Below are 130518 nucleotides of genomic sequence, written 5' to 3'. Positions count from 1 at the left end.
GGGCAGTTGTCCAACAACAGTATCATCCTACTTGCCAATCAAAACACTCTCTTTTTTGGAATTCTGTTTCATCTGGGACTTGTGGAGATGTCCTGAATATTCTGTATGTTAAGATGCTGGGTGGAATTTCATAAAACTCCCATGTGGCTTCCTGCCTGTAGCATCACCTACCTCTCAGACCTCCTAAGAGTTCAGCAACTTAGAAGGAGAGCTCTCTCTTCTCCTGGTAACCTTGACTTGATGGACTGCTGAGGTGCTCATGCTCTGTCTCCTTTCGCCACCCCTCTCTGTGTGGGGCATCCTCTGCTCGTGTGTGTGTGTGTGTGTGTGTGTGTGCCATCTCATCTTGCAGGTGAAACTCTATCACCTTGTGCGTGTGCTGAATGCTTCTCCAGGTGCAAGGCAAGAGTATGGAAAGAACTCAATAATCCACTCCTTATGAACTGGATTGTCTCACAGATCTGGAGTCCAAGAGTCCACAGAGGTCAGGGGAAGCTGGCTCTGGCCTTTCTCCTTGTGGCGACCAGTACTGATTCAGTATCCCTCCCCCCACATTGCATGCCACTGTGTGTTCAAGTCATCCCCCTCCATGTGTGTCTGGACCCAAAAGCATCATTTGTGTTAGAGGTCCATTGTATGCCTCGCCTTAACTTGTAACCTCTGCGACAACCCCTGCTGTGAGTTTTTGGGGATGTGGGGGAAGGGCCCATGATTTAGTGCCCGACAGTGATAGCTCACCTCCTGTGTTGTTGACTCGGCTGTGCTGGGGGACCAAAGTATGGGCTCAGACATGACTGTGAATGTGTTCTGTGCAGCTGTGTTTTGCCTGAGTAGACTTCAAGAATAGCAAGTCATTCTCCTACGTGCTGGTGGGCCTCATCTAATCAGCTGAAGGATGACACTGTACAAAAAGAGACCTCCCTGAGCAAAAAGGACCCTGCAACTGCCTGCCATGGCTTCAGGCTGTCCCTCCACCCAGCTCTCAGCCTGTGAGGCCACTTTGCACGCCTGGGACCACCATGCCCCAGAATCCTATAAGCTGACTCCCTCAAATCAGTCCATGGTTCTCTATCTCTCCCTCTTCTCTGCCTCTTTCTGTCTCTTCTCTCTCTCTCTCTCCTCTACTCTTTCTCCTCTTCCTCTCTCCCTCTCTGTCTCTCTCCCTTTTTCTCTTCTTTTCTCTTCTCGCTCTCTCTATCTCAATCTCAAATCTTTCTCTCTCTTGCTTTCTCCCCTGACTCTCTCCACTGGTTCAGTAGTTTTCAACCCAGTCACACAAGAAAAAAGAGAGTTGTAGCAGCATCAAGGTCTGGGTCTTCCTCTCACACTTCAACTCAGTGCAATGGGAATCTCCAAGTGTGGGCCTGGACTCCAGGGTCTTCCAAAGTTCTTTAGGAGTCTTGAGTAAGTAGCCAAGGCTGAGTCACTGCTCTAGCCTCAGCTCCCTCACCCCCGCTTTTGCAGAAAGATCTATATTTATTTAAAAGGTAGAGTTAAAGAGGGTGGGGGAAGACAGAAAGAGAAGGAAAAGTGTCCATGTTCTGGTTCAGTCCCCCAGATGGCCATGCACTTTATCTGGGTCTCCTCCATGGATGCAGCAACCCAAGTGCTTGGGCCATCTTCAGTTGTTTTTCCCAGGTGCACTAGAAGGGAGCTGGTTGGGAAGTAGAGCAGCTGGGACTTGAACCAGAGCCTATATAGGATGCTGATGTCGCAGGTGTAGGCTTAACCTGATACATCACAGAACCAGACCCTTGGTTCAGCCCTCATTGTATGATGTCCAACACTTTCAATCAGGGCTTTCTAGAAAGAGCCATATGACTGATGAACACACACACACACACACACACACGCTGGTGTGGGAGTTGGATGTTGTGACCAGGAGGCCGAGAAGTCGCCCCAGAAGACTGGTGGTCACCACCACCTGCCAGCTGGGGGACCAGGAAAGTCGTTGCTACTGAACCCGAGTCCCCAGGCCTCAGAAGAGCAGCCAAGGGTAGGGTGGTCAGTTCAAGCACAAGGCCAGGACCTGCAGCTCCGACGTCTAAGGCTAGGAGAGAGAGTCTTCTCCCTGCACCTCTTGCTCCATTTGGGACCCCCTGCTAAGTGTGAAGAGTATTCCCCATCCCCACCTGGGCCCATGGGCTCCCAGGCTGGCCTCTGTGGAGAAGACGGCTATGCCAGCTGAGCATCCCTCATGGATCCCTCCAGATGCACACCCAGCAGGAAGCATTGCACCTGCTCCAGGACCCCATGGCTAGCGAGGGTATCTCAGCACAGATTCACTCAGCTTCCTCCCCCAACCAGTCCACTTGGATTTCAAATCAGGACATTTTACTCACCCACTCCTCACTGCCCATCAGTCAGCACGGAGCCACTGACTTGGTGGAATTCCCGGAGCTCTGGGAGCAGCAGCCCCAGCTGCCAGTGTGCATACCCACTGTGGGCTGCACAGAAGACAGCGATCCTCCTGGGACCCTGACCACATCCCCCTCACCCAGGAGGCACACATACACCCAGCAGATGTCAGGCCAGCTGCCCTCCAAGTGGGTGGGGTCTCAGCTGCATCACCCTGCCCCTTCTGGCCCGAGCCAGGAACTTCCACCTGCGTAGCTGGCTCAGCTAGCAGCTTTCAATTTGTGACTCTGGCTGATGCAGGCTGTTTCTGAGGTCCTGAGAAAGCCAGCAGCTGTTTCATAGCCATATACTTTAATTCTCAGGAGATTGAGGGCTCTGCTCTCCCCACCCTCCCCAACACACACACACACACACACACACACACACACACACACACATTGTATCAGCTTCAGGGCTTCCCAAAGCTTAGGTTTGCTCCCCCAGCCTGAATCGTTTACAGAGTTCATTAAGATTCAGGAATTTATGAAGCATGTGGTATACAGTAAGAGCTCCATAAATGCTGCTACTCTCCAGGGCTAGCTGGAGTAAGGACGGGAAGGCAGATAGGACAGCAGACTGGTGTGTTTGGTACACACCCCCTTTCCTACAGGCCTGTGGCTGCTCCCCGACAACCGGCCCAGAGACCCAGCAAAGCGGGACTAGGGGGTGGAGGCCCCAGGCAGCGCCTCCTTTCCTTGGATGTGGCTGTAGATCCAGTCAAGGTAGCGGCTGACCTTGGTGTAGATGCCGTAGTTGTTGAGGTTTCCACAGCCCTCGCCCCAGCTCACCAGGCCCACCAAGAACCAGGTGCCTCGGAAGAAGGCCACCATGGGCCCACCGCTGTCGCCGTCACAGGCGTCGCGCCGGTCCCCAAGGACACCAGCGCACAGCATGTTCTCGGAGACAGTGTTGCTCATGGCCTCCACGCATGCGTTGTACGGGGCCACTGGGACGTTGATGAAGCTGAGGATGAAGGTGCGATTCCTCTTAGCCTCCTTCTCACGGCTGCTCTGGTAGCCCCAGCCTGTCACCACAGTCTCCTGGCCAGGCTGTGTGAGCTGCCGCTCAGCCAGGCCGCTGTCCGGCAGGCAGATGGGCACGATGTTCTGCGAGAGGGTGGCAGGCTGAGCCAGGCGCAGCAGCGCAATGTCGTTGTCTGTGGTGCTCCGGCTGTAGTTGGGGTGGATAAAGACTTCCTGGATATTCAAATCCAGCTCCCATCGCTCCTTGAACCGCAGGTCATACTCACCTGCAGGCCGACACAGGACACTGTCAGGGATAGCCTGCAGCCACGCACCCACCCAGCTATGTGTCCCCATGCCTGTCCTGGATCCCCAACCACAGGGACTTTTTCTGCCACACCAAGTGGCCTTAAAAAAGAGCAATCAGTAAAGTCCTTGTCTTGCACGTGACTGGATCTCATATGGGCACCAGTTCCTATCCCAGTGGCCCCGTTTCCCATCCAGCTCTCTGCTTGTGGCCTGGAAAAGCAGTAGAGGATGGCCCACTACTGCTTTTCCACATTACAGAGGAGAGACAAGCACTCAGGCTGCTGGCCCTAGAGCGGGGGACTGAGGGGACCCAGGCACTGCTGCGGAAGACAGATCTGGAGCCCAGTCCTGCTGGGCGTGGCCCTCCAGCAGGGAGGGCTCAGAGTCCTAGCCCCGGTGCATGCTGGCCATTGGCTGTGCTGAAGGTCATAGGAGTGTGAACCTGGTCTTTGTCAGCACACTTTGCCCTTCCTGTTTGCATGGCGGGTTGAGTGAGAGACACCCCGTGGCTCCGCCCACCAACATTGGTGAGGAGCTTTTTTCTGCTCATAGCTGTCTGGGTGTCTATGATGTCATCTGAAAGCCGTACAAAATAATCAACTTCGACAGATGGGTTGAGCTTTGAGAGTCTTGGCAGGCCCAGATGCTATACTGTAGGCCTTAGGCAGTCCACCCCTGGTAAGGGACTAGGTCCATGGATCTGGAACCCAGAAGACTAGGAAGGCAGCCAGCAGCCTTGGCAGATACTTATGCACCTGCTGCCCAGCTCCAACCCCATTGTGGGTTGGCCCTGAAGTCAAGGTCTCATGGATAGCTACACCCCCGGGGGTTAACTCCAGCCTGCCCTGGGTGAGGGAGTGTGTGTGCCCCTCACTGACATGCCTGAGTGCCCAGCTTGAGGGGACCCCAGAGGATCCTCCACCTGCAAAAAAAACTGGGTGTCCCAGCTCTAGGCTGAGCAGGGAGAGGATGCTGAGGCCACCTCCTCCTCTTCCAGTGGAAAGTCAGAATGCCCAACCCCCACACCCTGGGACTCAGGGTTCCCCACACCTGGATAGCCCCCACACAGGGTCCTGTGCGCACCCAGCCTGACAAAGAGCTTCCTGGAATCCTCCATGCAATGAGCAGCAGTCAGCACCCAAGACGTGTGGATGAGCACCGCCCCGCAGGCCAGCTTCCTCTTGGAGTCCAACAGGATCACCTGAAACAGAGGGGAAGCAGATGAGGCGGTCATGGCTCCCAGGGCACAGCTCTTGTATACAGGGTCAAGTGCTTTCCTGGGTCTCCGGGCATACTTGGATGGATGGCATTTTCTGGCATTTTTTACTTCCGCATGTTTGACAGCACTGGTCTTATGCCCTCAGGGAAGGCTTTCCGGCTGAGGCTGCCTTGGGGATCTCCCTTGGGCTTCCTTCAGCCACTGTCCTATCAGCCACCCTGACTGATCCCTCTGGGTTGCCCTGTGCGTGGGATCCTCACCCTCCCAGGGTCTGCGAGCTTCCCAAGACTGGCTGCTCTCTGCATCCCTCCACCTCATCCCCAGTGCTGGCAGGGAGGGGAACAGTTAAGGCCCTGTGCTGAGACTACAGACATATTCAGGGGTCAGCCCTCGCTCCTAGCTCTGTCCCATCAGCAGGGTCTCTACCTAAAAACCTTGGCAAGCATGGGGCTGGCATTATGGTGTAGCAGGTCAAATTGCCACTTGTGACACCAGCATCTGATGTGTCTGAGCCCAGTTTGAGTCCTGGCGGCTGCACTTCTGATCCCTTCCTGCTAATAACCCTGGCAAAGCAGCGGAAGACGGCCCGAGTGCTTGGGCCCCTGCGCCATTGTTGGAGATGAGAATGGAGTTTCAGGCTCCTAACTCCTGGACCATTTAGGCAATGAACCAGTGGGTAGAAGATCTCTCTCTCTCTCTCTCTCCCTCTCTCTCTCTCTCTCTCTCTCTCTTCCCCCGTCCCTCTCCCTCTCCTCCTCTCTCTCTTTCCTGTGTAAGTCTGCCTTTCCAATAAAAAAAAGTAAATCTGTTTTTCTGAAAGGCAGAGTTTCAGAGAGAGTTGGAGAAACACAAAGAGAGGTCTTCCATCCACTGATTCCCTCCCTGGTGCGCGGCAGTGCCTGGGGTTGGGCGTAGCCAGAGCCAGGAGCTTCTTCCACGTCACCCACATGGGTGCAGGAGCCCAAGCACGTGGGCCATCTTCTGCTTTCCCAGGAAACTGGATCAAAAGTGAAGCCACCAGGACTTGAACCTGTGCCCATATGGGATGCTAGTACCATAGGCAGCAGCTTTACCTGATGTTCCACGGTGCTGGCCTCTTAACCCCAGCAGACACCATCCTCCTTGCCTCTTCCTGCATGTCTGCTCATGTCCAGCCCACTCTTCTCTTCCTGGAAACTACTCCCATCCACCACTCCCCACTCCCAGGCTGTCCTGACAGGTGACAGCTGTTAGGGACAGGCTGTCCCCGTCCCTGCAGCCCGAGCAGGGCACAGGGATCCCGACCTAGCAGAGGACAGAGGCTGCCCCGCTTGCCTGCCAGGGGCTGTCACCCCGCCTGGTCTGCTTCCCGTCCACGAGCCGCGGGTCCATATCCTCCATCTCGTTCACTTGGTCTGTGTCACGCTTGAAGTTACTGTGCTTCTTCTCCATTTTCTTCCGGGCTAGCCTCCCACAAGGGAACCTCACTGGAGACAGACGGAGGCGGTGAGGGGCCAGCCCGGCACTGCCCTCACCACTCTCCTCCTGCTGCAGGCTGCCTTGCCCCATTGTAGGACTCCTGGGGCACAGGTACTAAGGATACTCCAGTGACACAGCCCCTGTGGATGGTACATCAGCCAACAAAGATCCAAACATTGTCCCCTAACGGTGGGAGGCAAATTCAGAAGCATCATTCCAATACACAGATTGTCCTTCATGCCCAGGGCTGCTGAGGGTAATCCCTTTTTAGGCATGTGTCGGGAACAGATGCTGCCCTGTGGGTTAGTGTTAGGGTAAGGGTAGAGGTTAGAGTAGAGGTTAGGGCAAGGATAAGGGTAAGGGTGTAGGGCTAAGGAAGGGGTTGGGGTTAAGGGTTAAGGATTAGTGTTAGCATTAGATTTAGTGCTAGGGTTAGAGATTAGGGTCAGGGTTATGGTTAGAGTAGGGGCTAGATGTTAGGCTTAGGGTTAGGATCAGGATTAGCATTGGGGCCTTGTCTCCTTGGGAGCCCTAGGGTAGGGTTACGGTCAGGGTTAGCGTTAGGGCCTGGGCTCCTTGGGAGCCCCAGGGTAGCCTTAGCATGCCAGGGTTAGGGTTAGGATTAGGGTTAGGGTTAGGGTCATGTTTAGCATTAGAGCTGGGCTCTTTGGGAGCACCAGGGTAGCCTTAGTATGCTAGGGTTAGGATTAGGGTTACGGTCAGGTTTAGCATTAGGGCCTAGGCTCCTTGGGAGCACCAGGGAAGCTTGAGCACACCAGGGTTTGGGTTAGGGTTAGAGTCAGTGTTTGTGTTAGGAGCTGGGCTCCTTGGGAACCCAGGGTAGCCTGAGTATGCCCGGCGGTCTCTGTGGAGAGGACAGAGCACCCCCTGAAGAACTGCATAACCAGAGGTTGGCCAAGTCAGTATCCTGCTTTGCTTAACATCAGCCTGAAGGAAATAGACTGGTGGAGCCACAGGAATGCAAGGTGTGGGGGTGCTGAGCCTGCAGAATGGCCAGCAGTTGACCTTTAGGTCAGTGCTGGACGGTGGTGACTGACTTGGTTGGCTGACAGACCCTAACTTCAGCCAGTAGCAGGGTCGGTGGGGAGCGATGCCCACGGGAGCCACCAGTGGTGGCAGTGAAGGCACAGTTGCAGGGGGAGGTGTCCAGTGGGGTTGGTGAGAAGAGCCCCATCACACTCACCCTTCTCCCACCCATGCCAAACAGCCTCCCCAACACAAGGTGAACCTTGTCTGGCAGAGTGCTACATACTGACTACCCCTCCGCTCCACCCAGAGGGGCCACACCCAAGGATCCCAGCAGCAGGCTTCTCTCCTTCGGGTCTCGGGTCTCGGGTCTCGGGTCTCGGTTGCAACTGCCTGCTATTGTGAGACAAAAGGATACTCCTCCTCCCACCTTAGTAGAAGAAATGAAATGAAACTTTGGGGATTGCCCCTGAAAAAGAGAACATGAAGACCACAGGATGGGAAATAGCCTTGGAGCACAGTAGGTTAAATAGCTACTTGCCAGCAGTCCCCTGCTCACGCGTCTGGGAAGCAGCAGAAGGTAGCCCGAGCCCTCCGGCCCTTGCCCCTCTGTGGGAGACCTGGATGGAGCCCCTGGCTCCTGGATGCTGTTGCTCTTCCAGGACAGAACCAGTGGGTGTAAGAGGCCTCTCTTTTTGAGGCTCGTATTTCCCGCGGACGCTCACCAGTCGGCTCACACTCCAGGTGGTCCTCTGCCAACTCATAGCCCGGCGCGCAGGTGCAGCGGCGTCCGGCCGCCTCCTCCTGGCAGTAGTGCGCACAGCCGCCGTTGTCCACAGAGCAGTTGGAGTGGCTCGCCTCTGTGCCAGACAGCGGGGAGACCGCGGCCAGAACCAGCGGTGGCGCGGCGTCCTGGTCCCACCATCCGCCCGACCCCTCACAGCCCACCCCGCGCCCAGCCTACCCTGCTGGCAGAAGCGGCCCTCCCAGCCGCCGATGCAGTGGCAGCTGAAGCCGCCGATGCTGTCGGTGCAGTTGCCGTGCCCGCAGCACAGGCTGTCGCACAAGTGCTCCGGGGGCAGGGCCTCGCACTGGTCGCCATCTGCCAGACAGTGCGGCGGTGCTTTCAGTACTCTCCTCTCCCGACAATAGCCTAGAGACCTCGCGGGAAGCTCCCAGCCCGGGGCCTCAGGAGGGTTGCGGTAAAGGAGAGAACACTCACCGAAGTACGTGGACCAGAAGATCAGCTGTGGAGAGAGGGGCGCCGTCAGTGGCCGTCTGTGTGCGGCCCAGGTGCGAGAGGGGAGGGCAAGGGGCTTCAGACAAACAGGGCATCCGGCCTCTAGGAGCTGGTGTTCCTCCTGCGCCTAACCTCAACCCCTCCCCTTGCAATGAGGGGGTCCATTGCTCTCTGCACCCTAACAGTTTCAAATCCTCCCCATGCCTTCTGTACTGGCTTTCGGGGGCGGGGGGCCGTCTCCAGCAACCTGCCTCTCGCAGGTTCAGAAAGCTCAAGGCGAGTTTATGTTTCCAGCCAAGTCTCGGCTGCTGCACCTGCTGCAGGCTCTAAGCTCAGATTTTTCTCCCTAAGGGCTTGATCTGAGGAGGTACAGAGTGACGGTGTTGGGGGGTGGTGTGTGTCCCAGTCACACACACTCTGGCCTGCAGGTGCAGGGTGAGAGCGGAGATGGGGGCTTTTGGCCATATGGAGAGGGGGAGCGAGAGAGAAAGCAGTGGCACCTGCAGGTGCACGGAGCTGAGCTGCCTGCAGCGGGGCCTCGTGGGAATCCCAGCCTGCTCCCTTGTGCCTGAAGCTCACTGCAGAATTCTGCCTCTGAGCATCATGCGGGTCCCAGTAGGGACCCCAGGACCAGTGTCAGTCCGGTACCCTCAGTCAGGAGCAGGCGCAGGTGGGTGGTCAGCCACCCGGCCCGCTAAGGCTCTTTCCCTGGTGTTCACTGGGGGCACGGCTTACCGTGTCATCCACATTCCCGAAGATCTCCTTGGCCTCCTCGAAATCGCACATCTCCTCCCTGCACTCCCGCTCCAGGTTGCTGGGCCGCAGCTCTTCCAGGAAGGTGTTGGCGCGTTTGCGCAGCCGCAGCACCTGGTGGGCGCGCTCGCTGCTTGAGAACACCATGCCTGGTTTGGGAGAGACAGCGGGGATGTGGGGGTTCACTGTGCTGGAGGGGGCTGTGTGGGTGTCTAGGCAGTGAGTGGAGGTGAGGATGGGAGGTGAGAGCGGAGGGAGGAGTGGAGGCCTTGACAGGTTCCCCCAAATAGAGAGAACCTCTGCTCTGCTCCTGCCCAAGAAGATGGTGACCACACGAGGGCAGGAGCCTTGGCTGTTCCAGGACAAGAGCTCCCTTTGAACCCCAACTTGGGGCCTGGTCGTGTGGCCTAGCGGCTAAAGTCCTTGCCTTGAACGCACCAGAAATCCCAAATGGGCGCCGGTTCTAATTCCGGCAGCTCCACTTCCTATCCAGCTCCCTGCTTGTGGCCTGGGAAGGCAGTCGAGGACGGCCCAAGGCTTTGGGACCCTGCATCCGCGTGGGAGACCTGGAAGAGGTTCCTGGTTCCTGGCTTCGGATCGGTGCAGCACCAACTGGCCCAAGGAGCAGGGCAAGTGCCAGTGAGGGCCTGGGGGAGGGCATTGGAGCTTAGGTGGTGGGAGTGGGGTTTGTCTTACCCGGAGGAGCTGGTATGCCAGAAGTGCCCCAGATGGCCATGAGCAGTAGGAGGCCTGCAAGCTGCCACATTCTGGAGTTGCTGGCACCTGTCTGAGGAGGACACCTGAGCTCCTGGCAGTGCCTGCTTCACCCCATCCCACCTCCACTGCTCTCCTTCCTGGGGCACTGGCAGTCAGGGCTGGCAGAAGCTGGAGCCGTGGCTGCTGGCTCACTGAAAGCCAGCCACAGCCTGAGCCAGCAGGAAGGGCAGAGGGAGTAGCAGCCGATATGGGCACCCGTTCGTTTTCTGGCTGCTCCACTTCCCATCCAGATTTCTGCTTATGGCCTGGAAAAGCAGTAGAGGATGGCCCAAAGCCTTGGGACCCTGCACCCACGTGGGAGACCTGGAAGAAGCTCCTGGCTTTGGATCAGCTCAGCTCTAGCCATTGCAGCCATTTGGGGAGTGAAACAATGAGTGCAAGATTTCCCTCCCTCCCTCCCTCCCCTCCTCCCCCCCCAATCATCCCAATTTTTTTTTTAAAAAGATGGTCATCTGTAATTCACAGAAGGAAATGAGCATGGGTGGAAGTAAGTTACTTATTAAAAATCCACAGGCAGGAGGTGACAAGACCTGGGACTCCAGTCCAGGTCTGCATGGCTGCAGGCTGGGACCTTCGCTTCTGGAGGGTCCCCAAAAGGCCACAGATGCAGCCTTGCAGCCTGGACACCCCCAGCCCTCCACCGGGGTGCTGTGACATTTGTTTAAACCAGACATCTCAGATATAAAGGTACAGGTGGGATGCGGAGAATGGAGGGTTCTGGGATGACCCTGGAGACCCTCAGCCAACTTTCACCAGTCCTGAAGTCTGGCATGGCAAAGGGCCCCTCGGGAGGTTGGCAGCTGGGCCGGGGATCGCCAGCTTGTGCCTCGGCCTGGCTGGCAGCAGGGCCCGCATGCTCCTTGACTACAGATACCTCCAAGCACCCAGGCTGCAGAGTCTCACCCTCCTCACGGCTCAGCTCCCCTTGCTGTTCCGCACCCCTCCTTACACCTGCCCTCCCAGACCTGCCTGGAGTGGGACTTACAGGGGCGCATCCGGGAGCCACGGCAGCTTCGCCTTCCTGCCGCCATGACAGTCTGAGGCCTGGTTAATCCATAACTCTGGATGTTTGCTTGGCCCCTGGGCTGAGGCCTCGCTCTGCACAGATGAACAAACAAGTGGTGTGAATCCTCCAGGATTCTGGCTCCAGAGAGCTGGGCTGCCCCAGAGAGCCCCTTCCCACTGGAAAGCATCTTTAGTGCATAGAAATGGCCTCATGTAGCCTGGGAGTGACTGGCTCAGGTTGGGAGCGTTGTCCTGGTTCTGCAGGGGGGGTGGGGGCAACTGGTGTGTGCATGATTTATTTATATATGTGGTTTACATATGCAAAACATTTGCATGTGATTTACATATGATTTACATTATATAATGAGAAAGAGAGAGATACTCCAACTGCTGGTTCACTCCCCCAAATGGCCATAATGACCAGGAGATAGGCCAGTCTGAAGCCAGGAGCCCATAGCTTCTTTCAGGTCTTCCACATGGATGGTAGGAGTCCGAGCACTTGGGCCATTTCCACTGCCTTCCCAAGCGTGTTAGCAGGGGGCTGGATCAGGAGCAGAGCAGCTAGGGTTTCAGACAACCCACATATGGGATGCCAGTGCTGCTGGTGACTTCATGCGCTGTGCCACAGCACCGACCCCAGAGGGGAATGCTCTTTGCAGCCACATTGTAGGTGGTCCATCATTAGTGCTACAGGTGACCATGGCAGGGTTCACCAAAGTCAGGAGGATACCAAGCTTAGCTTGCATCTATTTGATGTGCCGCTGAAAGGAAAACCATGAGCCTAGCATGGTGGCACAGCAACCTAATCCTACACCTGCAGTGCCAGCATCCCATACGGGCACCAGTTTGTGCCCCAGCCGTGGCACTTCCCATCCAGTTCCCTGCTTATGGCCTGGGAAAGCAGTGAAGGATGACCTGAGTGCTTGGGCTCCTGTACCCATGTGGGAGACCAGGACGAAGCTCCTGGCTTCTGGCTTCAGACAAGCTCAGCTTTGACCACTGCAGCCATTTGGCGAGTGACCCAGTGGATGGAAGAGCTCTTGCTTTTTCTCCTCTCTATGTAAAACCTGCTTTTCAAATAAAAATAAACCATTTTTTTTAAAAAAGAAAAACCAGGCATTGACAACTTTGCAATGACAGTGGAACTTTCCGGAAGATGATGCGGCCACCTGGTGTGACTTACCAGTTCACTGGGCTGGCAGGCAGTGGACCTGGTTCATGGCTCAGAACCTCCCGCCCGTGTCCCAGTGTCAGTTTACAGGGACCTTGGCTGTACCAGAGATGCAGTCTCCCTGCAATCTGTTGCCTCCTCCCAAGGCACAGCCCCCTTTGGAATGTGGGGATGCAAGACCCTGGTAGAGGAACATGGGTAATCAGGGAAAGCTGCCTGGAGGAGGTGGAAAAGGGCAGGACGCAATGCAGGAAGTGCGTCCCAGATGGGGAGGGACAGAGGAGCCAGGGAAGGTTTGGAAATCGAGCCGCTGGAAATGGGGAGACCCGCTGTCTACTTCCACACCCTCTGCACCCGCTGCCTCCCAGCAGAGTACATGCAGTCACTTCCGGGCAGGGTCACAGAGTCCACAGGACCCTGCACCCGCACCGTGGACTCTGCCCTGGTTCCCAGCAAGGTATAGTTGAGTACAGGCTCCCAGCAGGTTGGCCGGTGCAGTGGGGGATCAGCGCTGGAGGCCGCTTGCTGGCCGCCGAGGCAGCTGGCGAGGGGGACGTCTCTGCAGTCGCCTCCCGGAGGCCACGAAAGCGTCCACGAAGCAGCAATTCCCGAGTTCTGGGCGCTCTGCAGGCAGTGGTGACGAGGGTGAAGTCAGCGGCATACGGCGCTGGTTCCAGGCTTCCAGCAGGTGGAGGCGCGCCGCTCCCGCAGTGAGGAGTCGCAGCCGCAGGCGCTTGGGCGGTTCAGGAAACTCATCTCTGGGGCTGGGCGCCCAGGATGTGGAGTTGCACGCGGTTCCCTCCTGACTGGGCTATTTACGGCCCACCTGGGGTCCTTTGTAGCATGCCTCTCCGTGGTGACTGGGATTATTTTACCCCTTTGCAGAGTTTGTTTAGAATAGTAATGCAGACTGTCCCGACCTGCAGGACACGACGCTCAAACCCTGAGGGTGGACTGGGAATGCCGGGATGGTAGCCCCGGGCTGCTGGCCCAAGAAACACACGGACACTCGTACTTGGTGGAAAAGAGTGCCTCTCTCTTTATTTTTACTCCTCATATATATACCTTCTTCTCTAGGGGAGGGGGAAAAAGGGAGGGGTTTCCTGGGAGTAATTATCTTCACTGAAGCAGGGAAGGAACTAATCAGCTATATTGAAACGGGAGGAACTAATTATTTGAACAGGAACAAGGGTGGAGGTTCTATTCTGCTTGCTCTACAGAGGATGTTTTGGCCTAATATCCTGCTTCCCCTGCTTGCAGGCTTTTGCAATGCAACAGGCTGTCAGGTAGGCCAAGTCTAAGGCCCATAAGTCTGTGGCTCCTAACAGCAGACGTTCATATCCTACGAGTTTCATTCCCAACTCCGGCTTCTTCCCATCAGTGCTGACCCTGGGAGGCAGCGATGATGGACTCTCACTCACGTGCGAGACCTGGCTGGAGTTTCCAAACTCCTGGCCTGCAGCCCAGCCTGGCCCCTTTCATGGCAGGCCTTTGAGTGAGCCAGCAAATAAGAGCGCCTCTCTCTCCAATTAATTAATTAAAATGGATTTTGATGGATATGGCGTTGTGGTGTATCAGACTAAGCCTCTGCCTACTGCATCCCCATGCGGACTAGTTCGAGTCCTGACTGCTTCACTTCAAGCCCAACTCCTTGCTAATGTACCTGGGAAAGCAGAGGAAGATGGTCCAAGTCCTTGGGCCCCTTCACACATGTGGGGAAACCTGGAGGAAGCTCCTTGTTCCTGGCTTCTGTGTGCCCCAATCCTGGCCATTATAGCCATTGGAGGAGTGAGCCAGCTGATGGAAAATCTCTCTGTAATTCTGCCTTTCAAATACACAAAAATAAATTTTTAGCAATATTTATTTATTTTTATTGGAAAGTCAGATATGCACAGAGGAGAAGAGACAGAGAGGAAGATCTTCCGTCCGATGATTCAATCTCCCAAGTGAGCGCAACAGCCGCTGCTGCACTGATCCAAAGCCAGGAGCCAGGAACTTCCTCCAGGTCTCCCACATGGGTGCAGGGTCCCAAGGCTCTGGGCCGTCCTCGACTGCTTTCCCAGGCCACAAGCAGGGAGCTGGATGGGACATGGAGCAGCCAGGATTAGAACCAGCGTCCATATGGGATCCTGGTGCGTTCTAGGCGAGTACTTTAGCCGCTAGGCCACTGCACTGGGCCCAAGAAATATGTAAATATATATATATATAACATATATATATAAAATACACACACACACACATATATATTTTATGAACAAAAACTAATCGTAAACAGATGGTCAGGCAACAGCAGTGTTTCCTCTCGGCTCCCCAGTCATCTGAGGGAGAAAGTTTGGTATCCCAGGAAGCTGTGAGCAAGGTGTGTTTCCTTTCCTAAGCGCCTGTGGAGGCCAGGGAGAGGGAGGCCTGGCCGGGAAGCAGTAGCCGGCAACTGCCCTGTGTTGGCCATTGTGGCCATCTCAGGAGTGAATCCGCGAATGGAAGATCTTTCTATCCCTCTCTAACTCTGCCTTCCAAACAAGCAACTAACTCTCTTAAAAAGTAGAAATAGAAGTGGAGATGGATGGATTCAGTCTAAAGTCAGCTACATCCTGTGATGCAACGATAATTCACATTTATGGGCATATCATTTCCATGCATTATTCATCCTCTTAAAGGTACAGGCAAAAGGTATGGGAAAGTGTGCGTGGCAGCATGGCCTGATGCAAAATGCTTTTGTCAGCCTCCAAAGGTCCCCTGTGTTCTGCCTCAGCCTCTGGCAAAGCACAGATCTGCCTTCCTAGGATGGCAGAGAAACGGACTCCTACAATAGATTACATTTTAAGACTGTTTTCTGGGGCCAGCACTGTGGTAGTGGCATATGAAGCTGCTGGTGCTAGTCCCGACTGCTCCACTTCTCATCTAGCTCTCTGCTAACGCACCTGGGAAGACAGCAGAAGATGATGGAGTGACTGGGCCCCTACTACCCAAGTGGGAGACCTGGATGGAGTGCCAGGCTTTGGCTTGGCCTTTTCCCAGCCACTGTGGTCAGCTGGGGAGTGAACCAGCAGATTGGAGATTTCTCTCTCTCTCTCTCTCTCTCTCTCTCTCTCTCTCTCTGCCTTTCAAATACTACCACTAATAATAAAAGATGAGTTTCTTTGGGCTCAGTGTAAGGTGTTGGAGATTCAGCCTTGTTGCTATGTACGTGTGAGCAGTTTATGTTATGGCTGTGCAGGTATGGTTGTGTAGATGTGCCACTCACTTGTTACCCACTTGCCACTCTTGGATATTGCTAAGTAAAGCACCATGTGCATTTCTGGGCTGGTCTCTGCATGGGCACATGCTTTCATTTCTCTTGGGTAGAGATCTAAAAATGGCACTGCTGAGTCATGTGGTGGTTTACTTTCACAAAATGAAAGCAAGAGGTCAAACTATTTCAAGGAGTGGATATAACACTGTGCATTTCCCCAGCAATGCACAAGTTTTTGTTTTCTTTTAAGATGTATTCATTTATTTGAAAGGCAGAGTAACAGAGAGAGGAGCATCAGTGAGGGGGGAGAAAGAGAGAGAGAGAATCTTCCATCTGCTGGTTCACTCCCCAAAATGCTGCAATGGCCTTGGCAAGGCCAGGCCTGAAGCCAGGAGCCAGGAAGTCCATGCTGAACTCCCCTAGCACCAGCATCAGCAAAGGTGGCAGGAACCCAGGTATTGCGCCATCCTCCACTACCTTCCCAGGCACTTTAGCAGGGCAGCCAGGATTCCAACAGGGGATGCTGGAGTTACAAGCAGAAGCTTAACCCACTGTGTTATAACCCCAGCCCTTGTATGAGTGTCCATGCTACTTTCCATCAGCATCAATTTTTGGTACTGCCATTTATCTTTATTTTTAGCCATTGTACTAGGTCTCTATAGGATCTCCCGGCAGCCTTAAGTTTCATTTCCCTTGTCACTAATGATGCCAACCATCTTCACATGTGCTAATTTTCCATTCATGTATCTTCTCTGATGGAGTATCTGTTTGAGTTTTGGTGAGATGTATTATCATTGGAGCTGGTACTGTGGTGTTGCCTGCATGCTCCGGGATTCCAATGGGCATTGATTCAAGTCTCAGCTGCACCACTTCCAATTCAACTCCCTACTTATGGCCTGGGAAGGCAGCAGAGGATGACCCAAGACCTTGGGCCCCTGCACCCACATGAGAGACCCAGAAGAGGCTCCTGGCTCCTGGTTCCACACCATCCCAGATCCAGCAACTGCAGCCATTTGGGGAGTGAACCAGTGGATGGAAGATATCTATCTCTCTCCCTCTGTAAAATCTGTTTTTCAAATAAAAATGAATCTTTAAAACATTTATTATTATTGAATCTCGAGGCCTTGTGTGTATTTACTGGTTACAGATTCTGTGTCAGGTACATGTTTTGCAGAGTTTGTCTTCTAGACCACAGTTTAACAATATCTTTTGATGAGCAAACACTTTACACTTTAATGAAGCCCACTTACCAGTGTTTCCTTTTACGGTTCATGTTTCTGGGGCCTGTTGAGTCTTTGCCTGGTCCAAGTTCACAGGGTTTTTTTCTTGTATTTTCTTAAGTGGTTTCAGCTTCTAAATTGGGATCTCTGACTCATTTTATTTGTTTTATTTTTTTAAAGATTTATTGATTTATTTTGAAAGGCAGAGCTACTGTGAGATTTTCCATGTACCAGTTGGCTGCAGTGCCAGGCCAGGGCCAGGAGCCAGGAGTTCATCTGGGTCCCTGGCGGGGGTGGCAGGGACCCAAGCACAGACCATCCTTTGGGTCAGAGCAGCTGGTACGAGAACCTGCTCATAAGGGAGGCTGGTGTCACAGGTGGCAGCTTTAGTGGCGGTTCCTCAATGCCAGCTTCCCTTTGACTCATTTTAAATGGGTTAACTTTGTATATGGTGTGAGGTAGGAGTCAAAGGTTCATTTAAGAAACATATGCAGGCGTGGGTTGGCTCTGTGGCATAGGAGCTTAAACCTTCACTTGTAGCATCAGCATCCCATATGAGTGCCGATTCCAATACTAGCCGCTCTACTTCCAATCCAGCTCCCTGCTAATGCACTAGGTAATACAGTGGAGGATAATCCAAGTCCTTGGGTCCCTGCACCCATGTGGGAAGCCCAAAAGAAGCTCCTGATGGTAGTGTGGCTCAGCCCAGGCCATTGCAATCATTTGGGAAGTAAACCAGCAAATGAAAGATCTCTCTCTCTTATTTATTTAAATTTTTAATTTTTAAAAATTTATTTTTGATGATGTTTACATAGTTGATCAGGATGGGAAAGGTTGGGGATCAGGGAATAGTAAGTGAGATCATTGCTCACATATTTTATTTTTCTTCTTCCTGTATTTGGAGGATAGGGGGATACAAGAAGAGAAACCATGCCCAATTTCCAACCACCACATTCCCCGGGAGGTGGGGAACTGTCACCTAATGTCATCCCATTGTGGAGCGTTTTCTGAGGGTTCTGCTCATGTGGTTTTGATAGTTCAGAGGTGCTGCTGATATCACCACTCCACGAATCAAGAAATCTTTCCAAGGTCGGTTGGTTGTCATAGTTCACCTCTGAGTCTTTATTAGCACAGATATTTATTGTCAAGCTTCACTGGGGGAGTTGATCAGTTTGGTCTACCCTCCATCCTCAGCAATCCAATGGGTGTTGCAACCCAGCCCAGCCCTGTCCAACACACGTTCAGGCCCCATGTACCACAATGGAAACTGCAGCCCAGTCAGAATGACCCTCAATAACCCCCACTGGACTGGTTCCTGTGTCTGCCAGCATGAACAGTGGACTGGTCCAGTCTGCCCCACATCCCATTGACATCTCATGTATAACACTGGGTATTGAAGCCTAATTCAGTTCAACTGCCTCCACCTTCCAGCCCACACTCCTGCCAGAAGGTGCTACCTCCTGTCCAGCCAGGCTCACCTCCAATCCTGGTTCTCATGCTCACCAGTGGGAGTTGCAGACCATCAGAGAGGAGCCCACAACCTCCCCATGTATACACTCCTTGCCCCAGATCTTGCACTCTTCAGGTGGTGTGGCAAAGCCCAAGCATCCTGCCCTTATTCTGGCTCATGCCTGTACCAGTGGATACAATCAGATATCCCAGTTGGCTCTCTCCTTAACCTAGTTTGCATGTAGGCCAATAGGTATTGTAGCCCTGCCCAGCATGGTCTGCCTCCAGCCCCAGCTCTCACACTCGTCTGCATGAGCAATGGCCTAGCAGTGGAATGTCCACTACTCCCCTACCAAGCACACCCCACTCCCCACCCTGGTCTTGCCTGTGCTGGTGGGTGCAGCGGTCCAGTTTAGTATGGCCCAGCTCACCTCGACATTTGCTGGCAGGTGCTGCGGCTTGACCCATCCCAGTCTGTCTCTATTCCAGCTCATGCTGGCTGGAGCTACTGCCCAACCTGGTGCAGTCAGCCCCCAGTCCTGGCCCTAATGTGAATTGGCTGGTAATGTGGCCAGACCCAGCCTGTCCTACACCCCATCCTGGTTTTCAGATCTACTAGTGGGTGTTATGAAGTGTTTCAGCCTGGCCCGGCCCTAGACTTGAGCCACACGTATGCTGGCAGGTACTGTAACCTGGTCTGCTCTGGGCTGCTCCTTGCTTTGGTTTTCGCGCTCACCTGCAGAGACTGCACCTTGACAAAGGAGTTCCCTAAGCTCCTCTATTGGGTCTCCTCTCAGCGGCAGATCTCACACCTACTGGTGGGTCTTTGGCCTGGGCTGACTTAGTCCACCTCCTGTCCTGGCAGGAACAGTAGCCTTGCCCAACTGGTCCATACCCAACCTGGTTCTTCCTGTTGTGTGTTACAGCCCAGCAAGTCCTGGTCCACAACCTGATGCAACTCTCACATGGCACAGTGGGAGTGGAAACCTAGCCCAACCTGTGTCCTACACCCACTCTGGCTCTCATGAACACCAGTGGATGCTGGAGTCTAGGTTACTCTAGTGCACCCCAGACCTTGTCCACACCCATGCTGAGGGAGACTGCAGCCATGTCCAGATCACCACCTCCATTCTGGATCTTGCATTTACCAGTGGGAAGCACAACCTAGCCGCAGAATCCCCTCAAGCTCCCCAACCAGGCTTTTACCTAGCCCCAGATCTTGTGCATGCCAGTGGATGCTGTGACCCAGCTCTGCATAGCCTATCTGCTGTCTTGATCTTTGCCATCGGTTGCTGCAGCCTGGCCTGACCCAGCCCGTCCTCAGTCCCAACTCTTGCTGGCAAGTGCTACAGCCTGGTTCTGTCCAGTCCACTTGCATCCCTGACTCATGCAAACCAGCAGGTGTGGTAGCCTAGCCCGGAATGCCCTGTATTCCTACCTGGCTCCTGCACTTGCCGGTGAGCTAAGGTTAGCCTGGCCCCAGCCTCCCAAAACCACTGCACACACTTGCAGACAGGTGGATCTACCCCATTTGGTCTCACTAACACCTAGACATGAATCACATGCTCACTGGTGGGAGCAACGGCCCATCAGGGAAGTTTCCTCAGTTTCCACACCAGACCCACTCCCAAACCCTCATCTCACTCATGCCAGTGAGTGTTAGGCTCTTACCAGTCATAGGCTACCCACTCCATCCTGCATCTGTATGAGCCATGGATGTTGTTCCAGCCTGCCCCACATCATATTCTTGGGTGTGTCTGCAGGTGCTGCAGCCTGGAACAGCTTAGCTTATACCCAACCCCAATACCCATGAGAGTTGGAGGGTTCCACGGTCATGCTTAGCTCAGCCTGTCACTACCCCAGCTCCAAGCAAACTAGCTGAAATTGCAAATCACAGGGGTGGGCCCACTTACCTCCACAGAATCTGCCCCCAGACCCAGTTCTCTTGCGTGCTGGTTAGTGTCATGACCCAGCCTAACATTACTCATCTCCTGTTTCAACTCTTGATGTACTGTGATCTAGTCCTGCCAGGTAGGCCCCAGCCCTAGCTTTAGTGTGCACCAGTGAATGGTATGCAGTATTGGTCAATACTAACTACCCCACCTTTGCTATCCCACAAGGACTGGTGCTCAGTCTGAACCTTTTTTTTTTTTTTTTAAGATTTATTTATTTTATTACAAAGTCAGATACACAGAGAGGAGGAGAGACAGAAAGGAGGATCTGCTGTCCGATGATTCACTCCCCAAGTGACCGCAACAACCAGTGCTGCGCTGATCTGAAGCCAGGAGCCAGGAGCTCTTCTGGGTCTCCCACATGGGTGCGGGATCCCAAGGCTTTGGGCTGTCCTCGATGCTTTCCCAGGCCACAAGCAGGGAGCAGGATCGGAAGTGGAGCTGCCGGGATTAGAACCAGCACCCATATGGAATCTCAAGGCGTTCAAGGCGAGGACTTTAGCCACTAGGCCACGCTGCTGGGCCCCAGTCTGAACCTTAAAAGTCTTTGTGTTTCCCCCTCAAGTTCCAATCACCAGGTGATCAGGGCATCAATGCCACTGGATAAAGCTCTCGGGCCACCCAGCCCAAGCCCTGCTGCCTGGGAGCTCAGAGCTGGGGCTAGCCAACCCCCTCCAACTCTGAGCACCTGGCAGGCCAATTGGCTCAGGGCTCCTCTCTCTGTCTTTCCTTCTCTCTGTAACTTTGTCTTGCAAATAAGTAAATCTTTAAACATATCTACATCTGGGCCTGCCATGGTAGCCGACTGGCTAAAGTCCTCACCTTACATGTGCCAGGATTCCATATGGGCGCAGGTTCCTGTCCTAGCTGCTCCACTTCCCATCTAGCTCCCTGCTTGTGGCCTGAGAAAGCAGTCAAGGATGGCTCCAAGCCTTGGGACCCTGTACCTGCATGGGAGAACTGGAAGAAGCTCCTGGATCCTGGCTTTGGACTGGCTCAACTCTGGCTGCTACAACTACTTGGGTAGTGAACCAGCGGATGGAAGATCTTTCTCTCCATCTCTCCTCCTCTCTGTAAATCTGACTTTCCAATAAAAAATTGCTGGGTATAGACATAGACTTTCTACATCTATACCCAGGAATTGAGCCATTCGATCACATTGGTTACACACTGTCCTTTGCACTCCTGACTGGCCTTGGTGCTTTGTGGAAAACCAGTGGCCCATGTGTGCATGCATCTGCTGGTAGTCTGCCTTGGTCTAGTGATCTCCACGGGCCCTCACAGCAACATTACAGTCACTACACTGTCTGTCTGCTGTGAGCCGACTCAAGTAAAACATGAAACCGGGCAGTATAACTTCTTGTCCTTGTCAGGGTCCTTTCTATGACTATGTACATCTTTTTTTAAAATTATTTATTTATTTTTATTGCAAAGTCAGATATACAGAGAGGAGGAGAGACAGAGAGGAAGATCTTCCGTCCGATGACTCACTCTCCCAGTGAGCGCAACGGCTGGTGCTGCACCGATCCAAAGCCAGGAGTCAGGAACTTCCTCCAGGTCTCCCACATGGGTGCAGGGCCGTCCTCAACTACTTTCCCAGGCCATAGGCAGGGAGCTGGATGGGAAGCAGGGCTGCCAGGATTAGAACCAGCGCCCATCAGAGATCCCGGAGCATTCAAGGAGATGACTTTAGCCACTAGGCCACTGCGCTGGGCCCGACAATGCACATCTTAAGATCAGCCTGTTGCATCTCTCTCAAAAATACCAGTCAGAGCTGCCAGTGAGCTGGCTGTACTAGCTAATCCTCCACCTCCAAACACTGGCTTCCCTTCTGGGCTCCATTCTTGTCCTGGCTGCTCTGCTTTCCATCTGGCTGCCTGCCTGAGGCCTGGGAAAGCAGCTGAGTATGACCCAAAGCCTTGGGACTCTGCATCAACGAGGGAGACCTGAAAGAAGCTTCTGGCTCTTGGCTTTGGATCAGCTCAGCTCCAGGCATTGTGGCCATTTGGGGAGTGAACCAACAGACGAAAAATCTTTTTCTCCTTGGCTCTCCTTTTCTCTGTAAATCTGCTGCTTTTCCAAAATATATATATATATAAATCTTAAAAAAAAAAAAAAACCTGTGGGGACTCAGTGCACTAGCCTAATGGCTAAATCCTTGCCTTGCGTGCACCCATATGTGCATGGTTTGATCCCAGCTACTCCAAGTCCCATGCAGCTCCCTGTTGTGACATGAGAAAACAGTGGAGGATGGCACAAAGCCTTGGGCTCCTGCACCCACGTGGGAGACCCAAAAGAAATTCCTGGCTCCTGGCTCAGGGTAAGCTCAGTTGTGGCTATTGCAGTCACTTGGGGAGGGAGCCAGTCGATCTTTTTCTGGTTCCCTTTCTCCTTTTAATGCCTTTCCAATAAAATGCCTTGTGGGGGGGCGCAGACTCTGGTTGGGATTGAGTCAAGCCTGGGGAGAAAAGTCAGACCACTCCCAGGTGTCTCTCCATTGACACAGGTCTTTTTCCATTACTCCTTACAATGCATGGTAATTTTCAGTGCAGAGATCTTGGGCATACTTTGTTAAAAGTTTCCCTGCTTATTTTTAGTTTTAAAGTGTTTTTACAAATATTTTAAAGGTTTGAATTACTGATATATATACTTGTTTCTTAAAAAAATGATTTATTTTTATTTGAAAAGCAAAAAGACCCAAAAAGAGAGATCTTCTATCTGATGGTTACTCCCCAAATGGCTACAATAGCTACATCTGGGCCAGTTTGAAGTCGGGAGCTTCTTCCTGGCCTCCTACATGGGTGCAGGCTCTCCAAGTCTTGGGTCATCCTGCCCTGCATCAGCAGGGAGCTGGCTCAGAAGTGGGCAGCCGGGACCCAAACCAGTGTCCATATAGGTACTAGCACAGCAGGTTAGTCTACTATGCTACAACACCAGCCCCTACAGTTGATCTTTTTAAATGCTCTTTTCATCTATTTGAAAAGCAGAGCAACAGAGAAAGAGACAGAGATCTCTTTGTTGGTTCACTCTTCAAATCCTGCAACAGCCAGGGCTGGGTGAGGCTGAGGTCAGGAGTGAGGAACCCCATTCAGGTCTCCCACATGGGTGGCAGAGGCCCAAGCACCCAAGCCATTAGCCACTGCCTTCAGGATGTATCAGCAGGCACTCGCATCTGAAGCTGAGGAGCTAGGATGAGAACCAACACTCCAGCATTGGACATCCGCATCCCAAGCTGAGGCCCAGCCCGCTCCACCACAACGCCTTTCTCCAATGATTCTTCTAACATCAAAACTTATCATTTCTTGATTTGAAAATTGTGCTAGGGGAATCAACCATCCCACTTTGTCTTGAACTGTCTGTCCTTCCATTTTTAGCGTTTTAGCTTTTAGCTACATCTGTTAGACTCTTTCTCGGTTTGAGAAAAGCCTGGGTTTTCGGTGACAGCTGCAGAAAGTAGGAGAAAGGCACAAAACCCGCAGGCAGCCTCAGAGAAGGAGCCGAAAACAGCAGTGGTTTCAGTGTCTAATGAACACAGCACCTTCCTTAGTGACGACGGTAATGACCGTGATTTGCAGTTCACAGCAGTGCATACTCTGGTAAATGCATTGTAACCCTGAACTTGAACTTCCCTCCACCTGTGGCTTAACAGTTATGCCTCACACTGAAACAGTGCTGGTTGGTTTAAAAAAATTGGTTATTTTATTTTTAAAGTGATTTTATTTTTATTGGAAGGCAGATTTACAGAGAGAAAGAGAGACAGAAAGATCTTCTGGTTCACTCCTGTAAGGGCCCCAGCTGCCAGGACTGGGCCGATCCAAAATCAGGAGCCAGGAGCTTCTTCCAGCTCCCCCCAGGTGTGCAGTGACCCAAGCACTAGGACCATCCTCTACTGCTTTCCTAGGCTATAAGCAGGGTAGTGTATTGGACATGGAGCATCTAGGACACAAACTAGCACCTAAATGGGCTGCCGGTGCTGAAAGATGAAGGGTTTAAGGCTGTTGAGCCATGGGGATGCCCCTAAAGTGCTAGTTGAATTTTACCATGATGAATATTGGGGCCATGTTTGCTTGTTTGTTTGTTTTAAAGATTTATCAGTTTGGAAGGCTGAGTTACAGAGACAGAGAGAGAGAAAGGGAGAGAGAGAGAGAAAGGGAGAGAGAGAGAGAGAGAGAGAGAGAGAGAGAGAGAGAGAGAGAGAGAGAGAGAGAAACTTCCCAAATGGATACAGTAGCCAGGTCTGGAACGGTCTAAAGCCAGCAACCAGAAATTCTATCCTGGTCTCCCACATGGGTAGCAGGCACCCAAGTCCTCACCTGCCCATACATTATCTGGCACATTCACAGAAAGCTGAGTTGGAAGCAGAGCAACTAGAACTTGAATTGGCCTTGTGTTGGTACTTGGATGCAGGAAGCAGGCATGGCAAGCTGTGGTTCCACACCACAACGCAGGTCCTGGGCACTGGTGTTTTCTAGAGTGCATCACTCCCAGGACGCCCCAACCTGCACAGTCACTTAGAGGCTTACACAGCTGTGTGATTTTAACGGCACACATAGTCAAGTTAGGAAAGAAGCCAAGCAGCATAAACACACTCTGCAGACAAGAGTCTGGGATCGGGCCCTGGGGGAAGGGAAGGTGAGCAAACACAGAGAGCCAGTCTCAGGGTCCCTCAATCTCAGGGCTCCCCAACAAGGCAGGGCAAGGACCTTTCATGTCTCTGCCATGTTAAGACGCAGCTGGAGGCCCTCTCCAGCGCTGAGTGGACGCTGGTGCCATGCTGTTGGTTTCCTGGTCTCCAGCCTCATGAGTCAGATCAGCTCTATTCTTTAAAATAGCCAGAGTTTTTTTGTTTGTTTGTTTTGAAAGTCAGATTTACAGAGAGAAGAAGAGGCAAAGAGAAAGATTTTTAGTTCACTCATTCACTCTCATGTGGCCACAATGGCCAGAGTTGAGCTGATCCAAAGCCAGGAGCCAGGATTTTCTTTCAGGTCTCCCTCACAGGTGCATGGTCTTAAGACTTTGGGCTGTCCTCTACTGCTTTCCCATGCCTCAGACAGGGAGCTGGATGGGAAATGGAGCAGCTGGGATACGAACTAACGCTCATATGGGATCCCAGCAAATGCAAGACAAGGACTTTAGCCACTAGGCTACCATGCTGGGCCCAGAATGGCCAGGTTTTGAGTAGTTTGTTTCAGTAACAGGAAACAGACTACATAGGACTTATGGAACCTGGAACACATAAGTTATTCCTCCCAAACTGGTGATCGCTGAAGTCCAGGCAGACCCTGGGAAGGGGTGACTGAATGTACCTAAGGTGTCCTATTGGTGTGTGCAGGTAGACAAGAACCCATGGAATGAAAAAGAACTCATTTTTTTGGAAGTAAAAAAAAAATTACTATGAAGGAGCCACCAATTGAAATATGACTTTCCCCACCTCTGTAGCAAAAGGGTAACATATGTAAACCGATTTCTTTCTTTCTTTTTAGATACATTTATTTGTTTGAAAGGCAGTGCTAGAGAAATTTTCCATTAGCTGTAAAACAGCCCGAATGGCCTCAATGGCCAGTGCCAAGCCAGGCTGAAGCCAGAAGCCAGAAACTTCTTCCAGGTCTCCCATGTGGGTGCAGGGACCCAAGCACTTGGGCCATCTTCTGCCGCGTTCTTAGGTGCCTTAGCCAGGATCTGGATGGAAAGTGGAGCAGCTGTGCCTATATGAATGCTTGTTTTTGACTTTACCTACTATGTCACAATGTTGGTCTTCTAACTTCAATTGCACAAGTTTGAATTATCTTTTCAATTTTTTTTTCCTGAAGGCTGGAATTATGATGTTTAAGCCATGACTGGAGACACCAGCATCGTGTATCGAAGTGTTGCCAGCCGCACTGCCTCCAGTTCACGTGTGGGAAGGTAGCAGAGGGCTGCCTGTACTTGGGCCCCAGGACTCAGAGAGGAGATCCTGGGGTAGTCCCTGTCTCCTGGCTTCTGGCTTCAGCACGGCTCAGACCCAGTCACTGCAGGCATTTGGGGAGTGAACCAGCAAAAGATTTCTCTGTCTTTTTCTGTCCTCTGTTCTGCTTTTTAAATAAATCTTTAAAATCAGAACGATTTTCCCCGAAAGAAGGTGGTAGATTTTGTAAAGGGTGACATCCAGTGTGCTTTGAAATGTCTAAACAGGTGGCCATCTCACTTACAGAGATTCTACACGATGAATTCCTAGACAGAGAGGGCAGTGATCAGCTGGTTGGCTGACACCAGCTAGCAGGTACAAAGCGGGTGAACATTTCCAGGGAGGTGGAAACGAATCCTGCCAGTCTAAAACTCTGCCACTGCCAACAATGCCGATCCTAGGCGCGCAGTGCTCAACTCCTGTTGTTCATCCACCAGAGGCCATCACGGGGGACAAGTGCCAGCCATCCGTGTCCTGTGGGCTTACGAAGGACAGAGTTGCAAGGTGAGAGTTTTCCCTTTGACTGTTTTCAGTTTGATCACTCTGTTAAAGAAAGAATCAGAGGACTGAGTGCAGTAGCCAAATGGCTAAAGTCCTCGCCTTGCACATGCCGGCATCCTAACTGGTTCTAATCCTGATGACCCCGTTTCCCATCCAGCTCCCTGCCTGTGGCCTGGGAAAGCAGTTGAGTATGGCCCAAAGCCTTGGGACTCTGCGCCCATGTGGGAGACCCGGAAGGGGCTCCTGGCTCCTGGCTTTGGATCAGCTCAGCTCTGGCCGTTGAGGATACTTGGGAGTGAACAGCAGACAGAAGATCTTCCTCTCTGTATGTCCTTTGTGTTTAAGTGCCTTTCCAAGAAAAATAAAATAAATCTTTAAGAAAAAAAGAAAAAAGAATCTTAAGAGGTTTTCCTGCAGGGGGTGTGATGGTTCAATTGGCTAATCCTCTGCCTACAGGTGCTGACATCCCACAAGGGTGCTGGTTCATGTCCCAGCTACTCTACTCTCAATCCAACTCCCTGCTTACAGCCTAGGAAAGCAAAGAAGGGCAGCCCTAAGCTGTGAGATCCTACACCCACATGGGAATCCAGAGGAGGTTCCTGGCTCCTGGCTTCTCTTCCCCTGCCTCATTTCCTAGTTTCCTGCAACAACCAGGACAGGAGCCATGATTCCTGAGACAGAAATCCCATCTGTGTCTCCCATGTGGGTGGCAAGAATGCAAAAGCTTGGGCCATCATCTACTGCCTTCCAGGGTGCATATTAACAGGAAGTTGGTCCGTAGGGTGGTGGAGCTGGGACTTGAACCAGTTACTGAGATATGGGGTGTGGGCGTCCCAAGTGATAGCTTAGTCCCCTGTGCCACAATGCCTACCTGAATATTTCCTATTTTAATATATATAGTCACAACACACAATTTCAAGTAAAACACCTTTCATATTTCTGCATTAAAACAACGAAAGGGGTAGCAGCATCACTGGACCAGCACAATGGCATTGCAGGCTAATCCTCTGCATATTGGTGCCAGCATCCCATAGGGGCGCCAGTTTGTGTCCCAGCTGCTCCATTTCCAAGCCAGCTTTCTATTATGGCCTGGGAAGGCAGAGCAGGATGACTCAAGTCCTATGGATCCTGCACCTATGGGGGAGATGTGGAAGAAACTTCTGGCTCTCCACTTCAGACCAGCCCAGTTCTGGCACTGAACTAGGAGTGAACCATTAAATGAACAACCTTTCTCTGTCTCCTCCTCTCTCTCTCTCTGCAATTTTGACTTTCCAATGGTATGCTGGAGCTTTTAATTGACTGGGATGATACTCTGCTGGCTCTGTCTTCAGACCAGAGAGGGTATACCTAAGAAGCCGTTGAACTTGACTGGACAATAAGATGCTGGACTCTATGTTTGGTATATGCTTGCAATGGGAGACTCTCAACTGAACTTGAACTGTGGTTATGCAACAAGGTGGAGGAATCCACCATGGGGGGAGGGTTTGGGGAGGGGTGGGGAGAACCCAAGTACCTATGAAACTGTGTCACATAATACAATGTAATTAATGAATTAAAAATAATAAATAATAAAAATAAAACAAAAAAGATGATATGATGTTAAGCATAACATGTTATGTTATGGTTGTTATGTCATATGTCGTATATAAACTAAAATTGAACTGTGAATGGGGGGTCACAGAAAGTGGTTAAGAAATCGCATTTATTTTTAACATGTTGACTGCTCAATACCATGTCAATTAATTCCATAACGATGTTCATTGTTGCAGATGGTATGTTAGTGCTTTTATTTGACCGGGATGATACTCTGCTGAGTCTGCCCTCAGACCAGAGAGGGTCTACCCAATAAGTAGTTGGACTTGACTGGACTATAGGATGTTGGACTCTATGCTTGGCATATACTTGCAAAGAGGGAATTTCAACTGAACTTGAACTATGGTTATGCAACAAGGTGGAGGAACCCACCATGGGGGGAGGGTGGGGGGAGAATCCCAGATTCTATGTAATTACAACACAATGTAATTAATGAATAAATTTAATAAAATAAAAAATATATATATATATCTTAAAATGCCAGCACTCCACATGTGAGGTCTCCGGGTTCGCCTCCCGGGAGTTCCAGCTCTTGATTCTTGCTTCCTGCTGACTCCAGAAAGGCAGCCCTCATTCCTCCAGTGACTGAGTTCCCGTTTGGTGTGGACTTTCAATGGATGCCCTTTCTGTCACTCACAGAAATAAAAACTGTAAAGCAATAAAAATGTGTACACAGCAATCTCCAGCGTGTTGCGTTATCTCCCCCCACCTCCACCCCGCTGGTATGACTGTGTCCTGGGTGTCTAGCGGCGAAGGCAGACCGGAAGCGGAGAGCAAAGTTCAAGGTGCCAAGGCGGCAGTGCCCCAGGCGCCGGCCTTAACGCAGCCTTAGGGAGAGGCCCTGCTGGACGGCTTTCTGGAGGAGGCAGGCCCCGCCTTCAGCCTTGGCTGCAGTCTGGGAGTCAGAGTGTGCCTAGGAGCGCCAAGCTGGCACCTGCCCTCTCCAAGTCGTGGGCGAGGCGGGAGGTCGAGCGCTGGGGTGGGAGCAGCGGCGCCCTCCCTCCGGGGACCCCTGCCCCAATCTCCATCCCGGCTCCGGAGCCCTTCCTCGGCCTCTGCCTGCGCTGGCCGGGCTCCCAGCGGCCCGGCCCGGCGCCCCGCTGCTGGCCGTCTGCTGGCTGCGCGCCCGGCGCTGAGTCAGCGGTGAGTCAGCGCCCGTGACCGCGCCGCGCCGGGCCGAGCGGGGCGCGGGCGGGGGCCGGCCCGGGAGCCCGGCGGCGTGCTGCCCGGGCTTGTGGCCGGCTGTCTGGGCGAGCCAGGTTCCCGGGCCCTGCAGGCCGGGAGCCCACACTGCGGCTTGTTTTTCCACTGCCCCCCCCCCCCCCCCAGCCCCACCAAAGCTCCAGCCCTCGGAAACACACACTTGACATCACAACCAAGGTTTTGACAAAGCCATATTCATCCCTATTACAGGTGGTGCATTCTGACACTGTGCTAGTTTTGTTTTTCTAAATCATGCAATGTTAAGCCGATTTGCAGTTTGAGGAGGCCAGCTTCGGAGAGGCCGAATCTGGCTTTTTTTCTCTTTTTCAGGACCTAGGCCATCTGCGGGCCAGATCCTGCCCCACGAGCTCCCTGCCATTCTGTCTGACCTGAGACTGCGGGCGCCAACATCCAGGAGATATAGACATCTGTGTGTTTATTTATGCTGGGTGAGCATTGCATCCAGGTAACGGAAAGGGAGGGGCCTGGGGCTGGGTGCCTTAGGTGTGTGCGTGTGTGTGTGTGTGTGTGTGTGTGTGTGTGAGAGAGAGAGAGAGAGAGAGAGAGAGAGAGCGAGAGCGCGCCAAGGAAAAGAAACCACCTGCAGAAAGGAATGCAACAGCGTGGCATTTTACAGTACAAAATCCTGCCCACACCCTCATAGCTTTATGGGTGGTCCATGTCTCCCAGCTTCCACTCACTCAGAGAATGTTCTGTGCCAGGTTCCTAGCAAACTGGGCTAACTCTGGGTGACAGAACCTTGGAAGGCATCTCGCTCCCAGGAAACCCTTGGTGCAGAAGGGAAGATGAGGAAGGAAAAGGAGCGGGAAGAACTGGAGCTCCTTCCCTTAGCAGCCCCTGTCTGAATACCAGCTGGACTTTCACTTTTTCTTCTTCTTTTTTAAATTATGTATTTGAAAAGCAGAGTTAGAGAGAGAAAAAAGAATGGCAAAAATCTTCCATATGCTGCTTCACATCCCAAACGACTGCAACAGCCAGAGCTGAGCCAGGCTGAAGCCCCCAAGGAACTGGTCCATCAGGTGCCTCCCCTAGGACCCAAGACCTGAAAAGTCCCTGTGCAGGTGGCTGCCCTGTGAGGCGCCTTCTCCACACAGGGGAGAAAACTGGACGTTTGTCTGGGCTGCCCGTGTCTGTCCTGGTACATTGTGAATCAGTTCTGGGAGCCTGCTGTGTAGCTCTGAACATGGCGTTTGGCTCCCTGAGAAGTGAGAAACAGCCTTGGGGAGGAAGAGAAAGTGCACACCCCGCTGGCAGGCATATTCCCTGCTCTGCAGGAAACTCCCCCAGGGGTGGTGATGACCCAGGAAGGGAGCACTGCAAGGTGGGGGGGAGGGTTGAGGCTGGAAGCCCTGCACAGTGGAGGCTGGACAGAGGACACTGTTGCCTCGCCTGTATCCATCTCCTCTCCCCAGGAGCCCCAGGGAGAGCTGACCCATACTTAGCCCCTTGCCTGTCTGTGCCTGGCATTTCCTGGTCTGAGGGCTACTTCCATCACAGGCCTGGAATCAGAATCAGGCTAATGGGAAATTTGCAGGCTTCCTGCGGCAGGGCTGGATGGGTGGGAGGGAGCTACACTTGTTTTGTCCCGGAGAAAACCAGCAAAAGAGCACAAGTCTCCTCCAGCATGCAGAGCAGACACACATGGCTGCAAGAGACCCTGAGCCATCGGGAAAGCAGCAGGCCAGGGCCAAGGGCAATCCCAGGAGCTGGCAGGGCTGCTGGAGCGTGCTGGTCCTGCAACCAGCATTCGTGTGATCACAGAGACCATGCCGTGGTTTAGAGTGGGGTATACCCCTCCCTGACTGCCAAGGGCACCTGAACTCCCAGGAGGGGCCTTTACTGGCCTCTTGTTGTTGCTGCCCTCGGGGTCCCATTAATGTGCAGCTTCGAGGTGGGGGCTCCATTCAGAATCCCACCCAGCTTCTGTGTAGTCTCCCGCAGCCAGGGATGGGAGTCCTAAAAGATGGGAGCGCGTACTCTCGCTTTCTCCTCTCCCTCTGTTTTCCAGAACGTTCCTTGCGGGGGACTTGTCTGCTGTCTTCCCATTATTAGATTGAAAATATGCATTTCAGACAAGAATGCTACACAAGTGCTAAGACATGGTTGTGGATTATCTTTGGCCGCTTGGTTAAAAGTGGTGTCTCCCAGGCATTTCTCCACGGTAGAGGAGCTGTTTTCCCTTCATGCAGACATACTTCATGCTGTTTCCTTTTTTTCTCATATTTTTGCTCACTAATTTTAGCATCTGTTTATGATTCTTGCCTGCAACAATTATTATTGTGTGTTTTTTTTTTTTGCAAAATGGTACTTTCTATTTATGTCACTCTTTCCACATTTATTTTTTTTTAAGGATTAATTTATTTATTTGCAAATCAGTTCCAGAGAGAAAGAGAGGAAGACAGAGCTTCCATGTGTTGGTTCATGTCCAAAATGTCTGTAACAGCCAGGGCAGAACCAAGTAGAAACCAGGATCCTGGAACTCTGTCCAGACCTCCCACACGGGTGTCAGGGACTCAAGAACTTGGGCTGTCATCTGTTGCAGTCTCAGGCACATTAGCAGGGAGCTGGATGGGAAGCAATGCAATGGGGACAGGAACCAGCGCTCTGCAATGAGATGCCAGCATCTCAGTTGGTGTCTTAATTCCCTGCACCACAACACCAGCCTGTCTACATGTATTAATTAGAACTTTGTGACACAAATACTATCTTTTACCTTTTATTTTATCATTTTTAATATATATGGGCTTTTGAATGTTTTCCTCTATGAGTTATAATCCAGTGCTGTCATGTTTATGTTTTTGCTCAAACTGTACCAGATTTGGCTAGCAGGAACAGCGTCTCTGAGTTGGCTCCTGTGTCCCTTGATGTAACCTGTAGTTGAGCCTTGCCTTCCTGTCTAGCACAATATGCTTTGGGCAGTGTGAAGAAGTTTCTTGGGATACCCACGTCCTATATGGAAATACCTGAGTTTGAGTCTAAACTCTGCTCCTATCCAGCTCCCTGCAAGTACACACTCTAGAAGTAGTCGTGATGGCTCAAGTACTTGGACACCTGGAAGTTGGATTGAGTAAGATTTATTAATTTAATTTTAATTTAAAGAATTGCAGAGAGAGAGAGAGAGAGAGAGAGAGAGAGAGAGAGAGAGAGAGAGAGAGACTGATCAGTGGTCTTGCATGCACTGATGACTTTCTGAATGGTCCCAATGGAGCTGATCTGAAGCTGGGAGCCAGGGGCTTCTTCCAGGTTTCCCATATGGGTGCAGGAGCCCAAGGATTTGAGCCATCATCTGCTGCTTTCTCAGGCCATAAGCAGAGAGCTGAATCAGAAGTAGCACAGCCAGGGTACAAGCTGGCACGTCTATGAGATGCTGGCATAACGGGCAGTGGCTTTGCCTGCTGTGTCACAATGCTGGCCCCTGGACTGTGATCCTGACTGCTGCCTTTGGTCTCATCCAGCTGTTACAGACATTCAGGGAATGAAGTAAAAGATGGGAGTGTGTGCTCTCGCTTTCTCCTCTCCCTCTTTCTGTAGCTCTGCCTTTAAAATAAGTAAACAAATATTTTTTAAAAGATTTAAAAAATTTTTTTAATGATTTATTTTATTTACTTGAAAGGTAGAGCTACAGAGTGACAGACAGAGGGATCTTCCACCCATGGTTCACTCCTCAAATGACCACAACAGTTGGGGCCATGCTGGGCTGAAGCCAGGCAGCAGAACTTTGTCTGGGTCTCTGACAAGGGTGGGAGCACTTAGGCCATCTTCTGCTCCTTTCCCAGATGTATTAGCAGGGAACTGGATCAGAAGTGGAGCAACTGGGACTTGAACTGCTGCCCATAGGGGATGCCAGAATTACAGGTGGCATTATGCTGTAGTGCTGGCCCCTCTATCCTGTCTTTATCACTGTCTACCTTTTTATTTGCTTTTCCACACTGCAGACCAATGGAGGGAGGTAGATGGATTGTGTATGAGTTGAGATCCACCTGTGCCCCAAGCACTGGTGCCATGGGATCTACCCCTCACACAAGGAGTGTGTGATCTAACTGCATACAATTCTACCCAGTCATGAAACCCTCGAGGTCCAGAGGAGAGAGACTGCCGAGACCTCCCAGGCAGGGACTCTCAGACACTCCTCTCTCTGTGTAACTCTGCTCTATTCCCTGCTAGTTACTTCCCGAGAGTTTGATTTCACAGCCCACAAAGAAGGGATCCTGACCTCTACCACCCCTCTGGGCCAACCTGTCCTAAGAAGGGGAGAGAAGGCCCATGTGTTTTCAGGACAAGTTGCTGACAGGTGTTTACAGCTAGGGGGCCTGCATCTGAATAATAAGGGTGAGATCTTAAAACCTCCAAGAGCTAGATGGAGTTAGGTCTAAAGCAGAGATGTCCTAGTTTTGTTTTCAGTGCCCCCAAATCTCCTAGGTTGCAGGCCTGAAGCTCTTGAAAACAGAGTAAATGTTTTTTTTTTTTCTTTCACCTGCCCACTTGCTCGGCATGTAGCCTGAGTCAGAACAGACACTGGAGATGAGGAGGGGACAGCTTGCCTAAAAGATACGAACATTCTCATGAGGACACAGACGTACAAGGGGAGTTCAAAATGTCCATGCAAAATGAAGTTCCAAGGTTGGTGTGGTGGCATAACAAGCTAATCTTCTGCCTGCAGCATCAATATTCCATATGGGCACGGATTCGAGTACTGGCTATTCCACTTTCAAACCAGCTCCCTGCTAATGATCTGGGAAGCCAGCAGAGGATGGCCTAAGTCCTTAGTCCCCTGCACTCATGTGGGAGACCTGGAAGGCTCCCACTTTCAGATCAGCCCAGCTCTGGCCACTGTGGCCACTGGAGAGTGAAACAGCAGATGGAAAAGCTCTCTCCTCTCTCTGATTCTCTGTCTGTAGCTCTGCCTTACAAACAACTGAAATAAATCTGTAAAGTGGTAAGTGCAGCCCTTTGGGGTTAGAGTCACAGGACCAGATCTGGACCCATCACTCTGACACAGAGGAGATTCCTGCGACCTTGAGGAAACTGGCAGGGCCCTTCTGCCAGTGCGAGGGGCTCAGATGACACCCTGGGAGGTGATTCAGGGCTTCCACACCAAAGCTGGGGTTTCCTGGAGTGAGGGGTGGGGGGCGGCTGCATCAGCTCCTACCAGCACGTGTAGGATTTGGATGGCAGAGAAAAATCTCCAGGTGTTGTGCCTGAACTCAGAGCTCCGCAGCCCTCCGCTGGGCTGCGCATTGCATGCACCCGGCAGTCCTGTGTTCCTGTGATAGGGGCGGGCCCCTACTGCATACAAATTAGGCGAGGTGAGGAACTCCCTCCTCCAACCATGGGCCCCCTGGGCTGTGTGTAAACAAGTGGAGGTATTGGGAATATGCAGCGTATGCGGTCAGCCCACGCACGCACGAGGCCTCCTTGCTCCAACCAGGTTGAAGCCAGAGAGGTTAAGTCCCCTAGCCGAGGCCACACAACTGGCACCAGTGACACAAGCAGGGCCCAGGTGATCCGCCCCACCCGCTCTCTGTGCCCGTGCTCCTTGTCACGAATTCCACCACGGCAGGGACAGCCTGGGTTGCCCACACCCAGCCTGGGGACACGTGAGTCGGCTAACCTAAGACCACTGGCCAGAGTGTGTACAGCGCTGGTGAGTCACCCCAGTCCGCGGCAGCGGGAGACCCCCCTCCCCCGCACGCCCCAGGGCCCAGACCCGGTTGCTGAGCGATGAGACATAACATATATAAATAAAATGAGAGTCCTGCTTCTTGGCTGCTTTTTGCTTCTCCTGTTGCCTGCAACCTTCCCCCTTGCCCTGCCCTCCCCACAGAAAGCCTCCCCTGCGGCGGTGGGCTGGACGCCGGGGCTAACAGCTTCCAGATCCGATTGCGTGCAAGAGCACACCCGCGGGACCTTCGCGGACTCCCGGGGTGGGGCTGAGCTGCCCAGGGAGGTACAGAGGCAGAGTTGAACTTTCACACTCAGTGGGGCTGGGCAAGGGTGAGTTTGCCCAGGACTAAGTTCCCAGAGAGAGGCGGGGCTTCTGCTTCAGGGCCCCGGGACTGGGAGAGGGGGAAGGGACCGACGTCTCCTTGCACCTGCGCCGGGCCTGTTCCTCTTCCAGCCACCTACCTGTGCAGCCGGCTTGTGCGCCTGGTTGCCCTGGGCGTGCCTCCAGCAATGACATGGACTATGCACCCGGTCACGGCTCTTGTTCAGAGACGCTTCTCGGGGCAGGCACTGGACTTGAGACCCTGTTTGTATCACCTGATTAACAAAAGTTTTATCGACTTTATTAAGACTTTACTCGCAGACACACGCCTTGCCAATGCACCCGGGAAGACAGTAGAAGATGGCTCAAGTACCTGGGCGCCTGTTGCCCACATGGGAGAACCAGATGAAGTTCCAGGTCCCTGACTTAGCGTCTCCCAGTCGTGGCCATTGTGGTCATTTGCGGAGTGAACCAACCGGTGGAGGATGTTTCCCTCCCTTGTCTCTCTGTGTGTCATTCTGCCTTTCAAATAAATAAGATGAAACTTGAGAGGAATTCATTTCTATTTTCACTGGTTTGCTTTTTTCTTCACTGACCAGCTGATGAGGTTTTGAGTTGTTCTAGGCTGCTATGTGAAAAGCAGTGAGGAGGGGTCAGGATTGTGGTGTACCCAGTAAAGCTGCTGCCTGGGACAGTGGCCACCCCACTTCTGACCCAGCTCTCTGCTACTGCACCTGGGAAAGCAGATGGCCCAAGTGCTTGGGCACTTGCTACCCTTGTGGGAGAGCCAGATGAAACTCCTGGCTCCTGGTTTTGGTATTGTTAGCCATACCTGATTGGCCATCTGAGGAATGAACTGGCAGATGGAAGATCTCTCTCTCTCTCTTTCTCTCTCTCTCTCTCGCTCTCGCTCTCGCTCTCCCACCATCTCTTGGTGATTCTGCCTTTCAAATAAATAGAATAAATTTGGGGAGGGGGACAGAAACAAGGGAAATCTGCATACAAGTCTTTGTGTGATGTGAGTTTTCACCTCTCCTGTGGAACTGCCGGGTCATTCACTGGGAGTGGTAATTTTCTGGGTCCAAGATGGAAGATCGGAAAGGTTGAGCAGCTTACCTGAACAGCTTGACAGAAATTCAAAGCCATGGGCTGACCTCTGCACCAGGTGGTCACCTGCAGAAAACAATTGTTTTTGGAGTTGATAATGAGCCCACATGTGTTGTACCCAGGTGCACTCAGCTCTGTAGCTAGCATGTATGGGCTGGCACCAACCCTAAGTTGAGGTGAGCAGCCTGCATGTGGCTTGCTCCCAGGGCATTCAGCAGGTGAGTTCTGGAAGCTTACGCTGCAGGTCTGCAGGGTGTAAAAGCTCTCTCTGCTGTGAAGTTGCTTTCCTTGTGTAATTTCTTCTACTTGACTGAGTCCTGTTCCTTACCAGGCTTCAGTGTAAATACTCTAACTCTGCCTTTCCTTTCTCACTGATTGCATTCTTCTGCAAGGACAGCACCCCTTCTTCCTCATTTGTGTTTATAGAATGTGTCCCTGTGGATTACTTTAGTCAACGGGATGCCACCATTACCAAGATTTTAAGGGTCAGTACATTCCAGATTAGCCCAGAAGCAGCCCCATCAACTCCTGGATCCATTTAACACCTGCCCCCCTACCCTACCCAATTCTCTAAGCATTTTCTTCCTCTCAGAATGAAGAGGCTCCATCCAAGTTCTTGTCCTCCTGTGACAAACCTGGTCCCTTTACATGGAGCAGCAAATCAAGGAGCCAGGATCTGGGTGGCTAGATGGACCCCTGGGTGCTGGGCTAACACAGCTTCTGGGCTGCCTCAGGCTTGCAAGGCAGCGGATGAAGCAGGTATCTGTGAGATCGGACAGGTTAGTTTGGGGCTTGGCAGAACCAGGCTGAAGGGTGCTGGGAACTCTGTAATATGCACCCTGAGCTCAGGTCTTAATTCATGTAGTGGTGGAACTGGGGCTCATGCAGTGGCACAGTGCAGCTTCTCTCTGCCCAGATATCTCTCTGTGAAGTTCACAGATTGGTAAGCCTCCTACGGGGGCTGGGGGACATGACTCTTGCAGCTCTTCCTGCTTTGAGCCTGAATTACTTCCGGGACAGAGAACCTATGGGAGAGTTGAGGAGTCAGGATCAGTGCAGGCAGGTGTGGGAAGAAACGCTGGTACCGGCTCACTGGATCTCCCTTTGTGCCAGCTTGCTGTTAGCTAAGCACACCCGTGAAGAGCTTCCTGGGAAAGGACGGGTCTACTTGGGCTTGCAGTCAGGCAGCCCTATCAGTGCTGTGCCTGCTGGAAACTGCAAAGGACAGAGCAGGTACACATGGACAATCAGGAGCCAACCAGGGCAACCCTGAGAACCTAAAAACCTCCCACCAGATCCACCTCTCAGCTGCCACCTTTTCTCCACCAACCCAGGGGTCTGGGGAGATAAGTCCTGTTCAATGCCCCACAGCCCTGGCGATGGAAGAATGCACATACTGCTCCCAGCACAGCCTCGCTGTTGACTTCAAAGCTGACCCCTGAAACTGAGTCAATGATGGTCAGGCACTCCATAGAGGAAACGCGGTAACTCAAAATATACAGCCCCAGTATTCTGCTGGCCTTCCAGAAAAGAACTTTGCCTTCTGCTTGGGTTTGACATGTTCCATTCTTTTCTGTCTCTCTTTCCCCCTAGTTTTTCTTTAAATTTCACTCCTCTTCTATCAGGACTGATTTATTTATTTGAAAGTCAGAGTTACAGAGAGGCACAGAGAGACAGAGAGAGAGAGAGAGCTAGAGCGAGGGAGAGAGACAGATCTTCCATCCACTGGTTCAGTCCCCTATATGGCCGCAGTGGCCAAACATGATCTAATTTGAAGGCAGGAGTCAGGAAGTTCTTCCCAGTCTCCCATGTGAATGCAGGGGCCCAAGCACTTGGGCCATGATTCTCTACTTTCCCAGGCCATAAGCAGAGAACTGGAAGAGAAATGGAGTAGCCGGGACTGGAACCGGGGCCATATGGGATGCCAGCATCACAGGTGGAACATTAGCCTGCTATGCCACAGCACTGGCCCATAAAACGCCTTTTCTGTCTTCCAGAGGCACAGCAACCTGGGACAGAAAGGTCAGATCCATGCCTCTGCAGAATCCTGCATTTTCCTGCAGTCCTTCCTAGCCTGAGCCACCATGGAGGAAGGCAGCAGGACAGATGATGGTGGTGGCTGTGGGCAGACTTGTCTAAGTAGCCCTGGCCATCTGCAGGGGTCAGGGGTAGAGGAATAGTGGCACCGCTTCCCCTCAGTACACAGTCTCTTACCTCACTGGGTCTCAGCCAACCCTGTAACTCGACATGCGGAAGGAACTTTGTAAGGCTGGGTTGAGGGGCCCCAGAGCCTTAGGATGAATAGGCCTCACACTTTAGGATGTGTACCCCTCAATGGTGAATGACAAGACTGGGGTCCTGTACAGCCACTCAGAGAGGGCTTGGTGTGGAGGGCGGCTGGTCTCAGGAACTCCAGCAGCCTGGGAGGGGCAGCTGGAACTGGGCAGGACAGGGAGTGGTGCTGTGGGGCATTGGGCAATCAGGGAGGGGCCGTGGAGCTCTGGGAGTGACAGGTGGAGGGCTACCAGATAGATACACTCTGATGTCCTGTCCAGCTGCTCCCTTGGGTGTCCATGGACCCTGGGGGCAGTGTGAGCCTTTCTTTTCCTTTTAGTCCTCACTTGCAAACCCAGAGTAATTGTCCTGCTGGTCTGTCTCAGGATCTTTGTGAAAATTAACTAATAAAGTGTGGTCAATTAGATGGGGCAGAGAGCGGTCAATCAGTGAGGAGGAAGAGAAAGAAGGGAAAAGAGGAACATGAAGAAAAGACTAATGTAGAGAGAGGTGGGGGGAGCAGATCCTCCTAACCCTGCTGTGAACACACAGGGTGGGAAGTGAGTACCATTAGGCCCCTGGGCCATGTGGAGGAAATGCTGTAGTGGACAGTACCAGGAGACCCCAAGCGAACAGCCAAGATCCAGAAATCCCTTACTGGGATGGGTGTTGGAGTACAGTCAGTTGAGTCCCCGCTTGACACACTAGTGTCCCATGCCAGAGGATGTTTGAGTCCTGCCTCTTCTGCTTCTAACTAATGCATCTTGGGAAGCAGGTGAAGCTTAACCACTTGAGTCCCTGTCACTCACATGGGAGACCCGGTGGAGTTCCAGATTCCTGACTTCAGCTTGGCTCAGTCCTTGTTGTAGCCGTGTGGGGAGTGAGCCAGATACACAGAGGAGGAGAGACAGAGAGGAAGATCTTCCGTCCGATGATTTACTCCCCAAGTCAGCGCAACGGCCGGTGCTGAGCCGATCCAAAGCCAGGAACCTGGAACCTCTTCCGGGTCTCCCACACGGGTGCAGGGTCCCAATGCATTGGCCGTCCTCAACTGCTTTCCCAGGCCACAAGCAGGGAGCTGGATGGGAAGTGGAGCTGCCGGGATACGAACCGGCGCCCATATGGGATCCCGGGGCTTTCAAGGCGAGGACTTTAGCCGCTAGGCCACGCCGCCGGGCCCTCTGTCTCTCCTCTTTGTGTATCTGACTTTGTAGTAAAAATAGATAAATCTTTAAAAAAAATCAGGCACCTTTAAAAAAATTGAATTATAAGATAGATTATAACTATCAAACAGCTCTCTAAAAATCTGGAAAGCTTTCAAAGATTCATGAACAATTTTTTAAAGATTTTTTTTTTTTTACTTAAATGGTATATTTTACAGAGAGAAGGAGAGCTAGAGAGAAGGTCTTTCATCTTCTGGTTCACTTCCCAAAGGGTCACAATGACCAGAGCTGAACTGATTCAAAGCCAGGAGCCAGGAGCTTCTTCCAGGTCTCCTTTATGGGTACAGGGTCCCAAGGACTTGAGCCATCCTCCACTGATTTCTCAGGAAATAAGTAGAGAGCCGAATCAGAAGTGGAGCAGCCAGGGCATGAGTTGGCACTCATATGGGATGCTAGCATTGCAGGGAGATTGGTTGGTCTGTTGATCCAACACGCCCTGGAAAATGTGTCTTATGTGCAGAGATGTCAAATTTTTGGCATAAAAAGCTTTTTAAAAAGATGTATTTATTTATTTGAAATAGCTGAGGAGGGAGGAAGACAGAAATTTTTCCATGCACTGATTCACTCTCGAGTGGCCGCGATGGCCAAGGCTGGGCCAGGCTGCAGCTAGGAGCCTTGAATTCCATCCCAGGCTCTCAGATGGGTGGTAGGGGTCTGCACTTGGGCCACTTTCTGTTGTTTCCACAGGCATGTTAGCAGGGATCAGAAGTGGTGCTGGTACTACAAGCAGCAGCTTTAATCCCCTATGCCACAGTGCTGTCCCATTCCAGAATATTCTAGGGCTTGACGGCATGGCCTAGTGGCTAAGGTCCTCGCCTTGATCCCATATGGCCGCTGGTTCTAATCCCGGCAGCTCCACTTCCTCTCTATCTCTCCTCCTCTCAGTATATCTGACTTTGTAATAAAAATAAAATAAATCTTTAAAAAAAAAAGAATATTCTATAAAATATTTGACCAGTATGCACTGTCAAGATCATCAAAAACAAAAGGGGAGTCATAACCAAGAGGAACCTAAGGAGATTTAAAAAAAAGATTTATGTATTTTTTATTGGAAAGTTGGATTCACAGAGAGGAGAAACAAAATCTTCCATCTGCTAGTTCACTCCCTAAGTGGTTGCAGCTGTCAGAGCTGAGCTGATCCGAAAGCAGGAGCCAGGAGCTTCTTCTGGGTGTCCCTCACAGGTGCAGGATCCCAATGGTTTGGGCTGCCCTCGGCTGCTTTCCCAGGACACGAGAAGGGAGCTGAATGGGAAGTAGGGCCACTAGGATTAGAACCGGCATTCATATAGGATCCTGACACGTACAAGGCGAGAACTTTAGCCACTAGGCTACCATGCTGAGTCCACAACCTAAGGAGACTTGAAGATTAACTGTATTATGTGGGATCTCTAACGGGCTCCTGGAACAGGAAAGGGACATTAAGTAAAATCTGAGGAAATCTGAATGAGGTGCTGACTTTGGTTACTGGTTACAGATCGTTATTGGGCCACTTACTGTTCTAAATCTACCACAGTCATGTGACATCTTACTAATGGGGGTATATAGGAATTCTGCATTATCGTATCAATTTTTCTCTTTTTCATTTAAATTATTTTTGTTTTTGATGATGTTTACATAATTGATCATGCTGGGAAAGGTTGAGGATCAGGGGACAGTTGGTGAGATCATTGTCTACACATTTTCTTTTTCTTTTTCCTATATATGGGTACAGGGGGATACAAGAGGAGAAACCATGCCCAGCCTCCAAGCCACCACATTACCTGGGGGATGGGAACTGCCACCTGACGTCATCCCATTGTGGAGCATTTTCTGAGGGTTCTGTTCATGTGGTTTTGATAGTTCTGAGATGCTCTTGATATCAGCAATTTTTCTGTAACTATAAATTTCTAAAATTAAAAAAAATGCTTTAAAAAGAGGAGGAGGGACGGTGCGATGGCTCAACTAGGTAATCTTTTTTTTTTTTAAAGATTTATTCATTTTTTTATTACAGCCAGATATACACAGAGGAGGAGAGACAGAGAGGAAGATCTTCCGTCCGATGATTTACTCCCCAAGTGAGCCGCAACGGGCCGATGCGCGCCGATCCGAAGCCGGGAACCTGGAACCTCTTCCGGGTCTCCCACGCGGGTGCAGGGTCCCAGTGTATTGGGCCGTCCTCGACTGCTTTCCCAGGCCACAAGCAGGGAGGTGGATGGGAAGCGGAGCTGCTGGGATACGAACCGGTGCCCATATGGGATCCCGGGGCTTTCAAGGCGAGGACTTTAGCCGCTAGGCCACGCCGCCGGACCCTCAACTAGGTAATCTTATACCTCCAAGCACTGGGGTCCCATGTGGGAGCTGTTCATGTCCTGGCTGCTTGATTTCCCATCCAGCTTCCTGCTTGTGGCCTGGAAAAGCAGTGGAGGGTGGGACCCTGCACCCTTGAGGGAGACCTGGAAAACTCCTGACTCCTTGCTTTGGATCAGCACAGCTCTGGTCATTCGGCCTTTTGGGGAGTAAATCAATGAATGAAAGATGTTTCCCTCTGTCTCTCCTTTTCTCTGTAAACCTGCCTTTCCAATAATTGATTAATTAATTAATTAATCTTTTTATAAAAGAGAAGGAAGGAAGTGAGGTGAGCAACATTCTCCCATCTGTCCCCTGTGGGAAGTCACACACTTGGGAGCAGAGTGACTGTCTCTGGACTTCAGGGACGCCAGTGCACAGCCCTGCCCAGCCCTGGGCCCAACTACTGGATTCCTGTTACGTGGGAAGGCAAACTTCACTGCTTCAGCTGGGTTGAGTCACAAGACTGTTCACGACAGTCGAAGGCATCCTAACCAACAATCTCTGATGTGGTTGCCATGGCCACCGCCTGGTTTTTGCATCTTCCTTGCCCAATCTAGATCTTTAGCTGGTTCCCATCCTTTTTCTCCCTCATCTTCTAGTGGTCCTCTTCCTGTTATGGCTCCACACCCTGCCTGAATCTCTTCCACTGTCCATTGACCAGCAACTCTGGCCATTCCTGGGCAAAGTGCATTCTCTCGTGCTTCCTGGTTTATGCCCATGTGGTCCCCTTTGCCTGGAGAAGGCCGCTTCCCTCAACAGATAACCACTCCCATTCAAATTTCTACTCACAGTGTGTGAAGGCAGCATTATTTTTTTCCCCTAAGATTTATTTATTTTTATCGAAAAGGCAGATTTACGGACAGAAGAGATAAACACTTTCCATGTGCTGGTTCATTCCCCAAGCAGCTGCAACGGCTGGAGCTGATCCGAAGCCAGCAGCCAGGAGTGTCTTCCATGTCTCCTACATAAGTATAGGGTTCGAAGGACCTGAGCCATCCTCTACTGCTTTCCTTGGCTATAAGTAGGGAGCTGGATGAGAAGTGGAGCTGCAGGGACATGAACCGGTGCCCATATGGAATCCAGGCACTAGCAGGTAGATTAGCCAGTTGAATTATTGTGCCAGTACTAAGGCAGGATTTTAAAATGTTCCTAAAGGACCTTCGTCCTGCAAATCAAATGGATTTTACTCCAGTGATTAAGTGATGTTATATGATCCAGTTGATTTGAACAATAGATAATATCAGTAGGCCTTACACACAATAGAGCTTGTTTTGCCCAATAGCAAATAAGGAAGTCAGGCAGAGGTTTGATTAGGGAGGAAGGATTTTTAAAAAATAGTTTGTATTGATGTTTGCTATAGTGGTGAAGACATTGCCTGGGATGCCTGCATCCCACCTCATAGCACTGGAGTTTGAGGCTAATTCCACTCTCCATTCATCCATCTGGCTTCCTGTTAATACACACCTAAGAGGTAACAGATGTGATTGGGTCCCTGCCACCAATATGTGAGACCCAATCTTAATTCCAGGCTCCTTACTTTGACTGGGCCTAACCTGGCTATTGTGAATATTGAACGAACCAGTGGATGCAAGATAGCATTCTTCCCTCCCACGCTCTTCTGTCTCTTTGTCTTTCAAATAAATAAGCAAATAATCCATTTTTTTTTAAGATTTTATATTTACTTTTATTACAAAGTCAGATATACAGAGAGGAGGAGAGACAGAGAGGAAGATCTTCCATCCGATGATTCACTCCCCAAGTGAGCGCAATGGCCGGTGCTGTGCCGATCCGAAGCCAGGAACCAGGAACCTCTTCCGGGTCTCCCACGTGGGTGTAGGGTCCCCAAACATTGGGCCGTCCTCGACTGCTTTTCCAGGCCACAAGCAGGGAGCTGGATGGGAAGTGGAGCTGCTGGGATGAGAACCAGAGAACCAGTGCCCATATGGGATCCTGGTGCGTTCTAGGTGAGGACTTTAGCCGCTAGGCCACGCCGCCGGGCCCATAAATAATCATTTAAAATATTTATGAGAGAAAGAGAAAGTGCTCTTGTCTGTGCGTTTATTTTGCTTTTCACTATTCACAAGGGTCTGGGACTAGGCCAGAGGGCAACTGGAATGTCCTCACTCAATCCAGGTGTTCTAAGTGGAGGCAGGGACCCAACCACCTGAGCCATTACCTGCTGTCTCCCAGGGTGCTTGTTAGCAGGAAGTTTCTACAGGATGCGGAGCTGGGCCTGGAACTCTTGGCACTGGGAGGGGAGAGTGGTGCCAGCAGGTGCTTTGACACTCACGCCAAGGAGCAGGGCCTGACACGTGACATTCTTTATTATTGACTTTGAGGACAGAGGGATTATGTGGCTTGCAGGAGCCCACAGCAAGCCCAGGAAATGACTGTCAACTCAGGGCCTCCAGGGAAACTCAGCTGACAATTGGGGTTCAGCCTTCTCATGCCCATTTGCGCCCCTGTGCAAACTTGAGACTGACAGACTATGAACTAATGCATCGGTGTCCTTCAAGTGATGAACTTCAGCAAATGGCTGGCAGCACAACAGTCTCACACCCTTCCAACTCTCTTGACATCTTCCTCTCCATAGGTGGCATTCCAATGGTAACATCAAAAGGAATCTTAAAGACCACAAGCTTTCAAGCACATTAAAAAAGTATATGTATTGATTTGAAAGGTAGAACACAGAAGAGATGCTGAGACAGAGAGAGAAAGAAAGATCTTCCATTGGCTGGTACACTCCCTAGATGGCTGCAGTGGTGGAGCCTGGAACTCCATCAGGGTCTCTCACATGGCTGCAGGGACCCTACCCCTTCAGCCATTTTCTGCTGCTTTCCCAGGTGCATTAGCAGGGAGTTGGACCGGAAGTGGAGCAGGAGAGACTGGAATCAGAAGTGTCTTTATGGAGTACTTTACTGGGTAACTGCACCACAAGGCCCGATTCCAGGCCAATTATTATTATTATTATTATTTTCAGCAGATAGTATTCTAAACAGATCTGGGGGTAGGGAGAAGATATCAACTCCTGTAACAAATAGGAGAAAACTGTATTTTCCACACAGCTCCACCTCCTGGCTCTAGCTGGCCTGACCCCGTTGCCAGAGTTTGTGCTGAGGACTCGGGTATCTTTATATCACAGAATATACACGCTTGTCGCCTCCTCCCCGGCCCATCGCACAGCCGGCTCCCTCGACCCCCGGGCCTTCACCCGAGCAGCAGCAGCTCCCATGTAGGCACAGCACAGTCTCAGGGGCGTACCGAGGCGGAGAGGGGTCGGGAAGACCTCCAAAGAGGGCTTTGCATCTTGGGAAGAGGGTGGACTCCGGGGTGGGGAGGGGGGCATCAGCTGCCTTCCTCAGGGTTGAGGGTCCCACGTCTGTTACACGGAGTAGAGACTAAGGTGGAACGGTGATCCTCAGAAGGCCTGGATCGCCCATCTTCGGTTAAGCAGTCATTTTCCAACTTTTTGGAAACTTGATTTTCACCTAGCTTCGCGATCCGCCGCGGAGGACCCACTCGGCTGACCCGAACGGTGCTCGGCATCACCCCTCGGACGTCCAGGCCATCACCCTCAGCCCGCCGGGGCCTTGGGGTGCCCGGCCGCGCCCCCCGGAGCAGCTCCCCAAGCCCGGAGCCGGGGGGCGGGGCCGGGCCTGGGAATCCCCGCGCCGCCCGCCAGTGCGCAGGCGCCGCCGCGCGTCCCGCGGCCGGGCGCGCGCTCGCCGCGGGGTGACGCTCGGGGAGGACGGAGGGCTGCGCGTGCCCGAGCGGCTCGGCGGCCGTGACGTGCGCCGCGCTACGCTCGACGTCACGAGTCCGTGTGTAGTGGCGGCGGAGCTGCCCTCGACCGCGGCGGCGTCTGACGAGAGGGCGGTGTGGCTGCCGGGCGCGGCGGCGCTCGGGGGTCGGCGCGGCCCCGAGGACTACCGACTGCGACTGCGACGCGCCAGGCCGCACGGCCGCCGTTCCCGCCCTTGCTCCGGCCTCCGGCGGCGCGGGCCCTCGGCTTCCTCCTTTCCCGCCCGGCTCCCCGAGGGCCTTGGGGCTGCAGCGGCGAGAAAAGCACCTCTCGGGGCGCCGGCGGGGAGGCCCCCTCGGCCCGGCCGCCTCGGGCTGCGCGCCTGCCACCCCGCCCGGCCCGGGATCCATGTGAAGGAGGCCCGCGCCCGACTGCTCGCGCGCCCCTCCGGCGCCGGGGGGGCCCCGTGGCCTCCCCGGACCGGGGGCCGCGGTGACAGGCCGCGCGGGGGCGGAGGGGCGGGCTCGGGCCTGCGGCTCCCTGCGCCTCGGTGGCCGGTACGTGGCTGTGTGTGAGTGTGCGCGCGGGGCGCGGGGCGCGGGGCGCGGGGCGCGGGGCGCGGGGCGCGGGGCGCGGGGCGCGGGGCGCGCTCCTGCTGGACAAGCCCGGGCCACCCCCTCCCGCTGGCTTCGCGAGCCGTGCGGCTGTCAGATACGGGCTCGTGCAGGACTGTTAGTCGCTGTCGCGTGCGGGGCAGGCAGGGATGTTAACATGGAGTGCTGTCCTCAAGTGCTGGTCCATTGACGAGGGGTCGTTTCTCCTGGACGGAACACGTAGCGCGTGTTTCCTGCTCCCGGTCCTTGTGCATTCTCTGCTATCATCTTCCCAGCGCGGGGGAGGTCGGTGCGCTGTCGCCCCATTGCACAAATGGAAAACTGAGGCTGCCAGAGAGGAAAGCAGTTACCCAAGGTTATGCAGCTAGAACGCATCTTCCTGTAAATCTTCGGCTTACAAGGGAGGAAAAAGAGAGGCGCTGGGTTAACTTTGCTCCCAGGGGGTGGATTTTGAACGTACGGGTAGATGCAGTTTGCTTCTCCCTTGTGTGGGCAGTCCGATGTATTCGGCAGCCTAACTAGATCATTTTCTTTGCCTTTATTTTTTAAAATTACAAAATGGCTTAAGGCACTTTTTAAATGTAACAGGACTAGACTGGATTACTCTTTAACAAAAGGAAGAGTGTATGTGGTGAAATTACGTGTTTCGTGAAAAGTCACATTGTGACTCTTGGAGTTCATTCTCGATGCATACGAGGAACTTGCAGTTGGGTTGTTTGCTTGGGGTTTCCGTATTGCAAAATCTTGCTGGATTACAACACACATAATTTGTGCGTTGTCTTAGGTAATATTTCTGAGTTTTGGTGTCAAACTTTAATTTCTAGATTTTTTTTTTTATAATGGTGAGATTTTGTTTTTCCATTTGTGTGATGTGCTGCCAGCCAGTGTTGTTGGTAAGCTAGCTGAAAATGACCATTTATTTAATACTGGTTACGGCCAGAGCTTTTTACAGAACAGAATGTTGGTGCGCTCCCTTGGGTAATTGAAGCTCCTTGGGGGAGGTATGAGTGTTGGAGAAACCTGTTGATGCTCAGTTTGGGTACTCTGTGTCAGCTCCCTAGGTCGTGGTCAAGTTGAAGGTTTGTTTTTAGAGTTTTTGTTGTCCATGTGGAGGACAGAGCGCATCACAGAGTGAACAGGTGAATGGTTCGTGGAATAGTTACGTGAGAGACCTGGCTGTTACAGGCTTATCTTAAATAAATAGATGGTAGATGATCACTCTCTCAGGCAGTGCTTGAGGTAGAGCCTTCACTCCTACTTTATTGGTACCAGAGGTAAGCGGCAATGCAGTCCTGTCCTGGACTCTGCCTTCCCTGTTGCTGTTGGACCTTGGTGTTTTTTTCCCTCGTGCAATTGATGCTCTGAGGCCACCTATCCCCTCGACTTTTTATGATAAATCTTTTTTAAGCATTCAGGAAAATCAACAGTAGTGAACACTCATGAGGAATCCCTAGATTTAGCATTTGTTGCTGTCATGGTGTGTTTGCTCTGTCTGTAAATGTGTAATTTTTGGCTGAACCATTTGAAACTAAGCTGTACACATTGTGGTACTTTACCCCTGACGATGTTATCTGCGTTTCCTAAAGATAAGAACACTTCTGACATGGCCAGAATGCCGTTGTTAATGTTCTCAAATGTGATCATTGAATCTTCCCATTTACACGGAAAGGTTTTTCCATGATCTGTTTTCCCTCCTACCACACCAGGATCACAACAAAATGTATTCTTTGCATCTGATAATTAAGTCTTTGGGCCCGGTGGCGTGGCCTAGCAGCTAAAGTCCTCACCCTGAATGCGCCGGGATCCCATATGGGCGACAGTTCTAATCCCAGCAGCTCCGCTTCCCATCCAGCTCCCTGATAATTAAGTCTTTTTTCTTAATCTCTGCAAAAATGGCTTCATCTCCTCTCTTTTAAAGTTACATGGATCTGAAAAAAAAAAAAAGAAAAAAAAAGGTCAAGGAGATAGTTGTCTCATACAATGATTCGCATAGTAGATTTGTCAATTTTTCCTTCTCCTCATGGTATCATTTAGCTCCCACTCCCCCAGCAATCTGTTATTTGTAAATTAGGTTTTACTGCTGGGTTAGTTTCAGAATAGCCATATTGGGTAAGACTGTCTAGGAAGTGATGCTGTGGCCTTCATATCACCTCCCATGCCGACATGCACTGTGCAGCCTCATTGTCCGTGATGCTGAGCTTGATCACTTGGCCCAGGGCGTGAAGGTAAAGCCTGTTTCCCGTTGTGGTCGGCAGGTCGTCTGAGGAGGGTAGGAGCACTGGACGCTAGCTGGCTCTCCGGTCATCCTGGACCTGTCCTGGTAGTTCTGTTGTTGACTTTTCAGTTTCTTTTCAACAATCTTTTTGTTGGTGTAGAGGTGGAAAGAGAATCACAGGAATTGTAAAATATCCTGCTCAGATATATTAAGTCAGAGTCTGATTTAGAGTTTTTTTAGTGATGAATTCAAGCTGTCTCCGCTTAGGAGTTGTACAAGAATCCTGGCTTGAAAATGGGGGGAAAAATCAATGTCTTTTTCTGTATTCTGAAGGAATGAGTATGTGTGTATTTGAAGATTTATTTATTTTCATTTGAAAGGTAGATTTACAGAGAAAGGAGGGACAGAAAAATCTTCCATGCGCTGGTTCACTCCCCAAGTAGCTGCAACGGCCAGAGCTGAGCCGATCAGAAGCCCAGAACCAGAAGCTTCTTCCAGGTCTCCTACGTAGGCGTAGGGTCCCAAGGCTTAGGGCTATGCTCCCCTGCTTTCCCAGGCCACAAGCAGGGGAACTGGACAGGAAATGGAGTAGCTGAGACATGAACCAGTGCCCATAGGAATGCTGGCGCTTGGAGGGGAAGGATTAGCAATTGAGCCATCATGCTGGACACAGCAGTGTGTTTTTCTTAGTCAACACTTGTCCAAGGAATGGCCAGATACAATGTGAAAGCAAAAGAGGAGTGAATCTGATAGAAAGCATTTTGAAAAACTGACCATTTTGTGTGGGGACAGCAGAAGCGTCACATTGGCAATCCGAAAATCTGGGTTGTAGTCTTAATTCTACCACTGTGTGAGGTTCTAGAATTACAAATTTTTAGACTTTGTGTTCTCATTTTGTAATGATTATGATAATAAGCACTTGTGAGTAATATTGGGTTTGTGAAAATGAGGTGTGCTGGCTATTATAGTACCTATATATTTTTTATCAAGTCAGATATAAATAACCAGATATATAATATATGAAATAAACCGGATATATGTAAAATGAAATGCAGTTTGTCAGTAGATTGACATTTAATTGGTGATTGCTTGATTTTTTTCAGAGGTATACTTGTTTATTTGAGAGACAGATTTACAGAGAGGAGGAGAGTCAGAGAGAGAGATATTTTTCATCCGCTGGTTCTCTCCTCAGATGGCCACATTGGCAGAGCTGAGCCAGGAGCTTCCCCCAGGTCTCCCACATGGGTGCAGCTTCCCAAGGCTTTGGATCATCCTCTGCTGCTTTCCCGGGCTGCAGACAGGGAGCTGGATGGGAAGTGGAGCATCTGGGACTTAAACTTGTGCCCACATGGGATGTCGGCACTTGCAAGGGGGGAGTAGCCATTTCAATGATCATGCTGGACCCAATTGTTTCATTTCATAATAAAATTCCTGTAGGTAATAAGTTTGTGAAATATGTGTGTATGTACACACACGTAATTAAAAGAAACATGTTCTAACTCTTCCTCTCTTTGTCGTTTTGCCTTTCAAATAAATAAACCTTTTTTCTTTAAAAACTCATTTTGAACTTTTAAAAAAGACTTCTTTTATTTATTTGAAAGCCAGAGTTGGAGAGAGAGAGAGAGAGCTTCCTTCTGGTTCACTTCCTGAATGGCCACAATGGCCAGAGCTGTGCCAGTTGAAAGCCAGGAACCAGGAACTTCATCCAGGGCTCCGACAAACACTTGGGCCTCTTCTGCTGCTTTCTCATGAGTGTTAGCAGGAGCTAATTCTGAGGCGGAGCAGGAGGGAGTGTAACTGGCACCCATTGGGATGTCAGCATCTCAGACGGTGGCTTTACGTGCTGTGCCACAGGACTGGCCCCAGTTAAATATCTTTTTAAAAAAATGTAGTTTTGAAAAACAAAAAAATGTAGTTTTGTGTGCTGTCTTAGATATCCCTGGGATTTATTTGTGACTTTGGTTGACTGTGTGTCCTGAGGACTAATCACAAATTATTTGAAAGGCAGAGTGACATGGAAAGACTGAGAGGGGAATGTTCCATCTACGGGTTCACTCCATTCCCTAAAAGGCCACAGCAGCCAGGCTGGGCCAGGCGGAGGCCAGGGGCTTGGAGCTCCATCTGGATCTGCTTGGCAGGCACATTAACAGGGGGCTGCATTCAAAATGGAGCAGCCAGGACTCTAACCAGTACTCTGACATGGGATGCCATTGTCCCATGTTGGCAGCTTAATCCACAGGCACCAACTTAACCCCTACAACAGCATGATTACTTAGTTGCTCTTAGTGTGTCCATACTACAGATGAGGAGACTGAAGCACTGTGATAATAAGTAATTTGCTTGTGTTCGTATATCTTTTACACATCTTGTCTATGGTGGAACTAGGACTTGAATGCACAGGCTGCCTCTAGAATCTTTGCTTTTTTTTTTTTTTTTAAAGCTGTATTTGTTGATTTGAAAGGCAGAGCTACACACAAGAGAGGAAGAGAGGTCTTGTATCTGCTGGTTCACTCCACCAATGGCTACAGTGGCCGGAGATGGGCTGGTCCAAAGCCAGGAGCCAGGAATTCTCTTTGGATGTCTCTCACGTGAGTGCAGGGTACCAAATACTTGGGCTGTCCTCCACTGCTTTTCTGAGTACATTAGCAGGGGATGGAATTGGAAGTGAAGCAGCTAGGACTTGAACTTGTGTCTTTGTGGAATGCTGGTCCCACAGGCGGCAGCTTTCCTCTCTACAGCACAATCCCAGCATCAGCATCTGTGCTCCTAGCATGCTGCCTTCCTGCTTTATCTGGGCATTGCAAACACTGGATTTGTTATACTAAAGCAGTAGTGTTCATGAAATACTTATTCTGTACCAGGGGGGAGAATGTTTCCAGGGTAGGCAACAATTTTGGCAAATTAGCAAACCCTATATGTTAACTGATTGTTCTTATTTTAGCAAATTTAAATATATAGAAAAAAATAAAAGTAGTAACTAATTAAGAGTATGAACTTGGGATGCAGATCTGAATGTGGATCTCAGTTCTGCTGCTTAAACCTCTGGAAGCCTCCGTTTATTTGCCTGTAAAATGGGGATAATGGCCCCAAAGTCAGGTTTGTTATGAGTGTAAATGGGTTCATGTGTTTAGGACCAAACCTAGCAACAGTGTATGATGTGTTCTTGGAACATTAACTGTTGCATAAATCTCCAGCCATCCAAGCTGATCATGTCTATTTTGATGTTTACATGAAGTTCTTTTATTTAACGTAATTAGGACCGGTAATGTTTAGTTTAATGCAAGATTTGTTTAAGAGAAATAAAAATGATACTTTTTACCTTAGACATGTAAACTTTAAGCAGTCTATGAGCTTTCTAAAATTGTATTTTCCTGCTATTCTGATTCCTCTATATATAATTTAACATTAAAAAAGTCTTTTAAAATATTTTTCATTTTCATGGAGAGAAGTCTTTACAGTCACAACTTCATTGGTTCGTGTCATATTTAGTTAAACTGTGATTCTAATTACAAAAAGGCAACTGATTCTTGGTAAGCTGATGGGAACAGAAATGTATTAGCTTGATAAAAAGTAGGCTTTGCTAGTGATCAATGCTCAGTGATTTTGGCAAGCTTCATTGGGAGAATGGAGAGTGGTGGTTAACTTGCCAGACTGGACTGTTGAGCAGTTTGGCTGTGCTTGCCTTGCCATCCAGCACCTGAGTGTAGGGATGCATGCATTGTAAATGTAATCCTAGAGAATGCACGGTTATATAATCATAATAGTTCAATCTATTAGCTCCTTCAGCTTGTCTCTCTTTATGCTTTTGTTTTTTCTTTGTATTCTGATTCTTTGTAGATACAGTTTTTAGAGTAGATCTTAATTTATGTTTTAGTAGAACTTCCTGGATTTAACCTTCGTAGCAGCATCAGCAGTCCTGTTCTTCATACTTTCTAGTATCTTCCAAAAATGATTTTTCATCCTGTATTGTAATTCTGCATTCGAATCTATTATCTTGGCATCCATTTCATTTTGCAGCCCAACCTGGTCTCCCTATTGACTTTCTGTTCCTGTTTCATGAACATATGTCCTCTGGCACGGAGTGCAACATGTTTCCTGGAACTTTCCAACTGTGTATCGGTAGAAAGGAGAAGTGAAGTGATATTTGAATGTCTCTTAGGTGCCAGAAACCTCATATCATTTTAAAAATAGATTTATTTTATTTGAAAGGCAGAATTACAGAGAGTGGGAGAGACACAGAAACAGATCTTCTGTTCATTGGTTCAGTCTCTGAATGGCTGCAGCAGCCGGAGCTGGTCTAGGTGAGAGACAAGTGCTCAGCGCGTCCCTGTGTGGCTGCAGGGGCTCAAGCACCTAGGCCATCCGCTGCTGCTTTCCCAGGCTGGAGCAGAGCGCTGGGTAACAGGTGGTGCAGCTGGAATCCTCAAGGGCTGCTGGTGCTGCAGGCCACAGCATCCACCCCACAACACACATTTTTTAACCTCATGATATTAAACTGACTTTGCAAGTGAGGAAACTGAGGTTCAGAGAGGAACTGCTGTCTTGCTCAGTGTCACTGTGGAGTTGTGTGTGTGTGTGTGTGTATGGCTCTTGCAGTTACAGTAAGGGATCCTTGATCACTTTGCTGCCTCCCTGTTTGCATATTTGCATCACATGCAGCAACCTCTATATGAATGTGTGTGCTGGAGTTTTCTATGGATGGGCTCAACAAGGCTAAAAAATATTCTGATTTATTTAAAATCATTTGTTTATGAGGCAGAGGCAAAGGCGCTCGCACCTGCTGGTTCACTCCCCAGATACCTGCCACGGGCATAGTTGGGCTGTGACTGACGCTGAGACCAAGAACGCTGTTCAGGTTGGCCTTAGACGGCAGGAACCGATTTTCTTGAGCCATCACTGCAGCCTCCTGAGGTCTGTACCAGCAGAAAGCCGGAGCCAGGTGTCAGAATGGCTTAAATGCTTGTCTACATGCTGCCTCCTGAAATTTAGGTGGTATTTTAATCCATCTTTAACAGTCACCCAAAGAGTTCTGAAAAATACTTGAGTAAATTGAAATGATATCATTATTTATACTGTGTGTACAAATAAGCTGGCCAATTTTAAATAAATGGTATGGGAGATAGGCTCATTTTTCTGTCCTTAGGGAAGTAATATAGCAGAGTTTAATGTCCATAAACAGATACAGTTTCTTATAAAATGAACACTAGAAATTTTTAGTGTATTTCTTTGAAGTATCATTCTGAGTATGCTGTGTAGACTAAAATCCAAATCTCATGGTCTTGAAAGAAGAGAGATTGATTTTTGCTCATGTGTGTTCATTGAGGTTCAGTTGGGAGCTTCTGCTCAATGTTGTCATCTTTCCTTTGGGTCCCACTTTGCGACCTCACTTGGCAGCAGCCACAGTCTGGATCATTACTGGTTGCTAGGATGGAGAGAAAATAAAATGTGTCAACATACACTGTGGTGTCTAAAGTTTTTACCTGGAAGGAACATCACTGCTTTACGCATGAAGTTGTGTCCAGGGGAGGCTCCTGGCTGGCCCTGGGGTCAACAGCAGGAGGACTTGAATCTTTCCTTACGCCCAGAAGGAGAAAGCAGGTATTTCTGATCAGCCCTTCATGAGAGAGTTGTTTGTAAAATCTACTTTAAAATGATTCAATGAAAGCCAGTGAGAATGAGTTGAGATTTGTTTTTTATTAGCCTTTGGGAATACATTGCTAGTCTAAAGTGAAGTCGGTTGTTTCTGTTAAATGTTCCCAAGTCATAGTTTAGATTTGTCATTTAAAGATGCTTCCTTGGGCCCTGCTGCGTGGCCTAGCGGCTAAGGTCCTCGCCTTGAACGCCCCGGGATCCCATATGGGCGCTGGTTCTGGTCCCGGCAGCTCCACTTCCCATCCAGCTCCCTGCTTGTGGCCTGGGAAAGCAGTCGAGGACGGCCCAAAGCTTTGGGACCCTGCACCCGCATACCCGGAGGAGGTTCCTGGTTCCCGGCATCGGATCGGCGCGCACCGGCCCGTTGCGGCTCACTTGGGGAGTGAATCATCGGATGGAAGATCTTCCTCTCTGTCTCTCCTCCTCTCTATATATCTGACTTTGTAATAAAAATAAATCTTTAAAAAAAAAAAAGATGCTTCCTTATCATTATTTGGTGTGTGATTATTCTGTTTTACATTTTAATGATATTGTGGAGTTTTGATCCAAAACATCTTGTTCTTTTGTTTTGATGTGATAAGGAAATGAGATTAAGTTTGAGAAATCAGTGTGATTTAAATGCTGACTTTAATATATTTTCCAAGCAGCCTAGGCATTTTAAAATGGCCTGTTAAATCCTTAAAGTAGTAATATCTTACTGTATAATGCATATAATGTATAATATAATCTATGTCAAGTAGTCTTAAAATTTCTAAGATCTCTTACACATTATAAGGAAACAAGAAGTAGACATTTGTTAGCCTTAATATTTACTAAAACCTACTTTTGGAGACATATGATGCTAACCTAGCTGGTTAATGGTTAGTATGGCTGCATTCTGATGAGTTAATTTCCAAGCCACTATACCTGTGCATATGTAATCTTATCCTGTGATTTGGGAAAGGGTAGGTCAGTTGTGTTTTCTGAGGTCAGTTAAGGTATGTTAATATCGCAAAATTATATCCCCTCCTTGTGGATTGAAGGTGATGTGCCTGAGCGATTTCTTGACTAGAGTTTTCCTGAAAGAAATGTCACAAGCCACCTTTTGTACTGTAATGGTGGGTAGGCAGCCTGAACTCACACTTCAGACTGACAGTAATTAGGAGTAGATTGTGACAGAGCAACTTCAATATTTCTGAATTTAGGAAAGTAAGGTTGCCCTGGGTGATCTCTTGAGGATCTGTCTGTGTTGTGATTCAGTGAGACCCACAACTTAATAGTAGAGAGGCAGAAGAAACCCGTGGGTTCTTGCTTGGAGGTTGTGAACATGGCAGCCGTCTGTGGAAGCTTTGTTATGAGACAGCATTTGGAAGAAGGATAAACAGCTCTGTTTAATGTGATTAATTGGGATCTGAGTACTTTAATTGGCCTGTGCTTGATAGGTGGTAGGTTGTCAGTAAATGCTTCTTGGAAGAGTGAATGGGGACAGACATTAGACTCACCTGTGGCCCAGTTTAGTCATGAAATCTAAGATAGTAAATGTTGAGTCCTGGAAAAGAAGAGAACTGAATTATTCTCATGTTATGAATGGAAAACCAGAATAGGAAAGCATGTTTTTGAAATACTTAAACCAGAGAGTGAGGATGGAGGGTGTGGAAGATCTATTGGGAAAAGAAAAAGGAGATACTGGAAAAATTATACACACAGTCTTCTGCTCAGCAGAAACTTAAAAAAAAAATAATTTAAGGAAATACTTGAATAACTCCAAAATGGCTTTTTAAAGAAGTGAAGATTCCCTACTTCAGTGTGGGGGAAAAATCACATTTGGGACAAACTACATTAACAAGTATTTTTCTTCTTAGAATTGTTCTTTGTTTCTCCCACTTCACATCTCTAAACAAAGCTCAAAAGTTCCTTTGCTTGTTCTTAGCTGATGTTGTTCCTAAGTTTATACATTGGTACTGACTTGTGTCAATCTGACACCTCCCATAGTATTGTCTCCATTAAATCTTTTTACAAATGGGAAGTGATATGATTTATTTGAAACAAGGAATACTTCCGTTTCATTGATTGAATAAGGCTTGAGGCGAGGCAGTGAAAGGACTGAGTGGACAAGATTTGGTCATGCAAGAAAATCTCAAAAGGGGAAGTGGCAGAGATTTCTTGGTCAGAGGGGTGGGAGGAGGCTTGAAAACTTGCATCATTTCAAAGTTTTCTCAAGGAAACAGAGATGCTGTGATGATGTGTGACTTGTCGACGGAATAAGACGTTACTGGGAAATCGGGAAATCGGAGTTTGTTAGGGCAGATGAGATAAAATCACTCAACAGTTTTGGTGCTTTGGCTAGCTAGGAGCTTCCAGGTGACATAGTGCCGGCTGTGGGAGCTGGGACACCTGTAGAGAGCTGGCACCTCTGCAGAGCGACCTTGTCTGGGGTTGCACTCAAGGAAGACCTGTGAGCAGACATGAGGAGATTAACCATAATCTTCACAGCACTGATCTCCTGGCCTACTCTAACCTAGAACCTGTGGGAAAAGGATTCTGGGAAGTGTAGTTAGAACTTAACACAGTACTCACCATCACAGCAGTTACAGGGAGAAAAGCCGCAGTAGGGGATGAGAGTTCGCAGTAATGTTTTATAAACATCTAGGTTTAGCACTACTGGCAGACAGCAAATGGCCCGAGCTCCCCAAGTCAATTTTTCTGCTCTGTAAAAAGGAGAGAGTGCCTTCCTTATAGGATTGTTGTAGAGATTAAATGAAATGCTTGTCAAATATTAGTAGAATGTCAGCCTAATACAAGTAGTAGCTTTTATTTTTAGTAGTTATTGTACTGGGAATGGAAAAGATTGAGAAATGAGAGTGTTCACTTGGGCAATACATACTCCAAAATTGGAACAATACAGAGAAGATTAGCATGGCCCCTGTGCAAGGAGAAATCAAAAGGGTATGTTCTGTAAGGAGGGTGCTGTGAAAGGAAGATACGAGTGGACGTAAGAATAAAGTAAGATGCATTGTGCTTGTATTTGAGGATACTGTGATTTTGCTGCAGAGAACACATGTAACTAAACGGAATAGTAATGAAACTGTTGTTTGAGGTAATATCTGTTAAGAAAGATCACTTTGGCTATGATGGGTGGAAAGATATCAAGTGCTATCATTCCAGTGTAGACAAGGTGAAGTGAAAATGTATGCATATTGTGTGTATTATTTATTGTAAATTACAGTTCAGCTTATCTCACTTCCACAAATTAAGCATTTTATTCTCATTCTGTTCAGTAAGTATTTGTTTAGGTTTTACTGCATTTGCCAATTTCTGGCATTTGTTCTTTAAAAATCACTTTCCTCCTTTATGAAGTGTATCTTTTTTAAAAAAATATTTATTTTTATTGGAAAGTCAGATATACAGAGAGGAGGAGAAGAGACAGAGAGGAAGGTCTTCCATCTGCTGATTCACTCCCCAAGTGGCCACAATGGCTGGAGCTGAGCCAATTCAAAGCCAGGAGCCAGGAGCCAGGAGCTTCTTCCAGGTCTCCCACGCAGGTGCAGGGTCCCAAGGCTTTGGGCTGTCCTCGACCGCTTTCCCAGGCCACAGGCAGGGAGGTGGATGGGAAGTGGGGCTGCTGGGATTAGAACTGGTGCCCAAATGGGACCCCGGCACGTGCAAGGCTAGTACTTTAGCCGCTAGGCTACTGCGCCGGACCGTATGAAAGGTATCTTTTAGAAATTTCTAAGGCTGGTATTGTGGCATAGCAGGTAAAGCCACTGTCTGCAATGCTGGCATCTCATATAGGTACTATTCATGTCCTGGCTGTTCCATTTCCAGTCTAGCTTCCTGCTAATGGCTGGGGAGATGCTGTGGAGGATGTCCCAAATTCCTGGTCCCCTACTGTCCATGTGGGAGACTTGGAAGAAGCACCTGGCACCTGGCTTTGGTCCTGCTCAGCCCTAGCTTTGCAGTCTTCTGGGAATTAGACCAGGGGATGAAAGATCCATATGTTTCGCCCTCTCCCTCTGTAACTCTACCTTCCCAATAAATAGTAAATCTTTTTGCTTTTTATTAAAAGATTTCTCAAGAAAATTTTGGTGCTGTTTTTCTGTTTATCTGAAATCTTTAGCTCTTGTTCTTGAATATTTTAGTTGGGGATGCAAATCTAGTTGTTTTTTGTTTTTAAGATTTGTTTATTTTTATTGGAAAGGGAGATGCACAGAGAGGAGGATTTTCCGTTCACTGATTCACTCCCCAAGTGACATCAACGGCCAGAACTGAGTCGATCTGAAGCCAGGAGCCTCTTCCGGGTCTCCCACACGGGTGCAGGGTCCCAAGGCTTTGGGCGGTCCTCAACTTTTCTCCCAGGCCACAAGCAGGGAGCTGGATGAGAAGTGAAGCAGAAGAGATACGAACTGATACATATATGGGGTTTCAGTGCATGTTAGGTGAGGACTTTAGCCACTAGACTACCGTGCTGGACCCGCAAATCTAATTTAATGATTTTTTTTTTTTTTTTTTGCTGGCGTTTTGAAGGTATTCCATTTGATTTTCCACCATCAATAAGAAATAGGGAGCTATATGGTTGCTTTACTAGCTATATTTTTATACTGTTACAGCATCATACATGATTGGCTTTTGAGTAGAAGTATTCATATTGGTTTTCCCTTTTGCTTGCTAGTTTACTATCAAAGTTTGCTGAAAATCTTACAGAATGTCAGAGGGTGTCAGTAAAATAAATTTTGAAGAAATTTATAATTTAGTTGTAGTTATTCACTTTTATAATTATTACCAAAATGCTTGATTATTTTCTGTATATTACCAGTGAAGATAAACAGATGAATTATCAGTCATTGTGTATAATCATAGAACTTCATTGTGGCAGAAGAGATGGACATGTTAGGGTATGGCCATATAATTTACTTTTGAATGTAAACAGAGATTGTTTTAATAGTTTTTATGGGGACCAGTGTGGTGGCATTACAGGATAATCCTCTGCCTGTGGTGCTGGCATCCCACATGGGCACTGATTCATTTCCTGGCTGCTCCACTTCTGATTCAGCTCCTTACTGTTCCCCTGGGAAAGCAGTAGAGGATGGCCCAAAGCCTTGGTACCCTGTACTTGCCTGGGGAACCTGGAAACTCCTAGCTGCAAAGTTTAGATTGGCCCAGTTGTGGCAGTAGCAGCCATTTGGAGACTGATTCAATGAATGAAGGATTTCTCTGTCTCTAATTTTCAAGTAAAATAGATAAATTTAAAATTATTATGGGCCATGTATTATGCTGGTTTTCCACAGGTATACTTATCTCCAGGCTCATCAAGTTGTATACGAAATTTTTTTTTAAAGATTTATTTTTTATTTTTATTACAAAGTCAGATATACTGAGAGGAGGAGAGACAGAGAGGAAGTGGAGCTGCCGGGACCAGAACCAGCGGCCATATGGGATCAAGGCAAGGACCTTAGCCACTAGGCCACGCTGCCGAGCCCTGTATACAAAATTTGTACAGCTTTTTTATGTTAACCATTCTTTAGTAAAGTTGTTTATTTTAAAAATTACCCTGAGTTAAAAGCGGGACTGTCTTTAGCAAGCAGGAATGTATGGATCCGCTTCACATTATATGGTGAGTAAAGTGCTTGCAAAATACCAAAGATTTATTTAGCATATAAAATCTTATAAGTATATTTGAAACATTAACATCAAATACATATTAGAAGTAGCACATTCAAATACTGAAACTTTAATGCGTGATAGGCAATAATATTGTTGATATTGTAAGGACCGAAGCATAACTGTCAGTTTAGCCTAACGAATACAAGAAGTGTGTAGACAGAAGCCTCATTTTGATCCCCCCCAAAGTTTATTTTTCAAGTTGGATAGGTATAAGAAATGATACCCAGAAATGAATTGCAGAGTGCTTGGCATGGCAGTTAAGTTAACTGGAAATGATTTTGTGAGTAAGTTATTTACTCATTGAAAGAATAGGAAGAGAGTCCTTGTCCACTCTCCCCCTCCTCAAATGCTCAGAACCATTGGAGGGACTGATGCTAGGTCTCCTCCGTGGGCAGCAGGAACCCAGTCGCTTGAGCCATCATCACTGCTGCCTCCCAGGACTTCATGAACAGGAAACCAGATTCACCAGCCTGTGCTGACATCAAACCAGGTGCTTTGCCAGTGTGGGTTTGAACATGTTACTATTATGGTAAATGCTCACCTCAAATAAATAGGCTTGAGGTGTCTATTAGGAGTAAAGATTGTTAAAGAAGAGGTAGATTCAGGGCATGGGCAGGATCCAAGGCCAAGGAAGTGGGATCAAGCATGTTGTTTGCAAAGCAGATAGATTGAATTGACTCATTGTTAGTAGGCGAGCTATGTGAAAAGTGCTGTGAAGTGCTGTGGGAGAGACAAAGGTATCTCAGTAATGTTTCTTGCTCACAGTGAGCTTCCTGTATAATAAAGATAGCCAGGTGCAATAATCTTTCTACAAAGTTAGCAATAAAAATCATTATGAAAATTTATTTATGAGATTGGCTAGCCTCCAGTTTTTATGTTGGAGTTTGAGGTCTACAACGTGTTTGGACCTGAGAATTCTGACTGAAAAATACTATGGTATGATTGGGGGTCTTGATTTATATGATAAGCAACAGAAAGTGTTAAATTCTATCAACAAAATGTAAGTATGCTGTTGAAGACATTAATATTTTGGAACTTAATATTTTATCAGAGAGCGTACACAGGAGGCAAGTGTTTATAATGTTGAACATTAAATGAGAAGTGATGTAATATGGTGTGTTAGAGTGGCTTCTGATCACGATTGGGTTCAAATGCTGAACTTATTAAATCTGGCCTTTGTTTTTTGGAGTGTTCACTGTGCTTTGGTATTATTTCAAGTGCTTTACAGGCATCTCATTTAACCCTTGTAACACATGAGGCAGGTACAGCATTCTACAGATAGGAAAACAGGAGTGTTGTAATTACTGTCAGTGAACTTTAAGTAATGGTAAGAGCAAACCCAGTTATGCATTGTTGCTTTTTTCTAGTGTTTGACAGAAATATTAGAGTATAACACTCAGGGTGCAAATGCTTTAACTTCACCAGCCTGATATGATCTGATTTAAGAGGGTTTTTTTTTTTCTTCAAAGGTTTATTTATTTATAAAAGGCAGAAAGAGGAAATGCAGAGGGGGTGGGAGGAAAGAGGTAGGTGTAGGTCTTCCCCATCTGCTGGCATTTCCCAAATGGCTACAAATGGCTAGAGCTGAGCTGCTCGGAAGCTGGAAGCCAGGAGCTTCTTTTGGGTCTCCCATGTGGGTGCAAGATCCCAAGGACTTCTGCTGACTTCCAGCACACGAGAAGGGAGCTGGGTACAAAGTGGAACAGCCAGGACCTGGCGCGATAGCATAGTGGTTAAAGTCCTCCCCTCAAACGCGCCAGGATCCCATATATTCGCAAGTTCTAATCCCAGCAGCCCTGCTTCCCATCCAGCTCCCTGCCCGTGGCCTGGGAAAGCAGTCGAGGACGGCCCAAAGCCTTGGGACCCTGCACCCACGTGGGAGACCTGGAGGAGGCTCCTGGCTTCAGATTAGCTCAGCTCTAGCCATTGTGGCCACTTGGGGAGTGAATCAGCGGACGGAAGACTTCCTCTCTGTCGCTTCTCCTCTCTGTATATCTGACTTTCCAATACAAATAAACAAATCTTAAAAACAAAAAACAAAAACAAAGTGGAACAGCCAGAACTCAAACGGGCATCTGTGTGGGATGCTGGCCCTTGCTTCTGGAAGATTAGCCTGTTGACCACAGTGCAGGACCCTGTAATTTTTTTTTTTTAAGACTTATTTTTATTGAAAAATCAGATTTCCAGAGAGAAGGAGAGACAGAAAGATCTTCACTGATTCATTCCTCACGTGTTCTCAACAGCCAGAGTTGGGCCGATCTGAAGCCAGGGGCCAGGAACCCAGCCTGGCTTCCCACATGGGTGACAGGGGCTCAGCCACTTGGGCTGTCTTTGCTTTGCAGTGGTATCAGCTGAAGCTGGATTGGGAGCAGAGCAGATGGACTAACTGGCACTGTAATGTGGAATGCCAGCAATGCAAGTAGTGGTTTAACATTAGCCCTGCCACAGTGCTGGCCCCTACTCTTGTTTTTAAAGAAAATCTAATGAAAAAAAAAAAAAAACTTAGAGTTTATAGACATTCAGTATGAATTTTTCAGCGCTGTTGGCGTGGTTTAAGAACTGAAAGGGAGGGGAAACTTCCTGAGTGTATATGTCTTTGTGCCTCTGCCACAGAATGCCAGAGAATGTGTGGTTTACAAGCAGCATGGGGATGTATCTGGTTAGTGGCTTCTTGTTACATCCTAGCGTGGTGGAAAGCATCACAGGAGAGTGCACCGGAGACTGAGCGTCAAGTCTCCAAGCCACAGTGAGCACTGAACTGTTCATTCCTGTGGTCTAATCACCTCTCAAGAATTCCACCTCATATCACTACTGTTACATTACACTGAGGATTACATTTCCAACATGTTTCTGGGGACACATTCAGGTCATAACAGCTTAAGAACTTTATTTTGCGTAATGAATATTTGCATAATTATACTAAATACCATAATATATTATGCATTACTGTATTACTTCTAAGCACTTTCCAAGCATTCGCTTGTTTAATTGCCTTCCCATAACAGTCTGAAGTTCTCCAGTTTATGGGTAAGGAAACAAAGGCAGACAGATAAGGTTATTTGCCCTAAGGTCTCATACCTGATATATCTCAGATGCAGATTTAAACCAGGAACTTTGACTCCCATCCTATGAGTTCTTTTTTTTTTTTTTTTTTTTTAGTTTCGTTTTATGACACAGTTTCATAGGCTCTCGGATTCCCCCCATCCTGTGAGTTCTTCATCACTGTGCTCACTGTCTGTTTTTGTAAGGAACATGACCCATTGGGAGAGAAAATGTGCATGACTAAGAAGGAATCTGTTACAGATTACAAATATGTTGTTTCTGTGTAATATCTAAAAAAGGAGAATAATCAGAGTTTTATATGCCTTTAGCCGTGAGTGGTTTGGAGGGAGAGAAGGGGGTTGACATTTTCTGGTCCTGGTTATTCGGCCACTGCAACCTTGTGGGAGACAGAGGTTCAAGTCTTTGCTACTGCCTTGGACCTGACCCAGCCCTGCCGTCACAGCTCTTTGGGAAGTAAACCAGTAAATGGAAGATCTCTTTTTATCTCCCCCCACCCCCTCTCTCTTTAACTCTGCCTTTCAAATGAGTAATAATAAACATTTTTCTAAATGAGGATTTCTGTGTCCATTGTTCGTGATAGCTGTGCACTTGCTCTGTGTGTGTGCACGTATGTGTAATTTTTTTTAAGATTTATTTATGTTTATTGCTAAGTCAGATTTCCAGAGAGAAGGAGAGACAGAGAGAAAGATCTTTAGTCTGTTTGTTCACTCCCCAAGCGGCCTCAACAGCTAGAGCTGAGCCAATCTGAAGCCAGGAACCAGGAGGTTCTTCTGGGTCTTCCATGCGGGTGCAGGGTCCCAAAGGTTTTTGGGCCATCCTGGACTGCTTTCCCAGGCCACAGGCAGGGAGCTGGAGGGAAGCAGGGCTGCCGGGATTAGAACCGGCGCCCATATGGAATCCCGGGTGCGATTGAGGTGAGTGAGGACTTTAACTGCTAGGCTACTGTGCTGGGCCCCAATTATATATATATATTTTAGAATTTATTTATTTTTGTTGGAAAGGTGGAGCTGAGCCAATCCAGAGCCTCTGCTTGATCTCCCATGTGAGTGTAGGGTCCCAAGGCTTTGGGCCATCCTCTGCTCCTTTCCTAGGCCACAAGGCAGGGTGGTGGAAAGGAAGTGGAGCATCTGGCACACAAACCTACACCTGTATGGGATGCTGATGCTTGCGATTAGAGGATTAGCTAGTTAAGCTTCCACACCAGTCCCTAAACTATATATTCAAAACATAATGGGGGGGGGGCAGCGCAATAGCCTAGCGGCTAAAGTCCTCGCCTTTAAAGCGCCAGGATCCCATATGGGTGCCGGTTCTAATCCAGGCAGCTCCACTTCCCATCCAGCTCCCTACTTGTGGCCTGGGAGAGCAGAGGAGGACGGCCCAAAGCCTTGGGACCCTGCACCCGCATGGGAGACCCGGAGGAGCTCCTGGTTCTTGGCTTCAGATTGGCTCAGCTACGGCCATTGCAGCCACTTGGGGAGTGAATCATCGGACAGAAGATCTTCCTCTCTGTTTCTCCTCCTCTCTGTATATCCTGCTTTCCAATAAAAATAAATAAATCTTTATAAAAAGCATAATTTGGTGGATTTTATTATATGTATACCTGTGAAACCACCCATCTCAACGAAGTGAGCAGTATCACCTCCAAAACTTGGTGGGCCTGCACTATCTTGACTCTTTTCACTTTTCCTAACCAACCAATGATCTCTTTTTTGTCATCATAAATTATTTTGCATTTGTTGAATTATGGAGTCTTGTAGTATATACTTTGTGTGTGCATGTAGGGAGAAGTTGGCTCCTTTCACACAGTGTATTTGTTCTGGATCAGTAGTTTATTGATATTTAATTCCTGTTGAATATTGTTTATTCCATTGATGGATGTACCAAAATCTGTATAACTGTTTGTCTAGTGATGGCTACTTGGGTTTCCAGTTTTGAACTATTGCTATTAAATCTAAGAACCTTGGTGTGCAAGTATTTTTGTGGACATATGCTTAGTTTTTCTTGAGTAAATATGTAGGAATGGAATGGCTGAGTCATATGCCAAAACTATTTTCTTGGTTGACTGTACCATTAGCATGATTTGCTGGAGTCAGGGGTAACATCTCTGCCAACACTTCATATGGCCAGACTTTAGGAATCAGTGGGGCATTTTTTTTAAGTGAACGGAGAAATTTTACTTTTTTATGACATCTGTTTATTTTTTTGAAAGGCAGAGTGACATGGTGGGTTGGAGGGGACATAGAAATCTTCTGTCCACTAATTTACTCTTCCAGATGGCTGCGGTAGCTGAAGTGAGGCCATGCTAAAGCCAGAAGCCTGGAACTGCGTCTGTGTCTGCCATGTGGGTGGTCAGGTGCCAGGTGCTTGGGCCTTCCGCAGCTGCCTGCACTGGTGGAGGATAGATTGGAATCCGAGTAGCTAGGACTGGAGTTGGTACCGGATACACGATGCAGTGTCCCACGCGGCGGTTAACTCACGGTGCCGTGATCCCGTCCCTCATCTTCATGTTTCTTCTGCTTGAGTTCATTGGACTCTTTGGGACTTAGGTGTCTAATTTCCACGAAGTTTGGAATGATCTTGGCGTTTCTTCAAATACAATTTGGCTTATCTTGCTCCCTCTTGAGGAGTTCAGTTACAGGCACCTTGGGCTGCTTCACATTGTCTTAGTATGCTTGAAGCTCTGTTCATTTTTGCCAGGTTTATTTCATTTTCATCATTTTATTATGTGTTTTTCCAATGTAATTTTTCAAGAAAGATTTATTTAAAGGAGTTAGAGGAAGAGAAAGAGAGAGAGAGAGAGAGAAGGGAGAGAGATCATTTGCTGGTTTATTCCTTAGATGGCTGCAACTGGCCAGGGCTACGCCAGGCTGAAGCAAAAAGCAGGAAGCTCTTACGTGGTTGGCAGGGGCCTGAGTGCTCCAGCCATCTCTGCTGCTTTCCAGGGGAGCTGAATCGAAAGTGGAGCAGCTGGGACATAAACCAGCATGCTCAGCATTATAGGTGGCCATTTAACCCACTGCGCCATAGCACCAGCCCCCCAAGGTCGCATCCATTGTTGTTAATCTCATGCAGTGTATTTTTCAACTTAAGACATTGCGTTTTTCACCTCTAAAAAGTCCATCAAAAATCTTACATGCCTTTGTTTAACATGCCTTTGTTTATCTCTTTGAACATACAGAGTGTTGCTATGATCGCTGCATGGTCTGTAGCTCTATAGTCTATATGACTAATTCTGTCATTTGTGTCATTTCTGGATCTACTTACTTTGATTCACATTTCCCCGCTTCTCTTCAGACATGTTGCTACTGCAAATATTAGTAATTTTACTTTGTTGGATATTTTTTGTATTCCTATAATATTTGTTCTGGGATGCAGTTAAGTTACTTGGTTACATAACTTACTGTTGTGTTAGAACTAGAGTGACATCTAGTCTGCTACTGAATTTTTTATTTTTAAAAAAAGATTTATTTATTTTTGTTGTGAGGAGCTCCTCACTACACAGGAGCTTCCACACTTGCCCCATCCTCTGTTGCTTTTCCTAGGCTAGCAGCAGGGAGATGAATTGAAAGTGGAACAGCTGGGACGCAGCAGGCACCCATGGGGGGTGCTGGCATCACAGGTTGTGGCTTTACCCCTGGACCATAATGCTGACCCCAAGGTTTTCCAACAAAATTTTTGAAGTATCCTTTTTATTTCCCTCTGTAAGGTCTACTTTCAGTTTTGAAGGGTTGTATTCCTTTTCTCTGTAAAGAGAACATCTTTAACTATCCTTTGCAAGGCAGGTTTGGAAGAGGCATATTCTATTTTTTTTAATATAACATATATTTTTATTGCATTTCCTTTTTTTAAAAACTAATTACATTGCATTATGTGATACATTTTTTTATGCACTGGGATTCCCCCCGTCCCTCCCAAAACCCTCCCCCCACGGCAGATTGCTCCACCTTGTTGCATTTCCATAGTTCAAATTCAGTTGAGATTCTTTCATTGGAGGTATTTACCAAGCATAAAGTCCAGCATCTTATTGTCCTGGTAAGTTCAATGGTTTCTTGGTGAGACCATCTCTGTTCTGAAGGTAGAGCCGGCCGAGTATCATTCCAATCAATTAAAAGTCCCAACATAATAATATTTCCAACCATTTACAACATTATGGCATTAATTGACATGGTATTGATTAACCAATATGTTAATAGGAAAATGCAGGTTCTCAACCACAACCTGTGACTTCTTTATAGACATTTCAATTTTGGTTTACATTCAACCGTATTCTATACACCTTAAAATGGCTTAGATTGCTGTTCAGCTGTCTCATGTCTATTTTAATTTTAGTCTTTAGCAGTTTATAGCATTGAAGCATGATTTCGCTGAACCTGGCTGTTTTTCGGATGGTCTAACTCTATAATTCTAACAGGATATGTGTCAACAGTTTAGGTGAGCATGTTTAGGAGGGGTTGTCAGAGAAATCTTCCATACCCCAGTTAGGAGTAACTAATCTTTGTGTCCCACCCAGTGAGGTATAAGTGCATCCCTGTCTGTTTCTAAGCTTTCCTTGTTGTTCTCTATCTATTCTAGTTTTGTTTGTTTGTTTGTTTTGAGAGGTTTCTGGAGCGCTCCTGATGGTTATTACGAGAGGAGGTGGGGACCCAAAGTTGGAAGCAGGCAAGGACCAGAGAAAGCTCCTCTCCCTAGTCCCGAAGGAAGTTTACTGTTCTGTTTCTGCGGACCGCTCAGGGATCCTGGTTGTTGTTCCGATGACCTTGGATCCTGCAAGGCAGGATTTGGGCTTCTTCCATCCCATGTGGTAGATCCAAATGGGGGTGGTTGACTTCAGAGTTCTTGGTCTCCGAAGGCACTCCATTTCCCTGTGGTCTCCTTGGCAGTAGGGATGTAGTCCTCAGTGCTCCTTGGTGAGGATCTGGGAGTCTTCAGGATTGGGATAAAAGTGGAAGAGGCGTATCCTTTTAACTTTTCTTTACTGTGGAAGAATTTTATTTTATTTTCAAAGACAAAGGAAAGTTTTGCTGGGTGCGTTATCCTGGGCTGACAATTTTTTCCTTCTAGAATCTGGAATATGTCGCTCTATTCTCTTCTTGCCTGTAGAGTTTCCTGTGAGAGGTCTCCTGTGAGTTTAATTGGCATTTCTTTATATGTCAGTTGATTTTTTTTTTCACGTGCACATTTCAGAATCTTTTCCTTTTGCTTGATTGAAGAGAGCTTGATTATCATGTGTCTTGGTGAAGATCTCTTTTGATCAAGCCTGTTGGGAGTTCTGTACCCCTCCTGGATCTTGTTTCCCAATTCTTTCTCTAGATGGGGAAAATTTCCCATATTATTTCATTAAATACATTTGCAAACTCAGCTTCTTTTTCTGCACCTTCTGGGACTCCCATAACTTGTATATTTGGCCTTTTAATAATGTTTTTCAATTCTTGAATACATTTTTTAGCTTGACCCAGCTCTGCTTCCAGCTTTTTGTTTGTTTCCCCCTGGTGAAAGGAAATATCTTCCAATTCTGAGTCTTCTGCTTGCTTCATTCTATTTTGGAGACTCCACTGCACTTTTAATTTGTTCTACTGTATTCTTCATTTCTGATATATCAGCTTTCATTTGATTCATTTCCTCTATGATATCCTTAAATTTCTTGAAATTTTCATCAGATTCGCTTGAATTCTCTTAAATATATTCCTAATGATGGCCTTAACGTCTTTATTAATGTTGTCATCTGGGTTTACTCAGAGTTAATTTCTGTTTATTTTAAAAGTTTCTTTGAATTATTTATTTACATTTATATTTGTTTGAAAGGCACACAGAGATCTGCTCTTTGCTGTTTCATGGCTAAAGTCTCCACAGTGACTGGGCCCGGCTCAGTACGAGCTGGGAGCCCAGAACTCATCCTGGTACTCTGGCCTGGGTAGCAGGACCCCAGAGACTTGAGCCTTTGCTATTTCCTTCCAGGGTCCGTGTTAGCTGGAAGCTGGGGTCAGGAGTGTTCCGGGGGAACGCAGGCATCTGAACTGCTAGGCCGTACCTGCTGCTGTTCGCTGCACTCTTGCACGTGGACGGTACATATTACAGCAACTCCGGGATCTGAGTGCCCCTCCCTCTCCCGGCTTTCATTTTAAACTGACTTGGTTCTGCTTCGTCCGTGGAATATGTTATTCCCATGCTTGCCTGAGTGACTCTGGTGTTTGCTTAGTTGTTTATGTTTGTTTGCTAGGCTGTTTTGTTTTTTAAAGCAGGCTTCCTGTGGGTTGCCTCTTTGGCTGCATAACTTGGTAGCCAGCCAGTAATTGTGCAGTGGTTGCACTCGTATGCCTCAAGTCTGCAAGGTTTCAGCCGCTGGTTGGTAGATGTGTATGAATTGGAAAACACAAATTGAAGGCAGTTTTGGGGTGTGATTTTGTTTTTCCCGTTGCGTTCAGCACTGTTGGTGCTCCTCCGCACAGACACGTGGTTTCCCTGTGAGCCAGTGACTTGTGCAAAGCCCGTGTAGGTCTATCGTGGCTCTCCTTTTCAGACTGTTTCCATTACAGTGCTCAGTGATCCGCCCATCAGGTTTGTTGCCTTTCCCCACCCCCTAAGTGAGGCACTGTATTCCTCCAAACAGCACATTCCCCCCAATCATTTTTACTTCTTTTTTTTTTAAAGATTTATTTATTTTATCACAAAGTCAGACATACAGAGAGGAGGAGAGGCAGAGAGGAAGATCTTCTGTCTGATGATTCTCTCTCCAAGTGGCTGCAATGGCTGGAGCTGAGCCGATCTGAAGCTGGGAACCTGGAACCTCTTCCAGGTCTCCCACGCAGGTGCAGGGTCCCAAAGCTTTGGGCCGTCCTCGACTGCTTTCCCAGGCCACAAGCAGGGAGCTGGATGGGAAGTGGAGCTGCCTGGATTAGAACCGGCGCCCAAATGGGATTTCTGGTGCGTTCAAGGCGAAGACTTTAGCCACTAGACCACGCCGCCGGGCCCTCATTTTTACTTCTAAAACATTATTTTATTTATTTGACAGGCAGAGAATGGAGGGAGGAAGAGAGAGGGATAATGGGAGGGAGAGAAATAGTTGGTCACTCCCCAAATAATTGTAAGAGCTGAGACTGGGAGTTGCATAGAGCTGTGTGCCAAAAACTCAACCCAGGATTCCCACATGGGTGACAGAGCTCCAGCTACTTGGGCCATTACCTGCTGCCTTCAATAGTAGTATCAAACTGGAATGTGTGAGCAAAACCAGAGCTTGAACTGCAATACAGTGATACAGGATAAAGGCGAGGACTTTAACCACTACGCTATTGCACTAGGCCCCCATGCAGTGGTTAAACCACTAAGCCAAATGCCAATCTCTACTTTTTACATTTATTTATTTAAAGAGTGACAGTAGGAGAGACAAGGAGAGGAAGAGGTTTTCTATGTTTACTCCCAGATCTTCTGGTTTATTTCTCAAGTGGCTGCAGTGGCTTGGGGCTTGAGCCAGGTCTCCTACAGAGAGGGTGACTCCATCCATGTGTTACAGGGTTCACCTTTGTTGCTTTCCCAGGTGCACCAGCAGGGAATCAGAAAAGAAGCAGAGTACCTAGGCCTGCAGCCGGCACTTCTATAGAGATATTGGCATGGCAAGCGGTGGCTTATCAGGCTTCACAGTAATGTCAGCCTACTGCTTTTTGCTTTGATTAACAGTTTTATTCTGTATGAATTTCATCTCTCTCTCCAAATATAGTCAATTCCTTCTTGCAGCAGAGATGATGGCTTTCAAGGCCTGTTCTGCTTGTTGAAAGTTCTTATGTAGATGAAGGTAGCCGTAGTGATGGGAGCATCCCCATGTGAGAAGCCCAGAACTCTCAGGGCCTGTACCTGAAGTCCTAGTGTTTTTTGGTGAGTAAATGCTTTTGTTTTCTTTTGGTAATTTCCAAATCCCTGACATAGTTTTATGTTTTTGGAGATTTGCTGACTATAATACTGAAAGCTGAACCAATACACACTTTTTATCCTTTGTTCAACATACATCTTGCATGCATCATTTTGCTTAGTCTTCACTGCTGCCATTTTTTCTCCTTGTATGGGATCTGAAGTAGCCTTGTAACTATTTTTTTTCTTCCTTTCTCGTCTTCTTACATTTGATTCTTTCAAATAAGCTTTTTAGTTTTAAGATTGTATTTAATTATCTCAAAGAGTTATAGAGAGGGAAGGAAGGACGGTTGATGAGGGAGAGAGAAAGAAAGAGAGGTACAGAGAGAAAGAATCTGCTATCCACTCACTGCTCAGATGCCTGTAATGGCCAGTTATGGGTCAGGCTGAAATCGGGGAGACTAGAACTGCATCCGGGTCTCCTGTGGGGGTGCAGGGCCTGCACACTTGGGCCATCCTCTGCTGCTTTCCCAGCACATTAGCGGGGAGCTGAATTGAAAGTGCAGCAGCTTGGACACTGACTGGTACCTTTAGAGGATGCTGGTGTTACAGGTAGCAGCTGTATGTGCTGCACCGCAATGCCAGCCCCGGATGGAGGGTTTTCCCCCATATTCTTGTTATTAATCCCTTTTTCAGAGAAATGGTATGCAAATATTTCCTCCTGTTTTGTACGTTGTTGGTATGTCCTTTGAAGCTGAACTTTCAATTTTGATGAGCTCCAATTTGTAAATTTTCTTTTATTGTGATTTTGTTGTCGTTTGTTTGGTCGTCAGGTAGCTTTACTTCCCTTGTACCTGCGATATTTCTATAACCTGCCTTTGATTTTTATGGTGTTGTCATTTAAAAAAAAATATTTATTTTCATTAAAAGTCAGATTTACAGAGAAAAGCAGAAACAGAGATCTTTTGGCTTAGATCTCCCCAGTGGCCTCAGCCGCCGGAGCTGGGCCAACCCAAAGCCAGGAGCCAGAGCTTCTTCCAGTGGGTGCAGGGTCCCAAGGCTTTGGGCCATCCTGGACTGCTTTTGAAGGCCACAAGCAGGGAGCTGGATGGGAAGTAGAGCAGCTGGAACACAAACTGGCACCCATATGGGATCCTGGCAAGTGCAAGGCAAAGACTTTAGCTACAGAGCTACTGTGCTGGGCCCATAGTGTTGCCATTTTTGAAGAATATAATCTTTGTGATTAAATACAATGTTTCTTATTCTCTGTCTGAAGTTTCTTGATAATTATGTTTGGGATATATATATATATTTTTTTAAAGATTTATTCATTTTATTACAGCCAGATATACAGAGAGGAGGAGAGACAGAGAGGAAGATCTTCCGTCCGATGATTCACTCCCCAAGTGAGCCACAACGGGCCGATGCGCGCCGATCCGATGCTGGGAACCTGGAACCTCTTCCGGGTCTCCCATGTGGGTGCAGTGTCCCAATGCATTGGGCCGTCCTCGACTGCTTTCCCAGGCCACAAGCAGGGAGGTGGATGGGAAGTGGAGCTGCCGGGATGAGAACCGGTGCCCATATGGGATCCCAGGGCTTCCAAGGCGAGGACTTTAGCCTCTAGGCCACGCCGCCGGGCCCCGGCGCCGGGATATATGTTATCAGAAAAGTGTTTAGTTAACTGTATCCTAAATGTATCACATCTGAAGATGGAAGGTATTTCTCCGACCTGAAAAAAATTGCCCAATTTCTCACTTGTATGTTTAGTGTCTGCTTTACATTTGTTTGAGTGAAATACCTTGAACAAGCTGTAGGGATGAGGCACAGACTGGAATGAATGTACCCAGTGAAGACAAGAAGCCACTTTCCAGGAGAATATCAGTGGGGCCAGCACAATGTGGTAGCAGGCTGTCCTCTGCAGGTAGTGTCAGCATTCTATATGGACACTGGTTCTAGTCCTGGCTGCTCCAATTTAATCTGTCCCCCTTCTGATGGTCCTGGGAAAGGATGGGACAAGAATGCTGCAGGCACCTGGGAGACTGAGAAGAAGCTCCTGGCTCCTAGCTTCAGCTTCAGACTGGCTGGGCTCTGGCCATTGCAGCCATTTAGGGATTGAACCAGTGAATGAAAGATCTCTATTTCCCTGCCTCACTGTTGACGCTTTCAAGTTAAAAAAATAAATAAATAAATAAAAAGAGACTAGGGCCCAGCGCGGTGGCCTGTCGGCTAAGGTCCTTACCTTGCACATGCCGGGATCCCATATGGGCGCTGATTCTAATCTCAGCAGTTCCACTTCACATCCAGCTTCCTGCTTGTGGCCTGGGAAAGCAGTCGAGGACGGCCCAAAGCCTTGGGATCCTGCATCCATGTGAGAGAACTGGAAGCAGCTCCTGGCTCCTGGCTTTGGATTGGCACAGCATCAGCCTTGCAACGGAAGATCTTCCTCTCTGTCTCTGCTCTTCTCTGTTAATCTGACTTCCCAGTAAAAATAAAATAAATCTTTAAAAAAAGAGACTATATCAGAGTTCCCATAAATTAGTGAAATGGTGTTCAACATCATTAATCACACAATAAAGTAAACTGAGAATACAGTACTGTATTAATACAAAAACTAGTGTGACTGCTTTTTGTGGAAGAACTGAAGCTTTTAGTTTGCTGGTGGGAGTATATAAATTGGGAACAGACACTTTGGCTGTGTCTCCTAAAGAAAAAAGCATGAGTATCTTTGAGAACTTGCAACTCCTTTCTGGCCGTATAGAGGACAGAAGTATGTATCTGTGTTTGCCAAGAGCTGTGCTCAATGAGATGCACAGCGGCGTTATTCATAGTGGTCAGACACGGGGAGCAGCCGCCTCCATGTCCTGGCAGGACGGGTTAATTAGTTAAGGTATGTTAATACAATGGAATGTTACACAGCAATGAAAATGAACACAGTGCTAATGTAGGTGATGTGGAAGAGTTGCAGAGATACAATAAACATTTAGTGAAGATAGTGTATGTTTTGTGTGATCTGCTAGCTGCAAAAAAGAAGATTGAATCTGTAATACTGAATGTCAAGGGTAACAGCTCCCCCGTGGAGAGGAGGTCAACTTAACTGGGCAGGTGTACAAGGGCATCTTCCTGAGTACTGGGAATGCCTGTCTCTTGAGCTGGTTGGTAGTTTTTGTGTACCTTGCGCTAAAAAAATAATCTTTGTATTAAGTAGAAAAAATTCCTACCACTTTCTGTATGTTTGAAGTATTTTATAGTTAAGGGTAACAATAAGTTAGTAATTTTTATTCTCAGTAATTTGTAACTAAAAGCAAAATTGGATTATGCAGGTAATTGGCTTTACAGCATATTCTTGTTGTAGGCTTGAGGTGTGATTAAATTGAGAACATTCAGAAGTTGAGGAAGAACTCCGTGGTGCTCCTCAGCTGGCCCGACTGTCCTCATTCTGTTTGTAGTCACCAGTGTAAGAAAGAAAGAAATCTTTTAAGGTTGCATCTTAGTTTACATTGCCTTAGTGTTGAAAAGTTCAGGTATTATCACATCATTGTAAACCTCACAAAGGGAGGTTTTTTTTGTCTGTTTGTCCCTCAGATTTTTCTCCTATATTATAGGATACCCAGATCTGTGTGTCTCAAGTGTTTAAATTAATCCTGTGCTTGATTAAAAACCAGTGATTTGGGGTGGGTGCTATCGTGCCTTTCAAATAAATAAGATGAATCTTCTTGTAAAAATCAAGTATCTGTAAAAATTCATAAATACTGGTGATACTGGTGTTTCAGTTTCCACACTTAGGCTGCAATAAACAATGCCATGTCATTGACTGTGCTCTGCCGGTTCCTTAGTGTGATTTCACAAGTGTGTTAAGAATTCTCTTGGACATCTCCATAAGGATAGAAAAGTGGTTTGTGTGGTTCCTTTTCCTCTACTTCATCCCTAGTATTTGTCATTATGTTTTATGTTGTAGCCCTCCTGCTGGGTGTAAAGTGATATTTCTCTGGTGGCAGATGACACAGGACATATTCTCAAGTGCCTGTTCACTGTATATTTTTGGGCAAATGTCTAGGAAATCCTTTGCCCATTTTACAGTTGGGTTAGTTGTCTTGTGGAGTTTTAATAGTTCCTTTAAATTCTTTATAAATCTTTATCAGATACATGATTTTTATTATATTTTTTTCCATTCTGTGGGTTGTCTTTTTACTGTCTTGATAGTATCCTTTTATGCACAAAATTTTTAACATTGATATAGTCCAATTGTTTTTTTTTTATTATGCTTTTGGGGTCATATTTAAGAGATGACTGCTTACATTTTTCAGCGTATATATTTGTTCCCTTCTAAAAGCTTTCTAGCTGCAGCCAATTCTATATATGTAGATCTACTTAAGTTTCTTTTTTGTAAGATTTAATTTATTTCAAAGGCAGAGGAAAAAAGAGAAGGAAGTCTTCCATCCACTGATTGGCCCGTGTGAGGGCCACAACCACAAGGATTGTCCAGACGGAAGCTAGGAACTAGGAACATCATCCAGGTTTCCCATATGGGTGGTAAGGCTCTGAGTGAGCCATCATCAAGCATGTTAACAGTGAGCTGGATTGAAAGTGGAGTAGCCGGGGCTCGAATTGGCACTCCAATATGCATTGTGGGCATCCCAAGCAGTGGCCCAACCCCTTGGGTCGCAGTGGCAGCTCCTACTTTAATTTCTTTGTGGTGCTTTACAGTTTTCGGTGTGTAAAACTTGTATTTCTTTGTTAAATATGTCCCTAAATATTTTATTGTTTTTATATTGCTGCAATATTGTAAGTAAGTAAAATTGCTTTCTTTAAGATATGAGGTTTAGGGCCCGGTGTGGTAGCCTAGTGGCTAAAGTCCTTGCCTTGAGTGTGCTGGGATCCCATATGGACTCCGGTTCTAATCCTGGCAGCTCCACTACCCATCCAGCTCCCTGCTTGTGGCCTGGGAAAGCAGTGAAGGATGGCCCAGGGCCCTGGGACCTTGCACCCGCGTGGGAGACCTGGAAGAGATTCCTGGCTCCTGACTTCGGATTGGCTCAGCTCCAGTCTTTGTGGCCACTTGGGGAATGTATCAACGGACAGAAGATCTTCCTGTCTGTCTCTCTTCATCTGTGTATATCTGACTTTGCAATAAAAAGAAATAAATCTGTTTTTATTTTTTTATTTTTTTTTAAAGATTTATTCATTTTATTACAGCCAGATATACAGAGAGGAGGAGAGACAGAGAGGAAGATCTTCCATCCGATGATTCACTCCCCAAATGAGCCGCAACGGGTGGTGCGCGCCGATCTGAAGCCAGGAACCTGGAACCTCTTCCAGGTCTCCCACGCGGGTGCAGGGTCCCAATGCATTGGGCCGTCCTCGACTGCTTTCCCAGGCCACAAGCAGGGAGCTGGATGGGAAGTGGAGCTTCCGGGATTAGAACCGGCGCTCATATGGGATCCCAGGGCGTTCAAGGCGAGGACTTTAGCCGCTAGGCCACGCCGCTGGGCCGGAAATAAATCTATTTTTAAAAAGATGTAAGATTTATTTATTTGAAAGGTGGTGTTGGCCAAGAAAGGCAGGTGATAGAGGCATCACTTTCCAGCTCTCTGGCTCATGCCCCAGATGGCTGCGATGATTAGGACTGGACCAGGGTGAAGCTAGGAGACGGGGACTTTTTCAGGGTGTCTCACATGAGTGTAGAGGTCCAAGCACTTGGCCCATGTTCTGTTGCTTTCCCAGGCACATTAGCAGGGAGCCAGGTTGAAAGTCGGGCAGGCGGGATTTGAACTGATGCCTATATAGGATGCAAGTGTCAAAGGCAATGGCTTTACTGGTTATACCACAATGCCAGGCCTAGAATCGCTTTCTTTGTTTTTTTTCCCCAACTGATCATTATTAATGTATAGAAATACTGTTGATTCATAAAATATGTTTAGTTGAGAGAGAGAGTGCTCCCACCTGCTGGTTTGTGTCTCTTACACCCGCAGTGGTGCTGCGTTCCTGGCTGGGCTAACGTGGAGGGCCAGGAACTCCATTCAGGTGCTGAACCATCTTTGTAGTCTCTGCACCTCTGTATTAGCAGGAAGTTCAGATGTGGGATGTGGACTTTCTTTTTTAAGATTTATATATTTTTGGGCCCGGCGGCGTGGCCTAGCAGCTAAAGTCCTCACCTTGAACGCCCTGGGATCCCATATGGGCGCCGGTTCTAATCCCGGAAGCTCCACTTCCCATCCAGCTCCCTGCTTGTGGCCTGGGAAAGCAGTTGAGGACGGCCCAATGCATTGGGACCCTGCACCAGTGTGGGAGACCTGGAAGAGGTTCCTGGTTCCCGGCTTCGGATCGGCATAGCACCGGCCCGTTGCGGCTCACTTGGGGAGTGAATCATCGGATGGAAGATCTTGCTCTCTGTCTCTCCTCCTCTCTGTATATCTGACTTTGTAATAAAAATAAATAAATCTTTAAAAAAAATTTAAAAAAAGATTTATATATTTTTATTGGAAAGGCAGATTTACAGAAGAGATACAGAAAGAGATTTTCTGTTCTCTAGTTCACTCCGTAAGTAGCCACAACAGTAAGAGCTGATGTGAAGCCAGGAGCCAGGAGTGTCTTCCAGGTCTCCCACGTGGGTGCAGGATCCCAAGGCTTTTATCTGCTGCTTTCCCAAGCCACTGGCAGTGAGCTGGATAGGAAGTGGAGCATCTGGGACATGAACTGGCACCCATTTGGGATCCTGGTGTGTATAAGGCAAGGATTTAGCCATTAAGCCATGTTACCAGGCCCCGAATGTGGGCATCTTAACTGCTAGGTTAAATACCTGCCCCTCGAGTGAGTTTTCATTGTAGCTGTTATATCCTGAAAATATACTAGACTTGTTTATCAGTTCTAAGAGCATTTTTTTGTTAGTCTCTTAGAATGTTCTGTAATCCAGTTTTGTCACCTGTGTAGGTGTATTTTTACTTGTCCAGTCTGCATTTGTTTATTTAATTTTTTGACCTCATCTTCGGACTAGAACCCCCTGTACAATATTAAATAGAAGTGACCAGACAGTGAACATCCTCACATTGTTTCTTTTCTTAGGGATAATGCACCCAGCCTCCCACCATTAGAAATGTGTTATCTGTGGATTTTTCACAGATGATGTTTATCAACTTGAGGAGTTCTCTTCTGTTGTCTTGTGAGTGTTAAATGATGTTGAACTCTGGCTGATGTATTTTTCTTTTTCCTTTTTTTTTTTAAGATTTATTTATTTTTATTGAGAGGAGAGACAGAGAAAGATCTTCCATCTGCTGGTTCGCTCCACAAGTGGCTGCAATGACCAGAGCTGAACCTATCTGAATCCAGGGTCCAGGAGCTGCTTCCAGGACTAACACATGGGTGCAGGGTCCCAAGACTTTGGGCCGTCCTCCACTGCTTTCCCAGGCAGGGAGCTGGGTGGGAAGTGAAGCACTGGGACACACACCAGCACCCAAATGGGATCCTGGCGGGTGCAAAGTGAGGATTTAGCCACCAGGTTGTTGCATGGGGCCTGGCTGATGTATTTTTCTATGTCTATCAACATGGACATGTTATTCCTCTCCCCTCTATTGTAGTTTATTAGATTGATTTTTGTATGTAGAATCTACCTTTTGTCAGATATATCTCACATGGTAACGGGCAGGTAATGTTTAGGATTTTTGCATTTATATTCACAAGTGATGCTCATCTGTAGTTTTATCTGCAGATGTGTTTGCCTAGCTTTGGTATTAGCTGTGTCCAGAGTGAATTGAAAAATATTCTTTCATTTTGGAGGAATATCTAGTATAAATTTTTTACATCTTATATATATGATTAAAGGGTTTTATTTCTAAGAACTTTTCTGTTTGCGTTTCTAGCTATTTTTTCTAGGCCTGTCGGGTACCGTCGTGATCACCCCCTAATAGAAATCACCCTCCCCAGCAAAATGTGTAAAGTAGTCATAGATTTCTTACTAATGTTACTTATTTATACTGACTCTGTGTGTGTGTGTGTGTGTGTGTGTGTGTGTGTGTGTGTGCCGGATTTATTTCTTCTGTTAATGTGTTCGTTTTTTTTTTTAATCTCCACAGGCAATAAAGAATGCTGACAGAAGAACCAGTTTCCTAATTTCAAATTCTTGAGCCAGTTGCCATGATGGGTAAGTTAAAACCAAAAGTATTTTCAGCTTTAATTAAAGGATAGAATGGGGTAGTGACATCTTTTCCTTGATTATTTTTTATGGTAGGTCTGTTTATAAATGCGTTTTTGATCTGATGAGTTGACATTTTTTCCTAAATCAAGGTTTTGTTTTTTTTTTTTTTTTTTTGTTTTTTTTTGCGTTCATCGTTTTGTTTTGGGGGTGAGTGTCTAAATAGGATAGTCATTTAAAATGTGATACTAAGATGGACTTTGGTTTGCATAGAATCTTGTGTCTGAAGAACTTAAATTTTTCTGTGTTTGATAGGCAGAGAGATATTTTCGTCCTGGCTCACTTGTTATATGCCCACAGCAACCAGTGCTGTGCCAGGCTGAAGGCCGGAGCCTGGCATTCAGGCTCTGGGCGCCCCATATACATGGCAGTCACTCAAGTCCCTGAGCTGTTGCCTGCTGCCTCCTGTGGTGTGTGGAATTAGGAAGCTGGAACTGGCAGTAGAGCTGAGACAGAGACCCAGGCCCTCCGGCATCCCAAGCAGCAGGCAGCCCGTCTGCAGTGCTGCCTGCCCTGCCCACGTTCTTGACTGAAAGGGTAGCACACTGTGTACCTGGGGCAAGTGTGTAAGTCAGAACTTCACCTGGTTTCTTGCTCAGTTTCTCTCCCACACTGTCTTTGGAAACTGTCAGAGCAGTGCCCTTCTCTCCAGTCAGCTTCATCTCTAACTCCAGATTGGATATGCTTTTATTTTTTTAACTGAATACCTATTGGCTTTGCGTTTTGTTCACTCTCACTTGCATTCTGGGCTACCTTTTAGTCAAAGTGACTTCTGTTATTCTCAAATAATACTGCACTGAAGTAAGCAACAGAGCATAATTCTTGCTCAAGACCATGTATAAAGGTAGGTATGCACCTAGTACCACAGCAGAGGACAGAGAACAGAACAAATCGATCAACTACCCCCAGCCAAGTGTTGGCAGTTAATGACTGGGCAAAGACTCTGTGGTGGACTGTGTCAATCAGTGACTTCTGGAGAGATTTCATCGTGCTTGGAGTGGCAGTAATTCGGAACCATTGAACTATCGAAACCTCCTGAGCAGGACCCTCAGAGCATGCCCCACATCGGGCACCCTGGGGTGGTGTTGGGTGGCTGTCCTCCATCCCAGGGTGCAGAGGCGTTTGGGAGGCTCAGTGTGGCTTCTCTCCTTGTCTCTCCCCTTCCACTAGATACAGGAAGGAAAAAACCAGAATGTGGAAATGGTGATCTCACCCACCTTCCTGTAAGCCTTGACCCTAAATACCCTAATCAACTATGTAAAAATCATCGAAAATAAAAATAATTAATAATTTTTAAAAGAAATGGTAGTCACGAACAGCTGGGACTATTGAAAAGTGTGAGTCACTGATAGTTGAATTTTTGAGGATAATCTGTTATTTTTTCAAATATAATGAGAAAGTATATGAGATTTAATTCAGTGTTTTGGCAAAATATTTTAATTTATGTCTCAGATATTTTCTGGGCTTTGTATTCAGTTGACTGTCCCTTCATTGTATGTCGAAATTCTACTGCCTCCGCTGCCCTTTGGTCAGTGTCTGGGATCTTCTCACTGCCTTTTGGGTTAACTCATGATCTTGAGGACATTGATTATCTGTCTGTCTATCCTGCTTGATTATCCTGTAACTACCACATTTTTAAAATATTTATTTGAGGGAGAGAGGACACCCATTGAGCCTGAAGAACTCGAGCTGAGATTCATGTGTGAGTGGGAGGAATCCAGTTACACCTCCTCTGCCTCCCGTGCTCTGCATTAGCTGAAGCTAGATGTGAACCCAGGTGCTTTGGTACGGAACATGGGCGTGCTAACTACTAGACTAATTGGCTGCCCCAAAGATGAGAGTTTTGTTTCCAACTCTTAACATTGATGAAGGGAAAGAATACAATGAAGTCTCTCTTTTGTCTGCAAATGCTAAATGATATACTTAAGTAAAATTGTTCTCCTCTCCCCAGTTTTTATTAAGAATTTAGATACTTTGACTTTATTGGTGTTTTGTTTGGGAATCACGAAACATTCATTTTTTACCAGACCCATTTTGGTTCTTACCCTGTGATGTTAAGTCATTGGAAGAATCAGAATGACTTTATTTTACTTTAATGGACTCCTGTGTGGACCCCTATTCTGATGCTGTGAGTCTGCACAGTTTTAGTATAACTTGTCTTCAGGGATTTTTTAATATAGTTTTAAAATAAATTTTTATTTTACTAGTATAGAATAAAAATGTTTCAGGTGTATTTTGTATTAAACTAATGAGTTTTTATATTAATTTTTATTTAAAATGTTGTGCTTGAGGCCTATGATGAATATATGTGGAAATTTCAGTTCTGTATTTGTTACTTTGAAAACCCCTAGATGATCAACAGGCTTTGAACTCAATCATGCAAGATTTGGCCGTCCTTCATAAAGCCAGTCGGCCAGCACTGTCGCTGCAAGAAACCAGAAAGACAAAATCTTCCTCACCAAAAAAACAGGTATTTGTTTCCGTAATATTTTTTAAAGTTTGTTGTTTTATGAATTAATTGTCCTTTGATATTCTGATCTTATTTAGAATGTTCAGGTTTTATACTTTTGAATCAACTGTTTTGTATTATATGTTTTTCTTATAAGACTGTACATTTGGGAAGATGGTAAATTTCATTTAACAAGGTAACTGATTTGCAAAGCCTATACTTTATTTCATTCCTCAGGCACTTAAGATTAACAGATTGTTTTTGGGTTTTTTTGCAAATAGCATGAGGATGATTTTGATGCTTGCAAGTGAATGTAATTTGGGATTCCTGCAGGAACAGTGCGAGTATAGTACTTAAGCATTCCCTGTAACAGGACCAGCAAATGCTACAGAGGCCCGATGCCTTCAGTAAATAGGTCTGAAGATACATATCTTTTTGGCAGACACTGTTAGTTGATTGGAGCTGGCACTGAAAGTGAAGCCTCTTTTGCCTTCTGCTCTAGGAGTGGTTAAGAAAAAAATAATGTATAAATGCTGGAAATTTTACGTGATTTCTGAATGGTATTTGACTGTTTATTAAATTCCTTGCAGAATGATGTCCGAGTCAAATTTGAACATAGAGGAGAAAAAAGGTAAGGAAAAAAGTATTGCCTGGCATTTGGTTGGTATAGTCAAGCTTATATTCTTCTCAAGCCGATTGGCAAGGGTCTTTCCAGACTTGAGTAAAATTTCATGGCTTATAAACTGATAATGAAATAATCTCTGGTGATATTTAATGTGTACTTAGGCTTAAGATAAACTCTGTCAGAATTCAGATTCAACATTAGAAACGATTAATGAATTTACTTTGCAATATTAGAATAGAAATAAGGTCACTACACATTTCAGGCTGTAAGTATTATAATTTTGTGTTATTTTTACTCATGGAAATTAGATTTCTCCTTCCCATAATTCTATCATTTCTCTATATACATTATAAAGCTTTTGTCTGTGGGTTTTTTGTTCACAGTTTTGCTTATTCTCCAGTAAGCTTGAGGACAGTGAATGAAACAGTGGCACATATTTAAACCCAGTCTTCTCGGTGTCTGGGCCTCAGTGCCAAAGTGGTGGTGGTGGTAGTTGCTGACAACAGAATTGCTCATCAGAACTATAGGAATTAAAGCGGATAGGACTTCATGTCTGCTACTAGTTTCCCATTAAATTAACTAAATAAAAAGCCCTTTAATTTTATTTTTTTATTTTTTTTTAAAGATTTATTTATTTTGTTACAAAGTCAGATATACAGAGAGGAGGAGAGACAGAGAGGAAGATCTTCCTTCCGATGATTCACTCCCCAAGTGAGCCGCAACGGCCGATGCTATGCCAATCCGAAGCTGGGAACCTGCAACCTCTTCCGGGTCTCCCATGCGGATGCAGGGTCCCAAAGCTTTGGGCCGTCCTCAACTGCTTTCCCAGGCCACAAGCAGGGAGCTGGATGGGAAGTGGAGCTTCCGGGATTAGAACCGGCGCCCATATGGGATCCCAGGGCTTTCAAGGCGAGGACTTTAGCCTCTAGGCCACGCCGCCGAAAGCCCTTTAATTTTATATATCTAATGTGATTCACAAACCATATAACATGAAGGTTGTAAGCATATTTTACAGAGATAAATGAAAAAGTATATAATATAATAGCTATAGAATTATCAGATCCCTTTCCTTACTAAAAAGTTTTTTAATGTGTGTTTTCCCAATTCTAAAAAATGGATTTACCACTGTTTATTGAGTATTTACATGTCAGACCTGGGAGGACTAATGTGAATACAGCTAACATGCTCTCTCCCCTTGTGGAATGTCAGGTCTAGTATGGTTGTTTTCAGATTTTCGGCATTTTCTCTTGAGGGGCAGCACAGGTCAGTCTTCTGAGGTATAGGGAGAAAATGGTAGAGATTTGATTAAGAATTTTAATCACTTAAAATATTTATTTTGGAATTATGCTTATATGGTATATATGCCCGAAAATGTTGAGACTAAGGATAAAATTTTAATTTGTGGGCCTGGTGCAATTGCTCAATGGCCAGATCCTCACCTTACAAGCTCCGGGATCCCATCTGGGCACCGGTTCGTATACTGGCTAGTACATTTTGCATCCAGCTTCCTGCTAATGGCTCGCAACATCAGTAGAGACTGGCCCAATCCCTTTGGAGCTTGTACCCTTGTGAGAGACCTAGAAGAGGCTCTTGGCTCCTGGCCTTGTTTCAGCTCAGCCCCAGCTGTTGTGGCCACTTTGGGAATGAAGAAATGAACCAGCTGATGGAAGATTTCTCCTTCTCTCCATGTATCTTGATTTGCCTTTCTAAAAAAAACAAATCTTTAAAAAAATAGTTTTCAAAGAATCACTTTCTTCTTTTTTTTTAAAAAAAAATTATTTAAAGGGGTGTGGAGAGAGGGGGGCAGGTATGGAGACTGACAGAGATGGTCTTTCTGCTGGTTTACTTCCCAAATGCCTGCAACAGCCAGGTCTAGGCCAAGCCGAAGCTGAGAACCTGGAAGTTAGTTTGGTCTCCCATCACTGTGTTGCCTCCCAGGTGCACATTGGCAGGAAGCTGAGACTTGAATTCAGACACTGTGATATGCAAGTGATATTTTAACTGCGTCTGCACCTAATAACCAACCAGAGAGATATCTTTCTTCTGCTGGTTGACTTCCTAAATGGCTTCAGTGTCTGGGCTGGGCAAGGAACCAGAAATTCCATCCAGGTTTCCTGTGGGTGACCGTGGCCCAAGTACTTGGACTGCATTGCGAGTGGAGAGGCTGAGACTATAACAGGTTCTCGAACATTCGGTGCCTGCACCGAGCGCGATGGCTTGACTCATTGTGCTAGCACACCCCCTCCTCATTTTCTTTTTAACAGTTTCATGACATTTTTTGTGAAGATGTAACATGGTTTAATTTAATCGCTTTCACCCTTAAAAATGTTACATTGTACTTTAATATCTATGATGTAAATTAGTTATTTAGTGTAAATTAAATTTAGTAGAAATTTAAAAACTGCAAAAAATTGAAAAATTTCCTTATCAAAATTTTTATTAGAACAAACTTCAGAGTTTTTTTTTTTAGCTTTGTATTAACAATCTGTGCACTTGATTGAAAGGGCTGTTTTAGGGGATGGGTGTTGGACCTAATGGTTACCATGCCAGTTAGGCCCCTGTCCCACCTCACGTGCACCTGTGTTCCGTTCCTGGCTCCTGCTCGTGATTAGCTTCTGTTAAAGAAGCTTCCTGGACGCAGTGCTGATGATGAAAGCAGGAGCACTACATGGTGTACGTGGTTCCTAGCCTTGCCCTGGCCTGGCCGTGACCATTGTGAACACTCGGAGAGTAACCTAGCAGGTGGGAGCTGGCCTGCTCTCTATTCTGTCTCTCAAACGCTTACATAAGTAACACATGTTTTAAAAAGTAGGTTGTCGTGTTTAGGTAAAGTGAGCGCTGATGTAGTTTTTACTTAATTTTGTATCTCTCTAATGAGTTCATTCTTATCAGTACATTATTTATGTCTTAAAAAAATAAAAATACTAAAAAATTCTTCCCATACAGAATCCTTCAATTCCCCAGACCAGTTAAACTGGAAGATCTGAGGTCTAAAGCTAAAATTGCCTTTGGACAATCTATGGACCTACATTACACCAATAATGAGGTAAATACATATAATTTAACTTTTTGTACTTCTTTTGGAAAGTGTCATGTTCTTAGACTGTGTTTAGGATTGTTGTGTTTTCATTTAGGGACTGATAAAGATATATGTCAGGAATTTGTCAAGTAAATTTGTAAATTTCAGCTGAGTGAAATGGATTTTAGTGTTTGTGGAAAGTAATGGAAGGTATCACTGGGCACATGATTAGATGAGATCGGGCGAGTTCAGGGTGCTATGGCTGTAGCCTGGACACATGATTGAATGGAGAGTCTGCTATAGGAGGAACTGCATGATGTCAAAATAGAGTGCAATAGGATACAGATGTTTAATTTGTACTCTGATGATGAACTATCTTTCCCTCTCATATTCTGTTCATGGGTATAGACATTAAAGCATAAGGGATTGTTTTAGTGTTGGTTAGGACATGATTCACTCATTAGTGCAAGTAATGTTGAGTGCTTGCCTGGCACGAGGACCTTTGTGTTTAGGGTAAATCCCTTTTCATCTTATATAAAATTAGTGTGGGATGATGGAATCAAGGTGGTGGACTAGGATAAGGACACGTTTAAATGGACAGAAAAACATTTAATCAGGATGAAGCAGACAGGACATATTTCAGGAAATAGGAAAGGACAGAACAACAGCAGAGGGGTGCCTGGAGACTGACAGACACAGGAAAGTAGCGGACACAATGATGTGGTGTTATAGTGACTGAGACTCCAGCATCATTCAGCTAACAGCGATCTGAACTCTACCAGCAACCAGATGGAAAGGGACTTTCACTGGGAGCTTGGGAGGTGAACCCAGACAAAGAACTGTCCATCCTGCAGGTCTGTTTGATTTGACCGGGAGCAGAGACAGAGCAGCAGATCCCAGATGGGCAGTGCAAGAACAGGGTGGATTTCATAGCCCAGTCAGCCCACTAGAGCTGAATTGGGCACCATTTTGCGTAAGGAGGCAAAGGCAAGGGAAAGGACTGAGCATACGCTGAGCTGGGAGTGAACTCATTTCTGACTCAGTGAATTGCAGCAACGTGACATTCTACAGGTTCCACCCAAGACAGGTCTTGGTAGCCCTAAGACCTGAAGGCCAGCAGATCAAGAACTGAAGTAGTGGTACGTCAGGCACCATTTTGCACACTGAGGCATTAGCTTTAGGACTGCAAGGGACAACAGTGAACTGCGCATGTGCTGAGCTCCTAAGAACTCACTGAGTTCAGTGGATTGCACTGGTCCCACAAGAAAATAATATCAACTTTGGCATCGTACAGGTCAAAATAGGTCCGTGTGGCACCCAGACCTAATGGCCAACAGGTTCTGACAAGATCAGCGCCACCAATAACCTAATTATATAGCGCACCTGGTGTCTCTCTAATCCTGGGACCTGCTCCAACCGGAAGTGGGAGAAAGGTTGCAGAGACAATGGTGCAACCTCAGCATGGGATCACAGGAGGTGGAGAGTGGTGAGCCAAGAGCTGGGGCTGTGGAGACCACGGTGGAAATCTGACATAAGAACCCAGACCTGGAACTCGCTGGAGGTTGTGGCACAAGTGGCTGCAAGCAAAAAGTTGTGTACCGACTGCAACAAGTAAAATCGCATTGTAGACCTGTGGGTGACACAGCTTAGAAACCTGCTCCAAGAAGACTCTGCTAACCAGAAGTACAGTGATCAAGAGCAAAAGAAGAGACAGAGGCACAATGAATAGTATCAAAAACTCCCCTGCAAAGGGGAGAGTTAACTGAGGAAGACATCGAGAAAATGGGGCACACAGAATTCATAAAACTCATTTTAAAGCTTCTGATCAACAACGAGAAGCTCATGCAAGAGTTCGAAGAATTTAAGGAAGCAATAAAGCAAATCAAGGCTGATATATTAGAAATTAAGAACACAGTAGAGCAGATTAAGAGTACAGTGGAGAGTCTCCAAAATAGAATGAAGGAAGCAGAAGAAAGAATCTTAGAATTGGAAGATATTTCCTGTCATCAGGGGGAAGCAAACAAAAAGCTGGAAGCAGAGCTGGGTCAAGCTAAAAAATGTATTCAAGAATTGAAAAACATTATTAAAAGGCCAAATATACAAGTTATGGGAGTCCCAGAAGGTGCAGAAAAAGAAGCTGAGTTTGCAAATGTATTTAATGAAATAATATGGGAAATTTTCCCCATCTAGAGAAAGAATTGGGAAACAAGATCCAGGAGGGGTACAGAACTCCCAACAGGCTTGATCAAAAGAGATCTTCACCAAGACACATGATAATCAAGCTCTCTTCAGTCAAGCAAAAGGAAAAGATCCTGAAATGTGCACGTGAAAAAAATCAGTTGACATATAAAGGAATGCCAATTAAACTCACAGGAGATCTCTCACAGGAAACTCTACAGGGAAGAGAAGAGAATGGAGTGACATATTCCAGATTCTAGAAGAAAAAAATTGTCAGCCTAGGATAACATATCCAGCAAAGCTTTCTTTTGTCTTTGAAAATGAAATAAAATTCGGGCCCGGCAGCATGGCCTAGTGGCTGAAGTCCTCACCTTGAATGCCCCGGGGTCCCATATGGGCACCGGTTCTAATGGCAGCTCCACTTCCCTTCCAGCTCCCTGCTTGTGGCCTGGAAAAGCAGTCGAGGACAGCCCAAAGCTTTGGGACCCTGCACCTGCTTGGGAGACCCGGAGGAGGTTCCAGGTTCCTGGCTTCGGATTGGCATAGCATCGGCCGTTGCGCTCACTAGGGGAGTGAATCATCGATGGAAGATCTTGCTCTCTGTCTCTCCTCCTCTCTGTATATCTGACTTTGTAATAAAAATAAATAAATCTTTAAAAAAAAAAGAAAATGAAATAATATTCTTCTACAGTCAAGAAAAGTTAAAAGAATATGCCTCTTCCAAACCTGCCTTACAAAAGATACTTCAAGATGTTCTCTTGACAGAGAAGAGGAATAGCACCCAACAAAACCAAAGGCAAATGTGAAGAACATCCCAGTAAAATGACAACATAAGATTAAATCAATGAACAGCGCATTCCTAAAATGACAGGACCAAAGTACCACCCATATATATTAAACTCTGAATGTAAATGGCTTAAGTTCAATCAAACGTCATAGATTAGTAGAATGGATTAAAAAACAAAACCTGTCTGTTTATTGTCACTTCACCAATAAAGATCAGCGGAAACTATTTCGCATGGGTTTTGTTGTTTTCTGTTGGTTTCATTTGTTCAAAACACTTTCTTCTAATTATATCATTCAATGACTCGTAGATCATGCAGTGGTATCATTTTCTTCAAGAAGGTTCTTGATTTTCATTTCTTCAGCTGCACGTTAGTCATTTAATAGCATAGCATGTTATTTAACTTCTTGATGTTGTTAATTTCTTTTTTCTCCCTGATGTTGATTTTGTTTTGTGGCTCTTCATTTAAGGGGATGTATAGTAGCTGTGTGATGGAGACTGTCATATCTAGTAACATGTCATTTAACTTCATGGCATTGTAAATTTCTATTTTTCTTTCTATTGTTAAAAAAAATAAAAGTTAAGCACAGTCCAAAAAAAAAATTACTGTGGGATAAGATGGTCTCCAAGGTTTCTTTCTGTTCTTGACAACCTGTGAGGTTTTGTTACCTTAAAACTCACAGAGATGATTTTATTAGTTAATTGGTTAATTTGTGTTTTGTTCTTAGAAAATACTCATTCCTAGTGTTAACAGATGTGACATATGAATTACAGCTTTTCACAGAGGAAACATTGTAGAACTGTGGAAGAGGCAGACCACTGAGAAATGGGCTGCTTAAATGTAGGACGTTCTTTGAAGAAAATGTAGACAGTACAATGATACAGAATAAAGGCAAAGACAATAGGTGTGCTATTTATAACATTAAGGAAGACCTACACCGGAAATACTGGTATAAGTGGGATAACATGCAGCGTGAGTGTTTCAGCTGTCCACAGAATATAATGAAATTCTTAAATATGAAAAATCAGTCCTACAAAGAGTTTCAGAGAAAGATTCTGATTGGGAGAGTGGCTTGAAAGCAATGCATATAGAGACCGTAGGGAGGACAAGATGTGTTTCAGGAATAGGAGAAGTACCATGGGCATGGAGTGATGATGGATAGCTTAGTAAAAATCAAAGCAAGGAAACATGTGAAGGTTCTTTGCCAATGTTGGAACAATAGTGCACATAAAGTATCTGAATATATTAGGTTTTAAATGATTAAAGGAAATGTTAATGTAGGTTGTTTAAAGAAACCATATACTTTGCTAAGATGGATATATTTTGATAAAGTGAAAATCGTATCTCAAACACTATACTGTAGTGCTGCCTTGCAGTTTTATCCTTTAAATGTTTTTTTCTTTTAACATTTATTTTTGCTTTTGATTTTTAAATTTTTAAAAAGATTTGTTTACTTGAAAGGCAGAATTTCAGAGACAGCAGAGGCAGAGAGCTCTTCTACCTGTTTGTTCATTCCCCACATGGCCACAGTGACTGGAGCTAGGATGTTCTGGGTCTTTTACGTGGGTTCCGGGGGCCAAGGCCTTGGGCCATCCTCCACTGTTTTCAGAGGGCAGTAACAGAGCTGGATAAGAAGTGGAGCAGCCAGAACTGGAACAATAGCACAGATGAAGTATCAGTACCAGTGCCTTTATGGTATGCCAGCACCACAAGCAGAGGCTTAACATATTATGCCATTGTGGTGGCCCCAAAATACTTTGATTTTCAATTAGGTACAAACACATTTTATTGGTCAGCCCCATCTCACCACTTGATATTTCTGTTCATGCTGCTTGATTTCCATCTTCCATTGCTTGAAATCCAAGGCTTTGCAAAACACCTCAGGATCTGAGGATATGGGTCACATGTATTTAGAGGCTGTATTTAGGTGCTGGTAGATGAGCCTCAGAGTTCGGGCAGGTGCTGGGGGAGGCTGTACCCGGTTGCCTGGGGGATTGGCTGCCGAGTAACATGCTCTTCTGGTCTTCTTGCTTTCTGTCTTCCCCATTCTCTGCTGCTGTTCCTGCATGCTTTCCCATACGGATGTCCTGAGTTGGAATCCATATCTCACAGTGTGATTCTAGGCGAACCTAGAGATGTTTCTACAGATTTAAAATTGTTTCATGGAACATTAAGCCTGATATTGTCTTGACCTACCCGTTTAATAATGGTTTTATTAAGAAGAATGAGACTTGTTTGGCGTGGTTTGTCCCTAGAATTGCCATTTTTGTTTTTTGTTTTTTGGTTTTTTTTCTTCTTCTTCTAAATTTTCCCAATTTGTTTATGTGATTTCTCTGGGGTTTTCTTGGGGATTGACATTAAGTTAACGAAACTGTAGTTTCAGGAACCTTTCCTGTTTTTCTAAAAATTAAAAAATCTATCTTAAGTTTATTTTTCTCATGTTTTGTGAAGGATTTTTAGAAGTGGTTTTGCCTTGTATTTGAGTGGACTGGCGACAAGAATGTGAAAAAGTTGACAAATTTCTTGGCAGATTTTCTGAGAGTCTGTGTGATTATGTGATTAACTATATCCTTCCTGATGGATATCAGGAAATAGTGTCCTGAACTAAATGCATGACCTTAAATGTAGAGGGAACTAGGAAAACCTTGCAAAAGTTTCTAGTTTTGTGGACCTGTGGACAAATGAAAAACTCATTCATACTGCATAACATTCTGCTTAAATAAATACTTCTGGTATTGTATCATTCACTCTGTTCAGGAAGTTTCTGTTACCCTGTAAACTTGTAGTTTGACAGAACTGAAACAACTGGGAAATTTAGGCTGACTGGTTTGATAGTTAGCTGTCTTTTGTTTTTCTAATCAGGTGCTGACTGTACTTGTTTTTGTGAGAGGTATTTGGAGACCTGCCTTGCTTTAGATGAGAACAAGAAAACCTTTCTGTGGGCTGTTCACATGCTTCACTATGTGCGGTCAGAAGAACAATTCACTACTTCAAAGTTTAAGTTCTATTTGTTGTGTTCTTGAATTATTTTTTCCTTTCCAGAAAGGATTTATATTAACAAGCTATTGTTTGTTTGTTTAGATTCATTGGTTTTTATTTGAAAGGCAGAGTTCCAGATAGGCAGCGGGGAGAGAGATCTTTGATATCTGCTTTTGCACTCCTCAAATGGACGCAGCAGCCAGAGCTGGGCTGTTCCAAAGCCAGGAACTGGCAGGTTCTTGCAGATCTCCCACATGTTACAGGGACGCAAGCGCTTGGGCCATCCCCTGCTGCTTCCCCAGGCACATAAGCAAGGAGCTGGATCGGAAGTTAAGCAGCTGAGGTTTGAACTGTCACCTATATGGGATACCAGCATTGCACGTGGCTGCTTCAGCAGCTGTGCCACAGTGTTGGCGCCACATAAAACTGTTTTATGAAAAGCAAGCCAGAAGAAAATAGATTTCATGAGTGGTGCTGGAATGAGTTTACGAAGCAGGAAAATACTGTGTTTTATTTAGTATAATTCAGATAAACCGGGACTTGCTCTTGACTCTCATTCTGGTTTTCATCATTTGTAATAGATGACCTTGGAACATTGGAAGAAACAGGACTATAAAATAAAATATGTTGATGGGAGGAACAAGATGTGCTGGTATGACTAGTAATTGGTAGGAGAAGGAATAGAATTTAGTTAAGCATGTCAGTAGATCAGACTTGTTTGTAGTATCAAGTAGTTAACAATTCTTTTTTTATTAGGAAAAAATTACTTTTAAAAAAAGGAGCTCAGTTGGTGGGTTACTTGGAGTAGTACAAAATTAGCTGTAAACAGAAATTGGGACTCAAATTGTAAAGTATAAGCAACTGTATGATGGAATTTGATGGAATTCACATTAATCCTTTCTTGTCTTTTAAGATTTATTTTGGCCGGGGCTAGGCTATTCTGAAGCCAGGAGCCTAGATCTTCTTCTGGGTCTCCCTTATAGATGGCAGGGGCTGAGATACTTGGGCCATCTTCTGTTGCATTCCCAGATTCCCAGACATGTTAGCAAGGAGCTGGATCAGAAGTGGAGCATCTAAAACTGGCACCCATAAGGGAGTCTTCTTTTGTAGGCAGTGACGTAATACATTGTGCTATATAGCATTAACTTCATTCTTGTTAATTCTTTTTTTTTTTAAAGATTTATTCATTTTATTACAGCCAGATATACACAGAGGAGGAGAGACAGAGAGGAAGATCCTCCGTCTGATGATTCACTCCCCAAGTGAGCCACAATGGGCCGATGCGCGCTGATCCGAAGCCAGGAACCTGGAACCTCTTCCGGGTCTCCCACGCGGGTGCAGTGTCCCAATGCATTGGGCCGTCCTCAACTGCTTTCCCAGGCCACAAGCAGGGAGCTGGATGGGAAGTGGAGCTTCCGGGACCAGAACCGGCGCCCATATGGGATCCCAGGGCTTTCAAGGCGAGGACTTCAGCCACTAGGCCACGCTGCCAGGCCCCATTCTTGTTAATTCTTAAAACAAGAATTTTTCTGTAAAGAAATTTGTGGAGAAAAATGTATGCCATGCTAGCTAATGGATTGGGGTGCATAGATCTATCCATCTTTGGTTTACTGTTTCACTCCTCAAATGGTTGCAGTTGGCTCAGCCTAGGTCAGCATGAAACCAGAGCCTGGAACTCCATCTTGGTTTCAACATAGGTGTCAGGGGTCCAGACATTTGGGCCATCTTCTATCACTTTCTCAGGAACACTATTTGGGAGTTGTCACAAGTGAAGCAGCTAGGATTTGAATTGGTATATGTGGGATGACAGCGTCGCAGGTGACAGCTTAACCTGCTGTACCCAAAGGCTGCTCTTCCGCTAAACAATGTTGACCAACTCTCTTCTCTTGGCTTTGCTTTGTGGTTGTTGCCGGCTGGGTGAGTTTTGCTCACAAGGGATTTATACTGTAGAGTGACTCATAGGCTGTTCTAATTATGGCAAGTTAACAAGTGTGGAATGTGTTCACTTGCAATTCTGTTTGTCTTTCAGTAAAATAGAATGTACTTTGAAGTTTTTGACATCTTAAGATTCTAAGTTGACATTTTTTAAGTATTTTTGATTTTGTTAAATTGTGAATCAGGCCTCTTCTCACAGACCTCTCAGATGCTTTGTCCTCCTGAAACAGTTGATAGAGAATTGATGAAAGCACAGTCCACATGTTTGATTTTTTTGTGTGCTTTTTAAAAAATTATTTTTAATATTGTCTATACAGTTGTGAAGGATGCATGTCCATGTGGTCCAGGTATGGAGGAAGGTGATTGGGATAAATATTTCAAGTTCTTTTTTCCTCTCCTGTGTCCACAGAGGGGGAAAGAGAGGAGGCCGCTGCTTGCTGTCAAACTACAACACCCAGGGATGGGGGATTGTCATTTGATGACACCTTAGAGACCCTGATGTGGGGAAGAGTGTTCTGACGTGTTCCCTGAGTGGTTTTGATAGTTCTGAGACGTTGTTGGCTTCATTGAGAAAAATCTTTCTAAGGTCTATTGACTGACCAAATCCACCTTAGTGCATCCACAGACCCAGACCCTTACAGCGAAGTTTGGCCAGGAGAGTTGTCCAACTTGTCCTGCTTTCCATCCTCCTGGCCTACATGAGCTGCTGTCATGTCCCCTGTGTGCACCTGGGCATGCTCTCCGCTGCACAGGTATCAACAATTGAGGAGGCCCACTTCTCACTCATGCACGCCAAAGTTAGGCCACATATCTTGTGATTTTTCCTGTGGCCAGGGTTTGACTCCTCTCCTGTGGTGATCTCAGACTTGACTCTCATGGGTCAGGTTGTCTATCACCTGCACAAGCCAACACACACAGGTGGATGCAGCTGCCTGGTCAGTTCTACCCTATCCCCATCTCCCATGTGAACTGATGGGTGTTGCAGTCTAGCCCAGCCCAGCCTGACATAGGCCTGGTTCTTGTACACCAATGGGTGCCACAGCCTAGTCAGTGCGACTCTTGGTAATCCACACCAAGCCTGCCCCCGACCCCAGTTTTTGCATGTACTGGCATGTGCAGTGTCGTAGCCCAGTCCATCTTGCATCCCATCTGGCTCTTGTGTACACCTGTGGGTGATACGACTTAGCCTAGCCAGCCCCGCCCTCAGACTGTGTCCATACATATGCTGATGCCTTGTCCAGCTTAGCTCACCCCCAGACCCAGCTCTCATGTGACTTAGCCCAGCCTGTTCCACACCCATTCTGGCTCTCGCAAGTGTCAGCAGGTGCTGGGACCTAGCCCAGTCTGTCCCATCCCCAGGCCCAGCCCACATGCATGTCAAGGGGTACTGCATCCTTGCACAGCCCTATATGCCTCCAGCCCCAGTTCTTACACTCACCAGTGGAGCTGCAGCCTAGCAGGGGAGTCCCTAAAGTTCCCGTCCCAGGCCCATTCCCAGCCCTGGATCGTGTGTGTTGTTGGTAAGTACCTTGACCCAGCCCATCATGTCTTACACCCTGTACTGGCTCTTGTGCCTGCCAGCAAGTGCTACGGCCTGGCCCAGCCCAGCTTTTCCCAGACCTGGCCCACATACATACCAATGAGTGCTGCAGCCTTGCCTGGCCTAACCCACCCCCAGCCCTGGCTCTTGTGCTCCCCAACAGGAGCTGCAGCCTAGCAGGGACATTCTCCAAGTTCCTCTCCCAGGTCCACTCCCAGCCCCAGATCTCATGCATGATGATGGGTGCCGTGGGTTCTGCAGCCTGGCCCAGCTCGGCTTCCTCCCAGCCTCAGCTCCTGCAAATATCAGATAGGTTGCATGATCCAGGTTCACTCTGCCTGTCAGCACCCTCAGCACTCTGTGTAAAATGGCAGATTCTGCAGTCCCACAGGGGCAGGCCCATAAATTCCCTACAGAATCTACCCCTAGACCCATTTCTCTTGTGTTCTGGTGGGTGCAGCCTCGCATCCCCTGTCCCAACACTTGCCAGTGGGTGCTATGGCCTGCCTAGCCCAGCCAAGCATGCCTTCCAGCCCCAGCTTTCCTGTACCAGTGGGCCCAGTCAGGTCTACCACATGGGTGTGTGCTTTGACCTGACCTAGACTTGTCCTCCAATTTTTTCTCCCTCCAAAGCACTCCATATTAGCTCCCTTGCCTACCTGTGAGTATAGTGGCCAGATCTGTGGAAGCCCCCAGAAGTCACTCCTCCTATGTCAGATGTGCCGTCAGTGGTTCCCACTTCAATATGTCCCCCATGACTCCCACTCGTATGTGTCTCTAGACCCCCTTCCCCAGGCAACCTGCCCTCCTCCCATGCAGAGGTATACATTGTGCCTGGGGGCTCAGGCAGCATGTCCCTTGGCCTTCCCCACATGTCTTTAAGCGAAGATAGAATAGAATAGGCAGCTATGTTGGCATACTGGTATAGTTAACACAGATTTGGTATTAACCAGACCCAGGATGCCTGCCAGCTGTTGGCTGCTTTTTTCCCAGCAGTGTAACACTTGCCTAGGTACAAGGCAACCTAGGCAGTTTCCTATTGCTGGGGACAGAGTCCACATTTAGAGTTGATGAAATGACTGTTCCATGCAGTTTCTTTAGGTGTCTGGTGGTCGGGTCACCAAGGTCAGAGGGCTGTGCCCAGTTGAACTGTGGATTGCGTGTGTGTTGCTTATGGCAGCTCCAGGGGTGTTGGCGTGCTGACACGCAGGAAAAGAGCATGAGCCTGTTTGCTAATGGGAAAGGCACTGAGAGTTTCATCTTTGCAGGTGAAGAGTTGTACTCCTTTACATCATTTGGGGATGAATAGATTGTAACAAATTTAACAGTATTGTGGAGAGATCTTAGAACATTGATTTTTAAGTATGTAATTAATAAGGGAAATTTAAAAAAATGTTTAGCCTTATTTATTGAGTTGTCACTGGTAGCAGGATGGGGAAAGCTAAACAATATAGAACCATATGCTTATTTAGACTTTCATTGAAGTAAAATATCAAAGAGCAAGATATTTTGGGATTTGTAATTCCTTGGTAAGAACAGTGGAAGAACTTGATCTGATGAAATGGCTGCGTGATTCTTAATTTTCCTTTTTGTTTAGTTAGTAATTCCATTAACTACCCAAGATGACTTGGACAAAGCTGTGGAACTGCTGGATCGCAGTATTCATATGAAGAGCCTCAAAATATTACTTGTGACAAATGGTAATCCACAGGTATGAATTGGAGGGTTTTTTTCCAATAGTAATTATAGCATTTAAGCCTGTAAAAGCCATTATTATTATTATTATTATTATTATTTCAGATGATGTTTACATAGTTGATCAAGGTGGGAAGGATCTCAAGGAGAGGTGTGTGATCCTTGTTTCTGAAATTTCTGTTTCTTCTTCCAATTTCTGGGGCGAAGGGGGAGGTAAAGGGGGTAGGTCATACCCAGCCTGCAAATTATCTTACCAGCACCCAAGCATGAGGAAAGGCCTCCTGATAATCAACCCAGGGTCCCAATGTGGCACATGGTCCAAAGGTGGCGCATACCGAGGTGGATGCAATAGTTCTGAAATGCAGTCGATCTCACCGATCTATGGATAAGGAATCCCTTCCAATGTCCACTGGCTGACACAGTTGACTTTATAGTTTCCATTTGCCCAGATATTTTGCTGTCATCATTTGGCTAGGGTAGTTGTCTGTATGTTCTGCTCTCCATTCTCTGCTATGGTACCAGGTGTCTGCTGCAGGCCCCAATCAGCTACCATGTCCTCCATGCGCACCATGGTCTGCTGCCCAGCACTCCATCTTCTACACTGTGGAGGACCACTTCTCCTAGGTGGGCTCATGGACCTGAGTCAGGTGACCTGGGCTATGCTGGACCCTGCACCCCTGGAGCTCATGGACCTGGCACCCACCACACAGATGGGCCCAGTGACCTGGGCCAGGAGCCCGAGTCCGTTCTGGATCCCCACCCCTGGGGCTCACAGATCTAGTACCCACTGTGCAGGTGGGCCCAAGGACCTGGGCCAGGAGACCCAGGCCCCTTGACCTCCCCCACCGCGGAGCTCCCAAATCTAGCACTCACTACACAGGCAGGCCCATGACCCTGGGCCATGCAACATGGGACCTGCCGGACTGGGGCTCAAAGACTTGGCACCCATCATGCAGGTGGGCCCAAGGACCTGGGCCAGGAGACCAAGGCCCCTCTGGACCCCTCACTCCTGGCTCACGAACCCGACCCCCACCATGCAGGTGGGCCCCAGGACCTCTGTCAGGAGACCCAGGCCACTCTGGAACCCCCACCCCTGGGGCTCACGGATCTAGTAGCCACTGCACAGGTGGGCCCAAGGCCCTGGGCCATGCGACCCAGGACCTGCTGGACTCCCCATTCCTGCGGCTCATGGATCTAGCACGCAACTTGTAGGTAGGCCCAAGGACCCCACCGTCCCTGGGGCTCACAGACCTGGCGCCCAGTGCCCTCAGACTGGCTGTAATGGTTTTTCTCTCCTTGGCATCCACCAGTGAGTGCTTCAGTCTAGTTCAATCCATCCTGCCCCCAGTTCCAGCTTGTGCTGTTTGGTGCTGCAACCTAGCCTTGCCCAGTCAGCCCCCATTCCCGGCTTGAGTGTGGGCTGGCTGGTGTTGTGGCCCTACTCAGCCCCTCTCACACCCCATCCTGGTTCTTGGATCTGCCAATGGATGTTATGAATTGACCTGGCCTGGCCCACCCCTTGACCTGACCCACGTGTTTGCCAGTGGGTACTATAACCTGATCTGGTTTGGGCTGCTGCTTGCCTTGGTTCTTGTAGTTCCTACAGGGGCTGCAACCTGACAAAGGACTGCACCAAGCTTCTCTGTCCAGCCTCCTCTTAGTGGCAGATCTTGCGCATACCAGTGGGTCCTTGGCCCAGGTTGACTTTGTTTACCTGTTGTCAGGAACAGTGTCCTTGCCCAGTTGGCCCATACCCTTTCCGGTTTTTAGTGTTGGGTGTTACAGCCCAGCCACACTTGGTCCATGCCCAGACACAGCTTTCATGTGGTTCAGTGGGAGCTGAGATCTAGCCTAGCCCATTCTATACCCACCTTGACTCTCATGAGTATCAATGGCTATGGAGTCTAGCCCATTCTGGCTCTCTCCAGGCTCAATCCACACCTGCGCTGAGGGAGATTATAGCCATGTTCAGCTCAGCACAATGCACCAATTCTGGCTCTCGTGTTCACCAGTAGGAATTCCAGTCCATCCAGGGCATCCTCTTAGCTCTCCAACCAGGCCTATTCCCAGCCACAGCTCTTGCCTATTCCCAGCCACAGTTCTTGCATGTGCCAATGGAGATTGCTGTTTCACATGGGTGAGCCCACATACTCTCCTTCAGATTCTACCCACAGACCTGATTCACTCAGGTTTGTGAACTTCATGGCCCAGCCTCACAGTACCCGTTCCCTCTTCTGACGCTTGCTGGTGGGTTCCATGTTGTAGCCCTTCAAGTACAGTGGCCTTGTCCATGGAAGTCTTGGAGAAATCATCCCTCACCTGGACATGAACCCTAAGGCCTCTGTCATCCCCACCTGTGCCTTCTTCCAGATTCTCTGTAACCCCACATCCCCAAGTTTCCAGAGCGCACTACCAGGCAACCCAAGAGCTTCTCCCAGCACTGTTGGCACCTGGGCCACCTGGCCCAAATTCCCCCAACTGCAGCCACGCAGCTGGGAGAGTCAAGCCCCAGTGCCTTAGGCCAGACTCACCTGAACTCCACCCACAGCAGGGCGGTGGTTAGTGGAACCAGGGTCCTGAGCATGCCTGGACCTGCTCAAGATCCACCCACAGCATGGTGGCTGTGGACAGAGAAATTTTTTGGGCCTCATGCCAGGAGCAGCTCCAGATTTGCCCACCACAGAGCAGCGGTGGATGGGGCCATGATCCCAAGGATCTATCCTGGCCTGGCCTGGATTCCCCTGGCTGCAGTCATGCAGTTGGGAGGATCAAGCACCTGCGCCTCAGTCGAGACTCACCACGCCAATGTTTGAAACATAGTTTTACTCCTTTTTCTTTCTTTCTTTTTTTAAAAGATGTTTGTATTTATTTGAAAAGCAGAGTTATATTATATACAGAGAGAGAGAGAGAGAGCGATCTTTGATCCGCTATTTCACTTCCTGAATGGCCCTAACAACCAGGGCTGGTCTAGTTGAAAGCCAGGAGCTTCTTCTAGGTCTCCTACTTGAATGCAGAGACCAAGTATTTGGGCTATCTTCTGCTGCTTTTCCAGGTACATTAGCTAGGATCAAAGCTGGATCAGAAGTGGAGCAGCTGAGACTCAAACTGGTGCCCATGTAGGATGGTGGGGGTGGCTTTACCTGTCTTACCACAGTGCCAACCCCCATAGTCATATTCTGTAACCATCACTATATTTCCAATATAGTTAAACATAAAAATACATACTTTGATTGCTACTGTTTAGTAACCTTGCTCCTCAAAACTAAAAGTCAATAATTACAAATAAGTATGATATTTTGAATACATGAAGCTGATAGAAACTGATAGTTTGGGAAGAATTAGAATTAAAGTTTCAGGGTATAAAATTTGATAAGACCTACAAGCAATATAAACTAGCTAGACTGTTTCTATAGGAGAAAGGATTCTATTGAAAAGTCCTAAAGGGGAAGAGTAGCATTGAAGTTGTCACTTTTCCTCTGTAGGTTACTAATCTAGAACCTTTGCCATCACTAGAAGATTTGGATAATACAGTATTTGGAGCAGAGAGGAAAAAACGGCTTTCTGTAATAGGTAAGAAAGCTCATGTGTGAATCTTGCAGTGGCTAATTCCTCACATCTTCTCTACCTGCCGGAACACGTCTCTGATAAACACTGTTCATTTCTGTACTCTCTCTGACTTGTCTAAGTGAGCTACATGCTATCGAATGTCCTTTGGAAATTCATTTCAGGTTTTGCAAGATTTGCTATCTCTACTTTAAGTTCTTTGTATGTCCAAAATATTTTAATATTTGAGAAATTTAAATAAAACCTCGAAGGGGTTCTAATTGTTTAAATGAACAAAGAAAAAGAGAAAGGATATAATTCTAGTGTATTAAAATTGATAATATACTAGATAGGGTTTTGTTATTGATAAAGAATGTTGTTAAATTAGTGATGAAATTTCTAGATTATGTTCCATTAGTTTGTTGGTATACAGTTGTTACTTGTCACTGATAATATGATGTTGTATCAAACTCTTGGTTTAAGGAAATGAGTATCGTGTATATTGTTTTTAAGGAGGCCTTGCTAATGAGGCTTGTGCTAGGCAGAGGTTCTCTAACAGTTTACTCCTCCTCTGTTCTGTGCCGCTTCCTCAATTAGTGTAAAACATTGATAATGCACATCTTACATGGTAAAATTATTTCATTGGTCATAGATACAATTTTTTAAAGAAGTGTTTATTTTGAATTGAAATTCTACCAAATACCTTAATCTCAAGCTGTTAAATGTTCTTGTCATTTGACTTCGGTGCCAGAGTAGAAAGAAATTTGAAATTGTAAGGGCATAGAATTAATAATTTGGGGTTTTTGTTTGTTTCCGGGGGGGAAGTGGGGCAAGCCATTCCTCTATACTTGGAATGACTTTGACACATAACATATGAGCGTTTCTCTTTTCCTTAATTGTTGGTGCTTGCTCCCTTTAGTCAGTTCTTTTCATAAAAGCTAGCGCGAGGAAAGCTTCCCTGGGGTGAAGGTGTATGCTGGTGTGCAGATCTGAACTGAGTATAGGTGTCATCCCAGTTATCAACAAAAGCGAGGAAAATGAGCTGTCAAGTGAAGAGATAGAGAGGTTTTCATCACCTTATGTCTTCACTATCTCCTTTTGATAATTAAGTATGTTGGCGTCTTATAAACAAGGGCATCAGAAGGAATAGAAGCATGAGAGACTAATATGATCATTGTGGTTAGTTATTTACAGAACCTGAATCGATGCTGACTCAAAGTTGAGCCTTTAATTATTTGATAGAAGAGTGTAGGTGATTTCTTTTTATGCACCTCTCTTGGTAATTACCATGCCATCTCTTTGCCTGTCTCACTAATAAATACTAGCATTTATTATTATTTTTTAATTTATTTTTATTGGAAAATCAGATATACAAAGAGGAGAGACAGAGAAAGATCTTTTGCCCGCTGATTCTCTCCCCAAGGAGCTGAACCAATCCAGTGTCAGGAGTTGGGAGCTTCTTTAGGGTTTCCCATGTGGCTTCAGGGTCCCAAGGCTTTGGGCTACCCTCCACTGCTTTCCCAGGCCAGAAGTAGGGGTGGGATGGGATGTGGAGCTGCTGGGATACAAACCAGCCCGTGCAAACTGAGGACATTAGCTACTAGGCTACCACGCCAGGCGCCACTAGCGTTCATTTTAAATAACCCTTTTATGTAAAGCTAAAGCCCTTAGCCTTAAATTTGTCCTGGAGTGGCATTTAGCCTATGGGTTAAAGCAGCAGTTAGTACACTTTAAACCTCTGTTGGAGGGCCTGGGTTTGATGCCCAATTTCACTTGTGATTCCTTGTGATTTCATCAGTGCAGATCCTAGTAGCTGGTGGTAATGACCAAGTAGTTGGATTCCTGCCACCTACGCGGGAGACCTGGGATGAGTTCCTGGCTTCAGCCCTGACCTCGCCTCAGCTATTGCAGAGGGTGAATGAAGATGGAAGCTGTCTGCTTGCTTTTAGAACAAATGTTTTGGACATATTTATTTATTTGAAAAGCAGCGTTAGAAAGTAGCAGAGATGGACAGAGATCTTCCATCTGCTGGTTAACTCCCAAATAGCTGCATGAACCAGAGCAGGGTCTGATCAAAGCCAGGAGGCAGCAACTCCATATTGGTCTCCCATATGTATGACAGAGCTGCAAGTACTTGGGCTGTCTTCTGTTTTCATAGGGCAGGTTGGATTGGCAATGGAGCAGCTAGAAAAACTAGCATTCATATGGGATGTTGGCGTTACAAGCCTTGGGACAACTCTTATCTTCTATTTTTCAAAACTACTAAGAAATTTGGGATCCAGAAGTAATGTTTGCCATGGGAAAAGCCTAATTTGAAGTAACTCAAAATAAAATTAAAAATTAAAAGTTACAAATACTCTGATATGTAGTAAAATGGCTGAGAAGTAGTTTAACTTCAAATTTCTGCAGATTGAAAGTTTGAATGGAAAAAATACATAGCTAAATAAGCATGGTGTATGTTCAGTACGAGTGATTGTGTCATCATGACACCCTTGCTTGGAAGGGAGTTAGTTTTCATTTTTGGAGATGAGAAAGTGGATAATGAAAATTTGTAATTTTCTAGTTTTACAAACAGGAATGTTCTGTAAATTTTACCAAATAGTGTTTTGTTTGCTAAAATTAATGCAATTCAGAAATATAGCCTATTCAGTTAAAAATTTATTTATAAGAGTCCACATAATTTTTTTTTTCCCTTGAGGTTCCACTAGTAGAGACAGAAGTTCCCCTCCCCCAGGATACATTCCAGATGAATTACACCAGGTTGCCCGGAATGGCTCATTCACTAGCATCAACAGCGAAGGAGAATTCATTCCAGAGAGCATGGACCAAGTAAGTGGAAGCTGGATGTTGTTTTCATCTTATTTAGGTAGAGTTACTGTCAGGCGCAGGGTGGTTTTGTAGATTGGTGTGTGAGAGAGGGAGAGAGAGATTCTTCTCCAGGCCTGTTTCTTCCTTCTTAAAGGAAGATGCCTCCTCCTCATGTGTGCCCTGTATCGACTGATATGAAAAAAAAGCTGAAATGAGACTGATTTTCTTATATTGCTCATTCACAAATGCATTATTTATAAAAGTATTCGTTTTGGAATCCTAGGATTAACTAATATTCAAGTTTTTTTATGTTTGAAAGAGTGAAACTACAACTTTTATGAAGTGAGAGTGTAATTTTAAAATACTTGTTTTGTTGTACTGAGATGTTTCTATAGTTATTGTGAGCTTCCTTAATTTTGTGCTGGATTCTCACATGGCTGCAGTAGCTTCATCTTACATTTTGTAGTGCTGAGGCAGTCTTCATTATCTCCTTGTTATCAATTTTTATTTCAGTGAGCTGTGTTCAATATAAAGTGAGCAAAATTATGTGACATATTTTAATTATTTAGCTAACTGTCTCTAGAGAAAGTATGTTTTCTCTTAGAAAGTTCTGAAGTAGTGGTTTACCTGGCTTTGGGGGATAGGCTTTCTTTTAGAGATAGAATGTTCCAGAGCTGGTGAGGGTGGCACACTGTAAGTATACGAAAACCATTGAATTGTATACTTCAAATGGATGAGTTTTATGTTATATGAGTATAGTTTATAATAAAACAGCTTGAAAAAGCCATCTTTTGGCTGTGTCACATCAAATCATGACAAATTCTTTTTTTCCCCCAGATGCTGGATCCCTTATCTTTAAGCAGCCCTGAAAATTCTGGCTCAGGGAGTTGTCCGTCACTTGACAGTCCTTTGGATGGGTAATTGACAATAGTTTTGTTTTTTTAACATATGTGAATAAATTTGCATGCAGATAGTATACTGTCAGTAACTTCTGTGCTATTTCTGGGTGAATAATTAACAGATACTTGTCTACACTTACCTCATCTTGATAAATCTGCAACATTTAAAGGATTCAGTATCTTTAGTATTCTTTCTACTTGTCAAGATTGTGTGATTGTTAAAGGCAAATACGCATTAAAATCTATGTGTGTTTACTATTATTATTTGAGATTTTTTAAAGGTTTATTTATTTGAAAAGTAGAGTGACAGAGGGGGAGACAAAAAAAAGTCTTCCTTCCGCTATCTTATTCCCCAAATGGCTGAAGTGGCCATGGCTGGGACAGGCTGAAGCCAGGAATCTGGTACACTGTTCCGGTCTCGCCATTGGGCCATGTTCCGCTGCTTTCCCTGTCACATTGGCAAGTAGCAGGATCTGAAGTGGAGTAGCTAGGCATACACCATCACTCTAGTATGGAATGCCAATGTCATAGTGCCACAACAGTGTCCCCCTACATTTACTTTTAAAACATGTTTGTGGGCTCAGCAGCGTGGCCTAGTGGCTAAGGTCCTCGCCTTGATCCCATATGGCCGCTGGTTCTAATCCCGGCAGCTCCACTTCCTCTCTATCTCTCCTCCTCTCAGTATATCTGACTTTGTAATAAAAATAAAATAAATCTTAAAAAAAAAAAAACATGTTTGTGAAACTACTGCCAAAAATCTCATTAAATGTTTGAATTTGGAGAGTTTCTGAGTTATTCCACCTATTCAGAATTATGCTGTTTCTGATACCAGGCGTAAAATAGCTTAGATTCTTGGTCATTGTGGCCCAGTGTGTTGTTTATCATTTCAAATATGTAAGAAGCTTTTTGTGAGGTAGCTGTGGAAGAAAATGGGCAGCTGTGAGCTGCTTATCCAGGGTGCTTCCTCTCCTGGTGTGAAAAGGGCGGTGTTCATTGGGGTTGCTTCGTAACACCGCTCTGTACTAGAGTCTGTGTGAAAGCAAAGTCTGTAAGAGGACTAACACTCTTGATAATGTCCACTGAGATTTTTCTTATCCGTATATGTGAAGCCTCTGTGTCAAATTGCTCAAGGTATTTGACATTTAAGAAGCTCAGAGTGAAGGAGTGGCCCCCTCCCCATCCTTCCCTGCATGCACAATAGGAAAAAAGGAAAGAAAAGCTGAAACCTGTGTTCCACACACTTCTTCTACACTTGACCCTTTCAGAAGCCTCCCTCTCAAGTATGTAAAAAAATATTTAAAAGAATATAAAAAAATTTCTTTAAAGAACCTCAAACTGATGATACTACAGTTACATATTGAGTGCTTAATGTTTGCAAGACACTGTCCTGCACATCTCATTGTTTACACTTGATGAAGTAGACATTATGTTTTATAAGCAGCAATCTCAGGATTGCCAACTTTACACAGTTAAGTGGCAGAGCTTGGATTGAAACACCGGTTTTTAAATGCTAGTGAATAAAAAATACATCATTATTCCATTGTACAAATTAATTTTTGAAGTAATTATTTCTACATGGACTATGTATTTAATGAGTTGCTCTTTAGTTATGTTACCATTTCTGAGTGAGATCCTTCTTAAACACATATCTGAGAATATAAAATAAAAGAAACCCAGCTTCATTTTATCCTAATACACTGTCTTGACACAAAGTGTCTGGTGAAATGTATGGGAGTTTTTTTCCTCACAAACCAAGCAAGGAGTGAGTTACAGTGGTCACCAGTCAGTAGCCTCTGATTCAGCTTTTCCCACAGTACACCTGGAGGCTGTCAGATCCTGCAGGCTGCGGGCTGAGGTCCCAGGTTCCAAGACTGCCACTCCCACCAGGCCAGTGTAAGTCCCATCTGACTGACAAGGATTTCAGGTTCCTACAGCTCCTGCTCAGGTTCCATTAGTTTGCTACATACAGCAGCTCAAAGAACTTGAGGGAAACACATTTACAGGTGAAGAGATACGTGGGGCCAGTCATTAGGGAAGGAGGGGGAACCTCCAGGCCCTCTCAAAACCCGGCAGTCTCTAGGATACTTTGTGTGTTCCCCTAAGGAAGCTCTCCAAACTCTGTTTCTTTTGGGTGTTTATAGAGGCTACATTTCATGGGTAAGATTGAATATCTAACAGACCATTGGTGGTTAATACTTTTTTTAAGAAGGCAGGGTTACTACTATTTATTTCAGTCTGCTTGAAAGAAAGAATGACAAGGAGAGAGAGATGCCATTCTCTGGTTCATCCACAGTAACCAGGAGTGGCAGAAGCCAAGAACCTAGACCACTCCAAATTCCATCACCTGCTGCTCTCCAGGGTGCGTTACAAGAAGCTGGATCAGAAGTAGAGTAGCTGGGATTCAAACTGGTACTCTGATACAGGGTGCCAAGCCAAGGGATGGCTTAACCTGCTATGCTACTCCAGGGTTCCTACCATCAGTCATGTTTTTACTTCAACCCTTTTCATGGAGGTGTTTGATGGGACTTAAGTCCCAAACCCTCTCATCCTGTGTTGCTCTTTTCCATGACCAACCCGGTTCTTAAAGTCACTAAGTGACAGGCAGCAGTCCATCATCTCATTAACATACAAGATACTTACTGTATAGATCCCAAAGATTTTAGGTGCTGCATTCCTGAAAATAAAGACCTGGTAGAGGTATTACTTAAAGGCACTTTTAAATTATTGTGTTTATGTACTTTCTCCTAATGTAACATTTTTTTATTTTTAGAGAGAGCTATCCAAAATCACGAATGCCTAGGGCACAGAGCTACCCAGATAATCATCAGGAATTTTCAGGTTTGACTATTGAAATTCTATTGTTTGTACCATTGAATGTTTGGTTGGGAGGAAAAGGGTAGCTGTTTGAAAAAATCAAGTGTTTTTTTTTTACATTCATCATTTTATTCGTTAGAAATTTTTTTTTTTACTTGAAAAGCAGATAGATCTTTCATCTGCTGGTTCATTTGTCAGAATCCCAAAACAGCTAGCAGGCTGCAGTGAGGAGCCAGAAACTGAATCTGATGTTGCTAGCAAGGACTCAGGTCCTTAAGCCTTCACCTGCTGCCTCCCACGGTGTATGTTAGCAGGAAGCTGGGACTGAAATCTAGTCATTCTGATGTAGATTGCAGAGGGCCCAAGCCACAACCTAACCACTGTACCAAATGCCTGTCTCCCAAATAAGATGCGGGTTTTTTTAAAGCCTTGGAAAATTGTTTTTCAAGGATTAAGTTACTTCTTTTCCGGATTTTTTTCTTAAATAAGATAGTGAATTTTAGTTATTTGAAAATCTGAGTGACACACAGAGAGAGAAATCATCTGTCTGCTGATTCTCCCCAGATGGCCACAATGGCTAAAGCCAGTAAGCCAGTAAGCTGCATCTGGGTCTCCAAGGCCATCGTCTGCTGCCTTCCCAGGTACATGAGCAGGGAGCTGGATTGGAAGTAGAAAACTGTGGTACCAACTGGTGCTGCTATATGGGAGTGGCACCATAGATCACAGCTGAACCTACTGCTCCACAACACTGACCCTGCACAAACATTTTTTTAAGAAAGATTCATCTGTTTTTATTGGAAAGGCAGATTTACAGAGACAAAGAGAGACAAAGATCTCCCATCCACTGGTTCACTTCCCAAGTGGCCACAACAACTGGACCTGATCTGATCTGAAGCCAGAAGCAAGAAGTTTCTTCCAGGTCTCCCATGTGGGTTCAGGGTTCCAAGGCTTTGGGCCATCCTCTGCTGCTTTCCCAGCCCACAAGTAGGGAGCTGTATGGGAAGTAAGCAGCCAGGACTACAACTGGCACCCATATGAGATACCAACGCTTGCAGGTAGAAGATTAACTAGTTGAGCCAACGTGCTGGTCCCAAAAAAACTTTAAAGTATGATTTTCATCACTAAAATATTTAACTTTTTGACAGCGTAAAACTTTCTTATGTTTTATAACAGATTATGATAACCCCATCTTTGAGAAATTTGGAAAAGGAGGAACATATCCAAGAAGGTATCATATTTCATATCACCACCAAGAGTATAATGATGGTAAGAATACTTTGCTGAAAATATCAAACATTTTAAAATTTTTGTCCATGCCTGCAATGTCAGGATACACTTAAATAGCAGAGTGATAGACTTATGATTGATTGTGAAGAGCATGGGAGAATTTTGTGGGAGGAAGGCAGGGAAATTTCAGAGACTATGGAACTCTATTATGGAATAATAAAATAAATTTTTTTTAAATTTCAAAAATAGTAAAATAAATGCAAAAATTTTATCTTGTATTTGTGTGATACTGTTAGAAATAAATTTGTTACAGGGTAACTTTCTTGTTTAAAAGACACTTTTTAGAGGAAATTGATTGAACTATAGTAGTTTGCAGCTTTATGTCAGCTTAACCAAAAATACTTGTCTTTCCCTTGGAGGAAAAGGAAACATTTAAAATGATTTAAAAAAAATCGTTATTGGAAATTAAAATAAATATTTTTCTCCTCTTTGTCTAAAAACATTAATGTTCTGCTTTAGTATGCTCGTGTGTATACATCTTACTCTAAGTGATTGTTTGAATTTGAATAAATGCCTGTTAATACCCTACCAGACACACATCCTTGCCTCCCTCAAACTGCTACCTTATTTTCATAGTCTAATAGAAGAAATAGATTTGCTATGTTATAAATTTAAATATTTAAAAAATATAGTATATTGATGAAAGACATATTGTAATTCTTCTTTTTCATTTTGTAGGCCGTAAAACTTTCCCCAGAGCCAGAAGGACCCAGGGGACCAGCTTCCGCTCTCCTGTGAGCTTCAGTCCTACCGACCACTCCCTAAGTACCAGCAGCGGCAGCAGTGTCTTCACTGTGGACTACGACGACAGCCGAGTGAGAAGAAGGGGAAGTGACATAGAGAACCCTACTCTGACTGTGATGGACATCAGCCCCCCTAGCCGTTGTAAGTATGGCAGAGTCCTTACTCGGTTGCAGTGGTAGGAGGAATACATGCCAAGCAAGTCCAGTGAGACCAAAGTATCAAAAGGAGTAACAGTGTTTGTAAAGGTGGTTGGAAAGTGAGCTCTAAGCATAGTCTTGCTGCTTTTATTAGGAAATTTGTTGCCAGTTAGGCATTTTTTTTTATCCACTCATTCTGTGTATCTTTGTTGAGTGTCTAGTACTGAAATTTCAAACATGACCTCATAAGACACAGTATAATGGGGAGAATGATATGTGGAGAAATAATTATAGCCTAGCATCTTAACTAAATCACAAAGTGGGTAGAAATTCACCAGTTCGGGAGGTGAGGAGTGTGATAAACTATTCCATAGTCTAAAAATGGGGAGCAGCTCATTAATAGGGACACGAATGGGAGAAATCTTGCTTGAAATTCTGGGAATGGGATTATAATGGTACCTAAGGCAGTTGCAAGAGTACTTCAAAAAGTTCATGGAAAAATGAAAGTAGAAGTTAAGACTTATTTTGGTGCAGAAAATTCTGAGATCCTTACATAATTTCCGATGATACACATTTTCCATTTTTTTTTTATAAGCTATCATATATAGCAGTATAAGCAGTGCATGTTAAAACAGAACTTGGGAACCCCTGGCCCACAGGCCATAAGGCCCAGGAGATGATTGGTCTGGGCCTGCCAAGGCAACCACAGGTGGGGCTTGAAATGCAATAAATCTGTAGCAAATTCATTTTTAGGTTGGAAATTTTACATGGCCCATGAGTTATAAATACCCAAATGGCCCTTGACAGAAGAAAGGTTGCCCACACCTAAAGATCCATGCTCAGAAGTATTTACTATAGCAGCGTTTGCATATTCTGTCTTCCTTCCTTTTGTGCTTTAAATTTTTAAAAGTAAATTTTTCATATTTTACTTTTACATCCATGACTTGATGCTGCCTTCCTATGACTTTTGCTTTAAAGTAATGAAAAAGGGCCCATCGCAGTAAGCTAGCGGCTTAAGTCCTTGCCTTACATGTGCTGGGATCCCATATAGGCACACTGGTTCTAATCCGAGCAGTCTGGCTTCCCATCCAGCTCCCTGCTTGTGGCCTGGGAAAGCAGTCGAGGACGGCCCAAAGCCTTGGGACTCTGCACCCATGTGGGAGACCTGGAAGAGGCTCTGGGCTCCTGACTTCAGGTTGGCTCAGCTCTAGCTGTTGCGCTCACTTGGGAAGTGCATCATTAGATGGAAGATCTTCCCCTCTCTCCTCCTCTGTATATATCTCACTTTCCAATAAAAAAAAAATAAATCTTTAAAATAAAAAATGTTTAAAAATGAAAACAAAATGATGAAAAAGTAGCATGATTCTATCTTTGTGTTTGTTTTATGTAAGCCTTCTAGTGATCCTTCTGTAGATCTGTGTAATGATGGTCCAGGAGATCATCAGGTTCAAATTCTTTCTGCTTGAGAATTGCATTTAATCTTAGAAAGACTGCATCTTAAATTAGTGGCATCTTAGATTGAGTGAAAGATGCTTTTGCATTTTATTAAAAAAAAAACTTGGGCATATATGAGTCCTTGGGATATTGATACTTATTTCAGTTTAGAATCCTCAGAAAATTGAAGAGAAATTTGGGTGGTCATTATTTTTCCTTATGTCCAAGTACATTTAATGAAGACTATCACTGATGCATAGTCTCATTTAGTTCCTATTCATGTGCCAACTGATTATTCCATTTTAAGAAAGTGTTGTTTTTTCAGCACCTCGAGCTCCAACCAACTGGAGATTGGGCAAACTGCTTGGCCAAGGAGCTTTTGGCAGGGTCTACCTCTGTTACGATGTCGACACCGGAAGAGAATTGGCTGTTAAGCAAGTTCAGTTTGACCCTGAGAGCCCTGAGACCAGCAAGGTAATAATTGCTGCACAGGCTACTGGTGAACGTTACAAGAAGCCGTTGTACTGAAAGAGAATGCATACCACAGAGTAGAACTTCAGTATTTTCTTTAGTGCACACTATTTGCAAACCAGCTGATTAGAGTGTTTTGTCATCTTTGTATTATGGATTTGTCTTTATGCTTTAGTCCTATTCCTATTCTAATTTAACATTGTTTCAGTGTGTCTTCAAGGACTGTTGAAAAGGCTTTTGGTTTGAGATTTTAAAATACTTGTTTCAGTTCATGAATTTTTTTTCTTTTTTAGTAATGATTTAAAGGCAATGAGTTCTGTTTCGTTTTTTGTGTTTTTTTTTAAGGAAGTAAATGCACTTGAATGTGAAATTCAGCTGCTGAAGAACTTGCTGCATGAGCGAATTGTTCAATACTATGGCTGTTTGAGGGACCCCCAGGAAAAAACACTTTCCATATTTATGGAGTATATGCCAGGGGTAAGTTGGTGTATATTTTTGAAAATTTGTTTCAAATATCATTAAGCAACGAAATTTAAAAACTTTGATTGTCAAATGTTAATCCCAGTTAAAGACAATTTGAAAGTTTTAAATTAGAGTTGGATAATGTTTTCTTTTTTGTTCATACGTTTTTCTCAGTTTTAACTCTATTGCTGAATTACTCTAAACTAGGTACAGATATTATGATAGTCTATCCTCATATCTCCTAAATGCCCTAATTATGGGCATTGGAGCTGACTTAACACTAACTAGACTGCACTCCACAAGCACTTGTTATATTTCTTATACTCTCCAACTCTCTTTTTGTTATGATGATACAGATTTAACCAAGAAATGGAGATAATTTTTCTGCTAACAGCCCCATCTGAAGGCTTTTTCTAATTGTATCTTCATGCGTTTTGTGCAATTTAATCCTTCATCCCTGTATTTTCCGTAAAGTCCGTTAAACTAAAGTCTAAATTAGATCCAACTTAAGCATTTTTTAATTGCTGCGTGATATCTGAATCTGTATGCCTCATGTTATATCCCATCTGAGAGACATCCAGTTGTTGCAACTGCAGTTGTGCCATCATTTCCTGCTAAATCGGGGTGATTGGCATTTTAATTCCTATACTGTAGTTTTTTCTGTAGACCAGAAAATAATGTGAACTATAGCAATAGCATATGTGAACACGGAGTTCCTGTTCAACCTAAGGTTGTTCAGTCTAACGTTTTGACACTGATTCAGTCATTTCATTAGGAGTTACAAGTTGTGACCTAGAATGTATCATTCCTTTTATGTTGTTTTTCCAATCTGTAGAGTGCATTCTGATACCAATAACTAGATGGTGGCTAGTACATGGATTCCCATAATTAAATAAGTAGCATATATAAGAAAAAGAAGTTTGAGGAGAGGGTGTTTGGCACATTGGTTAGGTTGCTGCTTGGGGTGTCTGCATCCCGTATTGGGGTGCCTGGTTTAAGTTCTGGCTGCTCCACCCTTAATTCAGCTCTGCTACTGTTCACCTTTGAAGGCAGCAGGTGCTGTCTCTCCTGCTTCCTTTCTCTTTCTGTGTCCTTCCGTTCATCTTTACCCACCCCCTTTCTGTCTCTGTTTCTCTCTGCCTTGGCCTTCCATATGAATAAAGTAAGTAAACGAAAAAAAAATCAAAATAGATATTTAGTATTGCTTTTCATTTCAAGCTGTAGTGTAGTTTTTGTTGTTACTGTTTTCTCCCAGGGTTCAATTAAGGACCAGTTGAAAGCGTATGGAGCTCTCACTGAGAGTGTGACAAGAAAATACACCCGCCAGATTTTAGAGGGCGTCCATTATTTGCACAGTAATATGATTGTCCATAGAGATATCAAAGGTAAGTTGTCAGGTATTTTTTATTTTGAATACATGGTTCTTTGTGAATGTGAATGAAGTGGGTGATATGGTTAAGGCATTTAACATTTAAATTAATGCACCTGTGTCTGCAATGCCATAGGAAAGCAGTTCTGCTTTTTCATGACCTGTGTCCCCTCCCTCAGTCCAGTGCTGGTGGCTCAGACTCCAGAGATGGGTGACATTGAAAAACACAATCAAACGAGACTGTATTTTCATTATACTGCATAAGCCTTGCAGTAGAGTAGTTAGCATAGTGGCTCTACCACCCTGTTGCCTGATTCAAAGTCACTAATTGTGTGACCTAATCTCTTTATGTCTCAATTCTTTATTCTTATGTGACAGTAATAGTAGTTTACCTCTCAGCAGTTCTTACAAGCGTTAAATGAGTTAGTGCTGGGAATATTCTTAGCACAGTGCCTGCTACTTAAGAAATACTCAGAAGTTGGCTAAGATGATAATATACCTTGTGTTGAGATATTAGGATCGTATTTAAAGCCATAGGAATGGATGTCCTTACCTAGGGAAAGAATAAAGAGGAGGAAAGATAAGAGCCCAAGACTGAGCTTTGGTGAGCTCCAACTTTGTTAAACTTACTTTTTAAAGCTTAGAAACAGCTATTTTCAGGGATCAGGTAAGTAAGTGAATGCATAAAGTGATGCAAGAGTGAGTGTTGGGATGTGGAAAATTTGAAAGCGCTTAAAACTCTGTACTGCAAACTGTGTCTGCAGATTTGATTGTGTGAAAACGCAATTGTGACCCAGAATTTAGGAATCCTGTTAGTCAATAAAAACAAAGAGAAAGAGAACCTGTGAGTGTATGTGTACACAGGAGAGAACCTCAAAAAAGTTCAGGGAAAATGGAATTAAAAAACAAGTCTGTTTTGGTGCAAAGATTTTAAGATCCATGTGCAGTTCTTTCTGAAACATGTTTTTCACCAACTTTTTGAATATTTCCTGTATGCCTGAAGCATGTATGTTATTCTTTGATATTGCTGGGGACTCTTAGGGAATCCCAGGCTTTTACTGTCTCCTCGTGGGATGGCACATTCTGACTGTGACCATATTCAGGTCTGCCAGAACGTGTCCAGCCGGTCTCCAGTGAAACAGTGTGCAGCATGCCTGAGCCCGGCTCGCGGGTCTGAGGAGGGCTTTAGTAGTGAGTGTGAAAGCCTCTCCATGTTCTCCCCATCTCGGGCCGACCTCAGTTGTTAAACACAGAGCCTGCTAGTTTGCAGAACCTTATCAAGAGAGTGTTTGATTAGGAATAATCTCCTTTCAAGCCAGTTTCTCATAGGCACTCATACCAAGGCAAGGCAGAGGGACAGGGAGAGCTTTCCCCAAGTGGATCCTTCTCTGGCTTTACCAGAGGGATGAACTACTCTTGTCAGTGAGGGTGGAGACAAGCTCGTTTTAAAGCACTGACGGGTACAAATATTGGTAATGTAAAAGGTAAGTTATAAACATGGATGTACAGTACAATTAGGATCTAGGAGAAAAATCTTCATTTGATTAATGCTGGCTCTGCTGAATGGAAGATGGATGGTATTTATTCTTTCAACATTTTTACTTTTTCTGTATTTTCTACATTTTTATAAGTAACTTCTAAATGGAAAGAGCAAAGAAAAGATGGTTATTTGGTTTTTGGTTTAAGCCCATAAGTGCTTTTGAAACTTAGGATAGGGCCTGGTGCGATAACATAGTGGCTAAAGTCCTCGCCTTGCACGGGCCAGAATCCCATATGGGCACCAGTTCTAATCCTGACTGCCCCACATCCCATCCAGCTCCCTGCTTGTGACTTGGGAAAGCAGTCGAGGATGGTCCAAAGCCTTGGGACCCTGCACCCATGTGGAAGACCTGAAAGAGGCTTCTGGCTTCATATTGGCTCAGCTCCAGCCGTTGCGTAGTGAATCGTCAGACGAAAGACCTTCCTCTCTCTCCTCTCCTCTCCTCTCTGCCTTTCCAATAAAAATAAATAAATCTTTTTTTTTAAAAAAAAAAAAGAAACTTAGAGTTGGACTTGACTGGGCTATAAGATGTTGGACTCTATGCTTGGCATATACTTGCAAAGAGGGAATTTCAACTGAACTTGAACTATGGTTATGCAGCGGGGTGGAGGAACCCACCATGGGGGGAGGGTGGGGGGAGAATCCCAGATTCTATGTAATTACAACACAATGTAATTAATGAATAAATTTAATTAAAAAAAATAAATAAAAAGAAACTTAGGATAAAAATGAGTTGATCATTGTTGCTAGGCATTGGTTCATTATTTCAAAGATCTAATTTCAAAAGCTCCATTTTATGCATTTTTTAAGCATACTGTACCACTGACAACCAAATAGTGGATGAAAGGAGACTTTTTTACAAAAGTATTTTGAGTAACAATGGCAAAAGAAATGATTTTAAAAAGTAGCTTTTATAATCATAAGGATTATGTTGACATTGACATTCTGTGATGTTACTAAAGTAGTGTAGAAAATGTAATCTTATTCCTTCCTCCCAAAACAGAACCTCAATCTGATTCTCATAGAGTCTTGAAAAATAGCTGTGAAATTGTGTGTGTGTGTGTGAGACAGAGAGAGAGAGAGAGAGAGAGAGAAATAGGATCTTCAAAAAGTCAATGGTGTGGGCCCAATGCAGTAACCTAGTGGCTAAAATCCTCAGCTTACACGCGCCAGGATCCCATGTGGATGCTGGTTCGAATCCCTGCCACCCCACTTCCCATCTGGCTCCCTGCTTGTGGCCTGGCAAAGCAGTCAAGGACAGCCCAAGGCCTTGGGACCCGGCACTCTCTTGGGAGACCTTGAAGAGGCTCCTGGCTTCTGTCAAGAACTCAAGCCAAGAGATCCGGATTAACATCAACAGTGGCTTGAGTGCTTGACAGGTTCTTCATTGTGAAGGCGTTTTTGTCTGTCTCAGTCTCTGTTAGATGGAAATAATGAAATCAGTGCGGGAGTAGGAGGAGTATGGAGCTCTCTGGTGCAGCAGTCAAGTCTCTGTGTGGGATGCCCGGATCTCATTCCAGAGTGTCTGGGCCTGAGATGTAGAATGCATATAACAACTCATTATGAAGAAAAACCTCAAGAGCTCAGTGGGAAAACAGTACTAGAAGTTTTTGACTAAGAAGGCCTGTTAGGGCAGGTACTGCTCAGACAATGAAAACCCTAATTTTGGAGACGGACTGAAGAGTTCAATAACTGATTCTGCCATTATTTTTTTGTACTGTGTTCTCAACTGCTGATAAAATTAATAAAATGAGGGTTTTGTTTTTATTTTTAGGTGCAAATATCCTGCGAGATTCAACAGGCAATGTCAAACTAGGAGATTTTGGGGCCAGCAAGCGGCTTCAGACCATCTGTCTCTCGGGCACGGGAATGAAGTCCGTCACGGGCACACCCTACTGGATGAGTCCTGAAGTCATCAGCGGAGAAGGCTATGGCAGGAAGGCGGACATCTGGTGGGTCTGGAGGATTCTGAAAATTATCTGAAAATCACTGAGTTTTCTAAGTATTTCCACTCAAGAATGAAATTATTGAGCCAGATTTAAATGATAGTTTTAAGAAATGGTTTATTTCTCTTTACTTGAAAGGCAGAGAGAGAAGGGGAGCAAGAGATCTCTCCTCTGACAGTTTACTGTTCACACGCCCTCAGCAGCTGGGCCACCCCGAAGCCGGGACCCAGAGGCGCATCCTGGCCTCACATGGCCGCCTGCCTCCCCCCCGCTCGGGAGCAGGAGGCTGCGCTGGAAGCACCGCAGGCACTCAGCACAGGATGTGGCCGTCTGGTACGGCAGTTGAACCCACGGCACCAGAACACCTGCTGCATACAGAATTACCTGTTGTGCTTCTGAAACAGCAATAGCTGCAAGGATTAGTACTATTTTAATTATATTTCATTCAGGCTTATAATTGATGAGATATCTGGAGCCATTGGACCTAGCTTTCATTCTGTAGGAATGATTTTGTCCGAAGCGGATCTCAGCACTGGAATGCTCTCTTGCTTTATTTCCCTTAAGATCTTTTAAAGTAATTCGTCTTTTTTGTTGATATCTTATAATGACTCACTTAGTCTTTAACTGCTTGATAATTTTAAAGTAGAACGCAGAATGGCTAGTTACATCTTCTTACCCAGCAAAGATTTAGCAAGAAGTTGATTTTAGGTACCGGAAGGCAAACATTTTCTAATGCTTCCTGAGGTAAAAACAGGTTGTTTTGTAGCACCAGGTTAGGAAACTGTATAAAATAAAAATGAATAATATTCTCTTGCCACCATTTTGATTAACTTATAGTCATCAAGCTAGATTATTTTATAATTTTTTTTGTTATTATAATTTTATGTCATTGTAACCTTTCCCAGTCTTTAAACATGAAATCAAGTCATACTTAAGTTTCTATGGGCTTTGGGCCCAGCGCAGTAGCCTAGTGACTAGATTCCTTGTCTTGCACATGCCAGGATCCCGTATGGGCACCGGTTCTAATCCTGGCAGCCCCGCTTCCCATCCAGCTCCCTGCTTGTGGCCTGGGAAAGCAGCAGAGATGGCCCAAAGCCTTGGGACCCTGCACCCACTTAGGAGACCCCGAGGGGGCTCCTGGTTTTTGGTTTTGGGTTGGCTCAGTTCCAGCTGTTGCGGCCACTTGGGGAGTGAATCAACAGATGAAAGATCTTCCATTCTCTCTCCTCCCCTCTGTGTATCTGACTTTCCAATACAAATAAATTAAAAAAAAAATTTATATGGGCTTGTTTTTCTCATTTTCTAGCTAAGAAGCCTTCTCTCATGATGCTGTTCTTGTGTAACAGATTTCTTTGTTTTTGCTGTTTTAGGAGTGTAGCATGTACTGTGGTAGAAATGTTAACTGAGAAGCCACCATGGGCTGAATTTGAAGCAATGGCTGCCATCTTTAAAATTGCGACTCAGCCAACAAACCCGAAACTGCCACCTCATGTCTCCGACTACACTCGGGATTTCCTCAAACGGATTTTTGTAGAGGCCAAACTGAGACCTTCCGCAGACGAACTCCTCAGGCACATGTTTGTGCATTATCACTAGCAGCCAGTAACCTTTCCTGTGCCTCTACCCAGCTCCCGTCTGTTCATTCGCCTCTCTCTGACTGCACTTTGCTTTTTTATACTAAAGAGAGATGGGGAGAAAAAAGACAAGAGGGAAAGTATTTCTCTTGATTCTCGGTTAAATTTGTTTAATAATAATAGTAACCTAAATTTTTTATATTTAATCTTTTTTTTTTCCTTACAAGAACTTGAAATTTCCTTTTTTTGCGCTTTTGGTTTTATTTTTAGTTTTTGTAATGTACTGATGTGGTTCAGAGAGATAAAGCACTTTAGTACATAGTCACTCTTTTTAGTGTCAACAAATCATTTGGAATACATAAAGACTGTAGAGTCTCTCCCTGTATCATGGACATCTTGGTGATGAAGAGACATGGGAAATGAAGAGAAGAAAATAACGTGTAATGTGTAGTTTTTAGTCCTAGTATTTAAAATAGATCCTCATTTGTAGGGTTGAGCCCTAAACTAGCCTTTAGGGTAGGTACTCAGCTTAAAGAATATAGGTTTCTTCTTGTGTCTCTATTCTTTAGATCCTAACCTCTGTCTACCAAGCTTTTTGCTCAGTAGGAACCTTGTTAGAAGAGAAGAATCTCTAAGAGGTATGTTTATTTGTTAATCTTAACCAGTATAATCAGCAAATATACTATAGTAGATCCATGGTACTGGAATTTATAAACCTTGAGGGAAAGCTTTCTGCTTAAAAGGATATAATTTTGAAGAAATGTGGGAATTCAGTGAACAACAAATTCAAATAAATGACAAGTGTGCTTGTGTTAAATGTATAACCATCAGATGAGGTCACATTTCCCATTCAACAGAAATGATGAAGGGAAAAAGGAGTAAATGTGGTCAGTATGTTTTATGTGGTCTTTACTTGAAGAGGAAAGTCCTGGAATTCAGGAAATGGAGAAATAACAACAACCATGTATACAATCTTTGTATTTCTAGTTCCTGATTCCCCATAGATAGCATTGTTTAGAAACAACAGAGTATACAGAGAAAGCTAGTATGTCCTGAGCCAACGTCTTTGTTCTTGGGATCGTAGAAGAGTTAAAGCCCCTCACGAAAAAGAAAGAAGAAACAGGCTAGATTTCACTAGAGACAGTGTGGTTGCTAATGGTGTAACAGGGATCATTTCATCTGGCATCTTGCAGTGCCTGGAGACATTTGTTTGTCACTCGAAGAGGATACTACTGGCATCTCGAGGGTAGAGGCCAGGAAAGCTACTTTATGTACATAAAGACAGTGGCCCTGAACCCCAAAGTGTTGTCCTGCCCTGGATCTCAAATGTGCCAAGGTTGGGGAACCCTGACGTAATGACCAGTCCCAGTTATAAACTGAAACAGCCATTTACAAAGCAGTAAATGCAGAGCAGCAGGTAGCATAATGTAAATTGAGGATTTTCTGTGAACTGATGCTACTTACTTTTTGAATCCAGAGTGAGTGAAACCAACAAAAAGCAAGTAGGAGTCGCTTTCTTACCAGCTGCAGTATCACATGCAAATCAAATATTGGAGCACTAAGTCATTTGAACTCAGCCATTTTTGTGAATACTCTTTATTGAAAGACAGTTTATAGTTGGAACAAATGAAACATATCAGAACAAGTGTTAGAAAGTAGGACGGCTTAAAAATTGCCAGATACCTCTGGTGTAATGAGTCCTCTAAGAGTAACAGCATTCAGTAGAATGAGACAGCTGGGGAAAGTCCCACTAGCTTAAATGGGTTTGTGCTACTGAAAAAACATAATAAGTCATTTGGCTGTTTGCAGTTTTTTTTTTTTCCCCAGCAAATTAAAGCTAATTCTGTAATTATTTCTAGAGGTCTGGAAAATAATTGTCTTCCTGGGTGCCCTAAATGTGATATCCTTCGTGGGATTCCTAAAGGACTAAGAAACTCTTATTTTCTGCCAAAAGATATGCTCACTTAGGAACCCTTGAAGGGTAGAGCTTGGTTTTCTGGACTGAGATCCTACCTGGCACTCCTCGTAGGGAGACTTGAAATTCTGCTAGAAAGTCGGAGAAATCCAAGCACAAAATTATGCTTTTCCATAATCTTCAAGCCAAAGGAAGCTCTGCGGGAAAGAGTTAAGAATTAGGTACCCCTACCCTGGCAAATCAGCTGGTCAGCCCCGTGCTACTTACACACTCTGTCAGTAGTGTGGATCTATGGTGATTTCTTTCTCTTTCCAAGTAAGGGTCTCGTTTCCACTCGAGCAAGATCATGGTATCTGGACCAGTGGGCTTTTCCTTCATTTCTTGTCCTGTGTGGTTGTGATTTCCTTTTGGCTCATCTTTGGTCTGTCAGGGTAACCAGCAGTGCAGAATCCAAGACAGATGCTCCTTAGGACAAAATCTAGGGAGACAGTGGAACCCAAAGCAAAGCTGTTTGCTTGTTTAGTCTCCTTTTTCTGTTCTAAGTGCTGTTGACAAGAAAGGCTCCTGAAGAGAAGCTACTACTTCAACACTGCTGCAGAAAACTCTTGCTTTATAAGAAAAATATTAGCTATGGGAAAGTAATGTTCTTTATGTAAAGACTTAAAAATAGACTAATAGTTTACAGAGTTATTGTATAAAGTATGATGTGAATTTATTTCAGACGAGTTGTGAAGGTACCAAAAACCACAATAAAATAAATAAATAAATATATATATATATATGTATATATATATATGAGAAAACTACTTAGAACAAAAAAGCTTGAAGATAGGAGGGGGGTCCGGAAGACCAAAAGAAAATAAATAACATTTTTGAAAAGAAACACCTTTATCAGGGGAAATTAAATGTAACACTCCATTTTTTTTTTGCTGTTGTTTTTAATAATGGTATGGATAACAAATGAAATTTGAACTTTCCAACATGACTCTAAGTATATTTTGTTTTTTCACCATACGACTGGTTCTTCTATCCTGTCATGTTTGTGTGCTGAGGCTGGAGACGGCCAGGCTGCTGACTTGTGCCTTTAAACGCATCCTGCTTTGGTGCTGGAGAAGATCGCCGAGCAGTGTCAGATGCGCTTTTCAGGAAATGTCTGCTTACGCCTTGAGAGATTCCAAGTAGCACGACTAAGGCGTGGACCAAATGTAAGACCTTTCGCATTTGCAAACAAAATGTATTGAAGAGTTGAAAATTATCCTGATGAGTAGTGGAAATTTTGATGGGTTGGCAGTTCCTCAAAATATATTTTTAAAAAGTATACAGAGTGAAAATTTCAGTGTGAACACCTTGAAATTTGTCAGCACTTTTCTTTATTAAACATGTTTCTACCTTAAAAATGACTTCTCCCTTCAAAAGAAATTTAAACAGTGCAGTCACCCTTATATATGTAAATGATTCAAAATTTAATGTACATGCTGAGATATAAAAGGGATATTAAAACTGATTTCAGAATAAATTAACTTCCACATGAGAGACTTTTTATCTAATTCCTAACAAAAATTACATTACAATAAAAAGGCAAAGCTCTTTCTTTAGAATAGCTTTCTGCTATTCTAACTCTTGCATAGTTCAGGTTGCATTTCTGAAATCGTGAGATATGTGAAATGATAAGAAAATTAAATCTGAATAGTTTGGTAGGAAAACCAAGCTAGAAGCAGTTGCCTCGGCCCATGGCCGAGTTGTGTGCCAGGGATTTCATGTGAAGTCTGGGAACCATCAACTTGACATGAGACTCCCTGGGGTGTCAACCGAGTAGACACACCTGTCCATTCCTTGTCCACTCCTTAGAACTAGGGTAATTTTTTTTTTCATTTGCTTACTCAATAATTGTGACTTACTGTGTCAGATACTAAATTAATGTCCTTGAGGAGGCTCAGTGTAGGAGGAACAAGGGCTGAGAGTGTGTTTTATGGCATACCCCAACACTGGCCAGTCAGCAAGGTTTTCCAGTGGGAACGGTTAATTCTTAGAAACTAAGGGGAAAACAATTGTGTGTTAACCAAGGGCTGTAGTAAACTGAAACATCACAAACCACAGGGATTCTGGGAGAAGTATCCTCCAGTTGGAGGGACCTGCCCACCCCCGGTCAGGTGGTCTGCCCCTCTGAACTTCCATGGACAACCTCTACTCGGTTCAGTGATGGGGTGTTCCATAACACAGGGCTGTTTGGTTTGGTTTGGTTTTTCCTAGTTGTCTATTTTTAAATAAAAGCAGCCATTTGGTCTAAATTGGGAGAACATCCAGAACATTTGATGGGAATTGAACGCCATCAAATGTTATTTAGCCACAATCAGGACAAGTTATTGAGACCCTGTTATTTTTATATTCAGTTTGTCCTTTGTTACAAATGTAATGTTCATATTTATTTGAATTTTAAGATTGTTCACATGTTAATGAAAGTAATTTAATTGCTCGTTTTGGTAGTGCCTTTTTCTCTGTATGCCTTAATTTTATTTTGTATGACTAATTCAAGTTACCCACCGAAATGAAAAAATTTGTTTCCAAAATCAGCAGACTTCAAGAGTTCTTTTGGCCTTAGACTGTGTATTGGCCCTTACACATTTGTTAATGCCTGCTTCCTCCTCCTTCTACCTCTTTATTGTTATTCTGTTTAGGAGAGAAACATTAGTGTTTGTGTATTAGGCACTGCATTCTCCACTAGGCATGGATTTCTAAACAGAAAGATACAGTGTCATTCTAAAGAGACATGTAAAGTGTCTTCTGGGTTGATTACTTGATTTTCAATAACATTGACATCTCCATGTTCTTTATATACCATGATTCAGTTACCATGTTCATAACAGAGCTAGAGTGGTGGTTTTGTCTCCCCCCTCCCCAAGAGATCATTTAGTTAGTTCACAACTAAAGCAGTATGAATTAGGGCAATGAGCAAGACATCCAGGTGTACTAATTTCTAATCCTTACATTATAACTAATATTTTGACTAATATTTCAGTTGTTTTTCTGCGAGTGTGTGAGTGTGTGTGTGTTCAAAGTTGGGGCGAAGGTGGAAAGAAAGGGAAGAAAGTTCCGAGTGTTCATTGAGATCACAGTGAGTCTGTTTTTGGAAGAACAACCCAAAATATGTCATGTTCCTGGAACAGCACTATACTGCCCACTACCAGCTAGTGCAAGTAGCTGTGTAATAAAGGTATTCAGTGTAGATTGCCAAACTCTTGGTTCCAAAAAGTATATTAAAATTTGTGTATGTGTGTCTGTGTGTGAAATATGTAAACAAAATATAGTGGATCTTACATAGTTCTTCATGAGATTTTTGGAGTTGAAGTTCTACAAGACCATATTCCTTGGCTTACCAGTTACTCAAAAGCAACCTCTCTTATACCTCTCTTCGGTTGGCTGGGGAAGGCGTGCTCTGAAGTCACTGCTCCTACTTCCTAGTTCTCTAACTTGACTTTGACTTCCGCCATGGTCTAGACAGAATGCCCTGACAGGCATGGGATGTGCCAGGGCCACAGATCTCTGTACTCACCTTCAGAGCTATAGGTGGTACTGAGCTCTCAAGCAGAGAGAGGAGTCGTAGCTATAACAAACATAAGAAGAAAAAAAAAAAAACAGACAAAAACAAATTTTATCTCTTCCTGTAATTGTTAACGTGTTTGTATTTTTCAAATTGTACATTTTTAATTGACAGTCATATGACATTTTTATGAATAGCAAAGGCATTCAGTCAGCAAGTACTATTATCCCTTTGCGTGATGATTTCTTGTTTGTATAACAACCTGTATTATCAGAATCACTTTAAACCAAAGCTTTTATATTTCCTGCACACATAGCCAAAATGATTAGCACTGTTAGATGTGCCTGTTTCTAAGCTAACGTAACAATGGTAAGGCAGGTACTAACAGAATTTTATCTGAATCTATCCTTCAAGGAAAGGACAGGTGCTCAGTATTTTCACGTAGATGTGCAGAATGCTTCTATTTAAAAACTACACAGACATCACAAGTTTAAGCTGTACATGTGCCAATGCATTAACGTCACCTAATCGTAAATGCGTTTAGATAACACCTGGATGGATGTTTGATGTCTCAGATTGGTGGCGTGCTTTCTTCCTAGTGTCTTAACATTTATGAGCTTGTGCTTGACTTGAGGGGCATTTCAGCAAAGCTGTGAAGAAAGCAGGCTGTGGGCCAACATCTGCCTTGTGCCATAAGGTGTTCTGGAGCCTAAGGAAGTGTCTGCTCTCCAGTATAGGTGCAGAATTGCTCTTCAAGTAAGGATTTCTGAATCCCATAATGCCTGTTGAGAACAATCAAGTTAATGATTATCCTGAAAGCACTTTTGTGTTCCTTTATTTATATTTGTAAATGCATATAGAATTAGTGGTGATCCTAGCGTTAGCATTACTAAAGGGGAAGAAATCAATAACAAGGTACATGTTAAATTCTGTGAGGTACTTAGATTCCAAACTAGGCTTGATATTCTCATCTTCCAAAGGCTTTTCTTCCACCTGAAGTAAGAGAGCTGGAAAGGCTTATGGGCAAAAGAAAGCCAAACCCTTGCAATATATCCTTTTAAATGAAAAGTGCAGTGTCTAAGAACAAGAATACTTCTTTAGAAACAAACAGTTGTTTTAATACAATCTTAATTAGTAAGTAAAAGGTTTACACTTTTTCTATTGCTGTTGGTTTTAAAGTTTGCTACCCTGCAAAGTTAATACCAAAAAATACTTAATGTCTGACATCTCTTACATTTCACATTATTTTATTCATTGTAAATAAAAGCAAACTTGGATAAATTGGAAGATAAACTTTTAATTACTACAACCATGTTTATCAATTTGTAAATTTACTCCTTGACTTTATGTACATTTTTAATGTAGCCATTAAATTCTCTATATTTAACCTATTGATTTCTCTGTATAAGTTTTTAATCTCAGTTGAATGCTGGGCAGTTTATAATTATGTACAGTTTTTTTTCTGTATTAAGGTTGACTTTTTGCACATTTTTGGAAATGTTTAATTTGTACACTGATTTCCTATTCTGACCAATACTTGTTGCTGAGTGCATGAGCATCATGAATGCGTGCATTGAACTACTGTCTGTGTCTCCGTGTTTAACTTCTTTCAAGATGTAGCCATCCGTTATTGCACTGCTATTCCTGACTTACATGAACCTTCTTGTTTTTACAGAATATACTTATCTACAGTTCTATATTTGTTGAAGAACTCAGGAGTTCAACATTTCTTTCTAATTTTATAATGTATTCCAAATTCTCTACTAAGTTGAAAGTATGCTTTGTGACTCTGTGTATCAAGGGATGTGTGTTTGTGTGGAGATGTTTTTTTTTTTTGTCTGTGAGTAGACACATGTATATATCCCAGTAAGTTCTTACTTTCATTTTGTTTCTACATTTTTATGAACTTGTTTTATAAGGGTACTATTTAGTTAGGATAGTTAAATATATATAAAAGCTTTCTGAGAGATTATTTACTATATGAATATATTTTCAGCTGGCTGATCAAAATATTTTTTTAGTTTTGTTTTTAGCCATTCAAAATGTATTTGTATTTCCAGAATTAGATGCATACTGTACTTAGATTCTGATTAAAATACTTGCAAGGAGAAGCATTGGATTCTCCTGAGAATTCTGGAAAATGAAAATAAACCGGAAAAATAGATTTTCAACAGTACAAAAACACACTGTCCATTGAAATGGTCTTTGAATTTTCAGTGCTATTAAAAATGTGAGAAACTAAATTGTCTTTTAAAAGATGTCAAGATTTTTATACCTCCAGTTGCTGTTGGCCTGTCCTGTTGGTTTGCGAATGTTCCCTTTATTCTGCTCCCAAAAGATTTCAGCTTTTAGTTTTCTCCCATGCTGGGCAAGGTCAAACTGGATTTATAAAATAATACATTGCTATATTGTAATTCTCTGTAATTGACTATAAATTGGTTTAGAAATTCCAGACGTTGTTGTGTCTTTATACTGTACTGTGTATTTTAACTGGCAGAAAAATAATTGGAAATTTTAATTTCCAGTTGATACTGTTATATTAAAAGAGAAGAAAACACCTTGTTTTTAATTTGCAGTGCCACATGAAGTTACTCGTGTTAGGAATAAAGTCCAATATTGAAGTTGAATGTCACTAAGCTTACTATGTTGAAAGGAACCAGTGTGATTAGAACCTACCAGAAGCCAGATATAGTGTGGTATGTGCCACATTTCATGCACATTTTGACTTTGTGTTCATTCAAAATTGTGCTTGTAAAAATGTGTAAAATCTCTGAGTTTTATAATTTCTGTGTACTTGTTTTTTTCTTTTTTCTTGCTGGTAAATCGCTTTTTAAGAAATCTAATATAAAAGAAACCATGTTTATATTTTGTTTAGTGATCAATGGCTTTGTTTATATGGAGATTTGTATATTGTTGGCACACATCTTTGTTTAGATTTTTTATGCATGAAGGCTTGCAATAATTAGCACAATGAAAATTGCTTTTTATTACATGTCAGTTTGTTTTTCTTTTTTTGAAAGATTGTGGTGCAAAGGCTTACTCTGAGTAACCTTCTGGACTATGGAATGAACATAAATGAATGACACTTTGAGTGTTAATAAAACTGGTATTTATTTCCACTGTGATTGGTTTGCCCAGATCTGTTGGAGAGTTTATTCCCAAGTGTCCCCCTTGTTTGAGTTCTTTCTATTCCAGACTAACCTGAAAACGTTGAGTCTGGACTGAAACCACTCTTTAGGGCTTGGATATTTATAACACCATTCGCAGTTGATAGAAAATTGTCAGTTAAAAAATTAGCCTGCTGTAGATTAAGTGACTTTGGAGTCACACCTGTGGTTGCGTGGACAGGGCCAACAAATTATTTCACAGGGCCTTATGTGGCCTGTGGGCCTGATGTTCCCCACCCCTCATCTATAATACCCTACACAATTTGCTGGAGTACAGCTGTATCTGGCATCTTATTTATCTAAACCAGAATTTAGCAGTGACTAAAAACAAACAAGGTCTGCTCTCATACCTAGCTAATGTTAAACAGTGGTCTCACTGGTATTGCAAGTTAACTTAATACTTTCATATAAGAGGCAACTTAGTGTGTGTTAAGCCTCAGAAACTTGGCGTTGAATTCCCAGCCACAGCCCTGACTGTTGTGGTCATCTCTCCCACTTCTCTCTCTCTCTCTTCATCTCTATCCCTGGTTTTACCCCAACGTCCTGCTTCTTGGGTACAAAATTTTTCAAATCAGCTTAAATTTCACCATTGAATCATCAATTATAGGGGACCCTGTGATTGACGTTGGAGCAAAATTTCTGTGAGGCAGGGAAGTTGCCTGCTTCCAAATTACAGTGGCAGGAAAGGCAGAGGGTAAACATCCCAGGGGGTTAAGTGGGACTGAAAAAGGCATGGATGATCTCAAGGGAAACAAACGTTTGAAGACTCTTCCGGCTCAGTCCCCCTGCACTGGGAGTGTTGTCCTACCCCTTCAGAACAGAGATGGAGGCCAGCAAAGTGTCTCAAAAAGTTAATTCTCCAGGGTCGGGTGGGATAGCGTAGCGGTTAGTCCTCGCATTGCACACACCGGGATCCCATATGGGTGCCGGTTCGTATCCCAGCAGCCCTGCTTCCCATCCTGCTCCCTGCCTGTGGCCTGGGAAAGCAGTCCAGGATGGCCCAAAGCCTTGGGACCCTGCACCCACGTGGGAGACCAGGAAGAAGCTCCAGATTCCTGGCTTCAGATTGACTCAGCTCCAGCCGTTGTGGACGTTTGGGGAGTGAACCATAAGAAGGAAGATCTTCCTCTGTATCTCCTCTTCTCTGAATATCTGCCTTTCCAATAAAAATAAATAAATCTTTTTTTAAAAAGTTAATTCTCCAATTTCCACTGCTAGCATCCCAAAAGGGGGTGGGAGTGGGCTGTTTAGTCCTGGCTCCTCCAGTTCTTTTTTTTAAGATTTATTTATTTTTACTGGAAAATAAACCAGGAGCCCAGAGCTTCATCCTGGTCTCCCATGCAGGTGCAGGGTCCCAAGGCTTTGGGCTGTCCTTGACTCCTCCCCCCCCCCCCAGACCACAAACAGGGAGCTGGATGGGAAGTGGAGCTGCCGGGATTAGAACTGGCACCCATATGGAATCCCAGGCGCGTCAAGGCAAGGATTTAAGCCACTGGGCCTTACTGCTCCACTTCTGATCGCATTTCCTGCTTCTTGTCTGGGAAGGCAGTAGGGGATGGCTCAAACCCTTGGGCTGCTGAATCCACTTGGGAGACCCAGAGGTAGCTCCTGGTTCCTGGCTTTGGATCTGTTGAAGCCATTTGGGGAGTGAATCAATGGATGGAAGACTTCTCTGTCTCTCCTCTCTGTAAATCAGCCTTTCAAATTAATTATATACACACACATGCACACACACACACACCCCATCTGGGCCTGGCATGGTAGACTAGTGGCTAAAGTCCTCGTCTTAACACGTGCTTAGATCCCATATGGGTGCCAGTTCTAATCCCAGCGGCCCCACTTCCCATCCAGCACCCTGATATTTCCTGCTTGTGGCCTGGGGAAGCAGTGGGGTACAGTCCAAAACCTTGGGACCCTGCACCCATGTGGGAGACCCAGAAGAAGCTCCTGGCTTCAGATTGGTTCAGCTCTGACCGTTGCAGCCACGTGGGGAGTGAATCAGCGGAGGGATCTTTCTATCTCTCCTGCTCTCTGCATATCTGACTTTCCAATCAGAGAAATATAAATCTTGAAAAGAACAAAGTGGCTTCAAGAAGAAGTACGTCCATACCCCAGGTCTGTCCCTCAGAAGCAGTCCCTGTAGCCTTTGAGGCGACTTCAGCAGTTTTTCCCCTCCTTTCTTGAAGAACAAAAGGTGTTCACAGCCTGAGTGTTCTCTCAGGCCCTTCCTGCCCGTCTCCATCACCTCCCATCTTCACACCCTGCGGCGCGGACTTGTGAGGTTGATCAGACACACACTCCACACACTCTCTTGTAAATGGCTGTCCAGCCATCTTAGGCTTTCTCAATTTTTACAATATTGGTAGACTAAGAACTGTCCAGATCTTACACATCAGATTCCTTCTAATGATTGTTCCTTAAGCAGTAAGAAACCAAGCCACATTTTCAAGCTTTGCATGGAAATCAAGGAAATATCCAAATTCAGGGCCTGCAAGTTCCCTCTCCTACTCAACAGTGATAGTTCTTTACTGCCTTTTTTTTTTTTAAGATTTTTAATTTTTATTGGAAAGACGGATATACAAAGGGGGGAAGACAGAGAGGAAGATCTTCCATCTGATGGCTCACTCCCCAAGTGACCGCAGCGGCTGGAGCTGAGCCAGTGCGAAGCTAGGAGCCTATAGCCTCTTCCATGTCTCCCACGCGGGTGCAGGGTCCCAAGGCTTTGGGCCATCCTGGACTGCTTTCCCAGGCCACAGGCAGGGAGCTGGATGAGAAGTGGGGCTGCTGGGATTAGAACTGGAACCCATATGGGATCCCGGGCACAAAGAAGGCGAGGACTTGAACTGCTATGCTATCCTGCCGGGCCCATTCTACTGCTTTATAACAAGGATTGCCTTTCCTCAGTTTGCAAGAACATAGTTCTTACTTTCATCCGAGTCCTCAGTGGAATTGACCTTTACGTCCCAATTTCTACTAAGACTCTTACGGCGTTTCCCATAAGCACCTCAGACCACGTCCACAGTCAGGTGTTTCTAACAGCAGCACCCTATTTGCTTGCACCAAAACCTGCATCAGGGTTCTTCAGGGAAACAGGACGGAGCGGGTATGCTCCTTCCAGTGAGCCATGGTGTCAGGCAGAGTGAATCATCTAAGGAACTGGCTCACATCGCTGTGGAGGCGAACAATTCAGGTCACAACTGATGTCAGTCTGGAGTTCAAAGGTCAGAAACTCAATTCCTGGGTGGAAATTGTACAAAGAAGTCGTATGTTGTTGCAATCTGAAAGCAGAATCCCCTTTTCCTTGGGAAATCAAGCTGGCTTAATGGGATGAAACGTACACACATTTCTGTGGGTCGCCTTTATTTAGGAACCAACTGATTAGGGCCAACGTGGTAACACAGCAGGTTAAACCACCAGCCGCGTGTGATACCAACATCCCTTGTGAGCACTGGTTTGGTTCGGACTGCCCTGCTTCCAATCCAGCTCCCCGTTACTTGGGCCCTGGCTGCCCTTGTAGACCTGGATGGCACTTCTAGTTTTAGTCCAGTCCTGCCTGTCGCAGCCACTTGGGGAGTGAACCAGCTGACTGAAGATCTATCACTCTGCCTTTCAAAAAAGTTACAATAAGAGACAACTAACTATAACTTTTCAACACATCTAAAAACCACCTTCAATAGCAACACATAAACTATATCCATTCGCTGGATCAGCTCAGAAAGTTCTGTAACTTCAGGACTACAGATGTTGACAATTCTGGAGTGTACACTTTTGGGTTCCTGAACTAAAAACACACCTGACATTCAACTGTCCGCATAGCGCACTGCTGTGAATTGAATTGCATCGGCCCCTAAATTCCTTAGTGTCTGTTTTTATTTGAAAGAGATTGTTTTTCAGATGCCCACAATAGCTGTGGCTGGGCCAGGTGGAAGCCAGGAGCTTCTGGATCCATCTGGGTCTTCCAAGTGGGTGGCAGAAACCAAGTACTTGAGCCACCAACTGCTGCCTCCAGCATGAAGCTGGGTTGGAAGTGAGGCGAGATCTTACCGCAGGCTCTCGGGTATTTGAAGACTGGGAGTGCCAGAAAGTAACAGAGTAACAGTGGTCATAAGGGTGGCATCCTTTTGGGAAGAGATGCAGTAATTCCCATTCTCTGCCATGAAAGGCTGCAGCAAGAAGGCAACTGTTTGCAAACCACAAGTGGTCCTCCCCCAGGGGCATGAGACACAGGGCCCACTCCATCTGAGGCACTTAGCTGTCAATGCAGTTGGTGATTTTGGGGGCGTGGCAGGCTGAGCCAACGTACACCTCCACTTAACACTCTGTACCTTCAGTTCTAAAAAGCCGGGGGTTATCTTTTAACCCTGTCACACTCTGTCAGTAAACAGGGCTGAGCCAACACGCCAC

At 45.7% G+C, this 130518-nt stretch overlaps 2 protein-coding genes, 1 long non-coding RNA gene and 1 pseudogene across 4 annotated transcripts; 3 read left to right on the top strand and 1 right to left on the bottom strand.

Moving 5' to 3' along the window:
• Positions 1–2812: 2812 nt before the first annotated feature.
• On the bottom strand, positions 2813–11133 carry PROC (protein C, inactivator of coagulation factors Va and VIIIa). 2 transcript variants are annotated; one of them, XM_004589373.4, is made up of 9 exons: positions 11088–11133; positions 10022–10108; positions 9308–9474; positions 8555–8579; positions 8297–8434; positions 8058–8192; positions 6202–6353; positions 4752–4869; positions 2813–3646 (listed from the first exon to the last, which is right to left on the bottom strand). In XM_004589373.4, exons 1-9 carry the CDS (start codon positions 11131–11133, stop codon positions 3057–3059), a joined length of 1458 nt encoding a protein of 485 aa, XP_004589430.2. In that variant the 3' UTR covers positions 2813–3056. The 2 variants fall into 2 exon arrangements, with proteins under 2 accessions (XP_004589430.2, XP_058520333.1); XM_058664350.1 differs by lacking the exon at positions 10022–10108.
• Positions 11134–29490: 18357 nt separating this feature from the next.
• Positions 29491–30452, top strand: LOC131480347 (uncharacterized). Its single transcript, XR_009245416.1, has 3 exons — positions 29491–29582; positions 29703–29821; positions 30298–30452. It is a non-coding gene; the product is annotated as an uncharacterized LOC131480347 (long non-coding RNA).
• Positions 30453–57374: 26922 nt separating this feature from the next.
• Positions 57375–57447, top strand: LOC118757932 (U6 spliceosomal RNA; annotated as a pseudogene).
• A 3197-nt stretch (positions 57448–60644) lies between these two features.
• On the top strand, positions 60645–118298 carry MAP3K2 (mitogen-activated protein kinase kinase kinase 2). Its single transcript, XM_004589318.3, has 17 exons — positions 60645–60664; positions 79143–79210; positions 81613–81731; positions 82301–82341; positions 85282–85381; positions 96369–96482; positions 99949–100036; positions 102708–102838; positions 103655–103734; positions 106487–106554; positions 107704–107796; positions 108496–108702; positions 110458–110606; positions 110949–111080; positions 112321–112450; positions 115749–115926; positions 117291–118298. The coding sequence occupies exons 2-17, from the start codon at positions 79204–79206 to the stop codon at positions 117514–117516; spliced, it is 1863 nt and encodes a 620-aa protein (XP_004589375.2). The 5' UTR covers positions 60645–60664; positions 79143–79203; the 3' UTR covers positions 117517–118298.
• The last annotated feature ends 12220 nt before the right edge of the window (positions 118299–130518 follow it).

The sequence above is a fragment of the Ochotona princeps genome, chromosome 5 (genome assembly GCF_030435755.1).
Source record: "Ochotona princeps isolate mOchPri1 chromosome 5, mOchPri1.hap1, whole genome shotgun sequence".
Taxonomy (NCBI): domain Eukaryota; kingdom Metazoa; phylum Chordata; class Mammalia; order Lagomorpha; family Ochotonidae; genus Ochotona; species Ochotona princeps.
Note: the sequence above shows the minus strand (reverse complement) of the source record. Positions and strands in the feature narration are given on the sequence as shown.

Excerpts from the sequence above, each read along its gene's own strand:
- PROC (XM_004589373.4), bottom strand. The coding sequence starts at position 11,133 with ATGGCGGCAGGAAGGCGAAGCTGCCGTGGCTCCCGGATGCGCCCCT. Across the intron at positions 9,475-10,021 it reads TGGCATACCAGCTCCTCCGG|GCATGGTGTTCTCAAGCAGC; the intron begins GTAAGACAAACC and ends CTCCCAAACCAG. Across the intron at positions 8,580-9,307 it reads TCGGGAATGTGGATGACACG|CTGATCTTCTGGTCCACGTA; the intron begins GTAAGCCGTGCC and ends CTCTCTCCACAG.
- MAP3K2 (XM_004589318.3), top strand. Across the intron at positions 85,382-96,368 it reads TACATTACACCAATAATGAG|TTAGTAATTCCATTAACTAC; the intron begins GTAAATACATAT and ends CTTTTTGTTTAG. Across the intron at positions 106,555-107,703 it reads TAATCATCAGGAATTTTCAG|ATTATGATAACCCCATCTTT; the intron begins GTTTGACTATTG and ends GTTTTATAACAG.